General features: G+C 41.0%; 7 protein-coding genes across 9 annotated transcripts; 4 read left to right on the top strand and 3 right to left on the bottom strand.

The window, feature by feature from the left end:
• The first annotated feature begins 15,210 nt into the window (after positions 1 to 15,210).
• Positions 15,211 to 21,197, top strand: LOC6593366 (probable multidrug resistance-associated protein lethal(2)03659). 2 transcript variants are annotated; one of them, XR_003408676.1, is made up of 10 exons: positions 15,211 to 15,401; positions 15,608 to 15,856; positions 15,908 to 16,061; positions 16,128 to 17,863; positions 17,927 to 19,553; positions 19,621 to 19,741; positions 20,244 to 20,307; positions 20,401 to 20,468; positions 20,528 to 20,872; positions 20,929 to 21,197. XR_003408676.1 is itself a non-coding variant. In XM_002018549.2 (6 exons), exons 1-6 carry the CDS (start codon positions 15,334 to 15,336, stop codon positions 19,654 to 19,656), a joined length of 3,870 nt encoding a protein of 1,289 aa, XP_002018585.1. In that variant the 5' UTR covers positions 15,211 to 15,333; the 3' UTR covers positions 19,657 to 19,857. The 2 variants fall into 2 exon arrangements, 1 of the variants encoding a protein (XP_002018585.1); XM_002018549.2 differs by lacking the exons at positions 20,244 to 20,307; positions 20,401 to 20,468; positions 20,528 to 20,872; positions 20,929 to 21,197 and having other exon boundaries at positions 19,621 to 19,857.
• A 10,963-nt stretch (positions 21,198 to 32,160) lies between these two features.
• Positions 32,161 to 33,160, bottom strand: LOC113565514. The gene is made up of 4 exons (XM_026987774.1): positions 33,067 to 33,160; positions 32,906 to 32,973; positions 32,502 to 32,846; positions 32,161 to 32,445 (listed from the first exon to the last, which is right to left on the bottom strand). Exons 1-3 carry the CDS (start codon positions 33,145 to 33,147, stop codon positions 32,693 to 32,695), a joined length of 303 nt encoding a protein of 100 aa, XP_026843575.1. The 5' UTR covers positions 33,148 to 33,160; the 3' UTR covers positions 32,161 to 32,445; positions 32,502 to 32,692.
• Positions 33,161 to 34,847: 1,687 nt separating this feature from the next.
• On the bottom strand, positions 34,848 to 36,074 carry LOC6603535 (selenide, water dikinase). Its single transcript, XM_026987367.1, has one exon. The coding sequence runs from the start codon at positions 36,072 to 36,074 to the stop codon at positions 34,851 to 34,853; it is 1,224 nt and encodes a 407-aa protein (XP_026843168.1). The 3' UTR covers positions 34,848 to 34,850.
• Positions 36,075 to 39,514: 3,440 nt separating this feature from the next.
• On the top strand, positions 39,515 to 40,730 carry LOC6603533 (proteasome subunit alpha type-4). The gene has a single exon (XM_002028481.2). It carries the CDS (start codon positions 39,560 to 39,562, stop codon positions 40,298 to 40,300), a length of 741 nt encoding a protein of 246 aa, XP_002028517.1. The 5' UTR covers positions 39,515 to 39,559; the 3' UTR covers positions 40,301 to 40,730.
• A 1,700-nt stretch (positions 40,731 to 42,430) lies between these two features.
• LOC6603530 lies at positions 42,431 to 53,258 on the bottom strand. 2 transcript variants are annotated; one of them, XM_026987567.1, is made up of 4 exons: positions 51,386 to 53,258; positions 51,233 to 51,329; positions 50,739 to 51,168; positions 42,431 to 42,445 (listed from the first exon to the last, which is right to left on the bottom strand). In XM_026987567.1, the coding sequence occupies exons 1-3, from the start codon at positions 53,168 to 53,170 to the stop codon at positions 50,747 to 50,749; spliced, it is 2,304 nt and encodes a 767-aa protein (XP_026843368.1). In that variant the 5' UTR covers positions 53,171 to 53,258; the 3' UTR covers positions 42,431 to 42,445; positions 50,739 to 50,746. The 2 variants fall into 2 exon arrangements, with proteins under 2 accessions (XP_026843368.1, XP_002028514.1); XM_002028478.2 differs by lacking the exon at positions 42,431 to 42,445 and having other exon boundaries at positions 50,704 to 51,168.
• Positions 53,259 to 59,777: 6,519 nt separating this feature from the next.
• Positions 59,778 to 99,306, top strand: LOC6603541. Its single transcript, XM_002028476.2, has 7 exons — positions 59,778 to 59,934; positions 62,692 to 63,119; positions 84,186 to 84,394; positions 88,377 to 88,512; positions 98,270 to 98,532; positions 98,601 to 98,724; positions 98,792 to 99,306. Exons 2-7 carry the CDS (start codon positions 62,870 to 62,872, stop codon positions 98,890 to 98,892), a joined length of 1,083 nt encoding a protein of 360 aa, XP_002028512.2. The 5' UTR covers positions 59,778 to 59,934; positions 62,692 to 62,869; the 3' UTR covers positions 98,893 to 99,306.
• A 2,333-nt stretch (positions 99,307 to 101,639) lies between these two features.
• On the top strand, positions 101,640 to 102,167 carry LOC6603540. The gene has a single exon (XM_002028475.2). The coding sequence runs from the start codon at positions 101,662 to 101,664 to the stop codon at positions 102,028 to 102,030; it is 369 nt and encodes a 122-aa protein (XP_002028511.1). The 5' UTR covers positions 101,640 to 101,661; the 3' UTR covers positions 102,031 to 102,167.
• Positions 102,168 to 102,605: the final 438 nt, after the last annotated feature.

Here is a 102,605-nt window from a genome sequence, read left to right on the forward strand (position 1 = left end):
GTATTTGTTGCCTTGAGGTCATTATATCGCAAAACAGCAGTTACCCAAAATGTTCCCAAAAGCTTTTGTATGACAACTCCCGAGGGGGGAGGGGGGAGGGGACTGAATGGGGCCGGGTGCATTACATGCTTCAATTACAACTACAGAAGCAGTGGCAGCATTGGGGGATTGTTCGAAATTCGAATGTGAAACATGGAAAAAAGTAAAATAAAACATGGAAATAAATGTCATTGACTAAATGACAAATAACTTGACAGTTTTCATGCTCCCAACTCGTTAGCCAAGAGGGTAAAGGATGCATGGCGAAGTGCATTTCGATTTCTTAGAAATATATTATTACTTTATATAAAGAGGAGAGTAGCTGCTTTAAAGCATACATAGCATATACATATCTGTTAATACGGAAAGTTATAAATTAAATATGAATCGAAATAGCTCGGACTGTCCTCACTCCCGGTCTGAATTTGCAAAATTTTTACTGCTGGCCTTTCAGTTTTGGATTAGCGACTCTTTCATATTTTTCCCGCTATATATGTATGTATGTATATGTTATGGCAAACTAATCCATAAATGCCGACATGAGACAAAGGGCCACATTAATGATGGGAAATGTTTCCAAAAAATGTTTGCACTTCTGTTCGCTCATCTGTGTGGATATACTCGATCGATCCAGGACAAACACAAAAGCCTTTGTATGGGCGACTTTTAATGCATTTCAAAATCATGCGGCACACACAAAGGCAGCATTCTCTTTCTGTGCCAAAAGCTGTCAAAGACAAAATTACAAAATGCAAAAACTCAAAAACTCAAAAATGAAAAAGGGGGGAAAAAAGCAGAGAAATATCAAAAGCCACAACTCAAAGAGCCTCTCCAAAGTTGTTGACTCTTGTGTGTGGAGGGGGACGGGGGAAAAACAGCCACAAATACAAATGCAAAAAAGAGTTTTGGCACTCATTGTTCGAGGTTATTGAGTGGTGATTGACCCGAAGAAGGAACTTCTTTGCCCCTGACAGGCGACGCACGAAAGTGTGCTACGAATTTCGGGCCTTGCGGTCGCTTAAAATTTCCATATTTGAAAATAAATAAATAAAAAAGACTTTCAAGCAACAAAAAAAAAAGTCATTGATATAGCGAAGTCTTAAATACTCTTGGGCTAAAAGTCGGAACAAGTTGAATGAATCATGAATTGAACTCAAATTTGAATGGAATTTGCAAATAATATTTGTTGTGGGGGTTTTTTCCCAACCTCTCCAACAGGGCATTTCTTCCAACAAAGTCCTTATACCCTTTCGAAAATGCACCCAAGTAAAAGGGTCAACAGAATTGAGAAATTAAATTTGAGTCCAGACAGAAGGCACGAATGGTCGATCAACTGGAGGGCGGGGCTCGCATCCCTTGGATATTGATAACAGAAATTCTTTGGCTTCTCGATGGCTATATTTTGCTCCTCGTCACCATCAACATCATCATCGTCATCATCATCATGCTCCTCAACTAAACAATCCCATCAAACTGAACATCTTCATCGTTGTCTGGCCAGTGAGATGCCACAAAAGGTTATCTCGGTGTCAATTTATATTTGTTCGAAGAGCCATTACATTTATTGTTAATGTGTGTGTAGTATCTGTGTGTCTATATGGCTTTCACCCCATGTGTGGATTAGTTTGCATCTTTTCTTATGAATAATAAATACGGTCTGTGTAATCGTAAACGTTTGCCGCTGCACTTTTGACCCCCAAGCTGCTGCTGAGCAGAGTCGTAAAAAATTATATTCAATCTATTCGAAATAGCTGGTTCTCTTTGGGTGCGGAGGAAGGGGTTCTTTATCTGAGTAAATGTATGTGCGTATTATATGTCAGGGGCGTGAAACACTTTACTGCTGAGTGACCTCTGCTAAAGTTGAACCCGACATAGCGGCCATAATCCACAATATTAATATTAAGCCCCGATTAATTCCACTCTGCGCAAGGCCAGACTCATTTAGTTAATGTCTCGTCCTTGGCTGGGCGCCTGAAAGAATGCCTTAATTATTTGCATAACTCATAATGGACTTAGGCCCCGGGCCCCGGGCCCCGGGCCGCCACTACCACTACCCCCCTCTTGATTGATTGATGAACCCCAAAGAGTTGAGGCGACGTTTCAATCGGTCGTGCGGGGAGTGCGGGGAATGCGGGGCGCAGTCATTAATGTGATGGGCATATTAATTTCAGTCAAATTAGCCCCAAACCAGCGATAAATTTCCACAGAGAAAACTGAACGGGGGAAAATCAATTATTTTGAAAACTTTTGCCATTTCCAACGAAAGTGTTTCATAATTTCTAGAGAGCAAAAAACTGAAACTTTGTGGTTTGTCGATTTACGACCCCAAATACTGTCAACCGCAGAAATCCCACAGAAATGAATAAATTTCATGTGACATCAAAGCAAAGCGAAAGAAACTGTTCAATGAAAGTTATTATTCATTTGCATATATGTGTATAAATATAACTGGTTATTTGTCCAAAATGTGGTTCATTATTGATATTGAATACAAAATAAATAGAAATATAATAATTCAATAAAAATATCACAGCAATCTACTGGCAAATAATTTAAGTCCGTATCAAACATTCATTGTTCTCAATTGTTTCCAAAAAGTGCTACAGATTTCAGGAGCGAATGCCAACCAATATCTTGCGAGCATTCCATGGATGCACATTGATATTGATTCCCATGGAATACCAAATTTGGTTTCACTCAAACTTCCAAAAGGGGGGGCCAGGTCTGTTCCTCCTCCCTTCTCATCTCCTCACCAGCCATATATTGACCCAATGGGCACCCAATGGGCCTCCCTCCCCCGCATTCTGTGGCTCGATTTCACCCGAGGCCAATGTACAACCTGGAGGAGAGAACGAACCTGGACCTGGTCTTAACACAAAAGCCGCAATACAATGCCAGAGCGCTGACGCCCCGAATATCGAATTCAGGCTTGCATTTGGGCTACTGGCAGCGGCAGTGGCAGTGGCAGTGGCAACAACAGAAGAAGCTTTAGCTGTGGCAGTGGCTGTGGCAACATCACGAACGCCAGACAATATTAATGATGCACATTGTCAAGAACTTTCACTGGCCTAGGCCACTTCCATTTGAAATGCGAATGGCGCAAGGTCTGCCTGGCAGTGCCACTGTCCATGCCCCATCTCTCGTTGCCCCATCTGACCCACTGGAGGCCAAAGCCACAATGACACGCGTCGTTTGAATCGAAAGAAACCTCGGGGCAAGCGGCCTAAGCGGCATGCGGCATGCGGCAGAAGAAAACTCCGCCCGGCAGCAGCTCAATTGAGACGCGCTCTAATGGCAATAATTATGCGGCAGCAACAGCTCCACTCCACCACCAAAAAAGAAAAGAAGAGGCAGAGAGAATGGGAAGCAAGCCAGCAGACAGATGGGGCGAGCAAGGGGACGGCAATGGATAGCTATGTAGAACGGAATGGGAGCCAAAGTGGGTGAGCGAATCAGAGACAGTCGAGAATCTTTTGATACCCTACAGCTAGCTATATGGTTTAGAGATCAGATGAGATTGTGAGTCCTAGCCGTGCCTGAACAGGCAATGAACAGTATTCAAGTGGAATGAGTATAGCAGTGATTATATGAATACCGCGGATTCATGCGGGGCTCCATTGTCAACATATTAACTACATTTTCCAAATTTTGTAAAAACAATCAAGTTTTTAATGTCCGCTATATCAAATATGATCCGATTAAATGGGCCTTAACTTTTATACTGCGGAAGCAAAAAAAAAACCACATTTGTGGCAAATTTTGAACGATATTTTCTTAACAACACATCGACTTACGATAATATATACCTTCAAGTGTTGCGTTGCAAACAATTGAGCCAATCATAATACCCCTTACTAAGTAGGGTAGCAAAGCTGCGGACAGATGGCGAGCAAAGGTGCAGCATAGGAGAGCAGTGGACCGTTAGAGGGAGAGGCAAAAGAATCACCATTAAAAGAGACAAAAACGATGATTGAGTGTGCGTATTTTGGGTTTCAATGGTTTCCCACAATGCGGTATGGGGAGTGGGATGTCGGAGGATGGCGGGAGGAAGAGCGGGAGAGAGGCCGGAGCTGAAGACGGCATTCACCGCAAAAGATGTCGAGAACAACGGATAATGCACTCTTGAAGAGAGGCGGTGGCTGGCTCATTGTGTCTGGCAGTTGCTGCTTACCCGCACTCCCTCCCATTTGGCTCTCAGTACCCACCCACAACTCTCCATCCGCTGTCCCCTTCCCGCGTTCCCCCGTTCCACCGTGCATCCACTCGACTAAGTTCCAATTATTTGTGCGGTCGATGCTCAACGAGCGCTTTCCTTCTCCTCCTCCTTCTCCTCTCTGATTGCAAATGTCGGTTGTTAGAGTGAGAGTGAGAGCGAGAGCAATAGAGACTAACGGCGAAAGTACATTGAAGTGGCGTCCCAGCATTGTGTGGGTAAGGAGGGGGTCAAAGGCGATTGCTTTAAAGGGAGCGGGGCAGGGTGCAGGGTGCAGGGTGCCGGGTGCAGGGTCTGCCTGTCGCCGTCAGTTGTTTTTGCAGGAAATGGATTTTTTTCAAGCTGCACTTCTCTTTGCAATGCTTTGGTTCCTAACAATTTACTTTTGATGCCCTTGCAGAGCGTACTATGGTTCTGATCAGTTGTTTGCATTGCAGTTCCTTTTTCCATTGAAACTAGCAGTCGCAGCCACACAGATTGGATCTCTATATCTGCCACTCCTTCCAAGTGCCAAGTGTATTTGCAACTATCATGGGAATGATGATAGGGTATCCGCAGTGATGCATACTATATCTTTAACTTGTTTTTTCACTTTTGTTGCTCCATTTCTTTTGTGGTTTTGACTTATGTACGCTCTTAATTGTTGTAAAGAAGTGAAAATCAGCAACAAAAAGAAAACCAACGAAAACACTAGGAAAATGAAAATAAATCCCGTAGAAAGCCGCTCTTCCTGCTCATAAGTGCAGCGGTGTGGCTGTGGGTGTGTGTGAAGAGGGTCTCCGTCTGTGAGCACTGGTGGGTGCATATGGGTGGGGAGGGGGCGGGGGCTGGCTCGATTAATGTGACCGTCTTGACTTAATTTCATTTTCGTTTCATGCATGCCACCGTCACCGAGATTCGGGTCTCCAGGTCTCGGGACTAAGAGCAGCCGCCGTCGCGACCTACAACCGAAGCACAGCCTGAGAATGAGAATGAGAATGAGAGAAATGGAAATGGGAAATGGGGGACGGAACGGGACGGAACTGTGGAAAAGCGCGCTCATGAGACGAGGTAGACTGAGGGAATGCAGTGCGGCTGAGCCGCAATCATTTGGACGGTTTTTGCATATTTTCATGCAGTTTTCCAGTTTGCCAAATTCCGCTTCAGGCGTCAGAGTGTGCACAGTGGAATTGAAGGACCAAAAAACCGTCTCCTGTATTCAAACCATCGAAAGACACTTTTATGAGAATGATGTACTTCAGAGCTGAAATTGTGATGGATTATCGTAGAAACTAAAAAAGGAAGTCTCTAACAAATTAATTATTTCTTTTTAGTGTCATTTATCTACTCTCCCTACCTAAAACTACCTCTTCAGTGTCTGAGATCAGTCACTCAATGCACTTACAGTGTCCATCAATCAATCAATCATCAATTTTTTATGGCATGAAGACTTTTTCACCCCCACACACGTCACACAGCACACAGCATGCCCACCGCACCCACTGTGCGACGTTCTGTCGGTTCGTTTGGGTATCATCAACGCCTACGAGTACGAGAGCATGCCAAAAAAAAGAGCGAAAAAATGCATAGGCAAGACCAGGGCAGTGCAGTGCAGCGGAGCAACAAAAGGAACGAAGGCAAAGCGTAACGAAAGCAATGCTCGAGGAAGGAGGGGGGGGGGGGAGGCGACTGAGTGCTGTGCTAGTGGGAAGAAGCGCGAGTGTGGAAAGAGTGGAACAAACGGCAGTCGTGGCAGCGCCAGGCATCCTCTACTCCGTCCCTGCCCTCGCCATCAATCCGGTTGGTAGTTATGCGCCGCTTAGTCACAGCTGTGGCGCTGACAGCCGCCCCTCTCCCACCCACTACTCAGCGGCTCTCGGCTCCCTATCCCTCCGCTGCTTGCATATGCATGCTCATGCCCATGCACATGGCCCCGCGGCAGCGCCAGCGGCAACAACTACAATAGAGCGCCAAAAAGGAAGACGAAACAAGAAAAGAAGAAACCCAGAATCGGGAAACGAAGATGTAATACCCTTGGGGACCTACCTATTCCTACCAATCATTCCTAGAGCAGATTAGTGTTCCGATATTTGCAGATCTTAACGTATGTTTAGCTGTATCGCCTCCGTTTTTGATTTTGTACCCTCTGCAACGCCGGATATACTCTCAGAAAGGGTATACACGCGCATATTTCTTAATCTTTTTCTTGTACCCACTCTCTTGCACTCTTGCACTTCTCTGCGTTCCTTTTTCTGGACGTGTGTGTGTGTGTGTGTGAGTGCACATCCATCACGCTTGGTAGAAAGGCGACCTCTGCTCCGGTGCCCCTTTTTGGGCGCACCCCCTCTCAGCTACTGCATTCATGTTCATGCCACGCGCCGCTGCGTCGCGTCTTCGTCGCAACTCTATTTGGCATCTTTTTCTTGGTCGCTTCCTTGCTTGTTGCTGTTCTGCTCATGCTGCTGCCACTGCTGCAGCCGCTGAGCTCCACTTGATCTTTGACCCAATTTTTATTGCATTGTTTGAATGGGAATGCAAAATCTCCATCAGTTTTTCTGCTCTCTCTACCATGTCTCTCTCTCTCTCTCTCTCCCTTTGTCTTTCTCTGTCTCTTTTTGTTTCGGTCGAATTTGCCGTTTCGTTGTCGTCGGTTCAATTTGATTTGATTTAATCCCGCTCTTGCGATTGCAAAGAAAAAGAAACACACATACGCAAACAAGTCAGAGAGAGGAGTGGCAGACGAGAGCTAGAAAAGTCGACATTTGACATACCCTAGAAGAAAGTGGATCAGTGGGGAAAATGATTAATGATGTGCTTTTATTCGAAGATATTCGGATTCCATTAAATTGGTTTCTGATTGGGTCTTGGTAAAATGGCACCCCTTTGAAATTCATTCAATGTTCATTAGAAAGCACAATTCAATGAATATGGTTATATGTAGGCATGTGTCGACATCCTTTCTTCTTTACCACCCCCCTTCCGGTAGAGGGTACATAAGCTTACATCAGCGCTAGCCATTTTTTCTGCCTGTCCTGCCTGACAATGCAAATTACTTTTGTATCTGTGTGTTTTTATGTGCTGTGTGTACCCATATTTACATTCATGTATGTAGGTATGTGTGGCTGCGTGCGTGTGTCTCAGTTCTGGCGCTGCTTTAATTAAGCGCATTAATGTCAGAAACTTATGAGACGCAGGGCAACAAACTGTCGGAAGGATTGCAACTGTGGCAGAGAGAGAGAGACGATGAGTGTGTGGGAACACGAACGGAACGGAACGGAACGGGAAGCCGGCGGGATTCAATGAGAACTTGCCATAACTTTAAGCGTTTTGTTGATCTTTAGTCTTAAGCGTCGCTGTTTCTTTTTTTTTTGTGTGTGCTTAAATTAACTTTTGGAAAAGGGTAGGTTGGATTTTTCATGGGGTACGCTTCTTAAGCAGGGCTGGATCTTAACAGATCATAAGATCATGATAAATTTGTGGTAGCTATAAAAAGGAGTTAGTCTATTCTTTCGCAAAATCTAAATACTTTACTGGATGCATTGGATTCGAAGAAGGATGGGTCTCAGACATCTGCAGATATTATCTGGAATGTATCTGTATCTGGAATGATTACAGCCAGAATCAGGGAAGCGAACTGCCAGCTTTTTGTAGATTTTTGTGACTAGAAATTGACTACCCTAGTGGTGGCTATCCCCCAAAAGGGTGCCCCATTATTCGGCTAGGCAGAAGAGCAGCTTATTTCTTCGTTTTCGTTGATGATGGCCAATGCAAATTTACGGCAATTGGCCGCTGCCGTTGACAACCATGGCCTCTGGCCCCTGGCCCCGGCCCCCTGCCCGACCGACTGTGTATTGACAGTGTTGTCAACGCTCGTAATCTGCTTTTATTATGAATGCTGAAAGCCGTCGGAGCAGAGGAAGATGCGTGCTTTTAAATGAAATCAAAAGCGTTGTCAACTCCATTCTCTCCACGTCCACCTCCCTCTATGTCTTTATCACCCTCACTTTATCTCGGTCTCCCTCTATAAAGTTGTTTGTCGGCTGCATTTACACGCACACAAAACGAACGATGAATGCAGGACAACGACAACGACAGCGTACACATATAGGGACATTTTCACGGCCCGTTAACATTTCTATGCGGCGCTATCCTCATCCGATCAGGACCTGGACCCGGAATCCGAGTCGACCTCATACCCATCCTCATCATATCCCGTTAGCCTAGCCCCAGACCCCAGCCCCGGCCCCAGCCCCCAGTCCATTCAGGTGCGTTTTGCGGGCCGCCAAGTTTGTGAAATTTATGTTATTTGCGGTAGCCGTTTGCATAATTTGCGTGTTTGTATAAATGCATGTATACATGGGCACACTGGCACGTATGCACTGAGAGAAAGATGCATTCAAAATATGTAGAACAAAGCCCTTGAATAAATAAACGGACAAGTGAGTTTGACTGGTTAAGAATACCATCTAGATAATATATTATTGCTCTTCCAGTATTTTAATACCAGATTTGTCGGACATTTTTCCCTCAGTGGATGTGTGCACACACCTTTGTGGTGAATGGGAGTGCGCGTACACGTGTATGGTATACGCCTTTAGCCGCGGGCTGTGGGCATTCCATTTTCACGAAAATTGTTATAAACTATAGTACGTTTGCTCTACATACCCAACCCGAAACGAAAGGCAACAATGTAAAAAACAAGTAAGATAATCCGCAACGAAAAAAGGAAAACTATGAACAGTCAATTGGGAGAAAATTGTTGGAACAGAACATTCTTTTTTTGATCAGAGCGGAGCGGATGAACGGCCATGGTCGATATGGTGAATGAGCTGCAATTAAGATTACCATGCAGATTGTTATGGCGATGGTGTTCGAATAAATGCAAATGGAAGGAAATGAAAGGAAGGATTTTCAATACTGTTGATAGCTGCATGCACGAAAAGCGAAAGGAAATCGATAACCGAATGGAAATGGGAAAGAGGCAGACATTTCTGCAGCAGTTAATTGCACTTCAATTGAAATATTTGCAACTCTGTTCATTAAAACCAACCTTTTTTGCCGATCTGTGAGGGCTAAAGGATTAAACAAATCAGTGATATATGTATATTAGATGGCTCTTCCCATTATACATACAATACGGATTGAGCTCCTGAAAAGGGTATTTTAAATTGTAAGCCCAGCCACCAACAGTATACAAAAATACAAACAAAGAGTAAATCAGCTAAACTTTCGGACTCTGTGTCTCTGTGGGGGAGTTGAACCCGAAAGCGGCTTAAATTGAGCGCCAAATGAAACTTTTATTATTATGTAGGTGCACATTTTTTGTTTGTTTTCGGTGTCTATTTTTGTGCACAGTTTGGTTAAACTTTTGGCTTTTGTTCGACTTGACACAAAGTTTGTCTGAATAACTAAATAAATATGGAAAATAAAGTTCAAACATTCTGTATCCCAGGCGGGAAGGCACATTAATTAATGCTCTGCTTAAAATCCGATTAAACCCGTGAAGGGGATATGGGACCGAATGACCTCCACAACCTGGGAATCCTTTATTGCAGGCATAATTCGATATTCGATATTTCCCGAAAACTAAACTAAAGTCGACGGCCAAACAGTTTCCTAATTGGGTCAACAGTCGTAGGGCATTTTGTTGCATTTTGGATAGTGCAATCATAGCCCCCCGCCCGGTGTGACCTCTGTAATGGCTGTCGTTTGTTGCCATTGTCCAAGGCATTTTGCATGTCATTTTGGTTAATTAAATTATTTACGTCGTTCAGTTTTCGGCTTAGTCGAACGAGAACACAAATTATTTTAATTAGGCCATTTCTGTGGCAGCAATTTCAAACAATTTTTTACGTGTCTCTGGGCTTGTTTGGGGCCACAAATGAAAACAGGGATAATCGAAAAGTGTTTGAAATTTGCATGCAATTAGAAGAAATATTATATTGTACAAATGGAATTTTTTCAAAAGTTTCTTAGCAATTCGAAGAAAGATTATATTGTACAATTTATGGATCAAATACCGCTTATTTCGTACCTTTATACCTGAAAATAAAATGTGGAACTTATTTATAATATTACAAAAGTCCATTCGCACATTTTTAATAAACGTAAAATATTTTATTGATTCAACAAAATATTTGTTAATATATTTTTCTTGGAATTTCGTATAACATATGTATACGCTGTACATCTCTATTTACTTATTCCGAATGGAATTTTTATTGTTTTTGTTTATTTAAATATGTATCATGCTGATTTTATGAAAAGAAAGGAATTTTCCAGATATTTTTTATTTGTGTACTAGTCCAGATTTACAATTTTCAAGGATTGTTGTTGGGTCATTACCCCAATTCCCTATATTGGGAATGTTATTTTTCATATATATTTTTATAGAAACATTTATCAGGGAATTTTGCATTCCGTTTCTGGTCTTTTAGCGTTATTTTGTGCCACCCAATCGGAGGGTTTACTGTGGGGCTTTATCGCCTTTTGCATAATGCAGCAATTCCAATTAGTTTTGCCAACTAAATTTCAATTACATTTCAAACACACGGCATTGCAAACACACACACACACACACACACGCATCAGTAGCTCCATCGATGCCATGGCAATGAAGTTCGCTAAAAGATTATTGCAACATACAAAGTGTTTTGTTGCATAGAGTTCAGCGCACGTTTTTTGGAACAAAAGTGGGTGATATTTCGGCTATGGAATACCAATAATACCCGAGGTAGCATATTGAAGATAACTACCGATACAACTCTTTGAAAGGCAGGCCAAAACTGGTTAAGACTACAAACACAACATATTTATAGAGGTGGAAACATTTCTGCCTGTACCCTATAACCCAACAAATACTCAAATACACTCCTCTTAGCAACCGATTACCCGGTATAAATAGATGTGCATTGAAAATATAATAATAATAAATTTCGTACAAATGTTTCGAAAAATTGAGCTACATTTTGGGGGCTTTCGATATGTTAAAAGCATATCATTTGTTGCTCATTTAAATACCGTAATTAAGTGATATCATGCTATCTACTATATGAGTCCGTGTCCGTCCCCATCGCCAACCCGCCAACGCCCCAACCTATTTGTGGTTCTGGTTCTGAAAGACCTCGCGTGCCCGGATCAAATGGTGGAGCTTGCTATTTGGATTTAAGCGCAAACAGTTGCTTATTTTGAAATTTTATTTAGAGCTAATTGTTTCCTGCTGTGCCGGGGCCACCGCATTCCCTCTAGAGTGTGAGTGTTGGCCATCATCAGCGAGGTCGGGTCAGAGCCAGGCACAATAAAAACAAACCACAGCTTGTATAAGCAAGTAAGCAAGCAACCCCCCCAGATATGTAGTACACACACTCGCACAGACCACCCTTAAACCCACATACATGTATGGCACGAGTATATGTATGTGTATATGCATACGCACCTTTGGAAAAGCTCTGCCGTGAGGACTGGACCTGGTCCTGGCCCATTGTCCGCCGCACTCCCGATTGTTTGTTTATTTGCCTGTTTGCCTTTGCCCGTTCACACCGCAGCAAATCGAAACGAATCGATGGGAATGGAATGGAAAGGAAAGACAAGGACATCGTTGGACACGGTAGGGCACTCGTCTGTTTTTCTCTCCCATGTTGGACATTCAACATGTCCGTTAACGGGAACAACTTTGAAATACTCAATATATGCATGGGGGAAAGGCGTTTTCCCATAATATTGTTAATATAGCTTTATAATCGATACATTAATTGATCAGAAATCGGTATTTTGAAAGGATAATGCGTAGTATTTACGTGGGTTTGGTATAATTAGATATCGGAGATAACTCCAAAGATGAAAAAAGTTGGGCGAGTCGATGCAGTTTGATTTTTGGGATGATATTCGTGCTCTCATCCCGACAAATCCGAGGATGAGTGGCATGTCGTTCTAGTAGAATGCAAAGCAATACGAGATTCAATCAATTTTCAATTACCACGCTGCATTTCCCACTAAAACAGTAATCGAATTATGTCAAACATTCTGTGTTCTCCTTAGAACCAACCCCACCTTTGTCCGACTTGGATTACGCACTGACAAACCCCCATGGGGTCCTGCGTGGCAATAAACCTTATTTACGAGTAGTAGAAATCGCCCGCTGTGCGAAAAGTCAGCGGTTGGCGAGGGCACAACCCTTCACCCCTCAATGGGGTCCCTGGACATGCCACCACGCGGCGCGGCGTTAGCCCTTTTGCAAGAGCATCCCATACCCCTATCTCTCTTTATGTCTGTTTGTGTCTCTCCCTTTCGCTCCCATTGGCACGCACTGTCGACCGCAGCCGTAGACAGAGATGGCAGTAGCCAGCGACTTCGTGCAGCTGCAGTTGCAGTGGCAGCTAATGAAACCCGTCTCTCCAACGGTTAACGGGCGGACGTGGACCGCAGAAAGACGTGTTTAAATTTAGTTTTCGTTAATTTTCGTTTGTTGTCTTTTGTTGTTCAGCTCCTCCTCCTCCGCCTCCGCCGCCTATCAGCAGCAGCCACTGATAAGAGAAGCTGTCGTCCCTTCCGCTGTGCCTGTGCCCCTGCTGCTGCGGTCGGTCGTCAATTTGTAACGAAACATATGTTTGCCCTAAGTGACAGCCGCACTCACGCAGCGTTGTTGTCAGCTGATAAAAAACAGTAAGAGGAGACACGAGGGAAAGGCTGGCATCGAATCCCAATAATTCAGATACCCTTGCAGATCAAAAGTTCATCCGATTTCGATCAGTTCTATTGAATTAGTATCAGAAATCTTTAATCTCATGGCATTTGAAGGATACTTCTGGGAGGAAACTTCAGTAGGAAACCTTTTAATTATTACTATATATGTATATGATTACCTGCCTTCCCTGTGTAGCAAACAAATACTTAAAATCATAATCCCCTCCCAAAGGGTATACTCGTATAATGCGAGAAGTGCAGCAGTTGATAGTGCCAAGGAAGACCATCCACTGACTCAGGGAGCGGTCAATGTCCGGGTCTGGTTAGCCAGGGCGCCCCATATTGATATTGATATTGGTTCGCTTCGGTATGGTACGGTACGGATACGGTTGGTCACTTTAGCAAGTTGTCATACTTATCTCTAGGTATGTTTATTTGACTGTATTTCTTTGTACCCAGTACTCTCGGATGATAGAGGGGTATATTTTGAATGAGTTTGGTATTTCCGTCTTTCCATTCTGCAACCTTAAAATAGTATAAATATTAAATATATCTTATTGTGATGTCTTAAAGTCTAAATATCAATCGAAAATAGTAATCATTACATTCAGAATGGGCCGAAATCCATGATTTATGTACATTTGTGTACATATCATAGCAAAAAACCAAAAAACCTACCGTTAAACCTTATCCCCATGCTCATGTTAACAAAAAATATAATATTTCAACTCAGTTTCGTGTAAATAAATACCATATATTGTAGGGTATCGTATAGTCGTAATTCTCCAGTGTTGCGCTATTAAATTTCTCGTGTGTGTGGGTTAGTGTGTCTGTTTGTGTGGATATGTTCGAAGCTGTTCACATATTTACCTTATTACTCCGGTTAATGCCGATGCACGTTGTCCGCATATCATACTCGTATCTATTTCCACATATTTTCGACGACCCTTCTTTACCTTTATCTTCGCTCTTCTTCTTGTTTACCTTTTGCATTAACTCATATCACATTTTATTTTCATTTCTCTGTTTCCTTTCCATCGCCCTATAGGATTTTCTTCTTTTTTTGCAGTTTTGCATTCCATTTTTGCGGTTAATTAAACCTTGCGGTCGCTTATTTTATGTAAATAAATGATAAAATACGCATACAGAAATGTATTAAAAAATTAACAAAAAAAGGGCGCAATTGTCGAGTGCCTTGGACTGATAACTGGTTCTGAGAGTACATCAATTTCTGCAATTAGTTGTACAAACTAAAAACACCACTTATATGTGTAACAAGCGCTGAGAGCTGGAGAATTTACGCTAGAAACACAAAGGAGTCATGGTTATTCTAGGGCATATACCCGTCGTACTCTAAAATGAATATAGGGTATATTAATGGGTCGTGACCAGCTGCATCAAACTGAAATTGTCAGGGTCTTGTATGTTTGTGCACGTGCATTTGTGGTTAAATTTGTTAGTTAATTTGTATTTGCTTATGCCTGAGCAAACGATGCCATTGTTGCAGATCATACGCGTGTGCAAATGTAAATGGGTACTAAAATGCAATCCATTTGTTATTCCATATGTTGTTGCTCGACAAATAGACAAAATCAACGTTTTGAATTTCAAAATTGAGCGCGAAACTTTTCTGCGAATATCAGTGTTGGCTAGCGCAAAATTTGTAAAATTTCATGTAGAAATCCGGCAGCTACGTAAATGCCAACAGACGGCCCTGCTAATAGTTCATGTAAAAAGCAAGTAGAAGATGAGTAGTTCATGTAAATAAGAACAGATGGCGGCACCTGGACAGTTGTAGAATACTTGTACAAATGTAGTAGTAGTATAAATGTAATGTAGCAAAAATGTAAAAACATTTTTTTTGTAATTTAGTAATATTACTTTAATACTTTAAAAAATTAACCAATCTAATAGAAGTGTATTAAGTGGATAACACTATTTGTTCATTAAAAAGGCTGCCTTCAACAATCTTCCCGACCCGCAAACAATGAAAATAATAGTAAAAAAAACTCAACCACTAAATGAATGGGAATGAAAAAGCATATTAAATGCTGATGATACCATCTGATGAAAACATACAGAGATAGTTATATATTGTATTTTGCTGCCAGCTTAAGTAAAGAAGATTATCTCTTAGATAAACGACGTCATTAAGGTGAGAATTATTCCGTGAACGTTATCGCTCACTTGAATGATGGTCCATAACAAGTTAGAAAGCGAAGCACTGCAGACGCTTTTCTCGCTTTTATCTGAAGTTTTCTTTTGCGAATATTAAAGGAAAAGTTTTGAGCTAATCCTAGAAGTAACACCTGAATCCGGAGTTCAGACAAGTAATACTACTCGTAAATCCGAGAATTTAAATAAGAGGGCCGGTGTGATACTTAATTGTATGGTACTACCAAAAATAAATTATATAGATCATGCAGGCCGATAAACTCCCACCAAATCCCCGTGAATCGGCAGGACTATTGTCCTCGCTTATGTTTTGGTATGTTTTATAAAAGACGACACATCATCGAGCACTTATCATGTAAACTTAAGAGATAATCTGAGCATCTTCGGGGTGTTTTTGCTGATAAGTCTGTCACGTCTAGTTTATCAACCTTTATCGTGTAGAGCTATTAAATCTTAGCCCCAAACATTTCCTATATACATGAAATAATACATTTCCTAATGCTCGTACTCTTACGACAGCTTTGCACTGCCCATTCTCTTCAAGGGCCGCAAGAAGACCCTTCAACCCACAGATCTGTATCAGGCCCTCAAGGGACACCGAGCGGATAGTTTGGGCGACAGATTCTTCCAGACATGGCAGGCCGAAGTGGCAGCATGTCGTCGGAAGCACAACCAGCAGCCGAGCATCATCAAGGTGATACTTCGTGTATTCGGCTGGCAACTGCTGGGCTCCGGCCTGATCCTTGGAGTCCTGGAACTGGGCACCAGGTAAGTGGAGATCGATCTATAGTTTCTTCTGTAAAATGAATCTCCTTACAGGGCCACTGCACCTTTGTTGCTAGGCGCCTTGATATCAGAGTTTACGGCATATGGAAACGGCGATGGACTGAGCGCACAGCTTTATGGAGCTGGCCTGATACTTACTACCGTGGTCAGTGTCCTCCTGTTCCATCCTTATATGATGGGTATGATGGTGAGTTCACAAAACAGCTCTCACCTGTACAATTTCATTGATTAAAACTCGTCCCGTCCCGAACAGCACCTGGCCATGAAGATGAGGGTAGCCGTGGGCTGTGCCATCTATCGCAAGGCGCTGCGCCTAAGTAGCACTGCTATGGGAAACACCACAACGGGGCAGGTGGTCAATCTGATATCCAACGATTTGGGGCGCTTCGATCGGGCCCTGATACACTTCCACTTTCTGTGGCTGGGACCGCTGGAGCTGCTGGTTGCCTCCTATTTCCTGTATCAGCAGATTGGCCTGGCCTCGCTCTACGGCATTGTCATACTGCTGCTCTATCTGCCGGTGCAGACCTACTTGAGCAGGCTGACCTCCGTGTTGCGTCTGCAGACCGCTCTGCGAACGGACCAACGGGTGCGAATGATGAACGAGATCATATCCGGCATACAGGTGATCAAGATGTACACCTGGGAGCGGCCCTTTGGCAAGGCGATCGAGCGCCTGCGGCGCAGCGAGATGAGCTCCATTCGCAAGGTCAACTACATTCGGGGCACTCTGCTCTCTTTTGAGATTACTCTCGGCAGGATTGCCATCTTTGTGAGCCTCTTAGGCTACGTCCTGATGGGCGGGGAGCTCACGGCGGAGAAGGCCTTTGTGGTTACGGCGTTCTACAACATCCTGAGGCGCACTGTCAGCAAGTTCTTTCCCAGCGGCATGTCCCAGTTTGCCGAAATGTTGGTCACATTGCGCCGGATACGGGCATTCCTGATGCGCGACGAATCGGATGTCCTTCAGGGCGATGGCGATGGTGATCCCAAAGAGAAGCCGACCGATGTTGTGGTCGAAATTGAGGATTTGACAGCACGCTGGTGCCGAGAGCAAAATGAACCGGTCCTGGACAGGATCAGCATGAGCCTGAAGCGCCCGCAATTGGTGGCCGTCATTGGGCCCGTGGGCTCTGGGAAATCGAGCCTCATCCAGGCGATACTCGGCGAGCTGCCACCTGAGTCTGGGCGCTTAAAGCTCCAGGGAAGAGTGTCCTATGCCTCGCAGGAGCCCTGGCTCTTCAACGCCTCCCTGCGGGACAATATCCTGTTCGGCCTGCCCATGGACAAGCATCGATACCGCAGTGTGGTCCAGAAGTGTGCCTTGGAACGCGACTTTGAGCTGCTCCAGGGGGATCGGACAATGGCGGGTGAGCGTGGCGCATCGCTCTCCGGCGGCCAGCGGGCGAGGATCAGTCTGGCCAGAGCCGTGTACCGCAGGGCGGATATCTACCTGTTGGACGATCCCCTCAGCGCCGTGGACACGCACGTGGGTCGTCATCTCTTCGAGGAGTGCATGCGGGGCTTTCTCAAGCATCAATTGGTCATACTGGTGACCCATCAGCTGCAGTTCCTGGAACAGGCGGATCTCATAGTGATTATGAACAAGGGCAGGGTCACAGACATCGGCAGCTATGAGAAGATGCTAAAGAGTGGTCAGGACTTTGCCCAGCTGCTGGCCAAAAGCACTCGCCATGAGACTGTAGACCACGATGGAGACGGGGATGGGGCAGCTGCTGGCGATGGCAAGGTATATTCCCGCCAAAGCAGCCGCCAGAGCAGGACGAGTGTCAGCTCTGCAGAATCCGGAGAAGAGGAGGTTGTTGTCACCCCCGTGCAGGAGTCACGTTCCAGTGGCAATATTGGCATGGATATCTACAGGAAGTACTTTGCCGCTGGCTCTGGTTGGATCATGTTCGTCCTGGTCGTGTTCTTTTGCCTGGGCACACAGCTGCTGGCCTCTGGTGGCGATTACTTCCTGTCCTACTGGTAAGTGAGATCTGCTATTGAACTGTAAACTCCCTATAAATAATCCCATAATAATACCCGCAGGGTTAAGAACAACAATCAATCTTCTGCGGTGGACATTTACTACTTCAGTGCCATAAATGTGGCCCTCGTGATTTTTGCGCTGCTCCGAACGATTCTGTTCTTCAGCATGGCCATGCACTCGTCCACTGAGCTGCACAACACTATGTTCCAGGGCGTATCCCGCACGGCGCTATATTTCTTCCACTCAAATCCGTCGGGACGCATACTGAACCGATTCGCTATGGACCTGGGCCAGGTGGACGAGGTGCTGCCCGCCGTCATGCTGGACTGCATACAGATCTTCCTCACCATAGCCGGAATAATCTGTGTGCTGTGCATCACCAATCCCTGGTATCTGTTGAACACGTCCGTCATGTTCGTGGCCTCCCACTTCCTAAGGCGGTTCTACCTGAGTACTTCGCGGAATGTGAAGCGACTGGAAGCGGTGGCCAGATCGCCCATGTACTCGCACTTCAGTGCCACCCTGAGTGGTCTGCCCACGATACGCGCCCTGGGTGCCCAGAGACTGTTAATTGGGGAGTACGACAACTATCAGGATCTGCACAGTTCTGGCTACTATACGTTCCTGTCCACCAGTCGGGCATTCGGCTACTATTTGGATCTCTTCTGCGTGGCCTATGTGATTTCCGTGACGCTTACGAGCTACTTCTATCCACCACTCGGCAATCCGGGACAGATTGGATTGGCCATTACGCAGGCCATGTCCATGACGGGCACCGTTCAGTGGGGCATGCGGCAGTCGGCAGAGCTGGAGAACTCCATGACGTCCGTGGAGCGGGTTGTGGAGTACCGAAACCTACAGGCGGAGGGAGAGTTCGAGTCTCCTGCTGACAAAAAGCCAGCCGATAGTTGGCCCAAAGATGGACAAATTGTGGCTGATGACTTGAGTCTGAGATACAATCCCGATCCCAAAACTGATCGGGTACTGAACTCTCTGAGTTTTGTGATCCAGCCGCGCGAGAAGATCGGCATAGTGGGACGCACGGGTGCGGGGAAATCTACGCTGATTAATGCACTGTTCCGACTGTCCTACACCGATGGCAGCATGCTGATTGATGGGAGGGATACAGCAGGGATTGGTCTCAACGATTTACGCAGCAGGATCTCGATTATTCCACAGGAACCGGTGCTTTTTTCCGGCACCCTTCGCTACAATCTGGATCCATTCGAGCAGTATACGGACGACAAGCTCTGGCAGGCCCTAGAGGAGGTTCATTTGAAGGTGGAAGTCTCGGAGCTGCCCACCGGCTTGCAGAGCCTCGTCTCCGAGGGTGGGGCCAACTATAGTGTTGGTCAGCGCCAGTTGGTCTGCCTGGCACGTGCTATTCTACGGGAAAACCGCATCCTAGTCATGGATGAGGCCACGGCGAATGTGGATCCCCAAACCGATGCCCTCATCCAGTCCACCATTCGGAGAAAGTTCAGAGACTGCACTGTCTTAACCATAGCCCATCGTCTGAATACCATCATTGATTCGGATAGGGTTATGGTATTGGATGCCGGCAATCTGGTGGAGTTTGGAACTCCACACGAACTTCTAGTACAATCCAAAACGAAAATCTTCTACGGCATGGTTATGGAGACGGGCAGGACGAGTTTCGACTATCTTCTGAAGATAGCACAGTCAGTGAGTGGAAAATACCAGAATCTTTCAATATACAAGTCATCAAACATTTTTATTAAAATAATTGCAGGTCCACGAGAGCAAATCGCGCAGCAGAATAGAATGAATCCTTCCATCAATATGATTTTTCCTCTTCAACAGCTGTTTATTAAGTGCTGCAGCCAGAGCCTTTCTGCTCAACCTTTCTTGAAGTAATTAAATAATCAATTATTCTATAATTTGTTTCTATCCTTACTATTAGAATAATTATACGAGTATTAAAACTCAACGCCGAAGCCAAGATTAAATTTAATACCCAATTATCATACACATATGTATAGTGAAAACGACCATCAAAAGTTCAAACACCGGCTACAAAGTACAACTTTGCTGTTCAACTTTTGACGCCTCTAATTAGAGGACGCGAGCTGGCATCTCACCTTTTAAGATAGAGATTTTTTAGTGGTTCGAAAAGGGGAATGGATCCATGGATATTTCAGTCATGATATACTTTTCCGTTTCCTGCGCCGCTCTGGTGATTTTTCTCATTTGAAATTAGTTGGCGAGCGCGCCTTCTTTATGAACCGGCCGCCCAAAGCCATTTAGGTGTTGCCGGATGGATGCTTGAACCACGATCGAGTGCATCGCGCCAGCAGTATCCAAATTTTTTATTTACCTTCACTTTTTACGACGTACGATGTATGTGCTTCGCAGGTGCACCCATTACTGCGATCGTCTTTCCTTCAGCACAATGCTTTACCTCATCGACTCTGACAGGGTAAGTTTTCTTTGTTTCCCCAATCCCATTTTCATATTTTCCATTGACTATTTGTGCTTGGTTCATTTTCTTTTATTTTTGTATTCCCTCCAGCTCTATTGGCCGAGACCCTCTCTTGCCACAAACTGCTATGCCGCGATCTCCACCTCTTATACCGCCAGGTAAAGTTATCAAGTTTTTATTTATTATTTACATCATAACAATTTTTCCGTCATTTTAGCAGGTGGCCCCTTTCGGGTGCCAAAAGTACCACTTGCGTGACGGGTGACCGCCCGCATTCTTTTATAAGGGACTTCACCTCTGGGTCCGGCCACTCATGGCCTTTATCTCCGTCTCTCCAGTCCGCTCGCCGTCGGTACCTCTTCAGTAGCTGATTCCGCCGTAGCTCCTAGTCTTCTCGGGAGTTCAAAGGTATTGCTCTTAGCTGGACTGGGGCAGGCATCATGCCGCTGCACGGTCGCTGAGACGACAATGTGATGTCTCGTCCGTTGCAGCAGGGACCAGTGATTGACGGCGGAAATATTGGTTCAGCCGAATCAAACACTAGGATTCAGCTTCAATGCGCGTAAGTGAATCATTATATAAGTGTGGATAACTTTTAAAATATATCTTCCTTCACAGAGTACCTATGTACCCTACGCTTTGCCACAAGACGAGTCGTATCCGATGTCCCAACGTCAGACGGAGCCCTTGCAAGAGCCCGATCCTATTAACCGCTATTATCTTCCGACCTGGCCATCGACAACTATCTGAAGGACTTTGGCTATGGCAAACAAGGGAGTGGATACGCGGACTACTAGACTCTGGATAGATCTCGTTGTTATTAGGTTTAAGGATATATAAGATAGTACAGATACATTTTGGTAGTAGATATAAATGTAATCAACTTGTTTCTTTATATTTATACTTGGCTAAGTTATGATGGATAAAACTATTGAAAACTACCATCCTTGCTGTATCCTGTATGGGGGAAACTATCCCGATTGCAAATAGGCGTGGCACGCCCAGATCGGGCCATGACTGAATAACTATTATTATAATTGTTATTCTTGATTTTTATAGAATAACTATTATTATAATTGTTATTCTTGATTTTTATTGAATAACTATTATTATAATTGCTATTCTTGATTTTTATTGAATAACTATTATTATAATTGTTATTCTTGATTTTTATTGAATAATTGTTATTATAATTGTTATTCTTGATTTTTATAGAATAACTATTATTATAATTGTTATTCTTGATTTTTATTGAATAATTGTTATTATAATTGTTATTCTTGATTTTTATCGAATAACTATTATTATAATTGTTATTCTTGATTTTTATCGAATAACTATTATTATAATTGTTATTCTTGATTTTTATTGAATAATTGTTATTATAATTGTTATTCTTGATTTTTATAGAATAATTGTTATTATAATTGTTATTCTTGATTTTTATTGAATAACTATTATTATAATTGTTATTCTTGATTTTTATTGAATAACTATTATTATAATTGTTATTCTTGATTTTTATTGAATAATTGTTATTATAATTGTTATTCTTGATTTTTATCGAATAACTATTATTATAATTGTTATTCTTGATTTTTATCGAATAACTATTATTATAATTGTTATTCTTGATTTTTATTGAATAATTGTTATTATAATTGTTATTCTTGATTTTTATAGAATAACTATTATTATAATTGTTATTCTTGATTTTTATTGAATAACTATTATTATAATTGTTATTCTTGATTTTTATTGAATAACTATTATTATAATTGTTATTCTTGATTTTTATTGAATAATTGTAATTATAATTGTTATTCTTGATTTTTATTGAATAATTGTTATTATAATTGTTATTCTTGATTTTTATAGAATAACTATTATTATAATTGTTATTATTGATTTTTATTGAATAACTATTATTATAATTGTTATTCTTGATTTTTATTGAATAATTGTTAATATAATTGTTATTCTTGATTTTTATAGAATAACTATTATTATAATTGTTATTCTTGATTTTTATCGAATAACTATTATTATAATTGTTATTCTTGATTTTTATTGAATAATTGTTATTATAATTGTTATTCTTGATTTTTATTGAATAATTGTTATTATAATTGTTATTCTTGATTTTTATTGAATAATTGTTATTCTTGATTTTTATAGAATAACTATTATTATAATTGTTATTCTTGATTTTTATCGAATAACTATTATTATAATTGTTATTCTTGATTTTTATTGAATAATTGTTATTACAATTGTTATTCTTGATTTTTATTGAATAATTGTTATTATAATTGTTATTCTTGATTTTTATCGAATAACTATTATTATAATTGTTATTCTTGATTTTTATAGAATAACTATTATTATAATTGTTATTCTTGATTTTTATTGAATAACTATTATTATAATTGTTATTCTTGATTTTTATTGAATAACTATTATTATAATTGTTATTCTTGATTTTTATAGAATAACTATTATTATAATTGTTATTCTTGATTTTTATTGAATAATTGTTATTATAATTGTTATTCTTGATTTTTATCGAATAACTATTATTATAATTATTATTCTTGATTATTATTGAATAATTGTTATTATAATTGTTATTCTTGATTTTTATCGAATAACTATTATTATAATTGTTATTCTTGATTTTTATCGAATAACTATTATTATAATTGTTATTCTTGATTTTTATTGAATAATTGTTATTATAATTGTTATTCTTGATTTTTATCGAATAACTATTATTATAATTGTTATTCTTGATTTTTATCGAATAACTATTATTATAATTGTTATTCTTGATTTTTATAGAATAACTATTATTATAATTGTTATTCTTGATTTTTATCGAATAACTATTATTATAATTATTATTCTTGATTATTATTGAATAATTGTTATTATAATTGTTATTCTTGATTTTTATCGAATAACTATTATTATAATTGTTATTCTTGATTTTTATCGAATAACTATTATTATAATTGTTATTCTTGATTTTTATTGAATAATTGTTATTATAATTGTTATTCTTGATTTTTATCGAATAACTATTATTATAATTGTTATTCTTGATTTTTATTGAATAATTGTTATTACAATTGTTATTCTTGATTTTTATTGAATAATTGTTATTATAATTGTTATTCTTGATTTTTATCGAATAACTATTATTATAATTGTTATTCTTGATTTTTATAGAATAACTATTATTATAATTGTTATTCTTGATTTTTATTGAATAACTATTATTATAATTGTTATTCTTGATTTTTATTGAATAACTATTATTATAATTGTTATTCTTGATTTTTATAGAATAACTATTATTATAATTGTTATTCTTGATTTTTATTGAATAATTGTTATTTTAATTGTTATTCTTGATTTTTATCGAATAACTTTTATTATAATTATTATTCTTGATTATTATTGAATAATTGTTATTATAATTGTTATTCTTGATTTTTATCGAATAACTATTATTATAATTGTTATTCTTGATTTTTATCGAATAACTATTATTATAATTGTTATTCTTGATTTTTATTGAATAACTATTATTATAATTGTTATTCTTGATTTTTATCGAATAACTATTATTATAATTGTTATTCTTGATTTTTATTGAATAACTATTATTATAATTGTTATTCTTGATTTTTATTGAATAACTATTATTATAATTGTTATTCTTGATTTTTATCGAATAACTATTATTATAATTGTTATTCTTGATTTTTATCGAATAACTATTATTATAATTGTTATTCTTGATTTTTATAGAATAACTATTATTATAATTGTTATTCTTGATTTTTATCGAATAACTATTATTATAATTATTATTCTTGATTATTATTGAATAATTGTTATTATAATTGTTATTCTTGATTTTTATCGAATAACTATTATTATAATTGTTATTCTTGATTTTTATCGAATAACTATTATTATAATTGTTATTCTTGATTTTTATCGAATAACTATTATTATAATTATTATTCTTGATTATTATTGAATAATTGTTATTATAATTGTTATTCTTGATTTTTATCGAATAACTATTATTATAATTGTTATTCTTGATTTTTATCGAATAACTATTATTATAATTGTTATTCTTGATTTTTATTGAATAATTGTTATTATAATTGTTATTCTTGATTTTTATCGAATAACTATTATTATAATTGTTATTCTTGATTTTTATCGAATAACTATTATTATAATTGTTATTCTTGATTTTTATAGAATAACTATTATTATAATTGTTATTCTTGATTTTTATTGAATAATTGTTATTATAATTGTTATTCTTGATTTTTATCGAATAACTATTATTATAATTGTTATTCTTGATTTTTATCGAATAACTATTATTATAATTGTTATTCTTGATTTTTATTGAATAATTGTTATTATAATTGTTATTCTTGATTTTTATAGAATAACTATTATTATAATTGTTATTCTTGATTTTTATAGAATAACTATTATTATAATTGTTATTCTTGATTTTTATCGAATAACTATTATTATAATTGTTATTCTTGATTTTTATTGAATAACTATTATTATAATTGTTATTCTTGATTTTTATAGAATAACTATTATTATAATTGTTATTCTTGATTTTTATTGAATAATTGTTATTATAATTGTTATTCTTGATTTTTATAGAATAACTATTATTATAATTGTTATTCTTGATTTTTATTGAATAACTATTATTATAATTGTTATTCTTGATTTTTATTGAATAACTATTATTATAATTGTTATTCTTGATTTTTATTGAATAATTGTAATTATAATTGTTATTCTTGATTTTTATTGAATAATTGTTATTATAATTGTTATTCTTGATTTTTATAGAATAACTATTATTATAATTGTTATTATTGATTTTTATTGAATAACTATTATTATAATTGTTATTCTTGATTTTTATCGAATAACTATTATTATAATTGTTATTCTTGATTTTTATTGAATAATTGTTATTATAATTGTTATTCTTGATTTTTATTGAATAATTGTTATTATAATTGTTATTCTTGATTTTTATTGAATAATTGTTATTCTTGATTTTTATAGAATAACTATTATTATAATTGTTATTCTTGATTTTTATCGAATAACTATTATTATAATTGTTATTCTTGATTTTTATAGAATAACTATTATTACATTTGTTATTCTTGATTTTTATTGAATAACTATTATTGTAATTGTTATTCTTGATTTTTATTGAATAACTATTATTATATTTGTTATTCTTGATTTTTATTGAATAATTGTTATTATAATTGTTATTCTTGATTTTTATTGAATAATTGTTATTATAATTGTTATTCTTGATTTTTATAGAATAACTATTATTATAATTGTTATTATTGATTTTTATTGAATAATTGTTATTATAATTGTTATTCTTGATTTTTATTGAATAATTGTTATTATAATTGTTATTCTTGATTTTTATAGAATAACTATTATTATAATTGTTATTCTTGATTTTTATTGAATAATTGTTATTATAATTGTTATTCTTGATTTTTATTGAATAACTATTATTATAATTGTTATTCTTGATTTTTATCGAATAACTATTATTATAATTGTTATTCTTGATTTTTATAGAATAACTATTATTATAATTGTTATTCTTGATTTTTATTGAATAACTATTATTGTAATTGTTATTCTTGATTTTTATTGAATAATTGTTATTATAATTTTTTTCTTGATTTTTATAGAATAACTATTATTATAATTGTTATTCTTGATTTTTATTGAATAATTGTTATTATAATTGTTATTCTTGATTTTTATCGAATAACTATTATTATAATTGTTATTCTTGATTTTTATCGAATAACTATTATTATAATTGTTATTCTTGATTTTTATTGAATAATTGTTATTATAATTGTTATTCTTGATTTTTATAGAATAATTGTTATTATAATTGTTATTCTTGATTTTTATTGAATAACTATTATTATAATTGTTATTCTTGATTTTTATTGAATAACTATTATTATAATTGTTATTCTTGATTTTTATTGAATAATTGTTATTATAATTGTTATTCTTGATTTTTATCGAATAACTATTATTATAATTGTTATTCTTGATTTTTATCGAATAACTATTATTATAATTGTTATTCTTGATTTTTATTGAATAATTGTTATTATAATTGTTATTCTTGATTTTTATAGAATAACTATTATTATAATTGTTATTCTTGATTTTTATTGAATAATTGTTATTCTTGATTTTTATAGAATAACTATTATTATAATTGTTATTCTTGATTTTTATCGAATAACTATTATTATAATTGTTATTCTTGATTTTTATTGAATAATTGTTATTATAATTGTTATTCTTGATTTTTATCGAATAACTATTATTATAATTGTTATTCTTGATTTTTATTGAATAACTATTATTATAATTGTTATTCTTGATTTTTATAGAATAACTATTATTATAATTGTTATTCATGATTTTTATTGAATAACTATTATTATAATTGTTATTCTTGATTTTTATTGAATAACTATTATTATAATTGTTATTCTTGATTTTTATTGAATAATTGTAATTATAATTGTTATTCTTGATTTTTATTGAATAATTGTTATTATAATTGTTATTCTTGATTTTTATAGAATAACTATTATTATAATTGTTATTATTGATTTTTATTGAATAACTATTATTATAATTGTTATTCTTGATTTTTATTGAATAATTGTTAATATAATTGTTATTCTTGATTTTTATAGAATAACTATTATTATAATTGTTATTCTTGATTTTTATCGAATAACTATTATTATAATTGTTATTCTTGATTTTTATTGAATAATTGTTATTATAATTGTTATTCTTGATTTTTATTGAATAATTGTTATTATAATTGTTATTCTTGATTTTATTGAATAATTGTTATTCTTGATTTTTATAGAATAACTATTATTATAATTGTTATTCTTGATTTTTATCGAATAACTATTATTATAATTGTTATTCTTGATTTTTATTGAATAATTGTTATTAAAATTGTTATTCTTGATTTTTATTGAATAATTGTTATTATAATTGTTATTCTTGATTTTTATCGAATAACTATTATTATAATTGTTATTCTTGATTTTTATAGAATAACTATTATTATAATTGTTATTCTTGATTTTATTGAATAACTATTATTATAATTGTTATTCTTGATTTTTATTGAATAACTATTATTATAATTGTTATTCTTGATTTTTATAGAATAACTATTATTATAATTGTTATTCTTGATTTTTATTGAATAATTGTTATTATAATTGTTATTCTTGATTTTTATCGAATAACTATTATTATAATTATTATTCTTGATTATTATTGAATAATTGTTATTATAATTGTTATTCTTGATTTTATCGAATAACTATTATTATAATTGTTATTCTTGATTTTATCGAATAACTATTATTATAATTGTTATTCTTGATTTTTATTGAATAATTGTTATTATAATTGTTATTCTTGATTTTTATCGAATAACTATTATTATAATTGTTATTCTTGATTTTTATCGAATAACTATTATTATAATTGTTATTCTTGATTTTTATAGAATAACTATTATTATAATTGTTATTCTTGATTTTATTGAATAATTGTTATTATAATTGTTATTCTTGATTTTTATCGAATAACTATTATTATAATTGTTATTCTTGATTTTTATCGAATAACTATTATTATAATTGTTATTCTTGATTTTTATAGAATAACTATTATTATAATTGTTATTCTTGATTTTTATGAATAATTGTTATTATAATTGTTATTCTTGATTTTTATCGAATAACTATTATTATAATTGTTATTCTTGATTTTTATCGAATAACTATTATTATAATTGTTATTCTTGATTTTTATTGAATAATGTTATTATAATTGTTATTCTTGATTTTTATAGAATAACTATTATTATAATTGTTATTCTTGATTTTTATAGAATAACTATTATTATAATTGTTATTCTTGATTTTTATCGAATAACTATTATTATAATTGTTATTCTTGATTTTTATTGAATAACTATTATTATAATTGTTATTCTTGATTTTTATAGAATAACTATTATTATAATTGTTATTCTTGATTTTTATTGAATAATTGTTATTATAATTGTTATTCTTGATTTTTATAGAATAACTATTATTATAATTGTTATTCTTGATTTTTATTGAATAACTATTATTATAATTGTTATTCTTGATTTTTATTGAATAACTATTATTATAATTGTTATTCTTGATTTTTATTGAATAATTGTAATTATAATTGTTATTCTTGATTTTTATTGAATAATTGTTATTATAATTGTTATTCTTGATTTTTATAGAATAACTATTATTATAATTGTTATTATTGATTTTTATTGAATAACTATTATTATAATTGTTATTCTTGATTTTTATCGAATAACTATTATTATAATTGTTATTCTTGATTTTTATTGAATAATTGTTATTATAATTGTTATTCTTGATTTTTATTGAATAATTGTTATTATAATTGTTATTCTTGATTTTTATTGAATAATTGTTATTCTTGATTTTTATAGAATAACTATTATTATAATTGTTATTCTTGATTTTTATCGAATAACTATTATTATAATTGTTATTCTTGATTTTTATAGAATAACTATTATTATAATTGTTATTCTTGATTTTTATTGAATAACTATTATTGTAATTGTTATTCTTGATTTTTATTGAATAACTATTATTATAATTGTTATTCTTGATTTTTATTGAATAATTGTTATTATAATTGTTATTCTTGATTTTTATTGAATAATTGTTATTATAATTGTTATTCTTGATTTTTATAGAATAACTATTATTATAATTGTTATTATTGATTTTTATTGAATAATTGTTATTATAATTGTTATTCTTGATTTTTATTGAATAATTGTTATTATAATTGTTATTCTTGATTTTTATAGAATAACTATTATTATAATTGTTATTCTTGATTTTTATTGAATAATTGTTATTATAATTGTTATTCTTGATTTTTATCGAATAACTATTATTATAATTGTTATTCTTGATTTTTATTGAATAACTATTATTATAATTGTTATTCTTGATTTTTATTGAATAATTGTTAATATAATTGTTATTCTTGATTTTTATAGAATAACTATTATTATAATTGTTATTCTTGATTTTTATTGAATAATTGTTATTCTTGATTTTTATAGAATAACTATTATTATAATTGTTATTCTTGATTGTTATAGAATAACTATTATTATAGTTGTTATTCTTGATTTTTATTGAATAATTGTTATTATAATTGTTATTCTTGATTTTTATTGAATAACTATTATTATAATTGTTATTCTTGATTTTTATAGAATAACTATTATTATAATTGTTATTATTGATTTTTATTGAATAATTGTTATTATAATTGTTATTCTTGATTTTTATTGAATAATTGTTATTATAATTGTTATTCTTGATTTCCATCGAATAACTATTATTATAATTGTTATTCTTGATTTTTATTGAATAACTATTATTATAACCGTTATTCTTGATTTTTATAAAATAACTATTATTATAATTGTTATTCTTGATTTTTATTGAATAATTGTTATTATAATTGTTATTCTTGATTTTTATTGAATAACTATTATTATAATTGTTATTCTTGATTTTTATAGAATAACTATTATTATAATTGTTATTCTTGATTTTTATTGAATAACTATTATTATAATTGTTATTCTTGATTTTTATTGAATAATTGTTATTATAACTGTTATTCTTGATTTTTATTGAATAACTATTATTATAATTGTTATTCTTGATTTTTATAGAATAACTATTGTTATAATTGTTATTCTTGATTTTTATTGAATAATTGTTATTATAATTGTTATTCTTGATTTTTATCGAATAACTATTATTATAATTGTTATTCTTGATTTTTATTGAATAATTGTTATTATAATTGTTATTCTTGATTTTTATTGAATAACTATTATTATAATTGTTATTCTTGATTTTTATCGAATAACTATTATTATAATTGTTATTCTTGATTTTTATCGAATAACTATTATTATAATTGTTATTCTTGATTTTTATCGAATAACTATTATTATAATTGTTATTCTTGATTTTTATTGAATAATTGTTATTATAATTGTTATTCTTGATTTTTATCGAATAACTATTATTATAATTGTTATTCTTTATTTTTATAGAATAACTATTATTATAATTGTTATTCTTGATTTTTATTGAATAATTGTTATTATAATTGTTATTCTTGATTTTTATCGAATAACTATTATTATAATTGTTATTCTTGATTTTTATCGAATAACTATTATTATAATTGTTATTCTTGATTTTTATTGAATAATTGTTATTATAATTGTTATTCTTGATTTTTATTGAATAACTATTATTATAATTGTTATTCTTGATTTTTATCGAATAACTATTATTATAATTGTTATTCTTGATTTTTATTGAATAATTGTTATTATAATTGTTATTCTTGATTTTTATCGAATAACTATTATTATAATTGTTATTCTTGATTTTTATTGAATAATTGTTATTATAATTGTTATTCTTGATTTTTATCGAATAACTATTATTATAATTGTTATTCTTGATTTTTATCGAATAACTATTATTATAATTGTTATTCTTGATTTTTATTGAATAATTGTTATTATAATTGTTATTCTTGATTTTTATCGAATAACTATTATTATAATTGTTATTCTTGATTTTTATAGAATAACTATTATTATAATTGTTATTCTTGATTTTTATTGAATAATTGTTATTATAATTGTTATTCTTGATTTTTATCGAATAACTATTATTATAATTGTTATTCTTGATTTTTATCGAATAACTATTATTATAATTGTTATTCTTGATTTTTATTGAATAACTATTATTATAATTGTTATTATTCATTTTTATAGAATAACTATTATAATTTATTATGTTATTATAATAGTTATTCAATAAAAATCAAGAATAACAATTATAATAACAATTATTCAATAAAAATCAAGAATAACAATTATAATAATAGTTATTCTATAAAAATCAAAAATAACAATTATAATAACAATTATTCAATAAAAATCAAGAATAACAATTATAATAACAATTATTCAATAAAAATCAATAATAACAATTATAATAATAGTTATTCTATAAAATTCAAGAATAACAATTATAATAACAATTATTCAATAAAAATCAAGAATAACAATTATAATAATAGTTATTCTATAAAAATCAAGAATAACAATTATAATAACAATTATTCAATAAAAATCAAGAATAACAATTATAATAATAGTTATTCGATAAAAATCAAGAATAACAATTATAATAATAGTTATTCGATAAAAATCAAGAATAACAATTATAATAACAATTATTCAATAAAAATCAAGAATAACAATTATAATAATAGTTATTCTATAAAAATCAAGAATAACAATTATAATAATAGTTATTCGATAAAAATCAAGAATAACAATTATAATAACAATTATTCAATAAAAATCAATAATAATAGTTATTCTATAAAAAATCAAGAATAACAATTATAATAATAGTTATTCAGTCATGGCCCGATCTGGGCGTGCCACGCCTATTTGCAATCGGGATAGTTTCCCCCATACAGGATACAGCAAGGATGGTAGTTTTCAATAGTTTTATCCATCATAACTTAGCCAAGTATAAATATAAAGAAACAAGTTGATTACATTTATATCTACTACCAAAATGTATCTGTACTATCTTATATATCCTTAAACCTAATAACAACGAGATCTATCCAGAGTCTAGTAGTCCCCGTATCCACTCCCTTGTTTGCCATAGCCAAAGTCCTTCAGATAGTTGTCGATGGCCAGGTCGGAAGATAATAGCGGTTAATAGGATCGGGCTCTTGCAAGGGCTCCGTCTGACGTTGGGACATCGGATACGACTCGTCTTGTGGCAAAGCGTAGGGTACATAGGTACTCTGTGAAGGAAGATATATTTTAAAAGTTATCCACACTTATATAATGATTCACTTACGCGCATTGAAGCTGAATCCTAGTGTTTGATTCGGCTGAACCAATATTTCCGCCGTCAATCACTGGTCCCTGCTGCAACGGACGAGACATCACATTGTCGTCTCAGCGACCGTGCAGCGGCATGATGCCTGCCCCAGTCCAGCTAAGAGCAATACCTTTGAACTCCCGAGAAGACTAGGAGCTACGGCGGAATCAGCTACTGAAGAGGTACCGACGGCGAGCGGACTGGAGAGACGGAGATAAAGGCCATGAGTGGCCGGACCCAGAGGTGAAGTCCCTTATAAAAGAATGCGGGCGGTCACCCGTCACGCAAGTGGTACTTTTGGCACCCGAAACGGGCCACCTGCTAAAATGACGGAAAAATTGTAATGATGTAAATAATAAATAAAAACTTGATAACTTTACCTGGCGGAATAAGAGGTGGAGATCGCGGCATAGCAGTTTGTGGCCAGAGAGGGTCTCGGCCAATAGAGCTGGAGGGAATAAAAAAATAAAAGAAAATGAACCAAGCAAAAATAGTCAATGGAAAATATGAAAATGGGATTGGGGAAACAAGGAAAACTTACCCTGTCAGAGTCGATGAGGTAAAGCATTGTGCTGAAGGAAAGACGATCGCAGTAATGGGTGCACCTGCGAAGCACATTCATCGTACGTCGTAAAAAGTGCAGGTAAATAAATAATTTGGATGCTGCTGGCGCGATGCACGCGATCGTGGTTGCAGTTTCCATCCGGCAACAACCAAATGCCTGAAGGCACAGAAAATCACCAGAGGTATTCTCTGCTCTCCTCTCTCTTCCTTTTGCAGTGCACCCCCTCTAGCGGAGTGGAGAAACATATAACCACTGGTGTTAGCTCTATTATTGTAATCTATAAGAATTGTAAGAATGATCCAGTGATCCATATGCCATACATATATATGTCAGTAAGTATGTACATGCTGGGACATTTTAAATAAATTTACGATTAAATTTTACACTTCTATACTCGTCAGATTTGGAATTTAATACATAATGGATAACTTTCAAGTGCCAAAAGTTGTCAACCGCCACGTTCTCCAGGCCATTTATTACTTTTCGGAACAAAATTTGTTGGACTACGTTCCTCTTTCGACCATAAAACTGGAGGTGATGTTCTCCATGCGGAATGTTAATCCTGTCCATGACCTAGAAGCCGTTATTGAGTCGTCGGTGAAAAACCTCACTTTAATCGGTGTTCTGAAAGAAGCGATCAGTGCCAGCTATGAGAAGGAATACGCGCTTCAGTTAAAGCCTGCAATTTCGTCTTAATCATATCATATCTCATATCTGACGTCGCTGTCCAAATCGACACAGCTCGGCGGATGATCGCTCCAATAATCCGATTTGGAACTGGAGCTGGAATGCGCGGAAAACGGGGATGAGACTGTATCAGTAAAAACTTGCCAAACAAAATTTAATGTTTAAAAAAAGGGTCTTAATAAAATTGTCAAAAGTCATAAATAATTCTTTATTCTCCAAAACCGTTGATTTCTATGGAATTTACTATAAGGCCGCTTCTAAAAGTTTCATACGATATTGAAAAAAGTGCGAATTCCAGAGATATTATTATATTATATATTATTATTTTCATCTAATTACGCCAAATGAAGTTTTACCATATGGCAATTTTCGGTACATACAAAGAGGTAATTGGGTAATTTTCATAAGAATTAGATTGCGTCCAGGTGTGTTCACAGATAGCATTCAATATATTTTAAACGTGATAATACGTAAGCGCTAGAGTTGGTAGTGCAGCGGATGACTGCAGCGTTATTCTTCGTTCTCTGTCTAGAAAGAGAGATAGAATCATGACCGCTGATGTTTATTCTTGCCCTCCGTTTAACCCTTTTCCACCTAATGACCTATTTTATCAGTTTTCTGAAATATTTTGTCTGTTTCTATTGTATCTTTGATAGACAGGAGAAGGGAAGTATTAGTCTCTATATAATTCTGCGTGTTTGAGTTTCTGGTATCTTCAAAATTGCAGACGGCACAGATTTGCATCCTTTGTAAACTTGTAACTGTGTGCAGGAGGATATAGGAGTCTGTATACAAAAATTGAGATCTCATCGGAACGGACGGACATACGGACAGAGAGACTTGGCTATTGATCCTATTATCTTATACTCTTTGAGTACCGCTTATAATACTGGATTTGCCTATTGCCTTTGCCCATTGCCATTTGCCATTACATTGCCTTATTCTTGCGACAACGTATAAAATATTTGGTACTATAAATATTCCAACTTGGCAAGCAAGCCCCTGTTCAGCAAACAATAATTCCAGCTAAAACTTTGGTTTTTGCATTTACTGAAAGTTATGGCCAAAAAGAATTATATTTTAGCATCGATGACGCGTGGCTTGATTAAATTGACAGTCCGGTCCCCCTTCTCCACAATGCCAATGATATAGGCACGAGCACTGGGACCCTCCAGTTCAATGACTTCCTTGCAGAATGCGGTGGCCTCCTCACGGGGCAAGCAGATCAGAAGACCGCCGGAATGCTCGGGGGCCCGTCCACGCATTAGTTGGAAGACATCGCGGCAGCTTGAAGCTACTGATGCCATCTTTTCGATCACTGGCATGTTGTAGATGGAAAAGGAAACCTCCATCTGTTGGCGAGCAGCCAGGGCCTCGGCATCACCCACGAGACCGTATTCAGCTATGACGGTGGCCCCATGGGCGCCATACTTGTGCATCAGTTGAGCGGCGGTGCGATTGAGGCGACACATGGATCTCACAGCTATGTCATGGGCCCTGGCGATATCCTCCTTGGCGTAGGAGTTCTTCAGGTGCTTCCACTTCCTGTCCTCACTAACCATCCACTTGTGAACGTTCAGAGCCACGTGTGTGCCCAGGGGCTTGGTCAGCAGCAGGACATCGCCCGGAACAGCGTTGCCCGGCCCAATGATCTCGATATTCTCGCAGACGGACGTGGCCACGCCGCCAATGATGCACCAGCGATTGACCACGCTCTGGCCGCCAGTAACATGGGCGCCGGCCTTTACTGCGCAGTCCTTAAAGCCTCGCATCATCATGGGGACTATGGTATCGCGCTCCTTCTCCGACATGAGAGTGCTCACGGCCAGCAGCATCAGCATATTGTCGCAGGCCACAACGCCCTTGGCGTACAGATCGCCGAGCACATTGGCGCACGCTATCTTGCCCATTAAGTAGGGATCGTCAATGAGCGGGTAGACAAAGTCGGTGGTCTTCACCAAATGTAAGTCGTTCAGCAAAGGATTTTTTAGTGTAACGTCAGAGCCATGGTTACTGATGTCGAATCCGGACACCAGCGGTTGCTGCTGCTGTTGCGAGGCCGGCACCGGCTCCACTTCCTCACCTCCAGCTTCCACCTCCTCGCGAGGTGCGATGTTCATCATCAGTTTGGTGAGCAGTTCCTTGGGCGTCTTTTTGCTACGCTCGGTCAGGTCGCCAAAACGTGTTAAACGAAAATCGGCATCCAGGTCGTGGACGTTGGGGTCAAAGGGGAGAATCGGTACGTCGTGAAAAATGCGTTCCAGCTCCGAATCGGATGCAGATGAATTGTCACTCATTTTACTTATTTTTCAATTGAAACTTGTACGGAAAACTCGAAAAAATTCCTGTTGTGCAAATTTTTGACGGAAATGGAAACGCCAAAGCAATGAAGCACACGTCCAATGAAGCTATGATTTTGCTAATCTTATCGATGTTCGATACGTTTCCACAACGTGTCGTATCGATGGTTTCGCGAGTAATTTTACAACTCAAATTGGAAATTATTCAATTGAATTAAGTATACATACATACTCCGGCTTTCGACGGAATTTAAATTACGCTGGCGTTTGCAATTTTCTAATTGCAGTGCTCTGTCTTCACATTCGAATCTATGGCTATTGGACACGTCGCATTGGACACGGTTGCGTTTGCGCAATCCTTTTGATAACCTCATCGCTCATTCGTAATGTAAGCTGGCAACTCAGCTGTTTTTGTGTATATCGAAGTCGATTGCAACTATGGAAACCCTGTTTTCCCATTTCTAGAACGACTCGTGGCAAATTATATTGAAAATATAAAAATATATTTCCTATATATAATATAAATTCCTATATCAGAATGGGTAACCCCCACAATAAGAAGTCGAACAAAAAAAAATGCAAGGAACCCGGGCAAAAGAATGTGAGTAGATAAAACCGATGGGGACACGCAAAAAATGTCTCGCTGCTAATAAATTACCACGCAGAAGCCGACACAGAAGCGGACACAGGAAAAAGAGCACGTGTCGGGTGTTCTAGACCGTGGGATATCAGAGGTGCAGAAAGATGACGGCGTGCGTAAGCAGAAGATCTACGAAGATTTCGTCGATTTTTATGAGGGCGCTGGACTCGGACCGATCCAGCAAAGGATATTCTGCACCACCGTACCAGATAATGTACTCGCGGACTATGAGCAGACGTTCAAGACGATCGGGAAGATCACCGAGGAAATGGTTGACTTTCGTAAGTATGAAGTATACGTCATGCTCTATCCCACTCTGGCCATTGCTTACCTGCAAATGGTGTGGAGCGGAAAGTTGCAGAGGGCTATATCCTTCGTGGGTGGGAACAAACACGAGCTGGACGACTCGTACAAGAGGCGCATCGAGAAGCTCAAGCTGATCCGCAAGCCACTCGACGTGCCACAAAGAGCCCTGGAACTGCTAAGTGGTGCGGACAAAGTGAAGTTCTGCATGTTCAAGAGCACCTTCAACCAATTCAAGGTACTCGAATGGCAGCATTCGCCGAATGGGCACCTGAAGCGGTATTTGGACCTCTTCGAAATCCTAACTTACGATGATGGCGCCAGGAGCAAACCCTCCGAGATCGTCCTTTGCCCGCGCCATTTGCCTGGGCTTCCAGGGACGTTATTCCGGACTGTCCGTTCGACCGGAAAAAGCTGCCCAGCCTCATCATGAACAAGGCCTTGCCCTCACCCAACGACTACGTTACTTGCGCGACGTTTTCAGCGGACCATTACACCGTTGCATTTGGCACTAGCTCCGGCAGGGTCCACGTCGTGGCCGTGAGCAAGGACTGGCAAGACGTGAACAGCCTGCGAAGGAAGACGTTGATTTCCGCCCACCAGAAGCCGGTCCGGGCCTGCGCCTTTTCTCCTGGAGACAGCTACCTGCTCACCTTCTCGGCTGACCGCACCATGCGCTTTGCAAGACTGTCTATGTGCACCACGGGGCCATCTGTTTGGCGTTCGCCCCGAGGGGCTGCCACTTTGCCACCGCCTCAAACGACAATGTGGCGCGCGTGTGGGGAGTGGACTCGACAGAGCCCCTTTTTGAATTCTTGGGTCACCTGGGACGATTGGAGATTTGACTCTTCCATCCGAATGGAGAGTACCTGGCCACTGGATCGGCAGACGCCACCGTCAGAATCTGGGACGACACCCGCGCTCAAATGCGCCTCTTCCGCGGCCACAGGGCCCCCATCAAAGCCCTGGCGTACTCCGTTTGCGGGCGCTTCCTGCTCTCTGGTGGCCGAGATGACGTGATCATTGTTTGGGACACAACCAACGAGCGAATGGTACACTGCATGACCCAGCACAACGCAATGATTGAATCGATAGGTTTCTCCCACTGCAACAATCTGATGGTTGTTTGGGGCAAGGACTGCCACCTGAGTACTTTTGACTTTCAGCTTCTCGTCAAGTGCCCCGAGATGGAGATATCACCCAATAAAGCCATCATTCATCAGTTCAGACCACGCGAAATGGAATTCTCCTTAAAAGTGGGTTCGCCGATCGCAATCGCCTGATTGCCATTGCAAGATAAATTCTTAAAAAATAAAAGAGTAATGCAAAAATCAAAATACCTTAAATGCAGCTAAATGATGTAAAGGGTACGAATACACGAAATCAGTTAAATTACGTTCTTAAATTAATAATATTCTTTTGTTTTATTCTACTACAAAGTCAGAGTCGCCGCTTGGAACAAGACGCTGGATCAAGACATCGATGGAAAGCACCGTCGACTCTATGAATGTACATCCATAATTATTCAACTTAATTTTCTTTTCATTTATATCATATAAACGTAAATTTATACCGCACAATTTAAATAACTTACAGGATCCCACTCACCCTTTGAGCTATGAGCTTCCATTGGTCAAACCAAAGTATTCTATGATTTGATGTGATTTATTTTGATTTTTTGAAAATTTCTTAATATTTCCCGCACTTCCGGAGTGGCCCCAAAGGGGTATTTAAAATACAGCAGACAAGCGCTAAAAATGTAATTGCACAACAAATGAATTGAATAAAATTTCCATTTCGTTAAATAAAAACTGAAAAAATATCTTGCATTGAATTTTTTGCTTTTAGGAAAATTTTCAATGGCTTTTATTTATTATTTTCCATTGAGGACACACATTTGGATGAACATGTGTATAATTGATTACAATGTTATGGAGATGCCCAAGGAATGTGCCATATTTCATTCTGAACAATTATTTTGAGTCCATACATATTGTCTTTCTTTTATCTTTCCACGCCTTTTTTAGCTTCAGCAACTTGTAGCAGTTTTATTTCTTGTTCCTTCTCTTCTCCTTCCCCATTGGAAGTGTAGCGGAATTGGTAGGGAATATAAATTTGAAATACAAATTTTAAATCTTTAAGTCTTCATGTATTCTTTAGGTCTTATATCGCTCCCCTCCTCCAGACCACGCACACTGAACGAGGCAGAGTGTGTGTGTGTGAGAGAAAGAGAGAGAGAGAATGAGTAAACGCGTGGAAGAGTGCACTGCAATTTCACTTCTAATTTCTACCTGACCAAATCGGAAGGAATAGGAAATAAAAGTGAGGGAAAATACTGAAGTATTAACCTAGTCATAGAATACCCTACGTTGGATATGTTTGAAAATCACCTACTGTGAGGGATTGTTTCATCGGATTTTCCCCAATCAATTTTTGTCAAAATTTGTTATTGAAACGGACAGAACTCTATAACCGGTTTGTTATTCTTATTGGAGAACCTTTTCTGCCATTTTACAATATAAACTCGTATACGCGTACGATGGCACGTCTGTATGATCCCCGAGCCGTTCAGTTTTCGCCAGAGGGCCGCCTCTACCAAGTGGAATATGCCATGGAGGCCGTCTGCGCCTCCAACCTGTGCCTGGGCATAGTTGCCGCAGATGGCGTTTTGCTAGCCGCGGAACGCTGCAACAGTCGACTCGTCGGCGGGCCATCGGGAAAGATGTTTCGCTTGGCTAGCAACGTGGCTTGCACCTGGGCCGGAGTTTCAGCCGATGCCACGAAACTGATTGATGAGATGCGAATGTCAGCCCAACGCTTCAGATTTAACTATGGAGAAACGATTCCATGTGAGGGACTCGTGGCCGATATATGCGACGTCAAGCAGTCCTACACTCAGTGGGGCGGCAGGCGGCCCTTCGGCGTTTCCATTCTGTACATGGGCTGGGACGAAGTCTATGGCTACCAACTGTACAATTCCGATCCCAGCGGCAACTACAGTGGCTGGAAGGCTACTGCCGCTGGCCATGACTTTGACGTCGCCAGCTCCCTGCTGGAGCAAGAGATAGACCCAGAAGTATCCATTAGTCTGGAAGAAGCCAAGGACCTTGCCATGAAGGTACTGGACTGCACTCTGGGCACCGCTAATCTGATTCCGAACAAGTTGGAGATGTCCACCTTGCACCGCGCAAGTGATGGCTGCTGCATCTACACTCTTCTTGAGATGAGCGATGTGGAGAAGCTGACCGAAAAGTATACAAAAGGAGGGGATGCCAACTAGGGGATACAGTCCCTAAACACATACACCTACATGTACTACAGATTCCAAGAGGTGGTATTTGAAAGAAAGAGAAGACCCTAAATCTAGCAATTATTATGCACATATATGTACAAAGGCGGGCAAAGGACGATATTGTGGGGGTTACCCATTCTGATATAGGAATTTATAGGGCGATTTCAATATAATTTACCACGAGTCGTTCTAGAAATGGGAAAACAGGGTTTCCATAGTTGCAATCGACTTCGATATACACAAAAACAGCTGAGTTGCCTGCTTACATTACGAATGAGCGATGAGGTTATCAAAAGGATTGCGCAAACGCAACCGTGTCCAATGCGACGTGTCCAATAGCCATAGATTCGAATGTGAAGCTGCGACAGGACTGGAATGGCAATCCAGTAATCATAAATACTAGCCTTAGTAAATAATGTCGTAAATAAAAAGACCAGTTAAGTTTTCTCTATGGTATTTCGATTAATAGTTAAGTTATTGTATCATTCTGGACAGAGCACTGCAATTAGAAAATTGCAAACGCCAGCGTCCGTCCGACTTGATAATGGGTATCGATACGGAATGAAACACTATCGATACAAAAAGTGGCGAAAACCAGGGCATACAAATTTAAATTCCGTCGAAAGCCAGAGTATGTATGTATGTATACTTAATTTAATTGAATGATTTCCAATTTGAGTTGTAAAATTACTCGCGAAACCATCGATACGATACGATGTGGAAACGATTCCATCGAACATCGATAAGATTAGCAAAATCATTGGACGTTTGCTTCATGGCTTTGGCGTTTCCTTTTCCGTCAAAAATATGCATAACAAGAATTTTCCCGAGTTTTCCGTAAAAGTTTTAATTGAAAAATAAGTAAAATGAGTGACAATTCATCTGCATCCGAGTTGGAGGTGGAACGCACTTTTTATGGCGTACCGATCCGTCCCTTTGACGCCAACTTCTACGACCTGGATGCCGATTTTCGTTTCACTTTCACTTTTATGTCTACTTTTTCAGAAATGGATGAAAAGTTGAAGATTTCCCCAAGCGTCTATGGTTATACGGCAATCGTCGTATGCGTTTAAAGCGGTATCCAAGGCCACACTTCTCTGAGTATCGTCGCATCCGATGGCGTCGTCATTGGCACAACAACGCGAGCTCCATAGGACCCATTAAGCAAGGCAATAGCAGCAGCTTGCACTGAACAGGATGGCATAGCGAGCACACAGCTCCTGCAGTAGTGTCGACTGACGACACTGGACACTTCCTGGACGAGGATGAATGTTTCTGGACGCGTAAAAGCGAGCCCACCTGTGCTAAGAGTAAGTCCATGAAGGCGAGTTGTGGAAAGCGCAGACGCAAGAAGTCGGGTGGATGGGTGGATTTGTCCAAGAAATTGCCAGCGCAACCAATCATTTCCAGAATGGTAATGCAGTAATCATAAATACTAGCCTTAGTAAATAATGTAAATAAAAAGACCAGTTAAGTTTTCTCTATGGTATTTCGATTAATAGTTAAGTTATTGTGCAGCGGAATTTCGCGTGCACGGCAATTCACCCGCGGTTACAAGCTCTTGTCGACTGAGGATATATTGCTATAAGCTGCGACGTCCTCCTCGAATTCCTTCTCCAGCTGATGGGAATAAGGAACATAGGTGGAGCGTAGTAACTGACGCTTTTGATGACGATTTTGTGGAGCTGGTCGTCCAGCCTGCCCGGTGGATCCCCATGAGCCTGAAGATGGTTCAATCCGTCCGTTGGGGACCCATGGGCCTGCGTATGGCTCACCCTGCCCGGTGGGTCCCAAGGCGCCTTCATATGGTCTATTCATTCCGGCGGGCACCAAGGCGCCTGCATATGGTCCGATTAGTCCGACGGGCACCCAGAGGCCTGCGTATGGAGCACTCTGTCCGGTAGACACCCAGACGCCTGCAGATGGTGCAATCAGTATGGCGGGCACGCAGGCGCCTACAGTTTGTTCAATCAGTCCGTTGGGGACCCATGCGCCTGCGTATGGCTCACCCTGCCCGGCAGGCACAAAGACAGCTCTTGCATATGGGGGGATCCCCCAAGTAGAGCCGACAAATGAGCACCCCTGTCCGGCGGGCACCCAAGTCATCGGTGGCTTATTTTCTTGATTCATTATCTGAAAGTAAAATGGAAAAAATCAATGGCAGGAGCGATGGACGTTGGACCCACAAGATAATCCCAAACATCGAGTCATGGATATGGCGGAGAGGTGCTCCATAAGAGGAGCTAATGGGCTTCATGTGTTAGGGAGTGGCTGGCCCCGCCACACGTCCGAAAAAGAGAAAGAGGGATTGATCGAAAGCCGTTCGCCCTCCGAAGGGCCAGTCTGGGTGGCTGTTTTGAGCCATCCATGATTCTGGCTCTTACCAAATGTGAGCAGAGGCTGCCTATCAGACCAGTTGCCGCTGTAACTCATACGCAGTGTGGCCATATATCGCTCTCATAGTTGCAGCAATTTCGAGGCCAGAGTGGGGACCACCTGCCCCCGAGCATCTGTGCCATGCGCACGCGTATAAAGCTGCAGCGCCAGCAATTGGCCGTCGATGTGGAAGACATGGAGTGCGATCGGACCCCACCTTCCAGTTTGTTCAAGCCAAGTCTAGTCGAATGTCACCATTACATTTGTATGTATGTTCTCACGCACACTTTTTGTCGCATAGCAGAGACCGATTTTAGGTTAGACACGACAGTGTTCAGGTTTTATGTAGCGGATGCGTGTGCGGGAGCCAACCAAAATATGCCCCTCTCACCTAATGCTCATTTGCCCCTTTTAAATAATATTATACAAAAATTCCATTCGAACTCCTGCAAAAGTGTTTCAAAGGGTTTTCAAACACTTACCGAGCTCTGTTGCTGTAAATCGGAAACTTGATTTTTGAGTGTTCTGTTAAGTGTTTTGTCACCAGGAATCTGAACAGGAAATTAAATTTTAATATTTAGTTTTCCACTTTAAGTGAGCCTCCTTCGCAAAATATTTGAACTTCGCAATTTTCACGGAAAGAAAATGGCAAGAAGCTGTGCATAGAGATGGGTCGAAAAGACGAATGAGGAGCTGAAATCAAATATGTAGTTATCGATATATTTTATAATTTTCGGTATATTATTTTGGATTTTTTCACTCCGCGGTCCCACTGGATGGGACAACAAGCTCCGTTGGAACTTTTTGTCGAAGCTTCAAACGATGTCTGACAAAAGCTCGCCGCCGCATCTAAATTCTAGGTCTGTCACTCGACAAAAGCTGAAATGTATGAAAAATGCATCATATATTTCCGTGCCAAACGCCTACTAGTGGGCGGTGGCGCAAATTTGAAAAGCTGAAACATATGAAACGTTCAAGACAAAGTAAGTTCCAGGGATGACATCCTGGAGCGCCACTGCATTTGGTATAATCTGGTTTACTTCTTTGCTGGATTGGACTAAAACTAAACGAATATATTTCGAATACGAAATACTGGCAATTTTTAAACGTCGCATGTTTTCAGTGCTGCCAATTATTTAAGGGACAGTTTTGTTGTGTGTATGGGTGGGAGTATAAGAAATAAAGGAAGGAGGGACGAGAATCGAAGAGGCCGGGAACGGCGTTAATAGTATATCGTTATTGGTGTCGTCCACCTATTGTTAGTGTGAGTGCTTAAGGTCCGATGCTTGGATGATGATGTCACAGAGGCGGATATCATATCCTGGATGGCGATATTTGATTGAAGCGTGATCCTGGCCTCGGGAGCGTTTCCGTAAACCAGAGAGAGGCTTCTGTGGCCGAAGGCACTAAAGGTGGGCGTCCAAGACCCACTGGATGAACATGTGCTGCACATGGAGGCCAATCGAGCGATCTTCCAGACGATATTTATTATTATCAATAATTCAAATAGCCGGAACGGAGCTCAGCTCATATTCAGCTGAGGATGGCTGACGCGGCTGGGTCCTGGCTAGGCCCAATCCAATCCAATCCCAACAATACACTACCATAATCCCCAGCCCCCACCCGCAGCCGAGCTCGTTGTGACAGTAAAAATGAGTGGGCTTTTTTTGCTCTATTAATTTTTGTTGCCTCTAACTAGTTGAGGCCTAAGGCCGAAGGCCCTAAGTCTTGTAAAATTTAATTGAGAGGGGTTGGCGGTGGACGAAATGGAGAGTGAGAGAAAGAGGAATAAAGTGAGGCACGCTAGACCACTTCCGCACGCACAGACACACTCGCCTTGGCGTCTTATTAATAAAACAAAAACCAGAGAGGAGACGGAGACGGCCATCGAGCCAGTGGAGGAGGACGGGCACAGGAGACGAGAAATAGAAGAAAGTCGAAGGAGAAGCTATGGAAAAACGTATTTTCCACAGCATTTCCATATAAGCCATATTTTCAATAACCGTTCAGCAGGGCAAACAGAAAGTGGCAAAAGTTTTTTTTTCCGCCTTCCGCAACTTTCTCTTACCCATCCAGCACCTTCGCCCCCTCCCCCTCCCTCTCCATCTCTCTCTCTCTATCTTTTGCTCGTTCTCTGTGGCTCTCCCTTGCTGTCGGGTTGGCTTTTGTGCGCCTCTTCCGCCTATTATTTGCGCATTTTATTTCCATTGAACATTTCATTGACACTTTGACAGCAGCATTGACATTTGCGTGACTCGGGTGATTAGAATATGCGCCTCAGAGCAGGCAACAGACAAAGTTCACTTCCTGTCGCGCTCTCTCGCCCTCTCGCTCTATCGGTATCCACCCGTCTCCGTCTTGCCCCATTTTGTATTCAATCTTATGGCTTAGTTTTTCATTGTCCCATAAAATGGCATACGGCCATAGACTGTGCAATTAATTTTATTTCCGCCAAAGCGAAAACTGAATTTTATAACAAGAAAATCTGATAGTATTACGAACTGGGAAAATTCTAGAAAAATTAAGACTCTTTCTGTCTAATAGTTGGGTGGGATATCAAATAGTCTCCCAGTTTCAAGGCCAGGACTATATAAAGCCTATTTATTTAGCTTCATCTGTAGTACGGATATCCAGACGAAACAAACTTTCATCGCATAATTTAATTTAATTTGAATTTTGGAATTATTTAACCTTTACACTAGTGTATTTAAAGCTTTAGTTAAGCGTAATAAATTATTTCTCTCATTCCATATGATATTATATTATTAATTAAATCCCATTTTAGTCTCAGATGAATATAAAGCCCATACAAAAATTCCAAATCTATACTATTTTCAAAATGCGCGCAATAACATCTAAAAATTATTAATATATAAAATTGTTGTACTTTTAATTCCTCATTTGACAAGAGACAATCTGCAGTTCGATATATATTTTGTTACCTACTGTACTCGGAAGTCAAAGTCTATCTTTTTGGGCGTATATGTCTCGGATATCGTTCGATTTGTGTGCATACTCGTAGTTCTCAAGGATTGATGCATTCCCTTAAACGACTTTGGGGAGCATCTGCTTTTCTGGCTGCCTCCCTTCGCGCCCCCCTATTCAATCCACCTCTACGTATACGAGCTGGAACGTGTTTCATTCCATTTGTTTCGTTGGCTTGCTACCGTGCCGTGAAATTTATTTGGCTTGTAATGCGATTCGCCTTGGCTGCGCTGGGCTGTCGTGTCGTGTCGTGTCGCAGAGCTAATGCCGGCACATCTGTATAGCCGGGAGAGATCTCCTCTAACCAGGCCCGGAGATAAACGATTGCCGCTTAAAGCACTTGATGTGCCAATTTTCATAGTTGATGCCGGCTTCCGTTGTCTTTTCTTTACTGCCGCTCTTTGTGCGACTCCTAGAGAGTCCTCTGGCGTCCTTGAAATTGCCTCAAGATGTCGACAGTTGTTGAGTGGACAAAAGTCGCACAAGTTTTTGCATTTCAGTTGCAGTTTATGCAGCTGCTCAGTTTGATTTGCCAAGTTCTTCCTCCGCCAACTTTGTCCACTTTCCACTTTAAGAGTTGTAAGAAGAAAGCCATACTTTCGTTGGCTAATTTAATCTTCTAAACAGAAAGAACGCCCACAATCATATTATCTCTAATTGAGTTGCCTTCTGTCGCAAGGCTTCTTCTTATTTTATGAAATAAACTCTGGCAGGTCCAACCGCATTGAAATCCAATAAAAAGCTAATAAATTAAATAATAAATTTCGAAGCCAGGGCTTTGTGTGTGGAGGATATAGCCTAGCAGAGGAACGGAATGTAAGGAGTAGATTTTTCATTCAATTAATTTATCTACTAATCTATTACCATGATGGTTTCCCCTGCCACCTGAGCAGTTTATAATTGCACAGCTCTCCAACGAGTCATGACCCCAAGTCCTGTCATTGCACTGAACACACACACACGTACACGGATATAGGGATATACGGCAGTGCACTGACATAACCCCACCATCCATGGCGCTATCCCGTCATCCATCTCTTGTTAGCTAAACACAATCGAATGGCAGACAAAAGGCATCAGCGGAATACAGCCAGATAGTCAGATGGTCTGATATTACGAATACGCTCCGTGGTTCGCTGCTGACACACTGACTGACTGACTGTTTGTCTACTTTTGCTGTTGGGGGGTTCTTCTTTTCTTCCTTTTTTTCGCTATAAGCCTGGGGCATTTAATTGAACAAGTGAGCACTTTATTAAAATGTCACTCAACTGTGTTTAGCGGAGGGCTGGGATGAGATGCAGTGGGTTGGCGTTGAATGCTGACGTCGCGACGCGGTCTGTGCAAATTTCATTACAGCTGTGTCAGGCATTTTGACAGCCAGTTTCACCTACATTTAACACAGTCACAGCACCAACAAAAGCCACAACAATAGCAACAGGAACGGGAACGGCGAACGGGGAACGGTAACAGTTCCAGTCACGGATGCCGCAGTCGACTTGGACTGCATTTAGCGTATGCATATTTAATATTTCCCAGACAACTCGCAACCGAATAACAGCAATAACAATAACAATGGCAACAGAAACTCCAGAAACTCCAGAAACTCTCCAGCCCAAGCAGGAGAGCCAAGGAACCACAACAAAAAAGGGTTCCAGCTGGTGAAAAAAAGTACAAGGAGCAAAAATGAACAAATATTGCGACTAGAAGACACCCGCGCTTTAGATTTGTGGATATTTTTGAGTGAGAAGTGCATTTTGGAAGAGAGCATGAGGAATCATGGGATCATTAAGATCATATAATAGCTGTTTTTGACATACAATATGTCTCGATCCACTGATCTGAGGTATCTTCATATATGCCTAATCTTGGGCACAATATACCCCTTCTGCCATGCGAGTACCAGGTATGAACACAACTCATACTCGTACATCATTTGACCCTGCTGGCGGTCTCTTCCCCATACCCCTGCCCCTGCCCCTCCCCCCCTCTGCTAACAAGAAGCAAACAACTGGGAAGCCAAAACGGGGAGCAAGCACGAGGGGGAGCAAGGGCGAAAAAAAGTTTTGAAATGAAAAAGCAGTCAGCATATGAAATGAGTTTATTACTCAAAATGTTCCACTGTGTGTGCATGTGTGTGTGTGCTCCAGTGCGGCACGCTTTAAGTGGCATGCAGCATGTGGGTAGGCGGGATGGGGAGGAGACCTGCATGTGGCTGGCAAAACAGGAAAGGGCTGACGTCCTGCTTGGATGACGCCGCGATGCAGGCAAATAGTTAGTTAGATTTATTTATAAATAATTTCCAAGCATAAATCGTGGCGCAGCTTAATCAAATTTGCTGCAGACACTGCCTGACAAAAGTATATGCCTCGGTGTGGGGGTATTATTTGAAAATTTGGCAGTGCTTTTGGTTATTGAACTGTATTTGGAGAGGTCTCTGTCCACGCACTATTCGAAAGACAGATCTGTTGGTGCCTCTTGACTATATAGTTCCAGGAAGCACTGTACTTATCTCCTCCATCTTCATAGCATGACATTTGCAATACAACGGAAATACTTATAGCATAGTCATCATCAGCATATCCCAGCGAGGAAGCGTGCTACAGGGATGCCAAAGGAAATGCAACAAAAATGACAAACTGCGTTAATTGAGTGCGACACGAGACACGAGACAGGAACAGCAAAAGCAACGGCAACGCATCCGTTTTGCAGCTGGAAAGCAGCGGAAATTGGCTTATAGATGCCATGCCATAGATATTTAGCATCACATCCCGTCCAACCCAATTGCGGATTGAAGATGCAAATACCGACGTGCATTGCACATGTTCCACATGCAAATGCGACTGCATTTACTACGACTGTGTGTCTGTGCTGGGCTGAGTACCTGAAATTGCTTTCAGTGTCGAAAAGTATGCCGACGTCAAGAAAAAGTAACTGCTCGACGAGGGCTGATTGGAGAGTTTTCTCAATGGAACAAGAAAAATCAGCAATATATGAACATTTCTAGATCGAAATGGCAACGAAAGCGTTTGTTTATAGATTTGTATTGCCTTTTGGCATTGAGATTTATGCAGTTGCGATTTGCTCACACGCACATTTTCATTACCTTCCTACAAGTTTCGCATTTTCCTGTATCACCCCCCGTTTCTTTTTCTACCATTTGACTAAGCGCATTAGCTTTAGTTTTTAACAGTCCTTTTTTTCCACTTCCACTTGGCCAGCGAGGCCAAAGAAGGAAAGATGGTAAGAGGGATGGCTTTGGCACCGACTGCCACTGAGAGAGAGAGAGAGGAAGGTCGCTCTCTGCATTAGCCGGGCTGCAAGCGGCTCAAGTGCAAAATCGAATTTAGCTAACGGAATTTCATCTTGCTTGCCAAGAATCCCCCACCTTCATACCTTTAACCCTCCAACACACAATCCCTCTTACTCCCTGGAACCCCGCCCTCATTTTCCAACCAGCAGTCGACGAGGCGACGATGGCGATAAGCGCCTGGAACATGCGTGCCAAACACACACAAGTACCCTGGCACACACACACACACACCCATGGAGATGCACCTGTGTCCGCTCTAAAGGTCGGGCACAAAAAACTAACCAATGTGGGGGCTCGGGGCTCGGGGCTCGGGATGCTTAGCTCGGGGTCAAAGTGTGCAGCAAATTCTGCACGGCATCAGCACCTTTGCCATTAACCCAACTCGGTTCGGTTTTTGCCAGCTTCAGCTTCTTCCCACTCTGATTATACCCTTTGAATGGGTAGCCCCACACTTATATGTCAATCGATTCTATTTCATTTCAGTCATTCAAAAACTAAATCCGAAAGTCTAAACCGAATCTAAAACTGATTGACGGAATGGAAATTGGACTACTGGAATCGGAACTGAGCCAAATCTATCCGATGTGGCAGCAGCAATATATTCAGCGTTGTTTGGGCCGCTCTGTGAAGGTGACCCTGCAGGATGGCACCGTTCTGATGGGCGTCTTTCTGGCCGTCGAGCCGCCTGTCAGCGTCCAGCTGAGCAGTTGCTTGCAGCATGCGGCAGGAAGCTCCATGTACCTGGGCAACGTTACAGTGGAAATGCAGAATATCCTGTTAATTGATGTGATTTAAAAGAGCTGAGCAACAACCGATTATTTCATTTCAATGTGGGCTGGTGCTTTTCTTCTAATTCATTTTTCCCTCACTGGCTACCAAAACGATCTGCCTGGGGTAGGGCGTGTAAGGCTTCGGCTTCCTGCTAGCCATTGTACTCTTTTTTGCTATTAGTTTTCGCCACATGCTTGTGTGCTTCCCTGCTGCCCCAAACCTGGGCCCAACATACCACCGACCTGTTCGTTTTTTGTTTTTAAGTGCAACATGAAATGTGCATACCAAGGAGCGGGCCCAACCAGACCCAGACACGGACCGGGCTTGGACAGACTCCGGCCTCCTCCTCACAGCCTCATCTGCATTTTGCTGGGCTCATCCGCATCCCCAACCCCAACCCCATTCCCATCCTCAGACTCCTTCTCCGTCCGATTCACCACAGACTAATACACTCCCGGAGGTTGTACCTGTCTCTGCATATGTGTTGGTGTGTGTTCGTGTGCTGACTATGTATCCAATGTTCTCGTAGTCCTATTTTGGGCCCAGAACTAAGATATATGGCAGCTGCCAAAAGATGCAAAACATGACTTTTCTATACATACGTATTACACAAACAGTGGCGGCGCCTAGTATGCGCACCACTCTAGTAGTTGGGAAATATGGGCCAAAGATAAATCACGGCTACTACTCTGTGGTTGGAATAGTTTCAGGATAGCTTGTGCTCGTTTAACTGCCATTAAAATGGTTTCAAAAACAATTTCATTTCATAAGATAAGATCTTTTCAACCTGTGCTTTCTTAAGAACATCATAGGGAAACTTTTTCGACGGCCACTGTACGGCAGAGCACCGAGCACTTGTCCTGCTATGCGGACCACTGGAGCCACTGGCAAGGACTCTACTAAGAAATAAAAACTGCCCCCAGAATCCCCGAAATGGAAACGGAAACGATCGTATTTGTAGTATATTCCATGGTATGCCATTACCTCTTGAATCACTTCAATAAGGTCAGAGAACGGATATTTCGTAGCTTCGCTTGCTGCTCGGTTATGTCATTCGATACCTGTTGAACCCTGCGCTCCAAGCGGTCATGTTCTAAGCGCAGTTTCTTGATCACATCCCGCTTCGCCTCCACCTGCTCGACGGTCACGTCATAGTCCCTCATGAGGACGGGATAGTGCATGAGGCGGCCGGCGGTGCGGATGTTCTCCTTTTCCTTTATCAGGTTATTGTGCCGGATCTTGCTCTTGTAGATGTTCAACCGGAGGTCCTCTCTCATTTGTATCCCTCGTTCGAGTTTAAGTTTCATGCGTGAGAGTATATTTTGGTTCATCAGCTCTTTGTTCTTCCAATGGGCCAGGCCATGGATGTCGTAGGTGATGCGTCTGTACAATCGCTTGAGTTCCGCACTACGTTCTGTGGGGGAGGTTCTATCAGAAGTTAGGGGAGGCTCCAGAGTGAAGAAAATCATACGATTCACCTTGTATTTTGATGTTCAAGCTTTGGTTGGTGGCCTGGTTGGACAGATACTCGTGAATTTTGAGGCCATCGTCCAGGGTTTCCATTTTTTCCAATTCCTAAAATATTCAGAAGAGATAAAGTTACGAAGAAAAGGGTGACCCCGACCACTTACAATCTTTAGTGATGCGTGCGTGTGCTGGGCAAGCAATAGACCTTCTCTGACCTCGTCCACATCGTCGCGAAACGTTGAGATGCGTAGCAGGACATCCCCAACCAGTTTCTTGAGATGATCGAACCCATCCCTGAAGCATAAATTCTTCCTGACATTTTCCTCAAAGTTGCGCACCTTCTCGTCGGCCTCGATTCTAGCGACCTCGACCTCGTCGTGCAATCTACTTAAAATCGCCTTCCTCATCTTCTCTGTGTGGAGCTCCACCTTCAGAAGGTTGTCCAGCTCGAGGAGGGCGTGCTGGTATCGTGTCTTGCTGAAGGCGTCTGACGCACTCTTTTTGGTGATGAAGCTCATGCATTTCTTTCTTAGGTAAAATTCAGAGACAAGACTATCGAGCCCCGCGTTGCGATAACTCTGAGTCTTGTAGACCACGATTAGCTTATAGAGCTGCTTCATCATTTTATCCTTGTCCAGGATTCGCGTCATGCGAACGTAGTCACTTTCGGCATAGTCCACGGCCTTGTCGATCAGCTGATTAAGCAACTGGTCACAAGCCGCGGCATTGGCCTGATGCTGGACTTCGTAGAGATCGTCTCCGATTTCAACCACAGTGTCGACTATCTCGTCCATTTGTACAATGCTCGCCATGCTTTTATAAATATCAATCCCCGTATCTTCCGTCCACAGAGGCTCTGGATAGTCGTCATCGCTTTCGTAAAGACCATCTAGCGATATTTCCGAACTATCAGTGGATGTTGTGTCCGTTCTGTCTTGGCTCTCGTATTCGTGCCTGGGTTGAGACTGTCCCAGAGAGGGGTCCGAGTCGAAGTGCTCACTGCTTGCGAAGGCCTCCACAAAGCGTCCAGTGTCCACGCGTGCAGCAGTTTGTGGTCCTTGCGACTCTTCCGCGCCTTCCTCTTCGTCCGGAATCGATTCTTCAATGGTGGTGGTCTCTGATAGGTCCTGTATGTCAGGCAGTTCCTTTAGGCCCTGCAGAAAGGCAAGCCTCTGGTCCATGTCCATTCCCACCACTACCTCCGTTTCGACAACATTCGTTTGGGTTGTGTCTAAATGGTCTAAATTGTCCAAATTGTCCAAATTGTCGGATGATTCCACTACCTCATCCTGTATAAGCTCTTCCGACTTTACTTGTGCTACGGCAACCGGTGGACTGGGTTTAGGCTTCAATTGGATTATTTTAAAACTCTGTGCGGGTCTCAACGTTGCTCCGGATTCGTTTACTCTCTTGCTGAACTTTCGGGAAGACCGTGACGATACTGAAAGTTTGGATGTAATGGACGAAGAGCGCATTGGCTGAAGGATAGAACGTTCCGATGCAGCTTTTTCCTTCATAGAGTCGTGGCGGCTTTTTGGGGATGTCCTCCGTTTGGGTTCTTTCTTCTTGGGCGTCTCTGGCTTCTTAGCTTTAGGTTTCGGGGCAGACTTTTGGGGCTTCTTCGAGGGCGACCTTGGCGTCTTTGGTGGCGTAATCGCACTTCTGGGTGATTTTTTGGTGTCCTTCTTACCCGGCAACTCTTTTCCAGGCTTGGTTTTTGGTGTTGCACTCGGTTTGGGCTTCTCTTGAAGTTCCTTTTGGGAGCTGGTGGGTTTCTCTGGCTCGGATTTGGTCTCCATCTCCACTATAGAATCCTCGAAGGCGCTCTCCGCGGCTACGACGGATAACTCATCCGAGCCTTCGGGATTCTCGACTAGCACCTCTTCAAAAACATTACGAGAAGCAGCTATTTCCGAGGCCTGCCCTTTGTCTTGACTGGTCACACTCATGATGGAATATATGTAAGAACAAAAACCGAAAATGAACGGTAAGAAAGTGTGTAGTGTGGAAGAAAGTGTGGGGGCAATGTGTGTAGGAGCGAATGCTGTGAACGCAAGGAAACTCAAAAAAGTGTGACATTAAAGGAAAAGATACCAGATCATCATAGGGTATATCTGTGAGGAGCAAAATCTAAAGGGAAAGGCTAAGGGAAGGTCTCTCTGGCTTTCACTTTCCCCCCAGGACCTACTCAGGCCTTCGCTTTACACTTCAATCCATCCATGAACTGGATGCCAACCACTCACAAACTTCTTGCGGCTCTGCACATTTACCTACCCAAAAAAGGAGCCAGAGAGACCCGACCCGACCATCTTCACCTTTTTTTTTTGCCGACTAACTTGTCGGTGTCTGTGTCTGTGTCTGTATCTGTGCCTGTGTCCCCCCTCCCATCCCAGAGGCAGCTGCCTGTTGTTGGTTAATATCATCACTCATGTATGCCGCATACTAAAGAGAATTTATCATGTCTGTTGCTGCTGCTGTTGATGCAGCTATAAAAAATAGCTATAGATGGGGAGGGGACCGGGATGGGTGGCAGCACTACTGAATCCAGCTCAGACCGCGGGGGGTTCGAAGCTTTTGGGCTTTCGACTGCAATGCTTAGCCCCAAGCTGGCGGCATTGTCGCTCAAGTGTTTCGGCAAACTGGCTTGCCATCTATAAGGCAAGTGATGGCGAAGGAACCAGAAAGAGGGCGAGTGAAGAAGGCAAGAGGCGACAGGAGAACGGCAGGGATATCTATCCGTATAAAGTAAAAGGTAGCAGGTTGTCAAATGGTCATGACAGGCCGCAAAGATTGCGGGGCCAAAGAAAGGAAAGTAAATATTTTCAGGTGTGTTTTTTTTCTTGGAAACTGAATGGAAAGATTAATCGTTCTTTTAGTAGTGTTTGAGGGCTTAGATATATCAACAAATACTGAGGTTTGATTAGGTTTTCCCATAGATCTTCCTCCAAGAACCAGTTAGTTTTCATTAAAACAGCCATATCTATACCTGGGTTGGAATTGCTTTAGTTATCAGGAAAGCTATAGGATTGAATGATTTTCAAGTATTTTGTTAATTTCTACCACGATTCAAGCCTCTTAAAAACTCAAATTTTTGGTATAAGAACTCTTTTTGCAGTCAATTCCGATTGCTGTTATTGATTCCCCTTCCATTAGAGTATCCCCCATTCGAATCCCCAGCCCGGACTCGTTTTTGTTGCCTTTGGTTTGGCTGATGTTGCTGCCACGGCTGCTGCATATTCGCAAATTCGTTTACGTTTACCTAGGCACCTCACGCGCCCCTGTACGCCCGCCCCTCCGCGCGCCCCTGCCATGCCACTCTCTGCCCCACAAGCAACCGCCATCAGCTAAGTAGATTTGGGCTACCTGCATCAGCCCTGCTGCAGCTGCAACGTTTGAGTGGGTCTCTGTATATTTTTTGATTTTTTTTTTTTGGGGAGCAGGCACAGGGCTGCCTCGCTCTCTCTCTCTCTGGGATTTTTGGCAAATTGCCTAAAACTTTCTTTATATTTGATGTAATGAATTCCAGCCTGCGAGAGAGATACAGATACAGAGAGTCGGAGAGACGGGAAGAGAGAGAAGGAGAGAGAAATGCTGGAGGAAATGTTTTCTCTAAGCGAACGCCAGCATTCCGGCTGTCCGTCCGTCCGGTGGAATAAAAAATAGACCGTAGAGTGTGCCAAGTGGAGGCACACATTGCGTATGCGTAATGTGTAACAGATACTCCATGAATAGCGGTGGCATGCAGCATGCGGCATGCAGGGGCTGCTGCTGGATGTATGTGTGTGTGCGAGTTCCGTTTCCGCAATTAAAATGTTGATTACATGAAGTACGACTGCCTGCCGCTTGTTTGTTTCCCCCCCGTCCCCCGTCGCCCGTGCCGCCGCCATGAGGGTGCCACAAAGGGAAACGGAAATGATGTGTATATGCGGGCGTTGGCGCTAAGCAGAGCTCTTCATCCAGGAGCATCGGGAACAACAATGAGAAGAACACATAAATTTCCCACAGTCCCTGGCCGCGATAAGCAGTCGCAGCGGCAGTTTAATGACACGCCGACTCGATGGTTAGGCGGTCGTTCAAGCGATTAAAAACCAGCCCAATCTCACAGCTCCAGCAACCCATTCGAACCCACAAAAAAAGGGCACTCCCACACAGATATTCGTCTTCGGAGTATCCAAAAATAGCCCTGCGAACAGACAAAAACAAAAATATAATAAGGAGAACAAAAAATATTATTTACAGAACTTCAGCAGACAGTTTTTGTGGCCAGGAAGGGGGCAAAAATGTACAGTGAAACATGAATATGGAATAATTTTCATTGAATTTTGTAAATTAGACAAAAGGGCAACAAGTCTCAAGGTAAACATTGAATAAATTAGTGCTTATATTATAGGAGATAGAAAATTAGACCTCCTCTTGGGGTAGAACTCGGAGGAACTTTCATTTAAGACAGTGATTCAAAAAACTAGTGGCACCTGTTACTGTTTTTAACTCAAAATCCTTTCAAATACTATTTTTTGTTCTTCAAAAAATTGCCAAAAATAGGCCTTGGTTCCTCTACCTCCTATGAAAATCGACCCAAAATTGGAGTAGGACCGCAAAAGGTTCAATTGCACGCATCCTTGGCCAAAAATATTCCACAGTGGTTGCAAAAAAAGTTGAATGCTCCGTAAGGCTGACAAAAAACACGCCTTATACCGTAATTAAATCAATCATACGACCTGTTGGAGTGGGAGGTAGGGCTCAAGACGGGAGCGAAACGAGCAGCCCTAGAAATCAGAGTGGGGGAAGGCAACAGGCGCGACGAAGGTAACGCCCCCGCACACACCTGCCAAGGACCTTCTCTTTCTCTCTGTCCTTCTCCCCCTACTCTCTCTTTCTCTTTCTTTCTGGAGCTTAGCATAAATGAATATTTATAATTCAGGCGCCTTGCAGAGAGAGAGGGAGGGAGAGAGGCCTGTCTACCTTTCAGTATGCAAAGCAGCGGCGGCGTCGGCGTCGGCGTCGGCAAGGACTGAAGATCCGCAAAGTGCTTTTTTTTTTGAGGGGGAGAGAGACGGGACAGGTAGTACACAGAGGGAGGTATCGAGGGGTGGGAAGCCTGAAAGAAAGAATAATTTTTTATGAATATTTATTTGTTTTTACGAAATCGAAGTTATGCATTTGTTGCTCTCTTTCTCTTGGCAGAGGAGGACAGGGGTGGGCGAGAAGTAATTCCTCTCCCATCTGTGTATGCCTTCCATTCCCATCGAGGGGCCATCAAAAGTTTTTCCCGACTGCTGAAAGGTGCGTAAGACAATTTAATTTATTTGATGCATTAAAGCAGAAATATTAACGCTATAAATCAATGAGGAACAAAGTTTTTTCCGTCTGTTGTTTAAGTGTATTTCGTATTAATTTATGTGTGTGCCCTTAACCCTACACCCCCCCCCCCACACACACACTCCCAGCCCACCCGATATGGACACGCCCACTCCCTTTGGGGCCACCAAAATAAAACAAAAAAAAAGTGCGTTTTTCTTTGTGCGCTTTTTTATGACAGCTGCGGAAAAAGTTATGCGAGTGAAAGTTGACTCTGGCTTATGAGGGGAGGGGGGCGTGGGGGGGGCAGGGTCCAATATTTCGGTGGATATTCTGTGAAGGACATCAGTGGCTATAATCGTAAGGAGTTCAAACCAAATTTAAGAAATATCTATACCTTCAAAAAGGGTTAAAGGTTAGCATTGTCTGTGTCTGAAGTAATTGTTGATTTTTTATAATTTGAAACCTGGATAAGCATTGATTTGAAGTCCCAATTAAAGTCCAATTAAGGTCCGCTACGTTTCTTCGTCTCACGTTCGAGTGCTGGGCAGATATTGAATATTCCGCTCATTCGAAAGTGCTGATTGGTGCTGGAATAGTTAAAAGTTTTCATTTGCGAGACTTGGAACCACTGAAGTCGGAGTAGTGTTCTCTTCAGCATTCGAAAATAAATGACAGGACGATCAAAGCTGTCGAGAGGAGAGGCAGGGAGGCAGAGACACATTTTGTTTTACTAGTAAATTACTGGTAAATATTGTGATATCAAAGTGCCCAAACTCTGCTTAAGAAAGAAGTTGAATGGCAAACGTATCGAAAAAAGGGTACAGACGGACTATAAAATCCCTAACTTTTTTGTCCCCCTTTCCCTGTAAAAACTCTACTTCTCTCAAACTTCTCTTTCGATGTCCCCCCAAGCGGAGAACCACATGAACTTAAAAATGGCTAAAACGCTGAACCCGTTCCCATTCCGAGCCCAGAAAGGAGTCGAAATGCCACTGACCCACAGCGGACTTTGAGCCAGACCAAAAGCAAGTCTTTGAAGATGGGTATAGGGATAGGTATAGACGTAAGGATGGGTCCACACATTTGCATATGCCTGGCCTCAGAGCAACGAAACTTGAACCTTGAAAAGTTTGCCCGTTGTCGTTTAAGCAATTTTTAAATTGCTGAATAAAACTTTAACTCAATTAATGCACACAGAGTGCAATCATTTACATTATTTCCATTTCTGTATGGCACCATTTTCATGCATTTTCCATTTGATTTCCACGTCTTTTTTCTCTCTCATTGTCATTTTGTTGGGAAAACAAGAGTCTCTCTCTGTTCGAGCTGCGGTGGGAGGGGGGTGGTGGCATGCATCGCATAGATAAAGTCATATATCAGGGATAATTTTTAATAACCCTACCAGACAGTCCACCGCCCCCACTGACGTCATCAGTCGGAGTTCAGTTTGGCTTTCTGGTCTGTTGGTTCATTAAATATTGTGATAATTTTTCATATTTATTTTAAGTGGTTTACAGTGACAGTTAAATTTACATTTTATTTCATTACGCAAAGCGCCATTTATATTTGATTTCCATATCCCCACATATCCACAAGCTCGCACATATCCTCGTCTGTCCATATATTTCCATTTACTCATATACACTTATTGTGTCCTTCGTTTAATAGGCTTTAATTGTGCGCTGTCAAAGCAGTGGAAGTGTTTTTGCAGTCAAAATTTTAACGGGCCAACAGGGGTCCCTGCTTTCATCCTGGGTCAATCTTGAGGAGGAGAGGAAGGGAGTCGTTCTTAGAACTTAGAGATAAATCTTTGCCAGCTAAAAAAATATAGAAAAATATATGGTTCGGGCAGTTGAAAGCTTGTGAAAAAATAGTCTGGTTTTCCAGTTTTTTTTCATTTAAAAGATTTCCAAATGAAAGCAAGCTGCTGCTATAGAAAAAAGGATTAAGAGATTACTTTTAAAAAAAATCAAGTCTACGCGAATTTATCTGTAATGAATGCACTCTTCAGGCAGGTGGAGATTTTTTTGAGTGTATCTCTTCTATGGATTTGCTTTAATAGACACCTGAAAATACTGTTTTTAATACATGAAACAACAAACCACATCCTTGTAGCCGCATTTGACTACCCATAACAAAATTGTATAAAATTTCAATAACAAAAAAATCCACATAAGAAAATCAGTTAACATGATTACAAAGCACAATTTATTTTTAGGCCCAACAAATTCATTGACAATCATGCTGATAATGCTTATTTATTGACAAACATTACGCTAAAGAGATTTTCAGGTTTCTTAACAGATGTAAATAACAGAGGAATGTAAGGCCAATACAAATTCCCACTATTTTAACAGGGCTGTGGAATGGAAATGTAAAGCGATGAGCTGTGATGTTAAATGTTCTGTAAAGGGTACACAGGTCTGCTGGCTAAAGCCAAAGCAATGTTAACTAACCTGCACAATTAGTGAGTGCCAGGATATCTAAACTAACTAATAAACATAGGGACTATGCAGTCGATGCAACTTGGAACTGGTAACTAAGCAATGATTAGTGGCTATGTACTGTAAAATCATAAATTCCACACACCAATGAATACATGTTTAATTTCAATGTCCTACTAGGCTTAGTCTAGGCTAGAGAAAGGTGACCAGATTTAATTGAGATAACACTTGATACGATTTTCAAATATTTAAAGATATAAAACAAACTTTGGAAATACTGCAAATGATGTCTTTCCGTATGGCTTAGGCTAGCCATGTTAGCTATGCCCTAGAAAAATGTGCATAGCTGCTATCAGCATTTACATATGCTAGAAAACATCCCATTTTCAACTATTAACTAACCCGCACAATCATTGAGAAGGGCTGTTAGCCTACCTCACTGTTTTACTGGTACTTCTAGTGGTACGAGGAAGGAGCACTGTAGAGAGCACCTCTGTTAATCCACCCTCCCATAACAGCGCTCTCGCTCTCTCGGCGGAACAACATGGAATCGAATCAAACAAGAGAACGTGTCCTCCCACGAGAGAGTCCGAGACCCGAAGTGCACTCTCTCTCAGCAGTTAGTGCCGAATGGAAAGCTTTCGCCGACAGCACCAACGACGCGCGAGCTTCCCGCACTGACCGCCTTGGGGGCGCCACCTCCGCCAAGTCGCCACAGAGGCAGAGTTTTTTTTAGTCATCATTTGCACTCCCAGACGAACGCACGTCGTTTTTGTCTCGCGCGTTCAGCCCCAACGAAACTGAAACTCAAATCTGAAGCAAACGAAACGAACATCCCAAAAGCACACACACACACACACACACACACACACCGACACCAGCGAGGCAGAGAGTGTGTGTGTGCGAGAGCGAGCACTAAAAGTAATTCCGTGTTCGAGTAAAAAGTGCAAGTGCAGAACGAAATAAAAGTAAAAATCAAAATAATAACAACTGAAACGCATGGCAAAGGCAAATTAAAAAACAAAAACAACTAAAAATAGATGTGAAAATGGAACTTTTTTGAGGCAGGCATGCGGCATTTGTTGCGTGCCACAAACATTTGTCAGGCATTTGTTGCTCCTGCTGCGGCTGTTGGGGGGGAGAAAAACTGAGAAAGCTGTTGCGGTTGCGGATAATTAAAGCGCGAAAAGTGGAGCACAAGAAGTAATCAGGGCTCAAAACACAGCCAGATCCCAAAGTACTGAAAATTACAAAAGAAAAAGAGTAACTCTTAAAAAAAAAAAACAATTAATTTCCACTCAAAACTAAACTAAAAAGTGCATGCAAATAAGTGAGGATCAATAAAGAACACAAAATAATTTCTCAGAAATAGATTTATATTCTGTGCTATCATCAGGCATTTTTAAACGCAAAATTAACAAATAAAAACAGCTGAGAATTTTTTTTAAATAGTGCCAAAAAGAGTGAATGATCAATGGGAAATATCCCTTAGATCTTCCACCTAGACTTTAAGCAAATCTTTCCTCGGCCAAGAAGACACCCATTGAAGACAGTGCCTGGCAAAAGTAGACGAATCAGAAGCCTCAACTGTAGCTCAGCTTTTCCGCGATTCCTTTTGGCTTGAGTTCATTTACCTCGGGAAATTTCAGCCTGAAATATTGCCACAGAAAATTCTAGTCTGACCCGAGCACTGTTTAATCTTTAATTATATTTTGTCATTTTTGTTCGCTGTCTATCTGCCCCTCTCAGCGTTTCCTCTCTCCTTCGCGCTATCTGGCTCCTGCTCCCATTTAGGCTAATTATGCTGCCTCGCTGGGGTCTGGAGCCGGGGTCTGGGGCTGGAATGTCCTTTCTGTGGCTGGGTCTTGGACATTCATTTCGTGCTGCATATTTTTAGGCGCTGACTAAATTTGCTCAGCCGCTGTTGTTGTTGTAATTATAATAACAGCTTCTGTTGTTGGCCCTGTTGTTGTTGTTGGTTTATTATCTGCACCTGACTTGTTAGCTATTTATTTGTGTGTTATTCCGCCATTGTTTGCTTTAAACAAAACGAAAACAACGCAAAAAAAATGTCAGACGCGAGCAAAGTTTTTTGAGCAAAAATTTTAAAATTTGTTGAACATTTTTGTTAGCTGTCAACTACTGACATGGTATTTACATACATATGTGTATGCATAAATATTTATAAATATTTGTTAATTGCTTTTGTTCTGGGTGTATTTTTTCAATTGCCAACAAATAATGTCAGTTGATAGAGGAATATCATACATCTATTTTCTGTGGTGCATACTCGTATATGTTCTGTTTTTATGACATTCAAAAAGGTGTTTACAATTTGTACAATATCGTCTTTCGTCGGTGTAATATTTCATTTGATTCAAAAATCATCTACGTATCAGAATTATATTTATTTCATTTATTTTATTCACCAGAATTTGCTCGCATTTACCAGTAAAAAAGCACAATTCTCCTTCAGAATATATATCCCATAATGCGGAAATTATATTTATTAGCCAAGATCTTTGAATCCATCTGAAATGCATCATTATAGCAGGCTTTTTCTAATAAATTCTCAAAATGCTGCCATTTATTTCACGAAAAATATTTATTTACTAGATTGTGAAAAATGTTACCATTTTTGATGAATTTTCCAATGTTTCTCGCAACAACAATTTAATCATTTTTTATTGTTTATCTACGTGACATAATTATTGTTTCGATTGGTGTTTGATATTTTATATTTTATAGTTTTTGCTGTAGTTCTGCTGAATATTTTTCCTAGGTATGTGTGTGTCTTTTATTATTTATTTAGTTTCATGTAGGGGTCATATATCTCATGGTTTGGAGCTTGGAGAGAGGGGCAAATAATGGTATCTATCCAACAAAGATCTCCTTTCCTGAAATTCATGAAAAAGAAAGGACTATCCTTTTAGTATTTCTTTCTATAAATGAAGCTCAGTATTTATATCTTTATTTGCCTGGATTATTGTTCCTTTTTGGTATTAAATATCAAAACCCTACAGAGGCTTCAGCTCTCATAGCATTTTAGATTTAGATTTCCAAGATAAATGAATAATTTCTGGTTTATTTTCCATGTGCTCTGACACACATTTGTCTGCCCATCAGTTCTCTGCCCAAGATAGTTGCCTTTCTCTGCCGTTTACCGGGAAACCCTGGCGACGATTCTGTGTGGCAGTAGGACAGCAACTCCGACAGTTACTTGGCCTCGAAAACAACTTTAACTGGGCCTCGACGTCAGCCTCCAATTCATTTCCCCTGCCCGGACTCCTTTGCCAACTCAATTGCCTCGCAAGCGCTTTCGTGACGCTCTAAATCAACTCAGGAGAGCAGGGGGGTTGCTGGGAGGGGGGTTGGGGGGCGAATGGGAGCCCAAAGGATTTTGAATTTATGTTGCATGGGGTTTCCCTTCGCTTCGTTTCGCTGGCTTTTGCACGCTTTTGTCGCACTTCCCAGCTTCAGCATTTTCCGCTGAGGGAAAGGCTGCTGTGTAATTAATCTTTGCCCAAAATGCTTGAAAATTTATGTCTTTAACTTGACTGCAGTCCTTCCTTCCCACAGAGAGGAGGAAGAGGAAGGGTAGAGCCAGGGGCGATCCTTATGCCGTTTAATAGTTTTTGCCTTTAACTTTTTCTTGGATGTTTTTGTTGGTTTCGTTCGCGTCGCGATTAAAAGTGATTAATAGTCAACATTTTATTACCGCACAGCAGCAGCAACAACAACATTACAGGCAACCCACAAAGGGGAACCACCCGAAAACAACTTAATGTCCAAACGAAATAAGTGAAATTTTCACACAGAAATTAATAAAGACATTAGTGCGTGTGGGCGTGTGGCTCATTGGGGAATAGAAACCAAAAACCAGAGGAGCAACTACTGCGTGAAATGTGCGGACTGGAGCCGTACAGCCAGCACCAGCTGGCGCCCCACCATCAGCGGAGATCCTCTCGCTGGCTCCAGCAGAGGCAGGAGCACCACCACCACCATCACCATCACCATCACCACCACCAATGCCATCATCAGCAGCGGCTGGAGCAACAGGCTCCGGGCAGACAGACCGGCTCGGGGTCGAGGTCGAGGACAGCCACCCATTTGCAGATTTGGTACATTCTACATGTGATATTAGTCCTAATCGGTGAGTCCTCCAACGCTCTAATGTATCCTTGCGCCCTTTTTCCCTTTAATTATGAACACATTTTAAATGGTCCATAATAAATGTGGGGATTGCTGGTTTAGGCCATGAACATTTTTATTATTTTTATAGTGTGTGTGCAGAGGTCAGGCTTGGGCATTAGATTAAATAGGGGTTGTAATTATACAAGTTTCCCCTTGAGATTGAGATTGAAGAGAAGGTTTGATGATGATGAATGAATAGCCAAAGAACTTCCGAGGGGTATTATAAGGGGTATTCAGAGCTGTCTCTGCATCCACTCGATCCTCTCCAAAGCAATGCCAAAAATAAATTGCAATACTTAAACAAATTTCCAACAACTTTCAAGTGAAGACAGAAATTCCTTGAATCTTTGCCAGAGTTCCCGGAAAATCTCAACCCACAACAAAAAACTTTACAGATTTCATAATCAAACAATTTTCTTACAGCATTTTTCATGACAAAAAAAGAGAGAGAAAACGGAAAAAATGTTGTCCCCCTTCCGAACTGAATTCGAGGGAAAATCCCCAGGAAAAACAATCAACAAATTGAAATCCAAAGACCAAACAATCGAATGTCGAATGTCCAAAGACAAAGAACAAATTGTGAGACGCAGACGGAATAGAAATTAATAAATTGGACAACAAGTCCCCCATTTGGGGTTTGTTTTTCTCCTTCCTCTAGTTTATTCCCATGTCGGGGGGATATTGGAGTCCTGTGTGTGTGAAGGAAGTATTTCTAGCCCCTTAAAGCATTTCCTGCGTTCCCTTTGCGCATAGTGAGACCTTAATCCGGGTAGTGGGTATCCTGTAGTCGCAATATCCATCCATAACCTTCTCACTTGCTATTTTTGTGCCTGGTTTTGGCTTTTGTCGCAGTTTTTCGGGGCTTCGGGCAAGTTAAGTTGACATTTCCGCTAAAACAGACACGTGCGGGGGCTGCTAATAGCTTGGGAGGGAGACAGAGAGGGGAGAGGGAGGGGAGAGGGAGAAGGAGAAGCTGTTAACGTTCTTTCATTATTTTCAAATCATATCACAAAAGACAGAGGCTGCTGCTGCACAGTTGAACGGCAGCGGAAACGGATATGAAACCAAGTGAATGTTTGCACACCAGCGGGAGTCTCTCCCTCTACCCCTCCCAATGTAAGTGTGGGTGTGGGTGTGTGTGTTTGTGTGTGCCTTGGCTTAATTCAACGTCTCATTTGCATACATTAAAATGTCACATTTTACATGTCGTTTGTGCGTCTCGCCCTAAGCCTAACAGCAACAGAAGCCAGAGGAACGTCAGTTAACATTAAGAGGCAGAGCCACCAGAGCCACCAGACCCAGGCTCCCATCATCCTCCTCCTTCACCTCCTCCTCCTCCACCTCCTCCATTCTCCTACACATAAACTACATTAGCAATTGGCCTGGCTAAAAGCACTGGCTGGCACTGGCTGGCAGTGGCTGGCGTGGCTGGCAGTTCGCTGGAAAGGCAACCATGTAAAAATGGCTTAACGCGCAAATCTTTCAACTAAACATTAATCCTAATGGTTTTCAATTTTGTTGCGCCTTCTGTGGCAAGTCAAGTTCGCTTCGGTTCCCTCTTTTTTTGCCTTCTTTCTTTCTTTTTTTTTTTTTGTGGCGCTTTGACTTTGGTTGTGGCCCCTGCTTTGCATGTTAATACGCTCTTTGATATTGCCGAGCATCGCCTGCAGCCTGATTGCTTCTGACAGCGTCAAATCCTCACCCCCTAACCCCCTCCCCGCACCCTGTATCCATACTTCATCCTCGGGGCATCACGTAAATATGAAATTTCATTGAAATTTCTGTGAACTTTCATTGAGCTTCTGCAAAATAATATACAAAAACACACAGAAATATGTAATGTTAGGTCTCTCTCTATCCATATCAGTCTCTCTCTCTCTCGGTGAGTACATTCCGCTCATTAAGCTGCCCTACAATTTGCCATTAATCAAGTTGTGGCCCCCAGAAGCGAAGTGTGCCCTTGACTCACTTACTCAAAAGGCGGCTAGGGCCACAGGTCAAAGTAATCATATGGAATGCGATGATACCTCGCTCTCCCACTCTCTCAGTCTGTCTGGGAAATATGTCAATTAAGGTAAACCACAAGACAAGCGCACAGAATTAATGGTTTTAGAAATATTCAACCAAGAAAATAAATTAATTGGAGATTATATGTCTATGAAAATAATGTACCGAAAATTGTAGAGTAGATAAATATAGATCTGGCAGATAAATACCTCTATGGAAGACACTTTCTATATGTCAATGAAATAATATATTTAAGTGGCTTAATATTTAACAATATTTATCTCTTTTTTCATGAGTTTGCAAGAGATAGGAACCAAAAAATGGCCATAAAAAATTTATAAGTTACTCCTTTGTACTAAAAATATAAAATATTATAATTTAAATCTCGAAAATAGATATAAAATGAAATATTTTTAGTTTTAAGTTGCCTTTGCCACAGTTTTCGAGAAACTTTTTAGAAGGAGAGAAGTTTCGTGTAGGTTTCCGGAAGGTTTCTGGTGAAAAAAGGAGCGCAGGACTTTAAATAAACCAATCTAAAAATCTAAAAAATAATTTTGATGATATTATAGAAATCTCTGCTTTGTTCTTGACCCCAAAAAGTATGCCATATATTCCTGATTGGAAACAGCTCTGCGGAATAGCCCAGAGATATTTAAATATTGTCCTACCAGCCACCATTCGCTCTTCCTTTAGAAGATTTTGGGCTTATGACAAGTGCTCTTTATTGTTGGAATATCACTTTCGTTTATTATTTATTTCCGAAAACCCCGGCCAAAACCTATACGCCCCACAGGCCTACCCAGCAGATGGTCCATGTGGGGGGCATTATGTGCCACATATGTAGGTACTTAAGGCCATATCATATGGCACACACACACACATATTAAATTGTTGCTGTGGCAAACTGAGCAAAAGCTCAAGTAGGCTTTTGTTTAAATAAAATTGTGTCGCCACAATGGCCAAGAGCAACTGTGTTTCTCTCTACGAGTATCTCTGCCGCTCTCAGTGGGTGTGCATTTTTCTCTGTGTATTGTTGTTTGTGTTGATTATCCACACACACACACACACACACACACACTGATTCCCACAAAAGATACCACACAGAGTCGCATCCATGTGTCATGTGTTTGCCAGACAACAACATTTTGAGCCACTAAGCTTTTGTTGAAGTTTATCTCTGCATTTGCCCAATTGATGGTAGCTCCTCGATGGTTTTTTTTTTCTTCTTCTGCCAGCAGGTAATACTCGTAAAGGCAGGTAACAAACACAAATAAATCTTACCGTAGTAGGGGGCGGTGCGGGGCGGGGCGATAGTTCTCGGAGATTTCCCAAACAAATTCGTACATATTTCATGCTCATTTCTGGCCAACAACATTTTGACGGACAAATTGCCATAAAACGTATTTTATGTTCCAATTATATATACATTTTAAATATACATAATATATTGTGCAATCAACATGACAAAGTCACACTTTTGACTGCTGCTCTGCCGCTCTGCCGCTCGACTGATGATGGAATTTCGCGTTTTAATTTGATACATTTCAGGGATTCTCTCGCGATATCACGTAACAGCATATCATATATTGTATTAATATTGTTTTTGCAAACAAATTACGTTTTTTTTTTTTTATTCTGAAGGGGATCAAGTTTAAAGAATTAAAATGGAAACTTATTCAATTATTTTTTGTATATATTTTTGGGTCTAGTAGAAGGCATGGAGACCCCTTTATTTAATGGTGATATAGAAACGAAAGAAACTTAATCGCATTTACATAAATAATTTCTGAATTCCAGGAATGGCTTCAAGCTATTATTTTGCAGAACTCAAGGGCTGTAGATTTACTTATTTTTTCCTAGAAATTTCCTGGGAAGTACTGCGATAAATTTTCTGTTAATTCTTTTCCACGCTTCACGGGATTTCTCTTTAATTTTTCCGTATTTGGTAGATTAATTTGCCTATCCCTATATTAATTGAGCACTTTAAAGGCTCATAATTTAATTACAAAAAGTCTTAGGGATTTAATATATATCTAACCACTCTAATATTATTTCCTGGATACCATTTATAGCCCCCTTTTAATGAGTCTTTTCCTCAGGTTTTCGAATAATTTAATGGGGAGATTACATTTGTTTTCCGTAAGCTGATATGCATCGTGAGGCAAGACAAACAGAAATTGTAGCATTTCAATTAAAAGTAATAGCCGAACTGCTGAAAGCCAACAAAAAAGGAGGAGGACCCACATACAGGACACAAGACAAACAGTGGAGGCAACCGCGAGGGGCAGGGTCCAGTTCGGGTTCGGGTTCGGGTTCGGTTCGGTTGAATTGAGTCCGATCCGGTCAGAGGACCAACGCCCCCAAGCAAATTGAAACAAAATGAAGGTCTCTGTGTGTTGACTTCTTCGGGTTCGTCTTTTTTCTTTACTTTTTTCGTTGGCTGTATTGAAATCATTAGAGCGAAGCGGCAGCAAAAAAAAGTTATAGGTTCGGCGGTGGGGCAGCCCCATATTTGGGTAGGGGTTGGATTGAGCATTAATGTCTGACGAGGACGAGAACGAGGCACAGACGAACGACCGACTGACGCCTATTAATCATGCAGACTTTACGTTCCATTAGCCAGGCAGCAGGACGGAGGACCAGTAGGACCCTAGTGTGGGATTTTAAGGGGAAGACGACGACTGTGGAGGTTAAGACCTCGATGTACGAGTGGGTCCAATGTGGTCCAGACCTAAACAAACTTGAAAAATACCAAAGGTTAAGGTTATTCCTGGATGAAGGCAATGTTTGAATTGTGAAAAATATATAGATTTGGACATAGAAATACGAAGAGCCTCTTTGGACCTCAACTAACAGCCAAATTATTTTATTTCCGAATTATATGAACGAAATATGTCTTAAAAATATTTAACAAATTTTAAAAATTAATAAATATGTAAATAATAAATTTATTAAAATACAATCCACACAAATCATCGCAATTTTCGTTCAAAAAATACCGAACATACCCAGGCACACCTCCATGGAACCGCCACTTGCGGCATGTGCGAGAGGTTTAAAGTTTAAGTAACAGCAGAAGGGGCGGAAAGAAGGGGGGGAGAGGTGTGGGAGGCAAAAGAGCAACCGGGAACAGAGAAGCGCAAACATTGCGGAGCAAACAGAGCCGCTGTCCGCCACCGCCTGCCCGCCCGCCCGTCTGCCCGTCTGACACTTGGCCATTTGCCTGTCCGACAGCGCTTGGCTCCTAATGGGGAAAATATTGTATTACAACAAAATGTGCAGCTACCCCAAAAACGAAGAAACGAAAGAAAGCTGAAAAAACCCGCAACATTGAAGGGGGAGAAGCACCCTTTAAAATGGATCCCGAAAGGGTCCCGGTCTCCCCCCACTCTCTCTCTCTCAGCTGCTGCTAACGATATGGAAAATTTATCAAAAAATACAATGGGAGGAAGGAGCAGGCAGGAGCAGCAACAACATGACACCGACCGACCGACCGACCGACCGACCGACCGGCCAGGCATAAAATAATCAGCACGGCCACGGCATACCCTTGGCGGGGGCACCGGCGGGTGCAGGAAAAGGCAAATGTTAGGTTAAAAGGCTTTCCAGGTCAGGCGGGCGCCCCGAGCTGTCCCTCAACCTCAAGGGCGTTGATGGCGAGCAAATTGATTTGGACTCCGAGTTGGAGAATTATCAAATGTGTAAATCGAGCAGAGAAATCTGTGAGACGAATCGAAAGCGGGCAAGTGATTGATTATGGCATCTCTCAGGGGAGAGAAGGATGCGGCAGATCTGCTTACGCGATCTTCGAGGGGCCATCCTTCATTCTCAAGAGAGACCAGCCCTGGATTAAGAGGGAGAACTGCCCTTGATTAAGAGGGAGAGCAGCCCTTGATTAAGAGGGAGAGCAGCCCTTGATTAAGAGAGAGCGCAGCCAAGTGAAAGGCTTAGGATAGTGCTGGTGGTGGGTGGGGGGTGGGCGTGGGGCAGACAATCAGTGCTTAGACTAAGTCATGTAAGCCGCTCACCAAAGCGTAAAGACAATTCAATCGATGCCACACTCACAGATACACACCCACACACACACACACACACATACATGGACAGAAAAGAAAGTTCTCGCTCACTTCTGGGCAAAGTGTTTGAAATATTTTCACTTTTGTCATTTCCTTGAACATACATTCCAGCGGAATGCTCGGAAGCATGACTCTGCCCACTCTCCCCTCCCCTCCCCTTCCCGCCTGCCCCTCCGTAGGGATGGGCTCGTGTTTGACCAAGGAAACATTACTTACATGCTCTTGGAATTCCAGCTGATTTATTCACGCATCATTTGCCCGGCCACCGCCCGACACGCACCCATCTCTAGGACTAAACGCACTCGAGCCTGGCTCTGGCAAATGGCAGCGGCAGCTCAATGTTAGTTTTGTCTTCCCTCCACCCTTTGCCCTTTACCCTTTCTTTCCAGGTTTACCCTGTGCTCTTGGTGTGTGATGGACACAAGGAAATGTCTCTCAAAGAGACTGCAAGAGCCCTGAGTCGGTCCCCAGAATCCAAGAACAAGGAACACATTCCTGGGAGAGGCGCAGAAAAGGCTTACTTATCGGTCCCAGGCATCTAAGATCAAAAAAACACCGTCTTAGGCAGCTAAGTCGGTCCCCAGGATCCAAGAACAAAGTACACATTCGCAGAAAAGACTTACTTATCGGTCCCAAGAATCTAAGAACAAAATACACAGTCTTAGGCAGCTAAGTCGGTCCCCAGGATCCAAGAACAAAGTACACATTCGCAGAAAAGACTTACTTATCGGTCCCTGGAATCTAACAACAAAATACACCGTCTTAGGCAGCTAAGTCGGTCCCCAGGATCCAAGAACAAAGTAAACATTCGCAGAAAAGACTTACTTATTGGTCCCAAGAATCGAACAACAAAATACACCGTCTTAGGCAGCTAAGTCGGTCCCCAGGATCCAAGAACAAAGTACACATTCGCAGAAAAGACTTACTTATCGGTCCCAAGAATCTAACAACAAAATACACCGTCTTTAGCCTCTGTTATGGTATTGCCACCAGCTAAAATATCATGCTATCTGGAAGTCTTCTTCCAAAAGGTCTACAGGACTCTCACCGCCCTCCACCCCGCCAAATAGCGGGTATCTTCTAGTCCGTATGTGGACTCGAGAACGGGGCACTTTTTTGTTAGGTGCTTGCAGTGAATTTTTGGCAGTGACTGTAGAGCAAATAGAGCGTAAAAATTCCGCCTCCGGCTGCTGCCAAGTGAAAGTTGTGCGGAGAAAGTTTACCATTTGAACTGGACCGGGGGCCGTAATTTATTTTGGCTCGTGGTAATCAATGCTCCAGCTGAGTGTGCCAGAGTGCCGTATGCGGACGGGTTAAGCCGGCAAACTGCTGGGCCAAAGCTTATCGCATCCGTTTCGTGCCCGTTTCGTGGTCTTAAAGTTGCAAAGTGGCCCGCCAGCGGGTGGGTGCAAGAGAGAGAGACAGAGAGAGGAGAGACAGTTTTATGGCCGTCAGTTGAAAGGTCACTGCAGATGGTCGATTTGTGGGGCCCACCATCCCACAGGGTGGCCCACTCCCAGTAAAATTTATGACGAACATGCTGCAACATCCTGTTAACAACCCCATTTGCATATCCACATGCACATGAGCACCCGGTTACAGTTCATCCGATTGTTCCAGAGAGAGAGAGAGAGCGGGAGAGAGTACAGTGCCCGCAGCCATAAAGCCGCATTAGCAGATGGCCCAGCAACAAACAATGCCAGCCAAATTGTTAGCTAAATTATAACCATCATTTAAATGGTTATTTTCATTTTATTTCCTTCTGGCGAAAAAACGAAAAGCTCAGCACAAAAATCGTTACGCAAATGATGCTCAAGGAGAGTCCAAAAAAAAGGGAGAAAAAAAATGAGAGATGGTCATAGAAAATGTATTTGTAGGGGATTTGAAACGACTTTGAATGCTCTTTTTCGGTTCAATCGGGGAGGAAATATATATAGAGTAAGAGTATATATAAATGCCCAGAGATTTCCATAATTGTCTTATTTTTTTCATTGTTCTGCTCAAAGTCCATATGCCCGCATCTGTGGGTAGAGTACTCATAAATTTATACCAAAATGCGCAGCACTTGTGTGCAGTTGTCGCCACCACAAAGTAAAGCGGCAGCAGGAGAGAGAGACAGAGAGAGAAGAGCCCAAAAAGAGCAGAACACTGGAGGAGCAACGCTGGGGAGCTGAGGGGCAGCCGAAACTGCCAATGGCCTCAATGAGCGTTTGAGTGTGTGTGTGTTTGAGTGCGCTTCTGTGTGCGTTTGTGTACGTGGCAGCTTGAGTGGGTTTTGTGGGTGTGAGTGGGCATGCAACTGCTTTCATTATGACAGTTAAGTGTCAGCCACACACCCATACAAATGCATAGCCCCTCTCTCAGCCGCTCATCTTTTCGGATCCGCTGGATGCTTTGTGCATATCATAAAATTTTAATTGAATTCTGGCATTTTACTATGTGCCAGGAGGCAGAAGGGGGTGGCCGGAGGGTGGCCGGGGGCGGCGAGTACAGATTACATGAACTTTACAGTTGTCAATAACTTTGATGTCAGCCCGCGCGTGCCGCAAAAGTTCTCCCCGCAATGCAACACTCATACGCCTCGTTGGTCATGTTTCAGTGGCATGCGGCATGCGGCATGCGGCGTTGCGTGCGGGGTGTGTCAACTACTTTTCGGCTTTGGCCGTTGTTAACATTTCATTTTTGCCAGCTGCCTGCGATGCGTTTTATGAATTCAGTTATTCCGTTGGCTGAATATTCCATTTTTTATGCCCACAGTAGGGGTTACTGTCCTGCCAGCATCCCCCCGCTATCGCCTCTGGGGCTTTTATGGATTAATGCTGGCTGTTGCACACACAAAAAATTTCCACATTTGCATGACATTTTTAATGCAATTTTAATATGCGCGCGCAGCTTAATTAAATATTTAATATCCCCACCCTTTAGCCCCACCTCCCATTTCGCTGTTTTTCCACCCTTTATCGGGTTCTCTTTGCTCCGATGTGGGAAAAGTTAATTACCAACAATATTTGTATGTGCTGCACTTAATAATTTCAATAAATTGCATTAAGTGCGAATTTTTCTTCTGCTTGTGGACACAGGAGCGGCGGGGAGTCCGGGAATGAGTGCTGAAAAGGAGATGAAATTGTAAAAGGATTCGCATTGAATTTAAGGGGTGTTGAGCGTGGATTTACGTGAAAAGTGCAGCCATAAGTAGAGGATTGCTCATTAAATTATTGAAGAAATCCCAAAAATATGTAGCCTCTCACGGGATGTTGCACAGGGTTTCCAGACACTTTAGTCCTAAATAAACCTCCTTGGCTCTTGCTTAATCCTTTGAAAGCCTTGCTTTGCCTGCAGCTGCACTCCCTGCCACATTGTGAATATTTATAGCGAACCTTTTACAATAATTACATAGAAATGCCTTCAATTCAGTGCCAGACAGTGCCAAGACCGCAAGAAGGTCAATCCGACAAGTGTCGACTGGTTGTGTCTTAAATTCCCTTTAAGCCTTTAAGTAAATTATTGCTAATGGCCCCCACATAACCACACAAGGTCTAGGATTGGGAAGCACTGCATTCCCCGGCAAAGTAATCACAACATTTGATTGATTGAAATCAATTTCCCGTCAAAGACATCTGTGTGGGTGGTGAGGGTGGTGGTGGTGGTGCTGCTGTGTGTGTGCTTATGCATATATTTACTCAAACTCGGTTACTGCCACTGGATGGCGATACGCTTGAAATCAAGCGAGGCGAATGCCTGTCTCCGGCTGAGCGACTGAGCGACTGAGCGACTCCCCGGGAGATGGCTCAGATGGAGCTGCCATAGACGCCAAGTGCAGACAAGCACCGAAGACAACTTGAGACTGAGACGTACGTTCTGTCATCTTCCCTCTACACCGAAAGAAATTAAACCAATATAAGGTTATTCCTAAATAAATATTTAGCAATAAAAGTCTTTAAAAGTCATTCCCACGTTTGTTTCCACCTTAAAAGCAAATTCTTTTTAGATAGACTCCTTTTTTCTTTCAGTGTACCTCACCATTTCCACCTTCTTTTCCTTTCTTTGAGTCTAGCTGCTTTATTCCGCGAAATTAATTTCAAATGAGTGGCTGGCAGGGCTGTCATTATATAGAATCATATATGAATAATAAATGGAAATGCATTTGTCTGGAAATCTTAGCTCCCACCACACCCCCCAACCCCGCCCCCAATCACATCAAAGTATTTGCCCACATTGTTGGCGAGAGGGGAGGGGAGGGGATGGCGAAAATACGTGGCTGGGATTTTTATAACCAAATCAGGACAAGACAACAGAGGGCTCCCCAGAGCTACTCCTACAGCTGCTTTTTGGCATTGGTTTTTATTGTTTTTTATGATCATTTGTATTCATCAATTTTGTATTGATTTGGCTCGGAATTCGGGTGCTCGGGCAGTCGGCACCCCGAACCGAGGCGTTTATATGCCAAGACAGCGAAAGGATAAACAAAACTTGGCAAAAGGCAATGAATTTTGATGTTTTGTTGCTTCAACTCCCAGTTTTCTGGCCAATTCCGCCCAGCATCTTACGAATTTATGAGCTATAAAAACATCTGCCAGAGCGGACGTTCCCAGTCCTCCTACCCCTCCTACCCTCTCCCCTCTCCCGTATCTGTGGGGAAGAGCAAACAAAAGTAAAGTGCTCCACTTTTTGATTACTTTTTGTTATTGTTTTTATGATTTTTGTTGCTTCTTTCTCCGGTTTTTATTTTACATTTTTATCTAACTTTTGCTTGCTGTTTGGGGTTTTCTTTACTTTTTGTTGCCATTGCCATTGCCATTTCCATTGCGTTATTTTAATTAGGCGCCAAATGCATAATAAAATAGATATTTACCCCACATGTGTGTGCGGGATAGACGTGTGTGGGTGTGTATGTGTCCCAACATTATTTGTCCCATTTTCCGGTATTCATTTGGGCACTTTCACGACGGGTCTGTCCCTGCAACACAAAGAAAGTCCGACACAGATTTCAAGAGCGGCATTGCCACACTTTGTACACTCAGAGAAAATAGTCCTGAGGTTTGATATAGAAAAATATATAGGAAAAATAAGGTGTTTTCACTTACATTTTGGCAGTATTATGAATATTTTTAATTTAAATATGCGTCAATTTTAATCGCAATATATTTCATCTTTAATCGAAATTTAATTTTTAATCGCAATATATTTCTTTTTTTTAGTTAACATATATTTCGCTTAAAAAAGAAATATATTTAATTTTTAATCGCAATATATTTAATTTTTGATCAAAACATATTTAATTTCTGATTGAAATATATTTCATTTTTAATCGAAATAGTGTAATATTTTTCTACGAAATATATTTATTTTGTAATCGAAATATATTTAATTTTTAATGGATATATATTTAATATTTAATCGAAATCTATTTAATTTTTAATCGCAATATATTTCATTTTTAACCGAAATATATGTAATTTTGAATTAAAATATATTTAGTTTTTAATCGAAATATATTTCATTTTAAATCGAAATATATTTAGTTTTTAATGAATATATATTTCATTTTTAATTAAATTATATTTAATTTTTCATCGAAATATATTCCATTTCTAATCGAAATATATTTCATTTTCAATCGAAAAATATTTAATTATTTAATCGAAATATATTCAATTTTTAATGGATATACATTTAATTTTTAATCGAAATATATTTAATTTTTCATCGAGATATATTTAACTTTCAATTGAAAGATATTTTATTTTTTTAAATAAATGTAACTCACATTTAAATCAAATATTTTCCAAATAAAAAAAAAATTTTCATATTTAAATAAAATATATTTCACACTAAATTTAAATATATTTCCTACAAATGTAATATATGATATCTTTGACCGCGTTTCCCTTCAACATTTTTTCGGAGGAAGTTCCCTTTTTCATAGAGAAATCTTCCTTCCTTGCAAACGAAAGAAACGTCATCGCTGTTTCACTCAACTAATGACACAGACCATCTCCTTTTTCGCCCACTCACCCCACGATTGCATTAGCCAGGGCGCCCGGACAGAAGCTTCAACCTGCAGTCACCCACTCGCCCGCCCCCACGCCTCCCTCTTTGACTGTCTCGCTTTTGTTGGTTGACGCTTCCGTTTCTTTTTATGATAAATTGATTGATATTTGAATTTAATGATAAGCTTGTGGGCAGGGAACCCGGGGGCGGAGTCGGGGCGGGGCCAGTCGACCGACCAGTTGGCAATTCAATTTTCCTGGGCTCTCATTTTTCAACTTCAGCAACAGCGGGCAGCGGGCCCTATCCTGGGCCATGTCCTGTGTGTTGTTGTGTCTTGTGTCCTGTGTCTTGTGGAATATGCAAATTCCTTGCCACATTTTTTCAACATTCCGCTTTTTTGTTGTTGTTCTGTTGCCAATCTTGTTGGAGTCATCTTTGATAAGCAAACTTTTGCACTGATAATGATATTTTTATAGTGCGTTGACGAGCTTGCCAGCCATCACATCAGGGGAGTCCAAAGGAGGCACAGAACTGAGTTGTTGCGAACGAGCATGGTATATTCTACTCTTGAGAATGTTGGAAACATAAAGAAGGGTTCTGCAATTCGAGCAGAGTCTAAGGTATCCAGGATTCTTGAGTTGAACGATTATTGTAAACAGATTACTACTACAGAGGGAATAAAAAGGCAGCAGTGCCATATATTTTGATACCCGATACTCAGAGACCATGTGTATAGTAGCCAGAGGGAAAAACAACCCCTAAAACATACCTAGCGGTCGTGGTTCCTCTCCCATCTCCCATGATTGAGAGAGCTCGCGGTCTGCTTGGGGCAATCAAGGCAAGGGCCGCGGCTCGGACCGTTTCCGTCCGTTCTTTTTGATACATCGTTTTTTGTCCTTATTAAAGCATAAATAAATCATAGTCCAAGGTATCGTGTAGGCGCAATACACGACTGTATCGTTCTTAGTTGTTTATTTTTGTAGTTGTCGTCGGTGTTGCAGCAATTTGTGGCATTGCCGACGATTGGCAATCGATTTATAGGCCAATTTGCATAATCATTTAGTTCACATGCCACAAGACACACACACATGGACAGACACGCATACTTTGGCACAAACTTTTCCTTGAGCTAAAGAAGAAACAGGGGAAAAAAGGTTGGCATACAATTTTTGCTTGAATTTTTTATGCGAAATTGATTTTTTCCCGAACGCATTGCGGCCCCCTCACCTCCAGCAGAGCTTCCGGCCCAGACAGGGGTCCCACCCACATTCGGATGTGTCATGTATATTTACCTTCGACGGGGTCTCCCCTCCCCCCAAAAGCAATCTCAATCAGCAGCTCTAAAAACGGTTAACGACTTGTGCTCCTGAGAGTGAAAGCGGTATTCCTTGAGTAAAATTTTCATAAATTTCTCCACTTTTACCTGTAACGAAAATTGCTTAAACTTGTGATGGCCAAAAGTCCGTTTTGGCCTCATTAAAGCGCCTCCGGTCAGACGAGGCCCACTGAATTATTTATAATACTCTTCTTTCCCTCTTGGGGCCAGGACATGCGAGTGGGGATAAGTATAGCTGCCCCCCCTCCCCCGGGCTGGGTAATATGCCAGGGCCAAGTTGTCTTTGGATATACATATCTATATACCTGTAAAGTCCTGTAGCCCCCCCCCTGTATCCGTGTCTAAGGTGTGCCTGGACCCTGGGGCTGGTCAGCAAAAGTTGAATAGGAAGTTCTTCAAATTATGCCAGAAGCACAGAAGCGGCAGACAAAACGAAGAGTCAAGAAAATTGGTCGGAAAGGAAGGAAGGCGAGCTTCGGTTGGCGGCTTCTTGCTTTTGGCTTTTCTTATTTTAAAATTTTACCTTCTATGTATTTAGGCCCATGCCCGTATTCTATGGCCATATTTCAGCTCAACTTTTGCCGCTCGTGGCCTCGAGGCATAGGCAAATTTTTTGTGCCATTTGGAACGGTAATCAAATATTAATATGGTTGGAAAGGATGAAGAGTGGCTGAAGGATGCTCGGCCTGAAAATAGGTTAACTTTTTTCCATGCAACTTCCTTCCTTATTGATGGTAATATTACAATAATACATTTATGCACATTTCTCAGACTTTCCATGAGGTTTGTATCTGTTATTCGAGGGTCGTTCCGGCCACACATTTTTTAGAGTCAAAAGCACTTTAGAGAAGGTTCTGATCGCCCGAAGAAGACGGCAGTCCTTTCCTAAAGACTCCCTTAAGATTGGAAAATAAACAAGTGAAATGTTGGCCAGCTTTCACTGCATCCAAATAAATTAAATGGGATATGTTTGGTCCTACAAAATCCCACAAACTTCATAACATAGCATTACCACCTTCATAGCATTGCTGGTGGGCTCTCTAGCTGGGAATATCTGGATTTTTTAGGTTAAAACCATCTTAAGTACTACGGCTTACTATCTAAAAACTATACTTGCTAGATTTATTGCCCATCTTTCAGTATAAAACGCCCCCAAAACACATCAAATTCTTATTTTCCTGAACCGATTTTACCTCTTTAAGAACTTAAACCGCTTTTCATCTCAGGCTCGTACTTTTCTCTGCATCCAGCCTCGCTAGACTGCATAATTCATATGGCAAAAGGTGGCCCAAGTAAAAGTTGCCTTCTCTCAAAGTTGGCTCAAAGAGCCGGCACTTGGCATCACCTTAAGCCGCCTTTTCAGCGCCGCAAATTGCATTTAGCGCATTAATTTGACGCCTCCGCCTCCGCCTCTACCTTAGCCTCTGCCTCTGTGGGTACTGCCTTCGGGTGCATGGGAATGGCATGGAATGCTCCTGACAAGCCTTTTAATTCTGCCCCCAAGATAATCTCTCCTCCAGGTTTCCCGCCTGTCTCATTGTTTCTTTTCAATTTCAACAGCACGGAAAGCGGCCACAATTGAAATATTACCATTTGATAACTAAGTAAACTCCAGGGATGTGTCGGGGTCACCACAGCCACTAACCGTTTGCCAGCCGCCTCCACTCTGTCCTGTCTCGCTGGCTTTGGTAAATGGCATTTCCCCGTGACCCATTCTTACCTGAATCGCGTTGACTTTTGGCCCTCTGTGTGTACGCGAGTGCTTTGATGTCTTGCGGTTCTGTTCGCGGGTCTCCAGGGTTGGTGCGGGGTCACCAAGGCGCTGAAATTGTGCGCCGCAATCTCTTAAGACCGGCGACAAATATACTTGGGCGCCGTGCTGTGTTGGGGGTTGGAGTTGGGGCTCCGGGGTTCCGGGGGTTCCGGGGGTTCCGGGTTCTGGGGGCTTTAGGCATTACCAAGATTTAACAACAACTTCTGGGCTTTTGTCGACTCTTGGCTGTTGTCTGGCGGGTTAAACGACGCGAGCCCGCTCAGGTAGAAGACGGGGCTCGTAAATAATTAATCTGCCCGCAAAGTGCGATTATCAAAGTGTTGGAAAAATGTTAAATAGCTCCCCAGGGCCCCCGGAGCCGGCCCCCCCTCCGTCACATTAAAATGCGGCGACAGTTCTGGGCGCTCTCCTCTGACTCTGTGGACATTTTCCCGTCGGCCATTTGTTTCGGAGTTCTTGATATTTTGTCGACTGGCAGCTTCAGTTGATGTTTTTCAATTATGCAAATAAAGGGATTAATTTGTTGCGGCTCCAAAAACAAAAAAGAAGTAGTAGGGGGCGGGCACTGAAAATTGTTTTTAAGAATGCGCCAGGCGCTGATAAAAGTTGGTCTTACAAGGGGTCCCTGCTCCCTGCTCCCCTCTCCCCCCTCCATCCAATAAGACAGAAGATAGCAAACTGCACGACAACTATAAAAAATTTCAATTACGAAAAGGGATGGCAGTGGCAGGGAAGTGGAACTTCCCGAAATTGACTTCATTAAAGTCGAAACAATTTTTGGACGCGGACAAGACAAGAGGCTGAGGGGAAGGAATTTTACCATAGAAAAGAGTTTCTATATTTGAAATAATGGAATCTGAAAAGAGTTTCCTTAAACCAGTACTCCGGAGTCCCCATTTGCTGCCAGTTCTTTACACGAAACCTAATATTTCCGAAACTAAGCGGTGGAAAACCAGCCAGTGGAAATATTCATTCCATTTCCATGAAGGGGTTAAAGAGCCCCGGCAAAAATAAAGAGAAAGTACGAGTAGCGGCTCATTTAATTTTATTTGTCGAAAAATTGTTGTTGGTGTCAATTTCTGGTACGTGTGCGTGTGTGTGTGTGCTGCTTTTGCCCCTTTCTATTTGGCATTTGCTTTTGGCTTTCATTTTATTTGCTGTTTCAATTGTCAGCTCCGCTTTCGGCCCAGCTTTCGGCTGAAAGTGGCTGTCGAGTATTAGGTCTAAATGGTGTATTACAAAACATTCCAACAAAAGCAACAACGAACAAGAAGTGCCATCAAGGAACTCTTTATGATGATATGGTGGCAAAATGTTGAGGGGGGGGCTGTGTTTTCGTTGGGGCGTTGCACAAATTAAACCCGAATGAAAATTAAACGATGCATGAAATTACTTTGCTTCTTTTTCACTCTCTCTTCCTGTTTCTCGCATTCGCGGGCTGTCTGGCATACCCTTCAAAAGGGGTAGGGCATATTTCCACAAGTACTGACAGGTCTCTAGGGATCTCTAGGGGTCTCTTCTTTCATTTTAGGGTATCAAATGCTTCGGTTAGACTTCCTTTTCCTCCTCTTTTTGCTGGAGGCCAAGTTCTGCTCCTTCTGCTGTTGCGACTTTGCCTTTTGCCTTTTGGCTTTTGCCTTCGGGTTGAGCTTTCCCTCGGCCTGACTGGGGTTCCGCTTGGGGGGCCGGGGTGGGGCGTTTTTAATTTTTAATGTGCACTCAGTTGTTGTTTCTGCCGGGTAGAAGGACACACACCATTTATGCAGTCACTGTCTGGCCCAGCAAAAGTCTGACAAAGAAGCCAAGGAGAGTGCGGCCCAGTCCCGGGCCAATTTGCCGAGTCAAATGTCACTCAACTGCAATTAAGGCGCTACAAAACGATGGGGCGTGTCCTGTGACACGGGCCAAAGGTACAAGTTTAAGCGAAAATGGCTGGCATCAGCGGTTTTTACTTTATCAAAACTGTTGGGATGCTTGAAGGATTTCCCTTCTACATCGGGGCGTCCAAGGCGGCAATAATCGTTCTAGATCTCCTTTGAAGGAACCTGTGTAGCTCCATTCCCATTCATGGAGCAGGAGTTCTCTTTACATGGCCTGTGGACGCTTCAGAGGCTACTCTTAGGCCTCTTGGCTGGCCAGAAGGTGTGTAGCTCTCCATCATGGGACCTTTTGCAATGATATCCTGGGTTTGTTTGCCTTTATATCTTTGGGGACTGTCCTCAAATGTCATTTATGGGTTCCTCCCTTGGCTTCCTGGCTCCGTTCTCCTGTTTTGTGGCTTCCTCCTGCTGTTGGATCGCCTCTGCTCGACATTAAAGTCAATATATTCGAATATATACAGGTCGCTCAATAAGTCCCTCCTGTCGGAGTCCCTCCACTCCCCCTGCCCCAATCGGTGACACAAATTCTCCAGCTTATTAGCACATTTTATGGCACCATCCACTCCATTTATCTGCCTATTTTTTCGGTGCTGGCAGAGCCAAAAAAGTAACCCCATCACAATACACACGGAAATGAATTTATAATGCATGACTTTTGCTGTTTTGTTGGCCCGTTTGGGCCATCAAATATTCTGCCATTTCGGCTGCATGTGTGGGAGGAGGGGAAGGGGGGAGACACAAGAGAGGCGCGACAGCAAAAAGGCACAACTGGAAAGGCAAACAACTAACTCATTTTGTGGTTGCCATCTCTTTTGCCCCTCTTTTTATGCCAATTGTCGATTGTCTGCCACAAACAGGCACACACACACACACACACGCACACACACACACAGAGAGAAATACGGTGAAAGCATTCAGCGTATTTTTTATTGAAGGCGCGACTGCGATTCTGATTCCGATTGCGAATCCGATTGTCGTTCCCTTTGAATACCCTGCCAGAGGGTGGGCTCATTTCCACCAGTCGTTTGTAATGCCACTGACTGCCTGGCTCCATCAGATTGAAGCTTCCAGAGAGGATTCCCCACATCCCCTGACTAAATCGTGGGTCAACTCCGCAAGGATATCAAATGCTTCGGCCTCGCAGTGGCCTCTGCCTGACGCTTTGACTGGCCTGCTCTCTGCTTCCGCTGCCACTGAGCCTCTCTCTGCCCTCTGCCCTCTGACGATTTGTGGTGCACATTGTTCAATATTATAGTCGACCGTGTGTCTGTGTGCATAACCTCCGGCTTGGGTTTTTGAGCTGGGGCGTGTGACAGCTCAATATATTCGCCATTTGTCGCTGTATAAGCCACATAGCTGCCATCCTCCAACCTCCAACCTGGCCCATTCCCTGCGCTGCTTTTTCCCCCACACTCAAGGTGTGTGTTCTGTCGCCGCTCTCGCTGCCACTGCCACTGCCATTGCCTTTGCTGCTCTTCTGCTGCCACTGCCACTGCCTTTGCTGCTCTCGCTGCTGCCACCGCTAGTTGTCATATAAATGTGGCTTGCTGAATGTCGCAAAACTGCTGAACGATGCCAGAGACAACAGGAGATCCCTCAGACACCCACCCAGCGCCCTCTGCCCGCGGAAGCAAAGGAAAAGGCAGTCACTGTGTAACGATGCACAGTGGTTCGAAGTGTATAAAAAACGTTAGAGGAAGGGCAAGAATGGTCTTTTATATAGTCCCAATGGTGAGGAGAGGCTACTAGATCTTGTATAGAACGGGTATAACATGTTCTCAAAGCTGTAGATGCACTTCGAACAGAATTCTGTAAGCCCTGTAAAACTTAACATAACTTTAACAGCACTTCAATGAAGAAATGTAAAGCCTTTCACGCTCTGCAGAGCTTAGATCTTCAGACTTCAATTAGGAAACTCTAATCAATACCAACAATAAATAAATCAAATAAAATATTAAATATATGTTTTTTATAAATAATTAAAAATCTAATTATTTTTAGTTTTTTACGATATAAAATAGGTGCTAAAAATTCAAATATATCTCCCAAAAGTCGTATCCAAAGCTCTATTAAAATCCAAAAATCCAATGACAAAAATAAAGTAAGACTAACCCCAACATAGGCCCCTGGTGCCACTGTTCCAGACTGGGTGTGTGTGTGTGTGTGACTCCATTGCTTCTCTGTAGTAGTGCTGTTTGTTGTTGTTGCCGGAGAAATGCAGGAAAATCAATTTCGTTCTCCATTTGCAGTTGGCAATTTGCATAATAAGGTCGTTTGGCGCAATTTGCATGTGAATGTGATAAATTCAATGGCGGCGCTGCACGTTACACCACACACACACACACACACGGGCACACACACGTGCCTGTGTCTGCGTGAGTATTTGTTTTTTTTTTTTCGCCAGTGCGGCCACAGAACTCACTTTTTCACATTTGACGTTTGAAGAAATGAAAAGTGTAACGGTATATTAAATAAGTGGGTGTGTCTCCTCCCCCTCGTCCCACCTCCCACCTCCCCCATGTGGGGTACTGGCTCTCTCTCGGACTAGGACTGACCGAAAACCCGCCAAAATGTGTCGCCAGGCAAGGGGCAGATTTTTGCTGTTTGTGATTTAAGGGCTTTGGCATTTGTTTAGGTCTCCATACTCTTTTCAAAGGGTATTGAACTTTTGTTGAGAGGTGTTTACACTTTTGACTCCATTCTTAACCAATTAAAAACGATTTTTACACGGGTTTTTCAGGAACCAAACTACCTTGTAAAAGCAGAATCAGGTTCACACAATTTGCTGTTATATTTTTTCCATCTTCCTGGTTTGTATATCATTGTTTTGTTCTTTTCTGGAAATTATTGTCTTATTAGTCTGTACTTTTTGTATTTTTCACGTGAAGGAAATGCGGCTGCAGGGTTAAATCCTTATAATTGGAATTTGTAATAATTATGGGCCCAAAATTATTTTTAAAAAATTCCAAAATCGCTATTTGTAGGCTGCCAAGTTTGTTACTTTATATCTGGCTTCTGCAGCACCGAAATCCAAAATAATTAAATCATTGAAAAGAGAATTTTATGATTTTTCAAAGGATTTTATATTCTTGTTGGGTTCAAAGGGATTATCTAAAGAAATATGGTACTAAAGTGGAAGTTTTCTACCGCTTTTAATGTCTTTAAAACTTAATATTTTATATATTCTATATTTATATTTATTTTATTATTTATTATATATTTATTTATATTTTGTATATTCGATTTTGTATCTATTCTATATTTAATATTTATGTCGTTTAAGAGGATTTATCCGAAAAAATATGGCTTTCCACTGTTTTTAATGTTTCTTTAACTTTGATAATTTTTTTTAAATTATATTTTGTAGGGTATGGTCTCCTTTTAAGTCTCTAGTTCTTTAGAGGCATAAATTTCCACAAAAATAAAAGCTAAAAATCTTTAAAATTTCTCTAAAGAATGACAAAGACACGAATTTGTTGCCTAAAGAGTTTTGTAAGGACTACCCAACCGATATGCACCTGCAGGGTATTCAAACAGACTTCACCTTTCAAAATTTAAACGTAAAAATATGTGAGTTTTTTGTGTATTTGTGCCGTGCCCGCCACGTGAATTGTAGACTGCAGTGACATGCACTGGATTGTCCCGGATCCCCGGTGGCAGGCACCCGGCGTCCAGGAACAACAACGGGAGCGTGCAAGTCAAAATTCATGTGACAGCAGGCCCCAAAAGGTTTTTTGTGTGTTTGGGTTTTGCTAGTTTTCTGGTTTAGACGGAAAATATGGCCAGCCGGAATCATAACCGCTGAAATATGCATGTGGCAAGCAAAAGTTTGAGCCACTAAAGGCTTAAGCCCGGCCCCACAGGGGAGCCCCAGGGGCAGGACATTAGAAATAATTCCACCACTCGCATAGCCGTTTTCTCTAATTCTGTTTATCTCGTTTTCTCTACCAACTAATTGCAGACATTAGCAGCTCCCTGACAATGACCGAGGTGAAGATACCCAATCACATAATGCGGCTGAAGAGCGCCACTCTGGGCTGTCGTTATGCGCTGGACGGCGAGTCGCTGTACTCGGTGAAATGGTACAAGGATGGACACGAGATCTACCGCTATGTGCCGCGCGATAAGCCCCCTGGACAGGCGTTCCCCCTGCCGGGAGTCAACATCGATGTGAGTGGGGGGGGGAGGGGAGTGTATGGTGCAACAGGTGCTGCCACTGCTGCCACAAAAAGAAACAACGAAAGAGGGAGAGAAATTTAATTTAAAATTTTATTACAATTTACGGGGTTGGGCTTGGGGTTGGGGCTTAGAGTGTGGGGGTTGTTGTTTAGGATTTAGTGTTACGACCCGATCATAATGATTATTTTAAAACATGTAATTGCCACAGAGCACCCCCAAAGCTCTCAGACGCTGGGGGCGTCTTCTCCCTGCTGCTGATTACGTCGACGGTGAGATGAAAATTGCTGCCACGTAGTTTTGCAATTTAACTTTAATTTAATGTGGATGTAACCGGCTTTTGTTGGCCATAAAAATGTGTGTGTCTGCTGCTTCCTTGTTCGCTCTCTCTCTCTCTCTCTTTGGCTTGGCTAAGGTCACGTGTTGGTCTGCTTTTGCTGCGATTGAAAAGGTTAACGGAAATCACTTAAAGCTGTCAATATCCCAGACAAAGTTGATATCCTTTGGCCTCCCATTTCCCCACTTCCACTTCCCATTCCCAATGGCAGGACTCTAGCGAGCCGCTCTAATAATAATAATTTGCCAAAAGCACTTAAGTGCGTCTACTTTGTCGGATGGCAGGGCAAAGGCAGAGCAAGTGCAGGGCAAAGGAGCCAGTGCCAGTGCCAGTACCACTGCCAGACCCAGAGCCAGTGCAAAGGCAAAGTAAATCCCGTCAATTGTCGGTCTAACGTGGCGTATGAGCAATGTGCGAGCGTGTTTTATGGCCTGTGCGTGTTTCCCAGCGGCCAAAAAGGGCAACACAACCACACAAAGGGGGTCGGGGGGAGGGGGAGGGGGTCCGGGGGTGGAAATAAGAGAGTCCTTCAGGGCCTAAGTGAAACAACAGGCCAGGCGTGCAGGCAGTGGCGGGCATAACGCGTAATGCGGCATAATTTTCGCTGATCTCAATGTCTGCATTTGGACCCGGCCAAAAAGGGTTGAGGGCCTTAACCGCGAGGACAGGCAGATGATTAGAACAAAAGAGAGAGCGGGAAACAGAGAGGCAGAGCTGCGGCAGGGAAAAAGCTCTTGGAAAGCTGTGCGGGACATGATAAAGTGGAAATATTTTCACGCGAACGCCTTGTGGCCCGGAATTAATGCCGGAAATTCTCTTTAGAATTTTGGGATATTGCTTTTGGGAATTTCCGAAAATCTGGCTATTAATAGAGAGAGCGAACGAATCTAAAAATATAACGAAAATGTGCGTGTGAGCAAGTCGCAAGAGGCAACAGTTGATTGAAATGGAACGGAGTTGTTTCACGAGGTTTTTATATAAGAGAATACATCAGGAGGGTTTGGAAAACTGTGAAAAATGGTGACAGGAATTGTTTTGTGTGGATAAATAGCTTGTAGATACCATTTCCCTTTAATCTACATTACGAATGTATCTTTTATCATCAAATTTATCCCTTGGATGCTTTTGTAGGCAACCTCCTTAACAAATTTTATGTAATTCAGGTACTTTCGATACTTTTTGTCTCAAAAGAGCCGTGGAAACACTTGTCTAAACATCTTTCGTTTTATTTAATGTCTCTTTGAAACAATCTCTTGCTAATATACTTCAAAGATACTTAGTGGGGAGTGTGCTCCCCTCTTTTTAAATGAAATTTGCATCCAAATCAGAGATGTGGCTCCCTGTTCCGGCCACTGCAATCAGGGCAGCATGAACAAGGTTAGAGCTGAGATTCTTTTTGGCCAAAACCAAATTTGGAATTACAAATAACAACTTCAATCTGCAATCATGAGCGAAATGGCCAGCGCATGTTCATCCAAAGTGGAGGATTGTTAGAAGACTTGAGACGCGGGGGGGCGGGGGGGACGTGGGAGACGTAGAAGCAATAAAGAGAGACGACTGCAATTTGAATTGTGGCTAGAAGAACAATTCTCCATCTGTGCTCAGCTGTAGCCGGTTTCTACCCCCCTTTGACCAACATCCACCCCCCATGAAGGGGGTCACGCGGGGCGCTGACAACTTGAGCGTGCCCCAAGAATTGGGGAAAAAGAAGCACAACCCGACTTAAGTACTGCCAAGAAGGGAACAAACAAAAGCCAGTCCAACGACCATTGTACAAGAATTGAAGGGCTCTGTGTGGGGGGAGGGTGGGGGGAGGGCAACGACATCCGAAAACAAGCAACAAACCAAAAATAATGTTGAACGTGACTTTTGTGATTGTTTACGTCAGAGTGGGATAGAGAGACCAGAGACAAAAGAGTGAGAGAGAGAGGAGACGAGCATAAAGCGAGAGCAAAGAATTTTCATAAAAATTTGCTCGACAACGGTCTAAAAATGGAATGCAATGAAACTTTCTTTGTACACCCCGCTACGAGCTGGAAAAAAGGGTATAATGTGGAGCTGTTCAACAGGAAGCGACAGGGAGACAGAGATTCTGATCACTAGAAGGGGCATACGTACATGTATATCCTTTTGATCAGCCATAAGTTGTACCATTTCTGTTGTATAAACGCTTTTAAATAGAATTCGAAGACTTCGAGACTCTAGACTCCACTTAAATGGCTCCCAAAACTGTAAATATGTGTGGCCGAGGGTATTTTGTAGTTCTACTTTTACTCCAGGACACTATTTTATTTAATTCTTCAATTTTCAAATACACACAAGTTAATCGTGGCTCTAAACAATAGGCCAATATTGCGCGAATGATTTAAACCAGCAACGATCACTGTTAACAGCGGCAGCGTTAACAGCAGCATCGGCTTCAGCAGCAGTGCTTACAGCGGCAGCGTTAACAGCAGCATCGGCTACAGCAGCAGCGTTAACAGCGGCAGGCTTAACAGTAGCATCGGCTACAGCAGCAGCGTTAACAGCAGCAGCGTTAATAGCAGCAGCGTTAACAGCAGCAACGTCGACAGCAGCAGTAGCTGCAGCGCCAGAATCGACGCCCGCTACTAGTCTCCCTCGCTGTTTTTCTCTCTCTCCCCCTGTTACTGGCACTGTTAACTCTACGACCCTGTTGATCTTCCACTTCTAGACCCGCTCTCTCTGTTACTTGCTCTGCTAGTCTCTCTATCTCTGCTGATGGTTCTGTTAACACTACAGACCCTGTTGATCAGCCCTTTCTAGTCTCTCCCACTCTGTTGCCTTCTCTGTTAAATCTACAGACTAGATCCTGTTGCTGCCTTTGACTTCTCACAAACTCCCACATATATGACTTTCAAATAAAAGAGAATTATGTACATAGAATCCTGGTTGAATAATTGCTAAGTAGTTTTGAAGCCAGCAGTGGCTCCAATTTGATTGAGTCCACAAAAGTGCACACCTAACGAGCGGCAAGGGCCGCGGCTCTACCTCTAACTCTTCGATTTCCGGGCATAAAAACAGCAGGTATCTTGTGGTCGGTATAGATACCAACCAATACCATATAGAGCGAGCCCTCAACGGAGCATGTGTGTGCGTTTGATAATAAAAACTGCAACTTAAAGAACTTGACTGCAATTGTTGCTCGAAGGAGAACAAAACGAAGATATTTGAGTGACTTTTACAACAGTTTTCGCCCGTGCCCCTCCCTCCCCCCGCCCACTTGGGCCATTCTCCTACAGAGTTGCGTATCTTCCATCTTTTATGCTGTTCCTCCTTCGTTCCTTTGTACCCTCGTTCCACTTTTAGTGTGGAAATTTTGTGCGATTGTTTCTAGATATTTCATTGGAGTTTTTCGGGGATCTTGGGCCCCGCTTTATGACTTTTGTTGGCTTTTCTGCAAATTAAATTTGTCCGTTGATGAAAGCCACGCCTACTGTCCGTCAAGACAGACCCCAAAAACTAATAATAAACTGTGAGAGTATTTTTGGGGTTCTGCGGGTGCCATCATCAATCTTCATTTGGCAGGAAAAAAACGCCACACCATTAGATAAATCTTGAACTCTAATTGCATTTGGATTTGTGTCGATTCATTGTTGTGTAATTTGTCTTCTCTTGCAGCTGCGTAACTCCTCGGACACACAGATAATCCTGCGACGCGTAACACTCCAAAGTTCTGGACTCTACCGCTGCGAGGTGTCCGGCGAGGCGCCCGCATTCAACACCGTCTCCGAGTCGGAGACCATGACGGTTGTGGGTAAGTACTTTCACCACCCACCCCCCCATAAAAAAGGTGAAAAACGAAGGACAGTCATGGGGCGACAACAGAGAATTTAATTAAAATGCTAATAGTCCCGGGCAGTCGCAGTCGCAGTCAACAATGTTGTGAATGACATCTGAAGTTGCATGCAACGGCAGAGGCAGAGGCAGAGGCAACATAATTGGTGGGGAGAGCGAAAGCCAAAAAGGGATTGACAGACACAAGTTAAAGGATAACAACCGAGGACTCCTGTCACCAGAAACGGATCGGAAAAAAAACCCATTTAAAGACCGAACCGAACCCTGTCTGAAATCTGAATCCGAGTCGGAGGCGGAGTCCGAGTCGGAGATGTAGTCTCTGGATGTAAATTGCATGCAGGTTGTCAGCCCGCTGTCAGGGGATTCTTTGATGGTTTCCTACTCACACGCTCGGATGCCTCCTTCTTACCCTCGGCTGCAGATGCGGGTTGAAGCCTTTAAACCTTTAAAGAGCAGATCGCCAGAGCCACCAAAAACTCTCCCTAAAACCTTTACAATTAATTCCCAAAGCTCGTTGCTCCAAACCTTCAGTTATCTTTTGTCGGGGATCCTTTCACTCGGCGACATTAATCAACATAATTAAATTAAAGTTTTTCAGTGCCGACGAAAAACCCGAGACGGCTTTAAGGCGTGTTCCGGCGCCTCAGGTGTCGCCGTGTGGCTCCTTGGTGCACCATCATCGTAAATGGAATTCATGCAACATGGCAATGCGTTGCAAATGGCATTGTCGAGTCGAGTCAACTCCCAGGCTCCTTGTAAAGCTCGCCAGCTCTTGTTCGCTCCCTCCCACTGCCCGTTTTTTCGCTTTCTTTACGGTTTTCTGTGTGTTGTTTTTGCTCCGTGCGTTGGCAACCCTAGACACTGGATAGCACTCTACCCTGGCCACCATCCAGCCTCCACTCCCATCTTCTTTCGCTTTTTGCTCTTAATACAGCTGCATAATCTAAGCCAACAATTGAAATGGAATTTCTGCAGTCGCCGTCGCCGTCGACGTTGCAGCTACAACAAAGAGTCGCCCCAGAGCCCCAGCCCCAGCCCCAGCCCCAGAGCCCCCGCCCCCGCCCATGTGTGTACAGAGAAGGGGCGTGGCAACTGTCATTGCAATTTTGAAGTAAAATTATGTTTTCATGTCGACTTTTAAGTAGGAAAAATGGTCCCTCCAAGACAATGGGCGCCAGCTGCCACAAAAACTTGGCTGTGAGAGTGTGTGTGGGGGGCAAGGGGGAACCCGGGTTTCCTGAAAGTTTCCTTCAATCAAGAAGCCTCGCCTGAAGTTAATCACAAATTTATAAACTCATAAAAGAATCAAACGGTTATCAATATGTGCAGCGCCAACCAAGGGAATCCCCCTGAGGACTCAGACCAAGAAAATCATCTTGAGAGGGCTTCTCTGCCTTGAGGCACGCCCATCGCCCAAAACCAACGCCCAACGCCCCTTTGCTCGGGACAACACGCACTAAGCACATTTCATGCTGATTTTCCTTTTGGCCATTCCCAGAGCTGACAAGCCCTCCTCCATCTTCCTCACGACTGGGTCGCATTGGAATGTCAGGGAAATGGAAATGGTTTTGCATATTAAACAATGTGTCTGGGCAGCCAAATTGAACGATATTCGAACCAAAGTCGAAGGGGGAAAACGCCAGAGAATATAAAGAAATTGTGGGCGTTGCAAATCGAACCCAAACGCAGACCAAGGAGGAATCTCATCATCAACAACTGTGTCAGCGGCATCATCATTCTTGGGGTTGTCTGTGTGGGATGGTCCTGGGTCGTCCTGCTAATGCAAGTGAACCATAAAATATGCTTTAGTGGGGGACTCTGCCTCGTTTGTCCCCGCAGAGACCTGCCCAACGGCCCCAATGTGGCGGGAAATGTTAATTTTTGCGATCATAAAAAGCGCCAGCGAAACGCCAATCTTTTATGGATATGATTTTGGTGGGATTCCCAGGCTGATTTATTGATATGGAAGCTGGGCAAATGTATTGGTTTGTCGGGTAGCTGGTTGGAGTGGATGTTGAGATGAACTGCATTCATGTTTAGGTCTTGAGGGGGCATGGGATCCATCCAGCTATCTGGAAGTACAGCTGATCTAAATAGAGCTTCCATCTGGAAATTAATGATATTGATATTGGATTGGCGAAGAGAGTTCCGGCTTAACAGCCTGTTACGCCTGCTGCCGTCTACAGCTCTCTGTTAACAGCCTGTTGCCGTCTACAGCTCTGCTGCCGGCTACCTCCCTCTGTTAACAGCCATGTAACGCCTGCTACCGTCTACAGCTCTCTGTTAACAGACTGTTACGCATGCTGCCGACTAGCGCTCTCTGTTAAACGCCATGTTACGCATGCTACCGGCTGCCTCTCTCTGTTAAACGCCTGTTACGCCTTCTGCCAGCTACCTCTCTCTGTTAAGCGCCTGTTACCGCCCGCTGTTATCGTTCTCTGACGCCGCTCGCTGCTCTCACGATCCACACGGCTTTCGAGCGGCCCTACGAATTTATCCAAGCATAACCGGCCCTTACCATCTATTCCTCAAGATTCTTTAAACGGTTAAGAACTCCATTCCCCTACTCACAGGAGTGGAAGAGTAGAAATAGCAGAAGAGAATACCATTCCTCTTGGTCCTATTTCATCCCATTTATGTGCGCATTCTTTCAGCTGCTCTTTCTTCTCCCGTTGATGCTTCCATCTTCACCATTTGCCTCTTCTCTTCACTGCATTCTTCAATTATTTTCCTGTCGATTGTTATTTACATTCTTTTTGCGGTCAGGAATGCTCTCTCACTCTCTCTTCCGTCACACTCTTTTAGCCATCTGTCGTTGGGTCCATTGTTGTTCGAAAACAACTTGCAAGAAATTCAAAAAGAAAAGAAACGAAATGGAAGAGAACGGAAATGAAATGAAAGGGAACGGATTGAAAGGGAACGGCACTGCACTGCAGGACTGTCACTTCCTCGCACTCCTTGTACTGACAGCTTCTCGGGTTCCCCAAAGTACTTCAGTCCGGCACTATGTCGCCGCTTTCGCTGGCCCTTTCTCCACTTTCTCCTCCCTCCCACATGCCGCAGTTTTCTCTTCCACTTCCTCTTTGTCCGCAGGACAGACGCCCTCCTCATTTGTTATCTTTAATTTTACATATGGCAACGATTTTTAATGCACCCCACCCCACCCCACCCTGTCCGCTCTCTTTCGCTCTCTGTTGCGGCATGTTTGAGTTAAGACAACATTACAGTTACCGTTATTTCCTCAGCTCTTCCTGTATCCGTATCTGTATCTGACTCTTCCATACAGACATTTGTATCTGTGTGTGTGTGTGTGTATCCGTGTGCGCGTTTGGCGCGTTGTTTTATAATTAATGAGCACGCAAGGCTCTCAACGCTCGGCACATGTCCTGCTCTCTCGCGCCGGGTACCCATCCATGGGGTTCTGGGATCCTAGCAGGGTCCTTGGGCAGGTCTTCTACTCGTTCCCCCACCCTCTGAATTTATGGTTAAGTGCACTTTAAAGGACAAACACATATATAACTCACTTTTCCCCGCTGCGTTTCCTCCACACACCACACACGTCCCCGTACTCGAACTCCTCCTCGCACTCCTCCTCGCACTCGTATAATGTGATCGCTTATCGATTTTACAATATAAAAAAGCAATTGCCTGCATAAAGGACCAAGACAAGGATGTTCTTGGGCCCCACCTCCGTGACCCCCCACTGGAGAGAGCAAAGTTAAATGTGATTTTTATGAGCTATGAGAAAAGTTGGCCAAGGGAGCGGAGCCCACTCTGCCGCAATATTTATTGTTGCTCCCTGCCCTGGTCACACTAATGAGCTGTAAATTCTCCAAAGAGGCTCCAGCTCCAGCTCCGGCATTCATTAAAGTTTAGTGCGAACAATTGAGGGGAATTCTTGGGGGCCACAAGTTCCTCCACTAAGACGTTGAGCAGATAATACTTTGTTTGAGTTGAGGGCAGGCTATTTATAGTCTTGTTAACGTCTTGATAACTACATAACGGGGATACAAATTTAATGGTCATTCGAATAGGTATTTTATGAGGTCTGTACCGAGTGGATCGTGAGAGCGAGCCCGCGGTCACAGAGCGGTAACAGTGCTCTGTAACCGAGAGCGGCCCTAGGCTGTTATCGAGCTAACAGAGAGTGCTAACAGGCTGTTAAGGGAGAGTGCTGATAGGCTGTTAACGGCGAGGTCTAGAGGGCTGTTAACGGCGAGGTCTAGAGGGCTGTTAACGGCGACGTCTAGAGGGCTGTTAACGGCGAGGTCTAGAGGGCTGTTACGGCGAGGGCTAACAGTCTGTTAATCTGCTGTATTAACAGCGCTCTTCCTCTGTTCGATCTGCTGTCCTAAACAGATGCCCTAGAAGCCTCTTACGAATAAAATATAATATTTCACAGCGCAAATAACAAATAAAATTGGCTTTAATCAAATCTTGTTCAGAATAATCGTTTATAATGGCAAAGTTATGTCTTCCAGATCTTTTTCTCTGCCATAATAATGACGTAGTCTTCAGAAAGCATCCCAAAAGCCCTTTGACCCCCTCGATACCTCCACCTCTCTTGTTGCAACAAGACAGACCCGCCGGATGACTGAAATGAAGGACTTCAGAAATATTTTTTTTCTATCTGCCTGAGCTGTCAACTACCACTGTCTGCGACTGTACTTGCTTTAAATATTTCTATTTGCATTTTACGTTATTTATTTCCATAGACAAATGCCATTTGGAGTGGAATAAATTTCACATTGCAGCTGGGCGTAAATCATTTCAACAAATGTTTATTAAAAAATTTGCAAAAGTATGAAAAGAGAGAGGGAGAGGGAGAGGGGGAGGCAGAGCGAGTCACTTAGGCAAGGACTCACAACATGTGCATAATCCACTTGTCCCCTGGAGGACTACGGTCCCTGGAGGAACCCCCTGTATCTAGAACAAGCGAATGCCTAGAGGAGAGACACAGCCCCAGTCCCAGTCCCAATCCATCTGCTCATTGCCGAAATCCCAGCCACCTGACCCAGCTTATCGCTTGCCTCAGAAGAAGCTGCAGAGTGCGCTGGAGGGGTGGCAAGGGGGTGGGGGAAAAACATGCCGCAGCATATTAAAAGGAGACCACCAACAGAGCCGAACGGACGCCCACTTAAAGTGCTCACTGTAGTTGTCTGTCCCCCCCCGCTGGCCCCCCTCTTGTCAGCCACCTTGTTGCTGTTGTTGCTGGAGGCTGCTGCCTTAGACACTTTTTCACCTGGTTTCTTTCGTTCTTTCGGTTTTTTTCCGCCTTCTTTCTGACTGCACAAAAGGTAGCAAACGAGCAGTTAAAACGGTAGTCCCCCCCCCCCTGCGCCCCACCGCTCTACTTTCTGCCGAAAAAGAAACTGCTTAGTCATGGGAAAATGCCGAAAATATACTTGAACCATGCGGCTATTCAGCATTCAGCATTCCCTCCATACCCACCACTCCCTCCCTCCCCCCGCATTTCCCTTTTAGCTTTTAGTTTTTTGGGCTTATTGCAAGTCCTGCTGCGGGTTCCCCTGCCCTGACTCCCCCTCCCCTGCCTCCCCTGCCTCCTTGTCGTTGCGTGCTAAGTCTGGGCAAAATAAATTGCCAAATCATACCAACATACACTCAGGCCATCCATGTGTGTGGGGGGGATACCCTCCCTCTGCCTCTCGGCCTCACCCTGTTCTCCCCTTTGTTCTCTCGGGCTCTTCATGGGGGGTCGCCCCATTAGATTTATGCCACAAAATAAAATTTAAGTGCGACAATATGGCGTTGACTTAAAAAATGCTCACATTATATATAAACAATTATCAGAACATAACCCCGGGAGCACACACAGGTGGGCACAGGGGATGCCAAGGCGGGGAGGGGTTTCGATAAAGGTTTTTTGGCGGGTCATAAATATCAAGCGGAGATAACATTCAATTTATATTGGAAACCATTAATTAAAGTTCAGCTTAGGTTAAGGTTTTTTTTAGGGGGACATTTGAGGGGCGATAAATGGAGGGAATTGGGAGGAGAATTCTGGCGGAGAAAATTGGGAAAAATTCTCTAATCTATGCCTAAGAATATACGATATTACTTACATTTTATGGATTTGTTTTTCCAGCTAATTTTTGATCAGAAATTGCACTTCTTATTTCTTGAAATTTCTTAAAAATATATTTTAAGGGAATTGGGAATAGAATTCTGGGGGAGAAAATGGGGAAAATAAGTCTCCAATCTATGTCTAAGAATATTCTATACTACTGTATTTTAGGGATTGATTCTTCGAGTTAGTTTTTAAAAATTAAATTGCATTTTTTCTTTCTTGAAAATTCTTTCGAGGGGGAAACTGAAATGCGCTAAATGAAGGGAATTGAAGGGAGAAACATTGGGAAAATCTGCCGTCAAATAAAGTTCCAATCTATGCCTAAGAATTTTAGATACTACTGTAATTTTGGGATTTGTTTCTTCCTGTAAATTTTTAATCATAAATTGCATTTCTTCTTTCTTGAAATTTCTTAAAAATTTCTTTCAAGGTGGATATCTAAATATGTACGTTAAATGGAGGGAATTGGAAAGAGAATTCTAGAGGAGAAAATGGGAAAAAATAAATCTCCAATCTATGCCTAAGAATATTAGATACTACTGTATTTATTGGATTGAGTTTTCCAGCATTTCTTCTTTCTTCTTCCCGGCCGAAAATCCACCTAATTTCTTTCCTTTTTTTCCTGGGTCCTTCTGGTTTTTGCCATCATCTAATTTCGGTTGATAACAATTTACATTGGCCAACTGGAGCAGTGCCACTGCACAGGGAACAAATCATATTTTCAATCTCTCGAAATGTGTTTATCAAAAATGCATTTTTCCAAGTTGGATTTTTAGATTGCTTCCTTTATGCGTTGCCCCCCCTTTGCATGTTGCACCCAAATTGAGTTTTCCAAGGGAAAGAGAGGGAGAGCCAAAGCAAAGTAAACTTTACTTTATAAATTACAAATAAGCAAACGGAAAATCCAATCCAGAAAAGAGCAACCTTAACCGGACTCGGGACTGGACTTCCTGCTTCCTGGAACTGGAACCATTTTGGAGTTGACCAAAAACCCGAAAGCCAGGCCACAACAAAAAGCTCTGAAACGGCTTCTAAGCAAAATTAATTTTTTGAAAACCATTAAAAATTAATTTTATTTTATGGCACACACAGAAAAGGAAAGGAAATGTTATGAGGAAGAAGATTTCCCTTCCTACGTTTTTTTTTTTCTTCCTTGGTTTTGGCATGAAAGAATATTTATAATGCATACAGAAAACACTCGGAACGGCCCAGAAAGGCAGTGGGGACACAGCACAGTGGGCGTGAACAAGGCCCGAGGAGGCCGCCTGCTCCTGGTCCTGGTCCTGGTCCTGGTCCTGGCTTTGGTCCCACTTGACTTGGTTTTTATTTCTGCACATGCATGGATAACAGAGTGTTGCACGGACAATGCCAACGGGGAGCAGAGCCAGAGACTTATGTGGAAAGTGTCCAATGATTTTTCGAAATGAGAAACACGTGTGCCAGACACATTCAAATATTTATTAAAGTTCGCTGGGATTTAGTAGAAGGGAGTGTGGCGATGGTTGGGTATTTCTACATATTTATGGTGAAAATAGTTTAGATGGGGTGGAAGGGTAGATGGTTGTCTCTCTGTCGCTGCTTTCTTTGTTTGAAAGAGTATTTTAGTCTTCGAGCAATTAAAGACACGTTGCTCTTCCTCTGGCCTTCTGGTATTTATTTTTGTTATGTACACGAAATATGCCCAAAAGGCGTTGGAGGTGGCTTCTAGGCCACATGCCTCCCCAAGCCACACCCACACAAGCAGACACACACATGGCCAAATAAACTTTGAATAAGCAAAGTCTCTAAAGCTTCCACCCCCCGCCCCTCTGGCCCACTGCCTGCCACAAATCTCCACATAAATCTTAAGAATGCCGGCCAGACCCACATAGAAAATAATAAAACAAGAAAACAGGGGCCAAGAGCTGGTAGCGGCGGTGCTGGATCTGGGGCAGGGGCAGAGACTTCTCTCTGGCACAAAATGGCCAGCAAAACATTCAATTTCCCCGGCTCATTAAAATTAAATAACTAAGCTCAGACGGGCAGAGACTGGCACGGAGACTGGAGGTCCACGGAGAGGGGGAGTGCGGCAGGGGGGATGCTTGCTTTTGGGCTAAATTTAATTGAAGTGCAGCCGAACTAAAGCAATCACAAAAGTCTATGTCGGCTCCTAATATTACGCTCAGTGTATTCTGAGCTGCTACGAAATTGTTCGCAGTGTTCTCTTTCGTTGCTTTCCTTGCAATTTACCGTTGGTTATTGTCCACTGCCCTGCCATTGCTCTGTGCTTGTTCATTCTCGTTCACTGCCTGTCCCATTGCTGTGTGGGTGCGAGTGAAAGAGCGCGTAGCGAGAGAGCCGACTCGCTCAGAGAGGATCAAAAGCAACAAGAAGAAGAGAGCGCGCGCTGAGCGCGTTCCTCTGCGGCAATGCGTTTGGGTTGGAAAGAGAAAGAGCTACATGGCTATTGCGTCGCAGAAAATAAGCGCCTTGGGCTCTAGAGTCTGGACTGAGAGGGCTGTTTTGGCAATGCTGAGAGAGTAAATGAGTCATTGCCCCGCGGAGTGCTTTAGTGTCTGACGTGTTTTAAGTGAAACCGATCCGAATTCTAATACAAATCCAACACAGTTACATATGTAAACAGCTATAGCGAATTTAGTAATTATGTACAAATATTTAAAGTGGCTCCCAGCTTAAATGAAACAGAGCAGCTTTCAGATGAGTGGCTGAAAATTAAGCTATAAATCGCACGAAAATTGGTCGACGCGATGTAAAATAGGTTGAAAAGTGCTATAGACAATAAAGAGAGCTTACCAAAAAGTAACTTTAAATACAGTTTAAAAGTCAAATAAATACAAAAAACTATTGTCAAGAAAACCGCTTCAAATAATCTAAGGAATGAAGCAGGGCAGTATTTATGTTTTTAATTGTTAAAAGTGTGTTAAAAAAATATTAAAAAATATATGAGGTTGGTTTAGATTAAATTTAAATATATATCTATCTATATACATTTGATTTTTAGTTGTAGGTTAAATGGTTTACAAGTTATAGCACATTTAAGTGTGAAAGGGGCTTTGATTCATTTAAGCTGTGGAGCCAGTGGATATGGCTAATAGAATATACGTTTCCAATGGTGAAGATCAGCTCAGAACAGGCCGAAGTGCAGAGAAGAGCGTTAGAGTGGCTCGATTCCGAATATTTCTACTTCAGAAATCATACAAAACCTTTATATGAAACGCGTGTGGCCTATAACTTTCAACAGCCCATGAATATCTTCATAAATGGGAAATTTATGGCATTTTTTAGAAGCCTTAATACCTCTTTCAAGGCCTCTGGAAAATATAAACTATATATTGAAATGATTGAGTGGCTTTATTGGAGCCAAGACCCTATATATGTGTGGAATTCTCCTTATTGAAGTAGTTAATCGATATTTGAGAGAAGTGTCTTCAAAGTAGGTCTTCCCCTTAGTGCTCGATGATGCTACAGATCTACATCAAGTCCCTAAAAATGGGACCTTGTTTGAAGGAAATAAGAAAGTCTATAAATATGGATGCCTGCTCAAAAGACCGTACATCACACACCCACTTTACCATCCACCATCTTAAGTACTTTCGTTCTAAAGCTTCTCCCCTTTCTTACCCTTCAGTGACACCCAACCATGGCCCGAAGATAACCGGCGGACAGCCGCGTTACCAGATCGGAGACACTGTCCGCGTCAACTGCACCTCGTCGCCGTCCAAGCCGGTGTGCCACCTGAGCTGGCTGATCAACGGGGAGCCGGTGCAGAAGGCCCACTTGCGGCAGTACGACAAAATAGTGGTCAATCGGGATGGCCTGGAGATGGCGCGCCTGGGCCTGGAGTTTCGCGTGCGTCCCTTCCACTTCAAGCACGGGGATATGAAGCTCAAGGTGAGTGGGGGCTCTACTTTCCCATAAAAGGTGCTCTTCCTAATGGACTTTCCTGTGTTTCCTTGCAGTGCGTGGCCAAGATCAGCTCGTTGTACTTGCAGAGCAACGAGGAGAGCGTGGAAAGCGATCGCCAGCAGCGAGCACCGGCCCTGGAGTCCCGCGAAACGGTGGCGGCCAAGTCCAGCACTATTGGTAGATCCCCCTCATCAAAGTGGCATTCCCTTCGCCAATAGCCTTACTAACTGAATCCCTCTTGCAGGTGCCGCCGGCTCAAGGCTGCCCTCCCATGTCGTGTCGTTGCTGCCACCAATTCTGCTGCTTCTGCTGCTCCGGGCCTGGCCCTGGTCGAGGGCGAGTTAACTATCTGCGGCCCCAGCTGAGACTCTGAACAGTAAACCGGAAAGATACATATGAACTATTTAGCACAGCAGCAGTCGAGTCCTAGTGGAAAAGCAAACATATCCTATGCCAAAATCTCAAAGAAAAAATGAAAAGATTAAGTAAATCCTTGATATCGAAATTCAATTGATGTTTGTGTGCGTGTGTGTGAATGGAAATGCAAGGAAAATTCGCAGGAAAAACTACTCAAATCGAGCATTTAAGCAGAGGCTAAGAAACTGTACATAAATATGCATAATTTTAGGCAAAGAAATCGTTGTTTTTAGGCAAAAAAAAAAACAAAAAAAGAAAAAAACTTGAAACAAGATAACATAAATACATTCGTTAATCTTTTGTGATATTTTCTTGATTTTGAAAAGGAGGGAAATAAAATAATATACCTGTAGAAAATTTTGACCTATTTTCTCCAATCCATTCCATTCCGCTCCTTCCTTTGTATTTTATCGAAACCTTTTTCGGGCATATCAGAAGCGTCTAACATTTCAATTGTAAAAAAATACCTACTTGCACATTTATGATCTATGATCTACATACGATATCACATCCAAAAACTAACCCAAAAATGAGCAGAAACTTTGCATTTACTTCTAAGAGCAACTAACTTAAGAACCTAAGCAAATGTAAGAAAAACTGTAAAGCCACAAGATCGAAACTAATTTTAATTCAATAAAATATCAAAATACACAAAATACAACAAATTCTACAAAGAAACCAAGCAAATATATAGTTAAATTTGATCGGAAAGCTGTAAATAGGCCGTGAAAAGAGGCATTCCTTGGTAAAAGTAGAAGTGGTTCCGAATCTGAATGTATTATGTCTAAGGGGTGTATCTCTGAATGTATTTGAAGCAATCAATGCCAAGCTGCGGGATTCTTTTGGAAGGAAACCTGTGATTATATTTAAAAATTAGCCAGAGGTTTGCCGGGAAGCCTCCTCTTGAGGCTATGGTCTTTCCATTGAAATAATAATTTAAAAAAATTAAGGATTGATCTCTCAGAGGCATAGCCTAGTTCCATCATGGAATACAGAAGTTAGCTTTTAAACAGACTTTTGTGGATTCATTTCAATGGTTTTCCATTTAAATATTTTTTAGAAAATTCCAAGAGTTAATATTTTTGAAGAAAAATGAACTTGAAAAGGATTGTATTTAAATTCAAGCTTAAGAAAATTTCTTGGGATATGTCAACCTTTTTTTCTATATATTTTAACCTTTGGAAAAGGCCTTCAGCCTCTGTTGCCCAGAACCTTGAGAGCTATCAGCTCTGAGTGGAAGAACCTTCTATAATAAGTCTCCCCTGTGTTCAAAGATCTTCAATCAACAGCCACAACAATGTCTTGTATTAGAAAAAGTTCAACGACTGGGCCCCTCTTTAATGATGGTTTTTCCTGCTGACTCAGGCCCTCTGAAAAACATTGGCATAAACTTATCCCTTGAGAAATTAGCCGCATGCATGATACTAATCCTTTGGCTTATGCTAATTTATCTAGAGCTGAGTCAGAGGGACCCCAGGGGTCGGTTTATGCCCAAAAAATGGTGAAAATTGACACAGACATGCAAGGGGCGAAAATGCGCAACAAACCGCATAAAATGCATTCAAGTCCAAGCAAACAAAAAAAAAAAGGGCCAAAAGCCAGCCAGTTCATGACTCATGCGATGGGGGCAGGGGGTACTGGGGGTACTGGGGGCGGGGGCATTGCATGTTTTGGCGCGTGAGAAATGCAATTCATTTGCATACAAAGCCGCCGGTTCGATTTTGGGCCAACAAACAGTGTATCTCGGGCATTTCCTTGGCAGCTTGGCATTGATTGACCGGGCAGGGGCCGTACTGTAGTCCCTCCTATAAATTAGCCAAAATGAATGTTTATCGCATTGTACATAGCCTGTGGAGGTTGGACTCAAATTTCATTAGCTCTTAAGCGGGAGGCAGTCCTGGAACAGACCTCTATAAGCCTATTCTCCAGTCAAATCTAAGTAAATCTTGTGCGTGTTGTAAACTAAAGAAAAACCCCCACCAGGGAGCAGAGAAAAACAAATTGGCACTCCCTGGTTGGTTGGGTTTATAGCTAAGAAAACATAAACTAAACCTTCCATAAATCTCCATTTTGTTCTCATTTATTTTTCCCATTTATTTTTCGTTTTTAATTAAGAAACAATCAAATGTTTAAGAACGAAATTTAGTTTGTAAAACTGAACATGAAAATGATAAATAAATTAAGTGAAGACAGGACAAGCAAACCGAATGACTTTGTCTTTCAGCGAAACAGGAAACGCATTTCCGTTTCCGCTTTGCCTGGCCTTCCTGTCCTACTCTGTCCTGCAAGGACCCTGTGGCATTTATTGACTAAAAATCGAAATGAAATCACACAAAGAGCCAACAAACGGATAAATAAATTGTCATAGATCTCTTAGTCACAAGAAGCCTGGAGGAATCAAAGCCTTGAAATTTTTGGGGGGAAGTAGAATATGAGAGACTTTAATGCTGGCACAGGGAGTGCATTCTGCACTCCACCACTCCACCAATATCCCCTACAAAATGTAACCACAATAAAGCAGGCTTTGTTCTATTTCTGTGACCTGCCACAAAATGTGCGTGTGAGCAAGTCGCATGTCCAAAAAGGCTTGGTTAATATGACTTTTATTGTTTTTAGAGTACATCCCAGTCGACTCTCCTCACACACTCATTCAACACATTCCCCTTTTTCGTTCAAGTTCCAGTTTTTTGTATAAAAATGAAACAAGATCAAATTATATTCACGGACCAGCTGCTGCACCACCGGTGCGTGGCCTCCCGCGTCGAGGAGACACGCAAAACGTGGGTGGCGACGGAATCGTGGTTTCCGGTGGCTCAGCAGGAATACTACTCCCGCTACGGTGAGATCTACAAGGAGTGCCACGAGCAGTACGGCCCCAGTTTTGAGTACTTTGCCAAGCGGATTCGCCTGCGAAAAGACTTCCAGGCCAGCACAAAATCAGCGGCTGAGGAGCGGGAGAGGGAGTCCTTCATTTCGATGGAACACCTGAAAGGCTACAAGGTATCCCCGACCACCAATGGGGAGTACGGCTTGGTGCTGCCTTCGCGTATCTTTCACTGCTTCTAAATTCAACAGTATCTTTGACAAACATTGGTCTTTTCTACAGTCTTTTTAGTGCTTTTGGTGGAGGCATAAATAGATTTATTAAACACTTTTTTTCGACAAATAACTGGAAGAAAATAATTAACAATACAATAAAATGTTCCCAACTGCAGAGTAATTATTTCTTTGGGCCTTACATCCAGGAAGGATTTTCATCCAATCAAGGGCTATTCGAAATTTAAAAATAATAAAGAAAATGTGCGTGTGAGCAAGTCGCAGTCTTTGACACATGGCCAAAAAAGCCTTGGTTACTATGGAATGTGTAGTATTCATTACAAAATAAGTCCCTAAGTACAGAACTACTCCACTTTAAGGTAGAGAGGATGCTGTGCCATCTCTAGACAGGGCCACACTTCATTGGAGAGGGGACTTTCAATGCCTGCCACATGGAAATCATTCAAAAACCATAAAGACTCTTGCCCCCCTACGAAAAACCCTCACATTATCAACACTTGTGCGCATTATGCAAAAATCTATTGCGGAAACATTTGGCCATTGAATGACTTATGGGAGAAGACCCTAAGGCCTGCAGCAGGGCG

The sequence above is a fragment of the Drosophila persimilis genome, unplaced genomic scaffold (genome assembly GCF_003286085.1).
Source record: "Drosophila persimilis strain 14011-0111.01,24,50 unplaced genomic scaffold, DperRS2 tig00000124-arrow-pilon, whole genome shotgun sequence".
NCBI lineage: Eukaryota > Metazoa > Arthropoda > Insecta > Diptera > Drosophilidae > Drosophila > Drosophila persimilis.

Bases quoted from the DNA above. Each gene is read 5' to 3' on its own strand.
- LOC6593366 (XM_002018549.2), top strand. From the start codon at position 15,334: ATGCAGGCCGATAAACTCCCACCAAATCCCCGTGAATCGGCAGGACTA. The intron at 15,857-15,907 runs GTAAGTGGAGAT...ATCTCCTTACAG, and splicing joins GTCCTGGAACTGGGCACCAG to GGCCACTGCACCTTTGTTGC. The intron at 19,554-19,620 runs GTGAGTGGAAAA...AAATAATTGCAG, and splicing joins TTCTGAAGATAGCACAGTCA to GTCCACGAGAGCAAATCGCG.
- LOC113565514 (XM_026987774.1), bottom strand. From the start codon at position 33,147: ATGAATGTGCTTCGCAGGTGCACCCATTACTGCGATCGTCTTTCCTTC. The intron at 32,974-33,066 runs GTAAGTTTTCCT...TATTCCCTCCAG, and splicing joins ACCTCATCGACTCTGACAGG to CTCTATTGGCCGAGACCCTC. The intron at 32,847-32,905 runs GTAAAGTTATCA...CCGTCATTTTAG, and splicing joins TCCACCTCTTATTCCGCCAG to CAGGTGGCCCGTTTCGGGTG.
- LOC6603535 (XM_026987367.1), bottom strand. From the start codon at position 36,074: ATGAGTGACAATTCATCTGCATCCGATTCGGAGCTGGAACGCATTTTT.
- LOC6603533 (XM_002028481.2), top strand. From the start codon at position 39,560: ATGGCACGTCTGTATGATCCCCGAGCCGTTCAGTTTTCGCCAGAGGGC.
- LOC6603530 (XM_026987567.1), bottom strand. From the start codon at position 53,170: ATGAGTGTGACCAGTCAAGACAAAGGGCAGGCCTCGGAAATAGCTGCT. The intron at 51,330-51,385 runs GTAAGTGGTCGG...TGAATATTTTAG, and splicing joins CGCACGCATCACTAAAGATT to GAATTGGAAAAAATGGAAAC. The intron at 51,169-51,232 runs GTGAATCGTATG...CCTCCCCCACAG, and splicing joins CTTGAACATCAAAATACAAG to AACGTAGTGCGGAACTCAAG.
- LOC6603541 (XM_002028476.2), top strand. From the start codon at position 62,870: ATGTGCGGACTGGAGCCGTACAGCCAGCACCAGCTGGCGCCCCACCAT. The intron at 63,120-84,185 runs GTGAGTCCTCCA...AACTAATTGCAG, and splicing joins TGTGATATTAGTCCTAATCG to ACATTAGCAGCTCCCTGACA. The intron at 98,533-98,600 runs GTGAGTGGGGGC...GTTTCCTTGCAG, and splicing joins ACGGGGATATGAAGCTCAAG to TGCGTGGCCAAGATCAGCTC.
- LOC6603540 (XM_002028475.2), top strand. From the start codon at position 101,662: ATGAAACAAGATCAAATTATATTCACGGACCAGCTGCTGCACCACCGG.